At 38.6% G+C, this 144,179-nt stretch overlaps 1 protein-coding gene and 1 long non-coding RNA gene across 7 annotated transcripts; one reads left to right on the top strand and one right to left on the bottom strand.

Moving 5' to 3' along the window:
* Positions 1 to 42,572: 42,572 nt before the first annotated feature.
* Positions 42,573 to 71,449, bottom strand: LOC113947453. Of its 2 annotated transcripts, none has more exons than XR_003527727.1 (6): positions 70,816 to 71,449; positions 68,648 to 68,780; positions 67,889 to 67,962; positions 44,589 to 44,698; positions 43,499 to 43,713; positions 42,573 to 43,127 (listed from the first exon to the last, which is right to left on the bottom strand). It is a non-coding gene; the product is annotated as an uncharacterized LOC113947453 (long non-coding RNA). The 2 variants fall into 2 exon arrangements; XR_003527728.1 differs by having other exon boundaries at positions 43,499 to 43,697.
* A 4,831-nt stretch (positions 71,450 to 76,280) lies between these two features.
* VWC2 (von Willebrand factor C domain containing 2) lies at positions 76,281 to 131,519 on the top strand. 5 transcript variants are annotated; one of them, XM_027644022.1, is made up of 4 exons: positions 76,281 to 76,583; positions 77,701 to 78,482; positions 85,102 to 85,231; positions 131,033 to 131,519. In XM_027644022.1, the coding sequence occupies exons 2-4, from the start codon at positions 77,769 to 77,771 to the stop codon at positions 131,182 to 131,184; spliced, it is 996 nt and encodes a 331-aa protein (XP_027499823.1). In that variant the 5' UTR covers positions 76,281 to 76,583; positions 77,701 to 77,768; the 3' UTR covers positions 131,185 to 131,519. The 5 variants fall into 5 exon arrangements, with proteins under 5 accessions (XP_027499823.1, XP_027499822.1, XP_027499825.1 ...); XM_027644021.1 differs by lacking the exon at positions 76,281 to 76,583 and adding an exon at positions 76,834 to 76,928; XM_027644024.1 differs by lacking the exon at positions 76,281 to 76,583 and adding an exon at positions 76,916 to 76,940.
* The last annotated feature ends 12,660 nt before the right edge of the window (positions 131,520 to 144,179 follow it).

The following is a 144,179-nucleotide window of genomic DNA, read 5'->3' as shown; positions in this document are numbered from 1 at the left end:
AATAATCTGATTATCACCTTATTTTTTTTTTTTTGTCAAATTGTTCTGTCAACAAGTATGCAGCATTCCTAAGTTTAGAACACTGCATTTTGGATTCTAAAAATGATTTCTGGAAATGTTTTGACCTACACTACATAATTTTGATAAGAAAACCAGATATTTTAACAATTTTGCTAACCATATAAATTAAATGTATTTCAAGTGCAGAGTGGACAGGAGTTTTTTGCCATTTGGAGGGCTGGATTTTTTTTATAGAATAATGCATGCTATAAAGTCATAATGTTTTTAATATGCTTCCTTTAGAGGTTACATACATTTTCTCTCCTTTCTGAGTAAATGTTTTTGCTGTAGGTGTTAGATCCAGGGAAGTTTTGGAAGTTTACTGTATGCAAGGTGTTCTTGAGAGAAGATAACTTATTTCAGACTTACTTAAAATGTATTGAATAAGATGATTGCTTACCAATGGGAAATATTACAATTTTACTTCTTTGGCAGAGTATTCCTGTTAGGTCTGTCTGTCTGTCAACACTATACATTGTGATCACCACTTTCATTTTATCTTTATAAGCATACCTATCTCTATCAAGTACTGTGGCAAAATCATTTAAAGAAAAGTGAAAGAAAAAAAAGTCTCTCTTAAAACCAATATTTGCTGCCTCTCAAAAAAACCAAAATCAAATACAAAAAAAAAACCCAACCAAAAACCCACATCAAAGAAAATCTACCTACTATTCTACTTTAACTCTATATTAAACAGTTATTTCATGGTATAAAAACAATTGTGACTTTTACATCTTGAAATTTCTTCAGTATGAGTCCTCCAAAAACATCCAGTATTTGAACTGTAGTTTAGTGTTAACTACATCTTTTCCTCTTTTTGCCAGTGTTTGTTCTAACTGAAGTAGGAAAGCAGAAGTGGAAGCATGATGGTGCACCCTTTCAAATATGAAATTTTCTGAATCTTCCTCAGTCTTCAAATATGGAACATGTGTTATTGGTTCTTTTTGGTGTCTGCAATGAAAATAAATGGTTTGAGAGTAAAACCCAAACATTCAATGAAAATGATTGGTTGTGGAAAAGTGATGTACAAGGGAATAAGACCATAAATCAATAATCTTGTGGGAAATGTTGCATGATTTACAGAGAAGTTTTGCTAGTAGTGCTACCTGGAATAAAATTCGCTTAGTCTTTGTGTCTTTCACAATCCTTTGTTTCATTTTCCTCTACTATTGAGCATTCTTGTAGCTCGTCCCATCAAATGAATGACTGATTAACAGAAGGGATAAGTATTGGTTTTCATTTATTTTTTTCTAGTCATGCCACTATGCTATTTGCCTGTCCTGCAAATACAATTTTGTTCCTGCAAAAAAATCAGTTATATCTCAAATAAGAAAATTAATTACAATGTGTACAATACACGAAAATTGTTTTGCTCATTTCCTGGGCTGTTCAGAAGCTGAACGGTTCTGTGAAACCACAAAAAGCTCCACTTTATTTGTTTAAAAGTAGATAGTCATGTCCCACTCTGGTGGGTTGACCTTGGCCAGATGACAGGTACCCACTAAACCATTTTATCACTACTCCTTTTCAGCTGGACGGAGGAGAGAAAATAAGATGGAAAATGACTTATAGGTTGAGATAAGCCAGGTTACTAAAGCAAAAACAAAAGTTTTCACAAGCTCAAGCAAAGAGAGAAAAAAAAAATTTATTCTCTAATTCCCATCAGCAGGTAATGTCTGGCCAATTCTTGGGAAGCAGGGCTTCAGCACTCATTAGTGGTTGCTCCAGAAGGCAAATATTTTAAATAACCAATGCCACCCCTTCTTTCTCCTTTTCTTAGCTTTCATATCTGAGCAGATGTCATATGGTATGGAATATCCCTTTAGTCAATTTGTGTCGGCTGGACTAGTTATGTCCCCTCCCAGAATCTTGCCCAGGAACCCAGGCTACTGATTCGGAGACAGTGTTGGAGAGACAGTGCTGATGCTGTGCCAGTGCCCGCGCTGCTCAACAGGAGCCAAAACGCTGATGTGTTATCAACGCCCTGCTACTACCAATGCAAAGCACAGCGCTGTGAGGGCTGCTGTGGGAAAGTGAACTCCATCTCAGTCAGGCACAATATACGCCCTCTTACAAGAGTATGTGGAGTGATGAGTAAAGAGGAAGATGAAGAGCTCTTCAGAAAGTGTATTGAGCTCCATGCTTTCTTACGCTTTTGACTCAATCGTGGCCTAAACCCTGTACTAGGCACACTATACTGCAGTGAAATGAACCTCCTGTGGCAGTTCCTTTGAGCTTTGCTTTAGTTCTAGCATTACAGCTTTGCTTGCAACTGTCTCTATATATTTATTTCTAGTTATATATTTATGTATGCATATATAGTGTAGGTGTGCATATATGTATATAAATATAAATCATATATATATATATGCATTAGTCTGTGTAGGGCTTCAAGTAGGAGCAGACAGTAAAAGCCAAACTCTGTTCTTTGCTGTACTTTGTTTCTATCTATTTCTTATTCCAGTGTCTCTCGTTTTCAAAGTATTACAGATTTTCCTAGCAATACATAATACCAATACAAAAGATATTAACGGAGCAAGTTTGAGATCAATAGGGTTGTTCATCAAACTTGAGTATACAAAAATTTATTTGGAAAGCACATAGATATCAGTAGATAGAAAATAATGCATTATACTTGAACCCTTCTGTAGTTAGTTAAAAATAGAGACTTCTAAATTGCCACCAATATAGCTGCAGAGTTAACAGCTTCTTGAGATGAATGGCTTCTTTCTGCATGAAAATATTTTGATCATTTATACTCAGTTCTTATTTTTAAGGTTATCTATGTCATCATAAGCAAGCAGTAAGAATATTTTTGCTTCAGTGAAAGCTGTTTCTAAGACCCAGTAATACAATAATTTATTTTTTTTTTGCTGGCAATTAGGAGATAGATATTCACTCTGACACTAGTTTACAAGTGAAGATTTAAATAAGGGTAACCTTACTGTATACATGTGCAAAATTATAATTTAAATCCCTTTCCTTCAAGAGATCTTTTTAGTGAATATTTTCAAAGTAGGCAATAGTGATTTCATTTAGGGGTAGAAATTTATATATAAAACAGTTTATATCATAACTATTTATTTTAAAGAAAATATCAGTTTCAAAGTTTGATATTATCGGCTTTGATAGATATTTGTCCAACACAGAGGTAAGATTCTGGGTTTATATACATACATAGCTAGTATGTCGTTAGTTTGATATTTTAACTTAGTATTAAACCTTATGTGGATATTCATTAACAGATATCTAAGATATAGTCACAGCTAAGACGATTCATACAATCTCTTTAGCATTTTTGAATTTTGACTTTTTTTCTGCATTACTTAATAGAGATGTTTTTGAGCTAGGATATTTACCGTTTTTTCAATGCACCATTTATTTTCCAAAATATTGCTTTTTTCTAGATAGTTCTTCTCAAAACTAGTTAGCTGGAAGGGTTGTATTGTTCATGTCTGTTTGTCACATTAGATTCCCAGAATCTCATCAGAACCATGTCAAATTACATCAATCCAAACTCTGGGTTTCTGACAACAGAGTGCTATAGGAAAAGCATAGCTTGAAGGTTATTGTAAGACAAACAATTTATCATCATCACAGAAGTACTATAAGAGATGCAATTATTTAGTCAGTGGTCATGCAATATAGTTTTTGTTGTACAATAGTAATCTGAAATTTTCAGTAGCCTATGCTTTACAAAAAATGTGCAGAACACTGGACTAAATTTTATAGGAGTATTTGTAACCACTATTAGGGGAAAGATTCTCTTTCTGCAAAGAAATACTCTAATGAGGTAGAGATAGCTTTCATTCTGTCCTGAGAAAAGAGCGAAATACTGAAACAGGAAATTAAAAAACGCTCCCCGAAGTTAAATATGTTACAAGATATTGCTGCCCTAGCTATAAGACTAGGAACATGGCAAAATTGCATCCTCTGGCTGCATGAGCTCTACCAGCAAATCTGGCATAGATTCAGATAAACCAGGCAGGGTGCCTTTCTGCTTCTGCATTATGTAGCTCATGACAAAAGACGGCCTATCAGAAAAATGTACATTATCATATGCTGCTGCTACTGTTACGCTCAGCTGCCTCTAGGGTTTGGACAAGCCCAGGCACATAGAGAAGGAACCTTTCTCATTTTATCCCCGGACTAGTGAAGCAGAGAAACTAAGTCTGTCAAAACCAAAGAATTGGCCTGTATCTTGAAGTGTGCTATGGCTTTCCCTGGTAAAGATCATGTCTTTCACAGAAGACAACTGAATTCCTTTTTTTTTAACCTTATGTGAATGATTGGAAAGATCTGGCAGGAGGTTTTATCCACGACCCTAAATTTTCTCACAAGTAAGAAGTTTGAAAAAAAAAGTTTAATTTTTTTCTCCCACACCTGCAAGGCTAGCTACTGTTGTGCTGGGCTTAACTTGCATAAATCCCTTGAATTATTTGATATCCTTTTGGGACTGAGATTAGAAAATTTTTCAGTCTACAATTACCAGCTCATTGAGGGAGGGAAGAAAAAGCAAAGTATGTTCCTAAAGTTCTTCTGCAGTGAAGGGCAGCAATGTCATCTCAGGAAGTAGTTTCTATTTGATGGAGTTCTTCATTCAGTGAGAATAACACCTTATCCACTGGGTATGGTCTTACTATTCCTTTTCCATATGTCTTGTCCTAATGAGCCTCCTAGACAATGGTACACAGTGTAGTACATTACCTTTTTCATAACTGAGTTTTATTGATTCTCTTTAGTAAATTATGTTTGACTGTTGTAGCAAATTTGCTGCTGGGAACATATTTAAAAGATAGTTTATGGGATTCCCTAGCAGTGGCACCACTTAACTCTGAGAGCCAGAATATCGCCTCCAATGTATTTAGTAATAACAGAAAACTGAATTTCCCGTAGGTCAGTACAAAATACTGGCCACCTCTACACCAAATCTCTCCCCTTCTTTGAGTAATTCTTATTGGAGATTTCCTATGCAAACGTTGTCGATTTTATTGGGGATCTTGCAAATATTGGTGGGTTTAGCCCTCACAGTCAGAATAAAGAGTTTAGGTATACTCAAAATACCAAAGACAAAGAAATATCTTGCATTTTTAAAATTTTTTATAAGTCATATAACTTCTATTCCAGTTGTGAATATAGTGGAACAGAATATCAAATAAATATCAACTACACTGGATGCCCAATTAAGTGGTATTTTGGACCCAACACCCATCTTCCTTTCATCAAAGGAACTGTCTGACTTCTGGGGGATTTGGCTTAGGCCTGGGGAGATGTGTTTATAAGGGGATTGGGAGTGAAAGATAACAATTTCATATCATTTCTGCTTTAGGGCTCTGTCAAGTACAGCCTAGGTTTAACATATCTGTGTTTCCTATATACTGTTGCTCTAGTATCACCACTGCTGCAAAATGTGACAGTAAAGTTCAACATATTCTACTTTGTCAAATATATCTCTGAGGTTACGTCTTTTCTGCTTACGTTAAGGTAATCTGGTCTGAATGGCTGCACCACAGTGAGACGGTACTTGAACTAAAAGGTACAAAGTATGTCACCAGTTCACTTAGAGCTCTAAGACCTTCTACTGATGCAGCTCATCATTTTTATTGCTGCAATAATACATTCTACTTTAGAAATTCCTTTGTGCTAATACGGTGAAGAAAATTTGTGCCCTATTGGATACATGTGGATACATGTGGGAGTTGTGAGAAGGCATTAGGAGTCTAATAGAATTTTATAACTTTCATCTACATTAACACATTACTGTGGCCTTTATAAATTATAATGAAATAAAAATTCAAATTTTGTTCCTGGACAGGCAATAGACTGAGTAAAAGAGACAATGTTTTCAATACTTCCCTAGGTAGGACCAACCCCCAAGTGGTAACTTGAGTCATCTTTAAAGCAAAGACAAGACTTGAAACTGACCGGGTTGGGTGGATGGATCACGTTAGAGTGACTCACATTAGAGTCCCAAAGTTTGCAAGGTATTTCTGTCATGCTATATGTTATACCATGTTGCCATCAAATATAGTATGTTGAGAACGAAGAAAAAAATTAATTTGGAAAATAAGCATGAGCATTTGGCTGATTCTGTGGAAATCCCATCTCTTTGGCGTGCACAGTGGGCTTTTTGTCAGTCAGTTATTTGTTTTTATTGCAAACTGAAGTCGCAAGGGACAGACTGCAGTGAAATCACTATCTCTCAGCTGGCTGTGAAATAACCAGAAACCCCTCAGCTAGGGAATAGAATTATCTTTCTCCAGTATAAATTTCCATACTCTGTTAAATAAATTATAAGCTACATTGGCCTACAGCTCCCAGACTCTTGTGCAGCTCAGTCTGATACCAGGAAATTCATGAACTAGGAACCAGCATTCCTCACATTGCATGTCAGTGCCAAAATTCCTACTTATTTTACTGGGAACAGGAGGTTTTTTTCAGTCAACCTTTCTTGCTAGTAAGGAGAATCAAATTTCTTCTAAGGCCAAAAATGTCTTATCCTTATTTTTATAGTAACAACACTAAATAAATTGAATGTTGCAGTCCTTCAGTTTTGCCAAATTGTCATCTAAAGCAACAATAAGAATATGAGTCCAGTTTGTTCTGCCAATTGCTGAAGGTATCATAGAGGTTAAATAACAAATACCTAATGTTTCTGCTTTGGATGGTGTTATAAAGGAAATTGGATAAACACAGGAATATAAATCAAGAAAAAGTGCTAGAAAATGATGCCATCAGTTAGACAAATATGCCATACTGATACCTGATCTGTCCTCTTACTTGCTGAAAGTAGAAAAAAGCCTTTAGTATCTTCAGTAATCCAGGCCGTGATTGATTGCATTCCATAACGCTTTCTAATGTATCTTCTAAAATAACATATAAATCATATGCAGGCTTTTTCTCTTTAAATGCTACTTTATCAATTCTCAATTGCTCAGCTTTCAAAATAAAGAAAGAAAATTAGGGTCTGAGCAGCTGGGATTTCTCTTCCTCCTGAAGACCTTGATTCAGTTCAGTATTTAAGTGCATGTACAGCCTGAAGTAGGTGCACAGTCCCATTGAAGATATACTGAAGTACCTTTGCAAATGAAAACCATTTTTGGTCTTTCAAAGCACTGTGACATTTGATGTATGTTGGAAAATCATCCTATTTGGAAAAGGTCACACAAAGAAACAAGGAAAGAAGTTGTTTTCATGAATATGATTATGAGCTTGAATTTCAAATCTGTGATACAGTGAGTTTTACATGGCTTCACATTTCACGGCTAGTGTGTGTGTGTTTGTCTTTTACATTTGTTTCTGTATACAAATCAACTAGAAAGTTGTAGTTGCTCATCTTAAAGCCCCAAAACATGGAAAAATTGTGAAATTCACGAACTGGAGAAGGCAGCTGTGCTTTTTCCACCCTGCTCTTTGCAAACCATTTACTCGGCAAAAGGAGTTGGGGAAATCTTGTAAGGTTTGGAATACAGATGGTGGTGTTGAGGAGCAACTGGATCTCATCGCAATGAGTGTCTGCACAGAATCTTTAAGCTCTCTGATCTGGGTAATCCTGCTGAAAATTTTTCTTCCTAGCAAATAAATCTAGTAGCCCAATATAAATCAACTTTTCTCAACAAGCAAGAAGAAAAAGAGCAAGAGATAACACAAAAAATAGGTAATAGGGAGAGAAAGAGGGAGCACATTTACAGAGAGGAAAAGTAACTAACAGGGCCTTGGCCACTCAAGTGTTAGCTACACTTCTATGATTTCATTCTGATTTATTTCAGGCACTGGGCATTGCCAACTACTTCTCTTGAGCTGCACTTGATTTCAGCCGTATATTTTCAAACCTGGAAAACTATTCAAGCTTAGGTCTTTTTGTTACTACTTGTGAGAATTATCTTACAAAGCCTTCTTTAGGTAAGAGCTACTGTGACTTCCGTTTCTTTAACCATAGATGCACACAGGGTTTTGAAACCTAGTTGGAAAAATATGGTGATGGTGGAGAATGTCATAACTCTGGCAGCAAGTACAGATCAGCAAAATATCGATAATTGCGGAGTTTTGCAAAAGCTGTCAATTTTGTTGAATAGAGAGGAAATTACTGCTTTTATTACGCATTCCTTTGGCCCACTTTTTAAAACTATGTAGGAAATAAGGATGAGCAGTTACATAAAATAGCAAGAGAAGAAGTCTTTATCTAAGTCAGGAAGCCAAGTTCAGGGCACTATCTACCATTATCTTCTCTCCCACTTGACAATGAAAGCAGAGCACTGCATCTCAGTTAGTATTTGGTCTGTTTTAAACTGCAAACAACCTTTTTGCAACAAGTTGCAACAAAGCTGTCCTTCTGAAATACACTACTAGAAATTTATTCTGAAAATATTTCATATATGGTTGTTATAACAGAAAATGATATTCTGATGTTCTGTGGAGGTGTCTTTTGATGTTCTCCTTTCTATCAAAAAAAATTGTTAGTCATGGAATTAGAAGTCATAAATAGAAACAGCCTATTAGATCACTCAGTTCTCCTCCTGAGGGGAAAGGCTAATAAAAAGAACTAAACTTTTTCATAAATAGTTAGGAAGAACAAACAGAAAACTGTAACCAAACAAATCCAGCATACAGTACTATATGCTACAGATTACCCTTTCCTAATTATAGTGACAGGGAAATTCAAAGATTTGTATCTGAAAACTGCCCTCATTTTCTAGCAAATAGGTACATGATTTTCCAGCTTCAGATAGAAATCATGTCTTCTTCAGATATGATATACTTTTCTTACTAGACCTATTTTTGGGTCTTTGAAGACCAATATGAAATGGACTTAAAAATGTTCCCAGAATCTGACGTCAAAGTGAACGATCAGAACACTTGTCATACTTACAGAGCAGAACTGTGATGGTTAAGTTTCTCGTGGGGGCCATCCATGTGGGAGCAGCCCATCATGCTGTGGTTATAGTTACTGGTACCTGTGTCAGTGTCACACAACACACATATTTTCCCAAGTCTGCCAGTTGCCTCTCCTGATGCAAAGCCTTGGCAGTCTAGATAGCTTCAGTCACCACACTGCAAAATCAGGGTAACACTACTGATTTCCTTAAGATAAGCAATGTCCTTAACAGTGAGTGGGAAGCAGAGGGGAAAAGAAGGAAATGGGATTGCTCAGTGTAGTTAAAGAATAAAGTGCAGCCTTTTTAAGCACACCTGTCCAAAGTAAACTTCCCTGTGAAGTAACACTGCTTTCCTGCTAGGCCATTGTTGAAAGGACTTACATCTAACAGGAACAATGAATAATCCTTCTCGTTCTTCACTCCTTCTTTCAATGAGCTCATGTACTATGCAAGACTTAAGGCTTATCACAAAATGCTAGAGGATCAGGGAACTGCAGGGATGAAGTGACTGTCAAGTTCTGCTGAAACTGGAAAATGCAGAGATGACAGACCTGCTTAGATTATCAAGACTGAGGGCTGGTACCACACACAGCACTGTGTTCAGCCTCCTCACAGCAAGGCTCACTGCCTCAGTTAGTATGCAACGTTTAGGAGCATTGAAAGTGAGGTTGGAGAATGAGGGGCTAATTCCTTTCTGTATTCAACTGTCATAGATCAAGATTAATGCTTTATAAATCACTGGATGAACAATGTAAAACACACACGACAAAAAAAAAAAAGACCTTTACTTATTTTCTGTTATGTCACACTTTAATAACTCTCTGTTTCCAAAACGTCTACTTATTTGAGAAGTTGAAGATTACCAGATGCATGTGGTGACTGTTTTCTCTAAGGTCAGAGAGTGAGACCAGATAGATTCTGTCAACAAGGTTTCATCTTCTAAAAACTATCAGAGTAGCACCATATGCCAGAAATAAATACACATGAAAATGTTAAGTAACAATGAAAGCAGCCTTGCTTTTGTCTCCTGTATATTGTTCCACGTGCAATATTGGTCAAAAGGACAGACTACATTATTTTGTTAATCACTGGTTCAAGGACTATGCACCAGACTGCATGTAGTGAGCTGTTCTCCCAGCCATGTGGAATAGGATTTTTCTTATATTATCAAAGCCTTTTTTTTTTCCCTCAGGGACGTTATGGTCCACTGTTTTTGCCATCCACATCTGTCCACATTGATACTAACCTGTGACATCCCGTGATATTAGTCACACACAACTAGATGCACAGAGGTCTGTTGGCATTCTGGCAGAGTGGAGAATCTGTCATCTTTGAGGTCTCTTTCTCAAATCTCAAATACTGATGGTTTGCAAGCAGTTCTTTGCAGACAGATACCCTTGTCATAACTGACATGTTGGACAGCTTGTTTAACAGAAAGACAATGGATTACAATAGCAGCAAGAGGCTGAACTTCAGGCCATTTCTCTTCAGTCTGACATATTCTGTGAAAACTAAATTCCACTTAAAAATTCCAAATAAAGTGAAGTGGTCTTTCCATGCAAATCCTCCTACTGTGGAGACAGACTCACTGAGCAAGGCAATATAGAGCTCTGTGACAACAGTAGCCCACAGGGCTTAGGGGTCAGCACTCTGCTGCCCCATGTCACCAAGTCAGCCTCTCTCCTGCTGAGCATAAACTCTGTGAGTGATTCATTGAACACTGCAGAAACAGAGAAAATCAGGGAAACTAAAACTGAGGAGATAGGACAACAGAAATATCAATATTCTCAGCACTATTCCCTAACAAAAGAAAGCTAGAAGAATAACAATTAGCCACCCTGGAAGGAAAATAAAGATGTTGTGAAACACTATTCAAAAAACATCAGATATTTGATATAAAACTATAAGCTTTATGATAAAAAGTAAAATTTAAAAAGACATTTAGGTTTCTGTAGACAGAAAAGCCTGAAAATCCCCCTCATGGCAAATGAAAACTACATAGCGTAACTTGGAATTATTCCTTCATGAATTTAAACCCCTTTATATGTATTTTCTGTACAGATTTTTGCCTCTAAATTATAAATGCTTTCATTTATAATATTGTAAGCAATGGAAAATATGTTTTACCTGAAATATGTACAATGTTCTCAGTTTGAAAAATTTGGGTTCCTGTGCTCTTTTGTTCAATCACAGATACACACTTAAAAATCTCTCCAAGGGTATGAAAAACATTGCTATGTTGAAAGAAATATTCCTCACCAAGTGTACAGTATTTGTTCAAACAAACATCGGACAGAAAAGAAGACTGCAGCTCAAGAGTGCTGTGATTTAGAAAACCAATAGGAAAAAAATAGGTAAAAGACACACTGAATTTAGAAGTAGTAAACAACAAATTGACAATATGGGTAAGATCTCAGAAAAAAAGCACAACAAACCCTTAAGTAACCTGAGCAAGTACAAAACTACAGATGATATAGCAATCTTAACTGCAAAGAGTTAATCTCTGGATTAATATTTTTAAAGAAATGTCTGTTATTGGAAAATTTATCTATCTCAAGGAGGAATTACATGCCAAAGTACTAGAAGAAAATACCTGAGAGTGTAAGTGCTGAGAAAAAGAATTTCACTTTTAACAGAAATTTTTCTGCAGAAAATACCTGCAGAATCACAGAATGGTTTGGGTTAGAAGGGACATTACAGATCATCTAGTTCCAATCCCCCTACCATGGGCAGGGATGGCTTCCACTAGAAGATTGCATGAATCCATGGTCGTTTGAAGTGAGAAAGCATCTGAACTTAGTTATTTTATTTCCTTTTATTCTAAAAGACAGACTGAACCCTACAAGACAAGGTAAAAGAGATGTTATATGGCATGTAAGTATGTAGGTTGCTTAAAACAGTAAGCAGATATTGTTTGCAATAGTGAACAGCCCTAGTTGTTTGCAGACTGGTCTAAAAGTTCAAGAGTCTGCAAGGTACCACTCACTGTGCAGGAGGAGCAGGAACAAAGTCATTCATCTGTTCAAATTTTACTTTAACCTGAGAAGCTGCAGTGATAAGACAGAAGCCTTAGATATAACTTCGGAGAAGACAGGCTGCCACAGCCTCTGCAGTCATTGCAGGCAGTGCTCATCATTGGCACCCAAAGGCTGGATGCAGGAGTGCAATTACTGAAGCTGTCGAAATGATGTGAAAGATGCAGAAGTCACAAGATCTAACCTAGAGAAGACCCAGAAGAGGATTCTGTAGAACATACAAACATTGGTCACTCAAATACAGGAAAGAGTCACATCCAGAGTCCTTCAATCCCAACTGAGGAATGCCAAGCAAACTTATATTGCTAAACACCAAGCAAAACAAGGTTTAGTTGGAGAGCCTCCATCAGCTGGTGCTCCAGTCTAAGTAAATGTTTGAAAGTCATCTCTCAGCTGTCGTGTTAAATACCTCCTAATGTATTAATGGCCTCCTCATAAAAGCAAATTTTCAACAGCTCTGCATACAATGCCCTATCACTATCAGGACACAAAGGTGATTTTTAGTTTAGTAATATGCAGATGTGTATGCATGGAAATCAGATCAAAACCCTAGAGAATGTATAATTACCTCCACTCAAGAAATGGGCTTGCACTATCTTACATTTTATCCAAAATTTTCCTACAATCATATTAATTTTAGACAACCATTGAAATGATACCTGCTCACAGGTTTTCAGCTAACCACTTTTCCGGCAGCCCATTGTATATGAGTAATTTTGTCACTTTTAATACTAGTTGAATTGCTAAAACAAGGAAAAAATCATGGATTTCTGTTACTTCATTTGTTACACATTTCATAGAAGCTATGTCTGTGAATTATTGGTACATTGTATTTCCACTAATTGTAATGTATGGTGTGATCTTTTAACTCTGACAGTTTGTTTTTTCTCCTATTAGAGAGACAGAAGTATCTTAAACAGGAGAACAACAAATATTGAATGACAAGTATCAGGTAATGATATATCTTTCTTTAACACCAACTTTAACAGATGAAAAAATATTTGTGCTATTATTCTTGAAACATGCTGAATTTAGCAAGGCAAATTCCCTTCATGCTGTTCGTAACATCTTTTGAAAGATTTTTATTTTTTTTTTAAATATTGAAAAGCTCTAATTTCCAATATAATGTCTCCTGTTGTACAGCTTATCTAAATAAGTGGACTTACGTGGCTATTCAGATCTAGTAAACTCTGGTAAAGTTTCATTTCATTTTAACCACAGTTCATTCTTTAAAACTACTTTATTTTTTCACATCAAAGGATAAGACGAATGAACTGCTTGACATGTCTGCCCTGTTCTATAGTATAAGTGTTCCAATTGCTTGGTCTGTGTATATATTCATATCATTTAACTGATATAAAAAGGGGCAGTTTGGTCTGTGTTTTGTATCATCTGATGCTGTTTACCCCAAAGATAAAAGAAGTGACAGGAATGGGACATGGATTTCAGTTTCTGCATTTGCAAAAGGCAGATCCTCAAATAGGGAAGCTCAGAAAAATCCAGCAGGAGAAAGGAGTAGGAGACGCACATAACTGGGGCATACGTCTCTCCAAGACTCTCCTTTGCCACTAGGTCACAAAACAGTTTGGCAAATTCACTTGCTTGGAAGGAGATTTCTGTTCATCACTTTATCTGATGTAGATATTTAACACAGATGATATGATATGATATGATCATACAAGGAAAGAAAAAGAGCCAAAATACTGAAAAAACCCACATTCTTGGCAGAAGAAAATGATGTGACAGTTTCTCTCATGAGGAAATTTGCCTTAACAGTATTAGCCAGTAGGTTAGTTTGCTCCTGTGATAACTCAAGTTGCATTTTTCCAGCTTCTTAACTTCTCAGAGATGACTGAATCTCAATGCTGGTGAAAGTGAATCCAGTTTGTAAAAACTACTTGGGTTAAAAGATACTATATAAATACAATTTTCTTAAATAAATGTACTGTAAATTATGGGACAGCTTTGATTTACAACTACTTAAGGGATTTCAAATCTTACATTTCATACAAACACTTTGACAATTTGGATGCTACAAGACTTAGAAGTTCCAGAACAATACAAAGCCAGAGGGAGTGAAAATTAAAGGTCTGTGATTTTTCTTTCTTTCTGTTTGAGGATATGTTTCACCAAAACCCACATTAAAAACAAAATGGCTTTTTCATTGGTCAGTCATTTGAGGAAATAAAAGCAATTAAATGGCACATTGATTTTCAAATTTTCTTCTTCCAGACTTCAAGTATATCTTCTCTGGGAACTAACAATGAAATATTGTTATTTTATATCCACTTCTAGCTATGGCACAGTACTTCACAAAACCTGCTTACACAGCGTTATGCAAGGTGGAGCCCAGCAAATTAAACTGACCTCATTCCCCTTAAGCAGAGAAAGTAGTGAGGAGTGGGTGAGGTGCCATTTTAGGAATAATTCTGTTTGGGTGAAGCTAGGGGCAGGCAGTTCAAGTAGCTTAAAATTTGTGTTGAAAACCTGTTGGAAGAGATCTCCTAAACAATGCTGAGTGCTAGACTTAAGCTCTTCTCTCCTGTAGCAAGGTAACTATATGGAGTCTGCCATAAGGCCAGAAGAATAGCTATATCCAGTAGAAGTTCGTGGTCATCCAGCAGTTGTCTGTAACAGCACCCAAGACCAAACACTTAGGGAAGAGTATAAGATTAGGTAAACAACATGCTGATATTCTCCCAGCCTCCAACAATTTGAAGTTCATTTTTGATCCAAAGATGGTATTTTTATATTTAATAGTTCTCAGTGGATTTTTTCATTAACTTGACCATCCACTTTGAAATCATATAAATATTACTATCCACAGTATCTGCAATTAGCAGATTAATGCATGCTAGTTTATGCATTAAACCTTTGGAAAAAATGTGCAGATCAACCCTCCTGCCCAATGTGGTGTTGTCCACAAACTTAATACACTTGTTACCCTGATCATGATCATGGATAAAGATAGTAAACAGGACTTGCCCCAGTACTCATCCTTGGGGAACACTGCTGGTGACTGGCCGCCAACTGGATATGGTATTCACCACCACTTTCTGGGCCTGGCCATCCAGCCAGTTTTTAGCCTACAAAACAGTGCATCTGTCCAAGCCATGAGTTGTCAGTTTCTCCAGGAGAATGCTCTGGGAGACAATATCAAAAGCTTTTCTGAGGTCAGGTAGACTATATCCACAGCTTTTTCCTCATCCACCAGGTGGGTCACCTGGTCATAAAAGATCAGGTTAGTCAAGCAGAAATTGCCTTTCCTAAACCCATCTTGGCTGGGCCTGATCTCTTTCTTGTCCTGTAAATCAAATCTTTCATTCTCTAGTGAAGAAAAATAGAATTTTAAACTTGAAGCTAGGTAGAAGAAAATAAAAAAGAGGTAAGGAAAATCCTCACCTTCATAGTCAGAAATTCAAGTTGTAATCATTATGTATGTTTCCTCTCCCGTAAGAAAGAGGGAAAACCTGGTTATCATCAATAAACACAATGGTAAATCTAAGTAATTATACAGTACTCTTTATCTGAAAACCCCGAACAGTTAATAATCACTAATTAATTAAGCCTTGCAGCATTTCTGGAAGGGATATGCAACTTGAATAATGCATTTCTCAGGGGACAGAAATTGTAGGCTTTTTATGTGACCCACAGGTTAACTGAAAAATTCTTGATACAACATGTCTCAAGACCTAAGATGTTAATGTAGTTTTAAACTCAGCTCCAGTGAAATAATCCCATATGCCTGCTCCATAGAGGCAGAGCATAAACAGGGATGTGTGGTTACAGCAACTGCAAATTAATGGAGAAGAAAAACCATGGGAATTTAAAATGGATTATACTTTACTCCACATGCTCAGAATTTCATTTGAGATTTGTTTGTCAGGTATGTTCTTCCAGAGGTTTTTTTTATCACACAAAGCAGGCTTGTAAAAAATTGTACGATTATACATATCTCACTTTCATTAATGCCCTCCATAGATATAAGTCATGACACAGCTACTTTTTCCCTAAGGGCCACAAGTTCTTCTACAGGTAGCATGTTTGCTCTGTCAAAACCCCAGAGAGGTGTAAAGTCTCCTGTCACTCAGATAGAATCAGTAATCTAGAACAAGTTTGGCAAAGCCATTAAGTGAGTTTAGATCAGCACATATGAAGTCTAGTCCAAATGTAAACTGATAGAATCATAGACTCACAGAAGATGCTGAGTTGGAAGGGACTCATCAGGATCATTGGGTCCAACTCCTGGCCCTGCACAGGACCATCCCCTAGAATCACACCATATGTCTGAGAGCATTGTGCGAACACTTCTTAGGTTCTGTCAGGCTTTGTGCTGTAACTACTTCCCTGAGGAGCCTGTTCCAGTGTTCAACCATCCTCTTGGGAAAAAACCTTTTCCTTATATCCAACTTAAACCTTTCCTGACTCAGCTTCCTGCCATTTCCTCGAATCCTCTCACCGGTCAAAAGAGTGAAGAGATCGGTACCTGCCCCTCAGTTTCCCCTCATGAAGATGTTGAAAACTGCAACGAGGACTCCCCTCAGTCTTCTCCAGGCTGAAGAAACCAAGTAACCTCAACCATTTCTTATATAGCTTCCCCTCCAGAGCCTTCACCATTCTTGTTGCCCATAATATGAAATAATAATGGTCTCTGAGAGAGAGAGAAGCAGAAAAAATATGAATGTTTGTGGATGAAGGCACTTTCTGATGGCCATTCAACGACTGCATTTTTCCCTTTTGGATAAATCCAAAGCACAAGCAGGACTCTAAGGTTCATTCAATCTTTCAGTAAACCTAAATTCTCCTGCTGATTTCTAAATATTTTCTTATAATTTAGAGTACTTGAAGGACTATAGATCCCAAAGAGTACAGAGAGATTCTCTGAGCCACTATCACAGTAAAAATAGAAGCCTTTTACTTAAAATACTAATTTTCTTATCTGTTGCCAGAATTTAAATTAGATGATCAGTTTGTAGTATTGATTTATAAAATCTTGAATCCCCTTCTCAGAGGGAGGATAACAAATAGATAACAAAGAGAAAAACAAAGCAAACTGGGAAACTGAAGGAGTGAACTGAATTCTTCTCAATTTAGAGACATGACACTTGAATGGGATTTTCTCCAAGTTAGGAGAAGGAAAGGATCCTCGTCTGCTTTAACATCTAGTCCTCACCTAAACTGATCAAACTAAAGAAAGTTCTCGAATTCTGAGGAAGTGATCAAAAGTTCCTAGGTAATTAAAAGCGAAAACAAACAAAAAACAAAACCAATCACAAAACCCATACCACAACAAACAAACAAATAAGAATGTTGACTGTTTATTACTTTATTATTTAACAGCCCACCAGTATGTAACTAGGTGAGAGAGACAATTGTTTTTTTCAACATATCTGCTTTTTGCATGAATCCTACTATGATCTGTGTATTTTTTTGATTCATCCTGATGTCTTTAAGCAGAATTCTGTCCCTTCCTTTGATCTCTGTTGTAGATGGAAGCTGATGGCATCATTCTCACCTTTAACTCATCTTTTGAATGCAAATAGATATCATCAGGTGTTTTAAGCAGATGTTACTTAATGCTTAATGGAAAGCTTTTGTATTCTGCTTGACAATGTTTTAAGAACACCTGGTGCTGGAGCTGCAGATCCCATTTTATTTGGTGCACGATCTTGTGTTCAGTGTGTGCTAAACTGAGCTTTGGTTGAAACTGAGTAGGGGACACCTTCCCAAAAGAACACCAGAGAGCCTCCAGGAGGCCCACGCAGGCCAGTAAAAAGTATTGCATAAGGACACACAAGCTAAATGATCATGCTTTAGGTAGGTGGTAACTACGCATTAGACAGGCAGGTTTATGTAAATTTCAATGTATAAATTCTTTTGCTTTTTACTCCCTGGTGTGCTTGATTTGAGGAAAGTTTCCATTTTGCACCCTGCACAGAACAAACAGTCTCCTTTCTAAACCTGGCTCTTTGTCTGTGTTTAAAGTTCGCAAAATTTGGTGACAAACCTTTGATTAACCTAAGATTGGAGTTTTTTCTTTAATTCACATGCTAGCTACATGCGTGGCTATGTGACTACACTTTGTAGAAACATTTTCCTGAAACTAGCCTAATGTTAGCATACTTTCATATTAAGTTTTTTTACAGAATTATTGCATGCAATCTAAGCAATCTATTCGATAATTCAAATGTAAATTCATTATTCTCAAATCTGGATACTTTCTCTGAATATCCAAAATTACACTAGCATGCTGGCAACTGTTCAGTATGCTCCTGTTTTCCTCTTCCACTTTTAAACTAAGACAAGACAAAGAAAACCACACAGATATTCTTTGAAAAGGTCAAGTTCTGCTCTCAGCAACAGCAGCATGCTTGAATATAGATTTAGGCCCTAATGGCTGCTGTCTGTCAGATTGTGCGATGACTAAAAATGGCAATAATTTCTCCCTTTCAGTAGTTACCAAGTTATAAAAAATAACATTAGAACAAGAAAAGTTCTGCTGATAAGTTTTGATTATATAGACATAAATATGACCTCATTAATCTAACAATCAAAAGTAGTAGAAAAATAGTCAATGTGTATATCAACACAGATGATGACTTGTGATCGGCATTACCTTCTGCATGTGTGTCCTATAGATCTTTTGCATAAATAAACACACATCATTTTAGCTACAATTTAGTCTGAAGTGGAGCACATAAAGGCCACCTCACCATGATATGGCTGTGGCTAAGTTAAATCAGTATCACCACAAATATGCAAAGAAGACGTTTGATCACTTGTTTCATGCAAATCTATTAACTGACTTTGTTGCAGAAATGTTTTTGTTATTGTTGGTAGTTTGCAAATTTGAATATGATTTATTTATTTACCTCTCCTTAGCTGGTTGTCATCTTGCAGTATTGTGACAGATTTAGGCTTTGTTTATGCCCGTGTTCTGTAGAAGTTTTTGTTTTAAACCAGTACATTTCCACAGGCCTCAGAGCACCACTTGGACAAGAGAGAGTACATCTTCTGCTAAAATGAAATAATATGATTTTTCAACGCTTTTTCATTTAAAGTCAAAATAAGTAAAAAAACCTGAGATTTGAGAATCCTGTGCAATCCAGCATCATTTATTTGTCAACAAGCCATGAAATCTTTCATGTACTTAAACAAAGGCAGATAATTTGGTGGGGTATTCCTTAGGCACAGTACTATTTGCCTAAATTTGAATAAAGCCTGAAAAGTAAGTGCATACAAAAAAAGAAGGAAAGAATTTATAATCACAATTATGAAGCCACACCTCAGAAGATGATCAGTACTCAAAGTGAGGTGCAAACTAGAAAAAATAGAAATATATGAAAGCTATAGTTGTTGATTATCTGTTTATTTATTTTAGATTGTGTGTTAAATCTTATATAAAACTATTCCTTAAAATATATCTGACAGTAGGAGGTAGAAGTTTTTGTGATTTCTTTTATCAACTATATTTGGGATAAAGACTTAACACAGCTGATAAGAAGGAACATTGATAGGACCTTAGTACCTACAAAAGAATTTGATCCCGTTGTATGGAGTAGCGTATTTCATGTGGAAGAAATAGCAATCTATTTTTAGTTCAGCTGTACTCCTAAGAAATGCACCTTTCCTCCCACAGTAAGAACTTATTGTACTTTCACACCTCAGTGGACTGTTAGTAAAACATTTTAAGCACAAAATCCAGTAAGACGCAGTCAAGTGTACTACAGACTTGAAAGTCACTCACAGAAAATTGCAAATGCTTTATGTGATTTAGTTAAATCCAATTCCTCCCCGAATAGTACAAATATTTCAGTTCCTCCCTGTCATTCTTTGTTCAAATCCCTCAAGTACAGTATAAATCCCTTTTCAGTTTATTTGTTTGTTTATGTTTTGTCTTATTATATTAAAAAAATTATTCATTCCAATTCTGCTTATTTAGCAAGTTAAGTTTCCAAGGGCATTCTATAGATAACATACAGCTCAGCTAAGCTTTCAAAAATCGTGTTATAACTGATGAAGTTTTTCCATTGCTAGGAATAAGATTCAGGCACCAAATAAATTAGGCAGCTAGTCTTATTATTGAAAAAAACCCACCAGTAATTTCAAACACATTTCATCATGTAACCTTTTCTGAATTACTTATAATGAGCATAGTAACTATTTAAAATGAAAACTTGTCATGATAGCATTAACTTGGTTTGGGTTTTTTTTTATTAATTTATTGAAAGTAGTTTGTCCATTGTGAAAGTTCTGTCAAAGTTTAAGATTTCCTTAGCTGTTTCTTTGAAGAAGATGAGCAACTCCATGCTTTGGAAGATGTGCTTTTGAAGCTGGCATGAACATAAACCTAGAGAGAGTGGTAAAATAATCAAATCAGACTTGGTTAGGCTGCACTTCTAGGAAAAACATCTATTTGCACAAGTTCACTACTTGGCAATGCGTTCCTACTGAAATTTTCTTTAGGTTTACTTAAGTCAGACATTCTGAATGATCTCACCTGTACTAAAAATTAAAACAGTACCAGACTGCATCTGATCACCAGCAAGAAATCAGCCATGTCCTCTGGTATCTCTTACTAAAAGTCAAAATAAACAGCATTATTTACCTTGCTGACCTTAGCTTTTCTTTAGCCCACCAAGCTAGTCTCACAAGTACCAAGTAGAGGAGGATGATCTCTTCCCTCAGCCTCCTGCCTGTCATCTCCCATGTGAAAGAGCACTGCTGATTCCTGCCCATCTTGCTGCCTGTCAAAACACCAAGGTCTTGTTCTGCAAAATTGCTTTCTAGGTAGCAGCCTCCAGTTTCTACTTTATTGCTTGGATCCATTGCTCCTGTAGCGACATATATAGACAGATAGATACCCTTTTGAATATAGATATAGACACCCTTTTGGGCTACTTAACTCTGCTGTATCTGGCCAAAGGGATATCATCTACAGATCCACGGCCTGGGATTTCAGTTTAGTGGGTCCTCTAATCAACTTCAGAACTGGGTCTTATTTGGTCTAGAACCTAGGGAGGAAGTGAAGATGCCTGGGAGGACTGTACTTTTGGCCACCTCTGCTCATTACCATCACCTGAAAACCTACCCCCATGGCAAAAGTGAGGCCAGGTAACTAACTCCAAATGAGGCAATATTAATTATAGAAAGTCATCATATGGCAATATTAGTACCCTATTAGTCTTCATGTAACCTAATTTCCTGTTAGACTCACAACTACAGCTGCATATCAAGAAATCTACAGCCTTTTAGGTCTGCTCTAGGAGTTACTTCCATAAATTTAGAGTCCTCTGAGATGCTGGAAAAGTGTGAACTTTCCTTTTCAACATGAAAGCAAATATTTATTATATTAATGAGTAAGCTACTTGAATTAAGCCTCTCCAAAGTTTCTTTCAACCTCTGTGACCTTTCCTGACTTAGGTGACTTAGTAATATCTGCAAAATTTAATAAGGAGAGTCACTACTGTCCTACAGTTCTTTCAAAACTATTGATAGATATTAAACAATAAAAGTTTGAGTGCAGTAAAGTGTTTGCTGTGTTCAGTTTGTTGGTTTTGTTTGGTTTTTAACTGGTCATTTACTTGTGCTCTTTGGCCTTTTCTTCATGACAATGCTGCCATTCCCTTTGAGATTATTTTGTTTCATAGAATCATAGATCATCTCAAGTTGGAGGGCACCAATAAGGATCATCAAGTTCAACTCCCTGCTCCTTGTTGGACTGCCTAAAACTAAAAGATATGACAATGAGCATCATCCAGACGCTTACAGAACTCTGACAGATTTGGTGCCGTGACCCCTTCCTGGGAAGCCTGTTCCAGTGACTGACCACCCTCATAGTGAAGAATCTTTTCATAAGGTCACATCTGAACTTCACCTGAGCTTCATTCCATTTTCTTGGGTCTTAACATTGGTCACCAGGGAGAGAAGATCAGGGTTTGCCCCTTTGCTGCCATCCTTGAGGAAGCTGTGGACTGCAAGGAGTCACCCTGAGCCTCCTCCAGCAGTTCCTTGTAAGTCTCACCCTTGAGGCCTTGGTTTGTCCTCTGGACATATTCTAATAGCTTGATGTCCTTCTTATACTGAGGTACCCAAAACTGCACATAATAATTGAGGTGAGGCTGGTCCAGTGCAGTGTAGATTGAGATAATCAGCTCCCTCGACCAGCTAGCAATACAGTGCTTAATGCATCCCAGGATATAACTGGTCCTTTTGGTCTGTTTCATTTTCAGAATCTTACTCAGGGTCATGTCAAAGGCTCTTAAGTAGTTTTACTAAATTATGTCAACCATTTTTTTTTTCATCTATCCGTTTATAGATATGTTCAAAGAAAAAAAATAATAAATGATATTTTCCTATGCAAAAACCATGCTGGTTTTATTCTACTTCATTATATCCTAGACACTTTATTTTTCATGCCTGGTAACCGTGATTTCAACTAACCTGCTAGATACAGACTTAGGCCTTAAATCTCTAAATATTCTTCAAAGACTAAAATTTTCACTATGAATTGGATCATGTGGCTAATCTGAGAATTCTACTGAAAAAATGCTCTATCGATATAACAGCATTTAGGTATTCCTAATGAGCAGTATTGATGTTAAGGCTTTAATTCACAATAGAAGACAACTAATTAGTCCAGAGAGGGCACTGTGCTAGCAAGTTTACTAGATCAGGTCTTGTTCTGTCTGGCATTACTTGGAATAGACATACCTTCAGATTTCCACTATTTGAAACACTCTTATTGTTTTGTTTGAAGAAGAAAACATGGAAATACAAATAATTTTCTTGAAAACTGTCAATACCTTCTTCCTAATATAAGAATTGATCACACCAAAGGTCTGTTGAGCTGAACAGCTAAGACCATGGTCAATAAAAGATACATGAGATTAAGTATAAGAATTTAGGACAAATAAGCAGTGATATTTATTGAAAATACTCTGCAGCCTTCAAAAATTGATGCTTAGGGATTTCGTCAGCTAGACACCTTAACTGTCTGTTTAATAACCTTCGATGGAATTTTTTAGAATATTGTTCAATCACTCTAAACTTATGTAAACTTATAGTATCCATATCATTCTTACTAGCTGAAGATTAGGTGCTAAGATGATCAATTCTTTACTTTTTAGTTCAACCGTTCAGTGAATCTATACAAAAGTGATTAAGTTTTATTGTTTTGCAGGAGATGTTCAAACCACTTTACTGATGTTAGAAATGGTTTAGAAAAGTAAGTACAGCTTTTTGCAGAACAGAAAAGAATAAGATTTACAGTGCAATTCTATCCTGTAGGAGAGGTTTCTATAGCTGTTGTTAATGCCTATGTTGCACTTGACATCAGAGCAGAATCAGTCCATTAGGTAACAAGGCTTCTGCAGAATAAACGATATTATAAGATTCCATTATTTCACCATTAGAACCAATGTATACACATGGGTGCTTATACTCTTTTTAGCATCAATTTGAATATATTCCTCCTTCCTGGTATTGCTTCAGAGGTGATTAGTCTTCAAACCAGGCTCTGAGTAATGACTTTAGAAAAGAAGTCTGAGGCCAGTATCAGATTCACAAAGCAACTCTTGTACCAATGGAAAAAGAGTGTAAGAGCTCAAAGCTAAGCATGTACTAACCTCCTGTATAATTTGATTGCAAAGAAATTTTCCTGATGTAGGGTCATGTTGCCCTCAATTAGTATGTGAAATTTCTGTTGACACTTTCAGTGATGTTAAGAATGTCACCTTTGCAGTATCAAGAAGCATTTTTCATTTATGTAATGATGCCTTTGCTTCACATCAAAGTTTTGTTAACCAGAATCTCTCCTGTCCTTGCTTGATAAGTAGACAATCAAATCACACAGGTCTAGACTTTCTGAAACTGAGATCCATGAATTTCTACCTGAGGAAAATATCGTATAAAAGAAGTCACACTTTAACTGTATGTTTCTAAGATTCGTCCTGCTTTTTGATAGAGGCAGAAACAAACAAAAGCAAACATTTAGCTTAAAATAAAAGATCCTGAAAATCTCTAGAGATGTGCCACCAACATGATGAAAAATCATTTCACCTCTTTTTCCTTCTAGTTTGAAATACAAATTGGTAAAGCTGCTGTTTAAGACAGGTAAATTGCTTTAAGATCACTACATGTAAAGACCCACAGAAAGAATAAATAGTAATTATCATTGCAGAAGCTCAAGCTGAAGAGAACTCTGCACTTCAGAGCATCAATTAAAGAAAGCAAACTTGGTACAATGGATAATGAACAGGATATAAAGCACACAAGTATCACATTGGAAATCAATGGAACACTCTCCTCAGAGCTGATCCTGAAAAGGATAAAGAAACAAAGAGTGTTCAGAAAAAAGCAATAAGGTGTGTGGCATACAGAAAACTGTTTTATGAAGTCACATTATGACATCAAGATTGAGTAATTTGGCACATTGATTCATACAAGCTATCTATTAATATATATCACAGAGAATCGCAGAATAGTTTAGGTTGAACGGACCTTTGGAATCATCAGTCAAGTCCTCTACTTAAGTAGGGTCAGCTAGAACAGGTTTTCCAGGACCATGTCCAGCCATATTATAAATATCTCCACAGAGACTCCACCACCTCTCCAGTTAATCTCTTCCAGTGTTTGACAACCCCCATTCTAAAAAAGAGGGGGTGGGGGTGTGTGTATAAAGAGAGAGATAAACATAGGTAGATAGTTATAGCTAAAGTTATATAGATACATACACATGTATTTACCTTCATCCTGCAATTCCATGTGAGTAGGAATGATATGCTTGTGCAGGTAGGGTGAAAAGAAATTTGTGTAAGAATTCCTCCTTACTGAATCTTTGTTTCTTCCTGGAATTTTATATATGATATCCGACAAAGAGCTTACTAGAAGCTATAGGTTTACTAAGAATTTATTTTCAAGTTCCTCTACTTCCACAGAAAATATGAATTGTCTGAAATGTGTAGTAAGTATACGAAAATATTGCTGCTTGTTCAACTCATTCTCAAAAGATAACTGAGATCAGTTTAGTAGGATACTAAGCAAAGTCATGGTGATGTTATCCTCATTTTAAATGGACATTTAAATTTATAAATGAATATGTCTTTCAGAATCAGATTTAGAATGCTATTCTTTTAATTTTGAAGATATTTTTGAGAAATGCTTCCAAAAATAAAACTACTGTAACCTTAAAGCAGATTTCTCTTTAACTGATTACGGCAGGTTTTCAGAATCTTCTCCTAAATTATCAGCTAAACTTTAGTACCAGAGACTTGTCACTGGACTGTGAAACTGTCTCTGCTCTCTTGTAGTCATTCATGGGAAAGCAGAAACATAACTTGATTTTTCCAGAAAAAAAATGTTTTTCAATATTTTACTATTTCACTTGTTTTCTGTCTTTAAATAGTCATTCTAAAAATTATAATTGTAAAATCAATATAATGTGAGAAATATCCCATGACCACCTACCAGCATTTTTTCTCAGTAAATGACATAGAATAGTTTACCAAACAATAAAATGAAATTTTCAGAATATTGAAACCCCAAAGTTTACAAATCCCTTTCCCTTTTTAGCTTAGGTCTTTTTTGCATTCAAATTTTTCTCACCCAAATTATTCTCTCCTATTATTCCCACATTCTATTCTGATCCCAGATAAATGAAAATTTCCAAAAATAACCACTAAATGCCTTGTTTGCAATGCAGAAAAAGGAGGAAGTATTCTGGAGTGTTCCTCATATATTAATTATATCTCTGTAGATTTCCAGGAACAACTGCCCATGGAAAGTGAAAGTTATCAAAGAATTTGTATAAAAAATACTGGATTTTAAAATAAATCAGAAGGATTGTTTTCAGACAGAAAATAGAATAGTGAATACAGGGATTTAGACATAATAGTCATCAAGAAAAAAGAAGGAAATAAGAAAGTCAAACACTTGAGGCATCTTTAGTGACGTAGCAGGGGATACATAGATCAAAACATATGTACACAGACACAAACACACGCATGCATACACACACATGTATCTTTGCACTTGTATTCACTGGGTATTGTTTATTATCTCGGCAAAGATAATACAACATATTGTGTACTAACTCGTTCTCTGGTCCAGAATTGTTACATGTCATTCTGTTGCACATTTTCCAAAGAAGCCTCAAATTTTTACATCTGTCTCAGATTTTCAGTGTGCTATTTGGGTGTGATTTAAAAAAAACCCTGAATATTCTTATCTGTAGCTGGAGAAAACAAAAGCTGCAGAATCTAGAAGTAGATAAGAAGTAGACTTTTATGAGGCATCAAACATAGGCTTCTCGCCCCACTGCATCACAGTTTTTAAGGCGGGCATTCAAAAACCACTGAGTTATCAGTTGTACCTGGGAGGTAGGCGTGATGTAGCATAGTTAGACATAAGAAAGATTTAGTTCCACAGCTCTCATAAATTGCTAGCAAAACGTTGAATCAACTATTCTTCCCTAATGTAGTGATCAGGTTAACTAGGAGCGTTTATCCCTTTAAAGTGTTGATCATTACAGCAGTCACTAAGACACACAACTGCTGTTTTCAGCACTGTTGGATGAACACCATTGTTGTAAGACCTTTATTGAGAAGTCCATGAAATCTCTGATGCCAGAAAAAGATGCTGGGTTGCCATAGTCAGATCTGCTATAGTAACGTGACTGTACATTTCAGGTTATCGCAGCCAGCCTATAGGTGCTTATTTTATGTAACTTGTACAGATTATTATAGAAATACCAATTCTCCAACAGTTCTGTTTGCTTTTTGTCTAAGTTTTTAAGAACAGTGTACTTTTAATCCCTTTATATAAGTAAAAAGTTACGACCCTCTTTTGCTTTGTTTTCTGTTCCACACTATGGAACAATGAGTTCTTGTCTGTTTTTTTCAGGGAGGATGAAAAGGCATTTTGGTAATTAGTGTTTGCAAAGTTCTAAGAAGTTCTGAATTTCAGTCACTCGGTTCAAAACAATATGAAAAATTCTTTATTCCAGAACTTCTGTGAATGTCCCTAAGTATACACAGCCTTTGATCAAATGATCAAGGTAGTTCTGATGCCTTTTTTCATGTGGAGTATGTTGTTGCACAACATAAATACTCCTATAGAGATACCAGTAAAAGTACTTGTGGTTTGCAGTAGTATTTGAGGCAAAAAATAGTGTCTAGTACAAACTGATAATGAGTAAAGAGGGTCCATTTCAATTTTAATTAAATCAATAGCAGTGTTTTCATTTGCTTCACTAAGTAGGTACTTTTCCCTTTTTACAAGCTTTCTAATAGTCCATTTTAAAATATGTTTCTCTCCAGTGAGATCAGAATGCATCCTGCACTGTCATAACACAGCACATTCTCACTGACATTCTTCAGATCAAAAAGGATTTTCAATGTGGTTGCAGTCATTATGTTGTTTTGCAGAGTGTAGCATTTACAACGTTTAGCATTTCTATGGTCATTTGTGTGCCCCTGAAATAATGAGACGGACACACAGTGCGACATGCAAATAGTAAAGAATGCTTTCCTAATCTATGGAACACATTACAAAATGACCAGCCATCTAAATAAAAAAAGTACCACTGTTCTTAACCATGAAAAATAGATTAAAAAAAATTGTTGCATTGACTAAGTAATGTAAAGGATGAAGCATTTCCAATCCCAACAGAGTTCTTAAAATGAATGCAATTATTCAAACCTAGTAGAACTTCCTCTTTAAGATGTAAATGTTGTGTTGTTTATGAGTTTACCAAGTTAGAAAAGCAAAACAAAACATTTTTAATAAATATCTACATTATCTGAAAATTATTAGGACAGATAGTGCTCAAGAGGAAAGTAAGGATGGTTTGTGTGTAGCGTGCTAATACTCATGTCATTGTAGCTCATATACATTCCTACCAGCAACTATTTACATTGTGTTTTCATATAACACTGAATAAAACACTTGAACTCTTTTATTGTTTCTTAGGGTGATGTTATGAAACAATGCCTTGAATTTGATTAGACACTCCCTGCCCCACATGCAAAACTGTTGAAGGATGAAAGTCTAAACTTCCTTGAAAGTTTCAGGAATTTTTTCGTGTACTCCATGAATACCAAGTTACTTGCCTACTTTATTTTGGTAATCCAATTTAAGGGGTTTTTTAATTATATAAAACCAAATTTTACAAAGAGACAGCTCTTAAAAATGTGAATGCACTGATTGAGCTCATTGAAATTAGATTACCGAAAATATTAACCGTAAACACCTGGAGGGAAACCAACAACAGAGACAACATTTCCTTAACACAGTTTGTTACAAATATGGTTTTTCATGAGTATGCCTAAAAGCACAATCCTGGCCACACACTTCCCTTGAGCACTCTAGCAAGCAAGGGCAATAGTAGTAATCCTGTAAAGTGGACAGAGATAGATCACTTTTGCTCAGTATAACACAGGTGAAGTCAGCAGTTCAGTGATTGAATTGTAGGACTTTGTATCATTTATGAAATCCTTTTGTAAAATCTGAGTGGGCTCTCAGGTGAGTAATCAACACTCATCTCTGTTTGCTGCAAAATCACAGCTAATAGTTTAGAGTTAGTCTGTGTATATTTACATGAACTGAAGGGGAACAGCACAGAAATCTGGTCCAAACTTTGTAATAATATGTACAATATTATTTTAAATTACATGAAGAAATCTGAAATAGATTTTCAAAGCTGCTTTGAATTTGATGCAACTCAAACTATCTCTCCTACTAGACAGTGCACAAGAACAACCTATATTAAAACAAACAGATCTCGTAGATTTCATAGTAATGGTATACCAAACTCTCTCCACAACAGTGCTTATAAAAGAGGACTCACTTTTCTTTGACATATCACCACTGACTCTTTCTTTTCCACCTCTTCTTTTAGTTATATTTGCAAGGTCTTTAAACTTGGAAGAGCCAACTAGCTGCAGCTCCCAGGGAGCTGTTACGTATTCTCGCAATTCAGTGGTGGAGTCTGTGATTTCTTTTCTCCATATCCACTAAATATTTGGACTTCTGCTGTTTTTGGTTGTTTTTTCTTGGTTCTTGCCTCCAAATGCTGTTAACTACTTGTGTCTTCATGTAGTTGCTTGGATGTTTTGGAAAAGGAATAGTTTTTCTCTGGGGTGGTTTGAGTGCTTTGGTACTCCAATGTATTTGGAGTGAATTTGAGGAAGAGCTTTTCCCCAAGCATTGCTTGGCCTCTGCTACCCTGAAGCCTGTCTTGGAGGTAGGAGGGACTGTCCTTCTGACCTGTACGTGTATCACTGTTCTTCTCAGAGGGGTTGGATGTTTTCTCTTTATTTTATTTTGTGTATAATTTCTTGGGTTAAAGCAAATTCCATTTTAGCCCATGATTCTGCCTGTGGTGGGCCTATATTTCACTGCCCACCGGCCTCTATGTGACTTCCTGTAAGTTCAAAATAAGGACATAAACTATATCATTCTAAAGAAGTAAATACTTAGCAAATTCTGTAGAAGCACTTACAGTCTAATCATAGCCTGGCTGCTGAATATTTGTGATTGAACTCTGTTGGTGCTATACAAAATAGTAGCATTAAATGAGATGTGTTTGATAACGATTCTTTTCTTCTATTGACTGTATCTCCTTAGTATTTTCTCTTTCAGTTTAGTAGGGGTCACCAGGTTGGCTTGGATCTAATTGCCAAGTTTTGTCTTGATCTGGCAGGTTCTCATTTATTGTCCTAATATAATACTGATAGTGCTTGGTTTTGTTACTTTGTTACTGTAATATATACAATATAACCAGTCGGAAGGATGTAGAAAAGAAAGCCAGCAACATGGGCCGTAATAGATACAACTATGACCCGTATTTTTCCAGTGCAAAAGGCTACTTTGTAAATCTTCTAGTAACAGACTCTATAACTAGGGTGGGGTTTTTTTCTGAAATCCAATGTAAATTTCTTTCTGAATCTAGTCTAAATCTTGATTTTCAAAACATATATAAGTAGGAATCTTAGTTGGCAGAGTTATACTTACTACCCTGCAATAGGCCTAGTTATTGTCTTTTTTAATGGAGGATTATATATTTATTAAGACATTACAAATAATTGGGAAGCGTCAGAAGAATTGGTTTAAATTCCACAGTCAGTTTAATCTAGCATGTGTTTGTGCTGCTGCTGGAAAGGTAATTTCTACTCTTGCCTTTGTGCTGTAGCTAATCTTTGTGTGGCTTCAGCATGAACTGATTAAAATGGTATAAAGTGAAAGCTAAGCAGGGGGAAGCTTGTTCAGGATGAGCAGTGGTTCCTGGAGAAGGTTGCAGTGTGGCTGCATGAATGCCAGCCCTGGTACATAGGAACACAGAGAAGGAGCTGCTGGACATGATGTCTGTGACAGCTTCTTTAGGCACTAGCCTTTGCCAGATTTAAACCTGAACCTTTGAAAGACAGACATCTATTTCCATGGCCTATGTTGTGTTCTGCATTGATTCTACTGCCTCAGAGATCCGACTAAGTTTGTTTCCTTGTACTGATCCACCTAATACAAAAACAAACAGCACTTAGCCAAGAAGCAATTTCTCTTGTGGAGAAAAAAAATCTTGATGTAGCACACTGGTTTTGCTTGTGACCTAGAAGACAGTGTTCTATGTAATTTCATTAATTTAAGTGATTTCTGACCATGTCAGTTTTGTTTCATGGTAAACCAAACACAAAATTTAACAGTCCCAGTAAAGGGAGAGTCTGCAGAAGCACAGCTAATGTTACTGTAAATCTTCATGAAAAAATTACAATTATGTGTCCTAATGTATTTGGGACTCTATTTTTAGATAACACCGCCTCTTTCCACTGTGTTTATTCTTCTCAAAATGAACATAACAGAATCTTAGCTTTAAAGCCTTTTCAAATTACAGACATGTTTCTTTGAAAAACATTTTTGGAGTTTGAATATCTGTTCCTTTTCAAAATCATAATCCCATTCCTCTCTCCAATTTTTGAGGTTTTTTGGTCCCATGATTTTAGAAAAACATAATTTCAAGAACCCTGTAGAAGTATAAAATTGTACTGTTCCATTCATTAAAAAGTTCTCACTTCATTTCCTACTTTGGTGATATATAAGAACAAAGAAAAACATGTGTTCACTACACATGAAAATCCCTGGTGAGTTAAATTTTTTCTAGTTATAGTGCTATGTTTGAATGATTTATTGTCTAGGATGCATGGGAATACACACACAAAATTTAATAGGTCTTTTCCAAAACCCAAACAACATGAGAAGGTCTCTTTATGGATTTAATGTGCTACATATTGTGGTCAGTGTTTAATCTTATGTGTAACAAGACCATTTCCTTGTGACAGTAGCTGATGTCAACACAACATGTCCTGACACATAGAAGTTTTTGTTCCCTGTATTGCAACCAGAGATTTTTTACCTTTTTTTTAAGTTTTGAAGGAAGAACATACTTCTATTCATGCTTACAGTGGAGGTGTTGTCAGTATAAACTTTTTTTGATCTGAATTTTGAGTATGGCAGTAAAGGGCGAAATGTGCATAGCTTTAGTCTGTGACATTGTCTCCCACCTCACTCTTATTGACATTACAGTGCCTGGTGATGTCTCTAACATTAAAAAGCAGTTCTGTTCCAGCACCCTGTGTGTTGCCCTTGTTAGCCATGGGACAGCCTTCCACAGAATCATAGAATCGTTTAGGTTGGAAAAGACCTCTAAGATCATCCAGTCCAACCATTACTTTCATTTGTTTCTGCAAAACCATAGTAGTAACATCTTATGTGTCTTTTCATAATTTTCATTCTTTATTTACAGCACGTTAAACCATTTTTAATGTTCCTGATTGTCTCTATGTACACATGTACATAAGTACTTCCCTCTCTCACAGTTACTTTATTATTGATGAAATTATAGCACGGAACCAATAAAAGTAAGTAATTTTTCCACTTATCTTATAGAAATGGTTATGTTTATATCTATGGGTCTAGTTCAATAGTTAGTATTCTATACTATCTGTATTGCACTGCACACTCTTCTTTTTAATACACCCACACTGAAAAGAAGAGCAGGTAGCACAGTAAATGCATACAGAACCATCGATATTTGAAAGGAGTGAGACTGGGTCCAAAAAAAAAAAAAAAAGAAATCTTCATTTCTCATTCAGTTTGAAACAATGTTTCTGTTCACAGAAGCACATATAGTAACTTATAAAGAAACACATTACTCATGGCTGCTGAATATTAGCACGTTCTCCTAAACTACAGCAAAGAAGATATTCTGTGGTGCTGCAAGGTTAGAATCAGTGAGCACTTTTCAGTCCTCAAATAGGAGGTGCCATGCAAAATCAGTGTTTGACCTTAGATGTTATACCTTTGAGGTACCTTCTGACTGACAATTTTGTGATTCTAGCCCTAGTTTAAGCTATCCATGCTTACAGTTTGTGTCTGTCTATGTCAGCATGCAGACACATTGGATCTAGTAGAAGTGATCTCCTGAAATGTAGTCCTGCTTTAGAGTATGACTGAAGCTGAGGAGACAGAGAGTTCCTATATTGACCCTACGAACTGAACCTTTAGAAGTATTGCGATTATAAAATAGCCATTGGTATTTCATTGATGACGAGCAGAAAGCACTTCCACACACGCCCCTTATTTGAAACACTACAGACTGAGAAAGAGAATGAAGTGCCCATAGCTGAACCTTGAATTGATCCCATACTGCTTGTATGTATCATTTGCTTTCATTCTTAGAATATGATTATCAAATTGCTTTGTATAGATGGGAGAGCGGTACAAGCATGGGAAAGAATTATCCACTTAATTCTACACTGTGAACATGATCAATATTAATTTAACAGAAAATCACGCTCTCATGTAAATGTTCTCTAGGAGATTTAATAGAGTCTGTCTACAAACATTCAAGATTCTGAATTGGGTCCTTTGCTTCATATTATAGCCAGAATATATGATTATGATTATAATTAAAATTTGCTTATTTCGACAATAAAAAAATCCCTTCCCACTCAACATGCTTGTGATAGAGATTTCATATTCAGAAAAACAAGGCTCTTAAAATGCCTTTATACCAGATGTTGCTGTTAACCAAGAATCCCAAGGATCCATGCATTATGAAACAGTCACCTGGAAAGGATGTAAACTGAAAAAGGGAATTTCACTGCAGAGTCGTAAATATCTCATTCGGCATAGACTAACTGCTTGTTATTGCTATCTATATAAAACTATGGCTGTAACAGAGGAAGAAAAACAAAAGTAAAACAAATTAACCATAAACATCTGGTCAATGAGGAAAATTGTTGTCAGGGCTAAAGCAAGTAAAACAAAGCTACAGGCAGGTCAAGAAACCTTCCAACAAGACAGGTATGACAAACCTCAGCCCTGAGTACCTGTAAACTCATTACAAAGTACTGGCAATACTGTATTACAGGGCTGCCTGGTTATATATGTAAAGTAAACATATTAATGGGTGAAATTTAACAGTGTGTCAGGAGAACGTGTAAGGACCACCAGTTCTTTATTAAATTAAATGAACAGATTAATGTTTTCTAATATGCAATTTTACTTCTTGATGATGGTAAATGTGGAGTCTAAAATTGACGCGCATAATTCTGACCCTATAGTTATTCTTACAGTTGATTAATTCCTTAATGCAAGTCATGATCTTTCTTAAGTCTCTCTGGATATGATTGAATGGGTTTGTGTTTTAAATTAGCACTGCTGAAATGCTTCAGGTGAAACAGAATTCATTCCCATCTGTATTTCAGGGAATAACAAAATAAATACATTGCACTTCTCTGCACTTGACCTTGTTTAGACTTTTATATCCCTCAAAGAGAGACTGGTCTTCCATGGCCTTTATAGAACCAGAGAGCACTGGGAAAGCCAAAAGAAAATCTAGAGAGGATCTCAATGGCAACACTGATTTAAGCTCATTAACCTCTGTAAGCTCAGAGGTATTTTCATGAGCTTGTCAGCCTTTCTCTTTTCTGTAAAAGTGAGTTACATTTCTGTAAGGAAGCTCTATCTCCATACACTGTCTGTTTGTAAAAGGCAATAGGAAAACTGTCTTTGTATTCTTGTGACTCACCTTGACATGCAGTTTCAGGTTCTTACCCTTCATGGCTGCCAACAAGGAACAATACTGCATAAAAGCTCTAAGAAGTGAATTGTTCTTTTCCACTTTTCATTGTGCCTTTCTTTCCCGTGGGTGCTTCACAGTGCCAGTTCATTAGCTTCTAACAGAAAACTCTCCCCTACATTTTGATCACATCTTAAGCTGCCAATAAAGTGCTTTGTTTTGGTGTTCTGGAGTCTCCTGAAATCTTCCACAGGAATAATTCCAGATCTTACAGGAACTTAATAAACAGCTAGGTCTTGGCCTTCATCTTTCACAGTCTGCTTTTGGGATCCTTTTTAAACCTTTCACCATCCCTTCCATTTGGATACTGACTCTCTCCAAATACTTGAAGCCTACTGCTATAGCACTGGCTCCAGTTCTTGAGCTTTCTTTTTGCTAGGACTATGTATGAGATAAAAGTCTAAGTTCAGTGTTCCAGCAGTAGTCTCCGTAAGTGAGCTTATGGAGAACTCCAGAGTAAAACATGCTGTGTCTTGAGATTTAAGCACTCTTCCCTTGGTGCCTTGTGCTCCCCCACTGTGTGGCTTCTGGTGCACTATCTCTGCCCCTTCTTGCTCTGGGTCTCCATAAGCCAGTTAAATGTCTAGCTAGCAGATCTGTCATGCACCAACCAAGTGGGGCTGATTCAAGGACCCTGAAGCAAAGCAGAGAAAGCTGAAAGAATATTTTAAGAGGAAGTCATACTTCCTAAAAGTAGCTTAACATCCAGACTTAGATATGATATATAAACTCATATGTTACATAAAATCAGTATACAGCCTTTCTGCAACAAGACATCCATGTCAAGTGTTGAAATTCAAGTCTCACTACTCTTCCATTAGTTCAAGAGACACTGGCTTCCCTTCAGTCCTATAAATGGAACTATAGTACCTCTAACTCCATGAGAAATGTATGAGTGCTTCTGTTATGCTTTATGAGACTAATGTAATCTCTTTGGTATGATGTTAACTCATCTTTTCTCCACAAGAAGCTATTAGGTTTGAAATAGGGAACTGTTACGCAAAATGGAAGTACACAGAAGGTGGAAACAGGCAGACTGCCCAGGAGCAATATAGAAAAACCACCTAGATAGTGTATACCTTGACTTTATGAAGACCATGGTCTTTCATAGTGTCTCTACAGCCCAAGCGATGAATTTTTGCCTGAAGAAGTAGACAATAGGTGGATGGAAAATTGGCTGGACCATCAGGCTCAAAGCATGTTCACTAGTGTCACAAAATTCAGCTGGTGCCCTGTTACAAAGGGATAAATACTGAGGCCAACAACGTTTAATGTCTTTCTTAATAACCTGTATAAGTTTTCAATTCTGTGAATGGCAGTAAAATAGGCGAGGGGAGTGTAGGGGGGAGAAGAGGATGGGGTATGCTATGCTGGGGGTAGGATTTTTATTTAAAGGGTCCTCCATAACAACCTATTTGACTTAGTCAAAATACTTCAAGGTCCTTAATTTTTAATTTTCTAAAGCATTTTGGCTGAGTCATGATTTTCCAAAATCAGCTCTATGAAAAAGGAAAGTGTGAGGATTTTATGGAGAACAGCAACATGGGAAAATAGCACAGCAGTTTGGCAAAAGCTGACTCTAAAGAAGCAACACAGAAGTTGATCGAGTTGCAATCCCCCAGGAGCTGTACCAGCAAGTACTGATTTGGCTGTAGGAGTGAAGAAACTATCCTCTTACTTCTCTTCTTCCCTTGCACACATCTCTTACTATCTTTTCTCCGTCTGATGATGAGGGGAACAAAGAGGAGAGAAATAGTTATAAAATTTCTTTAATCTTGAGTCTTGGGTCAATTTCCTCACTTTATCTCATTCTCTATTCTTTTTCTTAGTCTCTCTTTAGGAGATTATCTTGGATTTACAAGCGACAAAATCTCAGTTGAAAAATTAGTGGAAAGACGTGATCTACCATTAAGGATAAGAACTAAATTCCTGAGCTAAGTCTGGGGTGAGAACACAACCTGTTTGACTACATTTATAGTTTTATGTATGATATCAGCTTTGCTTGGTTTCATCTAAATTCATTTATTTCTGTGTTAATTTATTAATAATGCAGCAGAAATCTTTAAAAACTTTTCCTTTAAAATTGAAGCATTAAACTAGAAGAAAACATAGATGATTTGATCTGTGGACTATGTCTCGATCACTGTGCCAGGAGAAGAATGCAAGATCCATTGCAGGATGCTTATGCAGATATGAAAAGGTACCATATGCAGCAGTTTTATTGCATTAAATACTTTCAGTTAATTATTATTTACCCTTGGAATTTAACAGTCAGCAGAAGGCTCTGAAGGCAGCCTCTGGAGAACTGCTGCCTCTACTCTACTTGTTCGGTGATTGCTTATGTTTAATATAATCAGCTGGTAGCATACGTTGTGGCAGAAACAGCAGTAAAGGATTCATTACATGTAATTGGGAAAAATTCCAGCCATGCTTAATGTCAGCAAAGTGATGTATTTGGGCATCAGTGCAGTCTCTGGTTATAGACAACAAAGTCAACAAGTGATTAGGAGGGTAAGTGTGCAAGATCTGGGAGGAAAAGCTTCTAGCTGAGAAAAGGATATATCTGTGGGGAAAGGGAAGTTACAGAGACTCTCTCTGAACTGATAACAGTCTTTGATTTAGAGATGAAGATTATAATTTGAGGAATATCAGCCACAAAGAGATTGTAAGCAAAACCCCAAGGGGTAGCGTTGGGGAGTGCATCTCCTAGGTAGCAGACGTAATTAACATCATCCTGTCCAGATTGTAAAGGTAGGCACATGTCTCTCAGGAGCATCTCAGCAGTGGGTGCAGCAGCACAATGCTCATAGCAACTGTACTGAATGCAGTCAGCTGCTGGACTCACTAACAGACCCGGTTCTCACAAACCTGCACAAAATGGTAATGGTACACAGTAAGAAATTATTGAGCCCATGAAGGTAGTAACTCCAAAGCTGTGCAGCCACTTTAACATTGTCTTCAGAGCTGTGACTATGTGTTGCAATGCAGCCTTCAGCATACGTAAGCACTTCAAGAATGTTAAACACTTTACAACTGGTAGAATCTAGCAATATTCAATTGCACTCTACTTAATCCAATGAGTGGAATATTTGTTTCCTCAATGTGAACATGTTTTGTGGCAGAATATGCTCATATTTCTGTGGTGACTGGGCTTAATGATTCTTTCTTGTCAGAAATCATCATTATATTATCTTTTCCAAGATATGTACTCCATGCCTCTTGGTCCTTTTCTGGCAACTAGTGCCCACAATGTCATGAAAACTGGCATCAGGCTTGTTGCCAAAGCTGCTGTGGCTTGGAAGCTTCCACATCACACCTGTGTGTGTCTGTGTGATACTACTTCTGCATGAAAAACCTTCCCAAGTGCCAGAAGCTGCTGCCACATTCCCAGCAGCACACAGTTAACCTGGGGGGAGTTGCTGCTGCAAGCTGCAATGTGGAGGGAGAGTTTCCAGTAAAACTGACTCATTCTGAAGTTGATGAAAGAATTCACTGTTTCATAGGATGAGATTCTCTCTCCAGTGCTATCTTCAGTTTAAGAAGCAGGATGATGATGTGATGCTGGAAGTGCTAAGCTTAGGCTGGGAGTACTTCCTACACCTGTATTGAAAAAGGAATGAACGATTTTTTAGGGCACAGTGCTGTCATCCTGCGAAACACACTGTGAGGAAGAGCAAAGGACCTGGAATGGACTTGGTACAAAGGAAGTTACAGTAGGCAGGGTACTGCAAAGGTGGAGCAGAATGGACAATGGCAGGCCACTGGGAGTTAAACTGAAGAGTGTGAAGAGGAAGAAGAAGGGAAGGACGCCCAAACGCCAGCTAAACAGATGGAGAGTGTAAGTCAGTAGGGAATTTTCCTGGGAAATGCAAGCACCTTGCATGAGAAACAAGAGAGCAGAGCTGATATGTAAAATGTAAGTCACCATCCCATTTTCACAGATCTCTATGATTCTATTTTTTAATGATTTAGCCAAACCTTCAAGGACATTAAACAAACTGAGAACAGTTCGTAGGATATCCTGACACTGAGCTCAGAGAATAGAAAAATCAGTATTGACAGCAGCTGTACTTCTCAGACTCCCTAATACACCACGTTATCTATTCTCCCTCCCACCCCCCAGGCTTTTAATCTACTTCAACACTATCATAATGGGTAGCATTATATCAGAACAAGGAATACATAAAGATTTAAGGCTTTTGGCTTTTGTGGGTTTTTTTGTTATCTTTCTTTAACAAGCCTCTCCTCGTTACTTGAAAATGTCATTCCAGCCAAAGATCTTCTATAATTAAAGAGCAAAACTGTCCAAATAATTAGAAGTTTTCTCTTGCCCTGAGCGTAGCTCTGGGCATAAAACCAGGGAGTTTAAGGCAAACTGCACAGCAATAGGAGTAATTGAATTATTTAAAATGAATGTCTACTTTCTAAACCAAGTTTAGAAAAAAATAAACAGCAAGATAATGAACAATGGAAAAATTATAGGGGATTTTCCTTAGGAAAGTAATCAGAGCAAAAGTAACAAAAATCCTCCGTAAGTTGCAGTGAAACAGTGGGATTTTTTGAAAGTCACTGACTGTCAGGTCCCTAGGGCTTCTGGCCTTGATTATGCAATGGCTGCACAGGCAGGACTGGCTGCCAAAAATGGCTTTCACATTCATTTCCTGAAGAAAATACCACAATAAAATACACATTAGGTGCTTTTCATTCAGAACACATTGCCTGTGGTAGAAATTCTTGAGTCCATTCTCACTTTCTGATGATGGAGAGAGAGAAGAGTCTTGTCTAATTACGTATATCCCCTCCAAGATTCCCTCTTGCAAATCTCCCATCTCTGATAATGAGGTGTTCATACTTCCTCTGCAGGGGCTAAGTAGGCTGCAGTTGTCAAACAGTCAGCTTTTGCATGCCTGAGAACCAGGTGAAGGTACAACCCTGACCACAATGATCCTCTCATTAGTGCTGCGTTGAAAAATTTGTTCAGTTGAATATTTGCAACAAATATTGTTTGGGGTCTTTTATAATTGCCTTTCTCACTGGTGTTCATTTGGTTTTTGCTGTTTTGGTTTTGGGTTTTTTTCAGTGTGAAAATGCTAAAAACATAAGTTATTTTATTTTGTGCTTGTGCTAATTGCATTTTCTGTTTCTCTAGATTGGTTTTCAGAGTATGGGATGGTATGGTATCCTTCGAGACCAGCAACTTACCCTCTTTTACCAGTGGAACATCAATGCTATTAATGGTGTTTGGTAGAAAGGAGACAGCTAACTGTGATAGAAAAGAAGTAATGTGTAAGCATACCTGTGCTAGCTGCAGCAAAAGCTGCTTACAGCAAACTTTGAACAAAACTCTGCTCAGTGTGCAGTCAAAATTCTGGACCACACCCACGCACTTCAATAGAATTTCATTCCTTTAATGAAGCTGCACTTCACTTATTTACCTTAAAATACTTATGTGGCTTTCACCCAAGTGTTTTGAAATAGAGGTAACAGCTACTCCCCTTTCTTCTTCCTTGGAGACAGGAGAAATGATGAGATTAATTTATTATAGGTTTTTGTTTGGTCTATGTTTGTTTGTATGGATGACTGGACACAATGTGCTAGAGACTGGGTGGGAATAAATTATCAAAGGAGAGCTGTAGCAGAGCTGAAAAAAGGGAAATCTGTGGATGTTCATTTCACCTCAGGGTGCTTTCCCTAACCTGAAGTCCTTTTCTTAGTGAGTTCTTTTACTAACAGGATGTATTGTTGCATTCACTAAGAATTTTGAATTTTCAAGCTGTCTGGCTCTCTATATTTTGTTTGTTAGCATAAATTCTTGCACCCATCACACATATCTCAGTAGTTTATACTCTTCCTCATAGCCATCATGACAATTTTTTTCTCACTTGAATTCTTTGAGCAACAAATAATGTACATACTCTTAGATGTTGTAGGAAAATAGACTTACAATTAAAATTCTTATTTTCTCTCATGTAAATACAGTATTCTTAGCATAGAGGATAAAAAGGTATTTTTTCTTGTAATACCTTAGATGTAACAACTGAAAGAGGAAGTTTATTTCTTACTCCCTGCTGTGGGAAAGGAAGAGGAGGCTTCCACGAGAGTATAGAAAGATGTCCATCTGCCCTGGCTCTGACCAGGACAGGGTTAATCTTTGCAATAGCCAGGAGGGGGCATGCCTAGGACCCGGAGGTTATTCTATACCACCTTATGTCATTGCTGGGGGCTGGGGAAAGAGATTCCCTTCTGGGGAGAAGGGGTTCCTTCCAGTTGAGGTAGAGTGGCTGCAGTCAGGTATTGTCTATTTTTGAGGGTTTACATGGTGAACAGTAACATTTCTTTTCTTGTACACTCTGTCATTAGTATTGTTGCTGTTACTGTTCATTTTCTTATCTCATTGCTGTTTCCAGTAAATTGTTCTTATCTTGCTTATCTTGACCTGAGATCTTCACCTTTTGTGCCTCCAATTCTCTCTCCATCCCATTGCAGGTGGGAGAGAAAGGGAGGGGGAGAACGAGGAAGAGGCAGCATGGTTTGGAATTTCAGTGGGAACACTAAATTGGGGAGTACCATTCCTAAACCACAACACCATTTCCTAAGGGAACTTCCAGCTGGTAAAGGGTAATATTAAATGGGTCTATAAATAGTGTTCCACAATTTCTTGGGTCCAAATCGGTGGAATTTAGTTAATGAACTCAGTGAAAACTTCATGACTTTGACTTTGAAGAAAGTGTCTTCATCCAAAGCTAATAAATTCCTTTCCAGCAGTGAACAGGCTGTAATGGTGAGGTTTAGATTTGATATTAGGAAACATTTCTTCACTGAAAGGGTTGTCAAGAATTGGAATGGGTTGCCCAGGGAAGTGGAGTCAGACAAATAGATGTAGCACAGGGGTATATGGTTTAGTGGTGGACTTGAGAGTGCTGGATTAACACCTGGACTCAGTGATCTTGAACATCTTTTCCTATCTAAACCTACGATGCCTCTAGGGTAAAGAAAAGTGTAAACTGGCCAGAGAGACCTTTTCTTATCATGCTGAAGAGCAGTGATGGGGAGGAGGGGACAAGTACCATGACAAACCATACACCATTGCAAAGGGCCTTAACTGCACATAGAAAATTATGTAAATGCTCATTCTTTGCATCCTTGATGTCTCTTTGGAGTATCATATGCAGGTACAGTTATCAGCCCACTGCACACAAGGGGCACGAGACAAAAAAAGTCTAATATGGCATCAGGTGGAGCCTGGAAGCAACTTGCTGATAAACTGTTGAAATCTAATGCCTTTGCCTCTTGGAGTTTTATAACACTTTAAGGTCCCAGACTGCATTCACCTGAATGTCTGCACACATATTACACTGGTATATGCTTTTAATTGTTTCAATATTCTCCTAAAAGCTGAGGCAGTTAACTGCTCAGTGAACATTCTTGCCTGCTTTCCAAGATAGCAAAGATGACTGCTTAGTATGAAGTGAAATTGTGTAATCATATTAAACCTAGAGATGTTATAGACTGGCTTATCTTTGCATTACCCTTCGAAACAGTTTGTGATTTCCTTTAGTTAAAAAACAAACAAAAAACCTAGTTATAATTTGATGTGAAGAATAGAATAAGGATAGACATTTTCAAGAAAAAACGACCTTCTGAAAGGTCAGACTTAAATATCTGGATATTTAAACACTAAACAGATCTGAAAATTTCAGGCCATATTTGTATGATATGGTATTATTATCATTTTGGTCTATGCCTTATTAGTGGATTAGGGAAAACTATTTTGAGACACAAAAGATTCTGTTTTCACAGTCAGCCTTTTGGAGCCCAGAGACATACCCTAAAATTCAGGATGCTCATTGAAACAGCCATCTAAATTTTCAGTTACTCTCTCAAAGGACTGGAGGTCTGCATTAAACATGCGTTTGAATCCCTTTGTGGAGAATCTAGACACTTATTTCTGATACATCTGTTCTTCCCCTGAGGAGTCAAAAGAGATCTATAGATCTTTTAGGGAAATGGCTGACTTTATAAATTATTGAGGCATAACTGCAATAATTAGCTGGCTTTTGTCATCATCATACTCCATATATAGCAGAGCTGCTAATCTCTGATTGTTTTTCAGGGCTTTTGTCTCCTCAGTAGATTATATCTGTATGATTGGTTTTGATCACTTTGTAATGAATATTGTATCACAGTCTGCTAAGTGGACTAGTATCAACATGTCACTAACTTCTTTAGGATTAAAATGTTTGTGGGAAGTTTTAAAAGGCACTCACATTGACTGGAAAAATCTAGTGTTTTCCAAACAATTTGATTCTGCAGATTAGGACAGTCTTTGCTTGTATTGATACTACTCTGATGTTACTGAGCATAGTAAGTCCACATGAAGCTGTTTCAGTTCTAAATTGGCTCACAAAGACAATTCATCATTGTCTCCATCCTGAGGTGTATACATCCATCATGTGCTTCAGGGGATGGTAGCAAGTATTTTAATCCTGCTTCACAGATAACAAACCTCAACAATGAGAGCTGAATAGGTTTATCAGACATCACAGCACAGCACAAGTGAAGCAAGAAATGCAGCTATAGGATTCTCTGATGTCCTAAGCATTAGAAGTATATGGCCTTCCTAAAAAAAATGGGTAAAGATGGGACTGCATTTTATTTAATTATCCGGACTCAACTTTTGAGAATTTATGGCTGAGAAATTAATCCAATTTACTTCAGCATGCTAATAGCTGCAAATGTCTCAGATGTAGCTCACTACATCCACCCTCCTGGCTTTTCTCCATTGCTCTCTGTATGTATACAGGGTTAGTCTGAGTTGGTTTATAAAAACTCTGAGGGCATGTACAATTCCTCTTCTGTGGCAGATGTTACTAGGTTTACATGTTGCAGGGCCAGTGCTGCAAAGTGATGATCTTGCTGAGTGTGGCTTTATAACATTCCAGAAATGTGCTTCCCCAGTTATCATGCTTCAATGAGCCACAGGAAACAGCTTTGGGCAGCCTGTTTGCCATCCTACATGCTCTGAAATACAGTACAGAGTAGAGAGTAGAGAGTCAAATGTCAGATATGATGTCCTGTAGACCCCTGATGCATCAGACAAAGAAAGATCAGGCCCATGAAACATCTGTCAACGTGTGCTGAACTGAGCCTACACCTTCTCTATCTGGTTTGTACTCTCTTTTAGACCTGAGCAGACATTGAAACACAAACAGACCCATTTGTCACTCTTCTAAAACAGAAGGCCTGTGAAATGAATCAAAATTCTGCACTCAAAGTCTTGAAAGCATTTCACTCACAGAACATTAACATATTTCAAACTACAGTAACTGCTAATAAGAAAAAACCAGTAACAAATAAGAGAATATCACCTCAGACTATCATGCATGACTTACCATGGCAAACACATCCTCGCTGAGTAAGGAGAGTGCTCAGTGTCTGTTTCAGGCCTCCTGCTGCAGCCTTTTATGCTTTTTATTTTTATCCCATTTGTCAAAATAACAGTCCTTTATCAGTGCTGATTGCAGAAATTTTGACTCCTCGCCTGCTGGGTTCCCCCTCTGCTCCATAGGAGTTTCCTAATTGAATATTTCCCTAGTGAATAGAAAATCTTTGAATAAGAATAGGAAAGAAATTAACAGTCTTGAAACCATCCCTGAATTTTCCCACACAGTCCCGCACACAAAATCCCTTTCTCTCCCCAAAGTGGAGAACAGTGAGCAGCATCAGCTCTTTTTCTGAAGCTACTCACATTTATTATATGCTGAACATTGTAAATGAACAGCAGTAAGAACCTAACATGAGTAGGAGGGGAAGAAGAGAAGGATATTAATTCAAAATAAGTTATAAAAGGTGTCTGGTTTGGTTCGATTCACTGGTGCCTCATTTCTCACATTTGTAAATCAAAAACACAGAATCATTTACTGCCTGCATTGAGACCTGGCATTAACAATTTCTGCCTGTGTCTTGGTGGATGGTGTAGGACTTTGAATACATCAAAAAGTGATTTGTAAACTCTCTTTTCTGGCACTAAGCACCAGCAGGCTGCATGCTGAGGTTCACTCGAGGAAAGACTGAAAACATGTATTTTAGCTCTCAATGTGTGTGGGACATGATGTTTTTGCTTGAGACAAATATGTGTACGTTGGCCTGCAAAGCCAGAGCTGGCACAACAAAAAGGGAAGACCCAGAAAGAGTCAGGTCAGCAGTAGATACAGATCAGGTGTTTTTAAGCAGGTAGGCAACATAGGATTCTAGTTACAGGGCAGATTCAACCACCACATGAGGAGAAAGAGGATGGGCTGGGCAGGATGACCAAAACCAAGGGGTCCTACAGCAGCAGGCCAAGACTGCTCTGGACAGTAAGGTTCTGGGGAACTCCAGAGCAGATGAGCCTTCTGTGTCTCCTGTCAACGTGAGGGTCTGAGAGAGGTTGTGATTGCTGCTGGGAAGCACTAGAGGAAGGCTGCCACTTTAGTCCTTTACCTGAGTAAAGCAGGAGTGGCTCTGGCTTTGCAGGGTGTCTGAGTTGCAGGAAGAACAAGGTCCTGGATGTTTAGCTGCTCCTGAGAGCTTATTGCCAGTTCTGACTATACCTGGCAACAGCCCCAGTTGCAGGTAAGAAAAAGATAATAATTGTTTTGTAAAATAAGCATTTTGCTACAGGTAGGTGTAGCAACTAAATGTGGGAGTGGGGCTTTGAATTTCCACAGGTGTTCTTCAGAGTGGTATGCCTCTTCTTTTGAGGCCCCACCAGGTATGTGGAAGAGCACAGTAAATGCACTGTGTAATTAAGTATGTTGAGTAACAGAGAAATGGTAAAAGGCTGTAGCAGAAGGATGTGTAGTGCTGAGTTGCTGCACTTCTTCTGGCTGTTCACAAGCTGCCCAGCAAGTGCAGCACAAGGGAGAGAGCTATTAATAGTTCTGCTCATCATGGCTGCACAGTGAAACAGCATAATCCCAGCACAAGGGAATATGGGAGCCATGAATTCTAGAGCAAAAACTTCAGGCACAGAAGACAGCCTCAAAATTGAAATAATTAACAAAAGAGGGAAAGCATATGTTTAATAGAGGTTATTTATGAAGCTACAAAAGATGCCTCTGTATTAAATAAAATTTAAATGAAGCCTTGCACCTGAGCCTGAGAGCTGAGTGTCCCAGCTCATTCTCACACTCTGTAACTATTTTTCTGAACAGATCAATTAAATTGTTTGCTATACAGGTGTCTAATAAATAGTATATGTGCAGGAACATGTTCATCTCATTTTAATACATATCCATGTCTTCCCTAGGGTTCTTGTGTTCTTCTACAGCTATCAGCTACTTCTACAAGTTATATGCTTTTAGAAATTGTTGGCAGAACAGTACAGGCCTAAATTTCTATCAAAGGAAAATTACAGAAATGAATATAAGTTCAGTTTGACAGTGTCCTTGGATAGTTAGCAATTTCCAGTGAAGCCTGTGATAAAACAGTATGTCTTGCTTATTTGTACGTGCCAAACACTTACATAAACACATATCCAATTTTAGTGCATGAAGTGTATTCACAGTTTCCTGAAATTACCAATGCTGTGATCATGACTCTCAGGCAAGAAGAAGAAGATCCTATTCATGTATTCCCACAAAGAAAAATGGTATGTTTTGGAATAACAGTAGCTTCTGAAGGCCTTGAAGATAATATACATAGAATATGATATTTGAGAAAATATCAATATTTGCATGTGAGTATTATGCAGTATTTACGAAGAAACCTTCTCTGCTAAATGCTTATATCTTGATTAAATCCTGTAAAGAATGCTAAGTATCCTTCCAGGCATATTTCTATTACCACTTTACAACAATTAGATCACTTGTATTCAGAAGGTATGCAAATGGCTTTAGCTGGTATTTCTAACAAATACAGTGCCATGAGGCATTCCTCTTGTCAGAACACATTGATTTTATTATCTAGATGATTATGGCTGTATTTTTTCCTTACGTGTTCTACCTTGATGATATGCTGAATTCTCAGATTTTCAAAAAATCCTTACAGTGCAGTTACTCTAAATATAATACAGTGTCTCCTATCCTCAGTTTTCACAGAACTTTAAAATTCTTACGTTTCTATCAAAACTACCAGAGAAAACAAACTGGTTATGGCCCCTCTACATAGTTGTAACCAGCACAGATACTGGGCCAAAATATTGTCATAAATGTTAAAAACATGTACAATAAAGGATGCAAATGCTTACACACAGATTTTAAGGAAGATAGAGCTGTAGGCTACTTATTTCAGTGTTTTCATTTAATTAAAAAAAACAATTCCAACTTATAGGCAATGTTTTTTGTTGAAGAATTTGTTTTAATTCAAGGTGTGGAACAAAAGGAAAAGGCAATTTATATTTTAAAAACAGGGAGTTGAATGTGAGCTCTCACCCTCTCAGATGTCTTATTAATCAATCCCTAATGCCATTTCTATTGCTGCTTTAACATGAACAGTCACTGGGAAAATGAAATAAGCAGATATTTGAACCCATGCCCCCCACATACTAGCTGAGTAACTTTTCAGCTTGCTATGCTAATAATTCATTTCTGACAGCTCTCATTTGTTTTACATTGTCTCAGCTTTCTATTAAGGCTTTATCAAAAAAATTGTTTTATTTATATTTTTTATTTTAATTCAGTCTCCTTTCGAATGCATAAACATTAAAGTTTGAAAAACAGTCTGACTAGGAAGGAAATCTATCTGTGGTACAGAGTGCAAACTGTCTTGGGTAAGGTTTATCAGAGTACACACAGGATTATGAAAATATGAAAATTAAGATAAACCAAAAGCAGGATCTTCTGAGTCACCACGTTCCTCTAGAAATAGTTTATTTGCAATGAACAGGAAAAAAAGAAGTAACATAAGTAATTAATACCAAATTCATCTAAAAGTTGTGTCAATAACTTCATTAATAATGTGATTAATACACTGTAAGTTTTGTCCTCGTCAAAAAAATAATTATCAAATAATTCATTAATCCTTCTATAATAAAAAATAGTCAGGATCAGTCAAATCTGCCTGGACCAAAATCGAGGTGTCTTAACTCCAGGTGAGGTCCTCTCAGTACAGCTGTTGTAGATGTCAGTATGAGAGATCCCTTACTTGGGCAACTTTAGTTCAAAAGAGCTCTTGACCATAAAACCAGATTAGATGGCTTTGGTCTCCTATCTGGCAAACATAGTATAGCACATACTTAAATGTTGTCATTTTATAGCTATTTTATCAGTTTGCCACACGTAGTATAAAAATACTGGAAAAAGCAAAGTCTGTAATGATACTAGAACCAAGTAAAAGTTTCAGAAATGGATCCTGAGTGTCTGGATCTCTACTTCTATTTAATCATGATTGCCAAGCATAAAGGCTGAACCAACAGTACTACAAGAAGGCTACATTTCTAGGGAATCCAGTCTCTGCCCTCTGCTAGCCATAAAACATTTACATAGGCAAGAGGAATTCCTTTGAATGTGTCATGGGCTTTTCCACATTAATAATACTGCAGTTCTAACGGTTCCATCAACGCTGTCTCCATACAATCCTAAACATCCATTGGTCAGATTATGTAAGTAACATATCTGTTCTAGAACAAGCAGCAGTCACAAGTATTGAGGCCATGTTGCTGAGAACACAGCTGCGCTGGGCAGGGTACGTCTCAAGGATGAAAGATCACTGCCTCCCTAAGATCTTGCTTTATGGTGAACTTGCCACTGGCTGCTGCAAGAAAGGAGCCCCAAGGAGAAGATACAAGGACTCCCTGAAACAACATCTCAGCCTTGGCCATATTGATCATCATAACTGGTCTACTCTGGCCTCCAACCGGAAGGTCTGGCGACACACCATCTATAGCGCTGCTGATGCTTTTGAGAAAGCACGCAGGATCACTCTTGAGGAGAAAAGGCAATGCAGAAAGAATCCTGCCTTGCAGAATTTACCACCTAAGGAGTCTTTCTACTGTGCCTTTTGCAATCGGACATGCCTGTCTCGTATTGGCCTTTTTAGCCACCAGTGCGCTTGTGACAAACGTGGGTAGAGCCCTTCCCAAATCTTCATTCACAAAGCCCAGCCATGATAATACTGCAGGCCTTTAACTTCTTAAACACCTACTGCCTTTTGATTGAGAAGGAGCTTAATGGAGGAAAAATGAGGATGAGACTGTATAGGGCAGCACCTCTGAGGGTGGGGGATGATGCTTGTGTCTGCCAGCATCTGTCTTTGTTCAGCTACCACCCTACCTGTGTGACACAGCACTGCCTTGTGGGTATGGTCCCCTGAGATCAGCAGCAGGAGAGAGGCTGGCACCATTTGGAGAGGAGCAAGGCAACTGGCAAACCCCTTCGATTTTCTTTTGATAGCATAGCATGTTTTCTGCAGAGGAGCACACAAGTACTAACTACACACCTGTTAGCAAAAAATTTTTAAAAAGTTTTTATGAATACTTTCAGTAGTGTAGATATATTAATCCCCACATCTTACACTGATATCAGTTCTTCACACATTTTTTATACTATCTCTGCTTATTGGGGAAAAAAAAAGAGGGAAAGAAAAAGAAAAGCCATGAAATAAAGTGATGTGCTATTGAGCTTCAGCAAACCCTTCTATGCAGGACTTGTTGCTGCTTGATTTAGTCAAAAAGGGAAGAGCAACGACACAGCTGCTTTAAACTATTCACCTAAAACTCCAGATAAACTGACTCTCCAAAGAGAAGGAAATAACTGTTCTCTGATACTGGAAAGAGAAATTCTGAGCTTGAAAAAAAATAATGAAAACCTTCATTTGCCTAAGGTTTCTACTGAGAATTCCTCCTGTGACAGTTGGGCATATACATGAAGTGCAAAACAGGGATCCCATTTCTGGCAGGAAAGATACTGCCAGCAGTTCCTCCTGCACGCCAGCCTTGGTCTCATATCACTAAGGGAGAAATGATGTGAGGCCAATGCCTCTGTGCAATAACACACAATACCATCATCTCTTTGTCCCAACATTCAGGGACAGTCTTCCCTACTGCTAAAGAAGAAAAAAAGTATGAGTGCTGGACTAATCTTTTTGCCAAGGGCCTGGAGACTGTTTTCCCAGAAGACACCTGAAGTCTGGAGAACAGACTGCTGTCGTTCTGGAGAACACAAGAGGCCAGTGGAACACACTGCTAAGTTGCTTAGAGGTAAGAAATCAAAGGTTTCATACCTTTCCTACCCGCACACGCGTCATACTATGGTTTTGCATCTTCTTTATAGTAATGCAAAAAACTTTGCAGGAAACTCTTCTTTCCTGCACAGAATAGCTGTGCAGCAATTACCTGTTGATGGAGACATGTCAGCAGACATCATCAGACAAGGCAAAAGAGAAATGAAACGGCAAGAAGACATTTACCTACTGAAAGTCAAACTGCAAAGGGAGTTAATTGCTGCTAATTAAGGGAAGGAGTTAATTGCTGCTGAAGTTGTTTATGGTAAGTGGTGTGGTTTATTTTTCGTATAACTTGTTCCTGTGTTTCTGCAAGTTGAGGCTGCATTTTCCATAACAGATTATTCTTTGACACTCTAGAAACTAATTAGGAATTAATTTCAAAGACAAAAAACAAGATGTAGAGAGCTAAAATTGTGAAATCCTGCTTTTCTAAAATATTAATCAACAAGACTCAGCCTTTGAGTATAAATTTTTCAATTTACTTTTTCCATCAGAAGATGCTAGAAAACACATGTCCCCTTTTGGAAATATTTAAAGTACATCACAAGAAAAGCAAAATCAAAATCAAGTCAGAGTGAATTCTGAAACTGGGCTGAGGAGTAATGCAAGACCAACTACCGAAGCCTACACAAGCCCCTTTGGCCCAAAGGGCCTGACAGACAGTCTGCTAGGTTGTAAAATAAAGCTGAAAAGAAAGTTGAGTTGTTGACTTTTTGAGTTCTGTGAGAACAGAAGTAATTTTCTCATACTTGACAAAACAGACACAAAAGAGAAACAGTATAGCAAAAGTAGGGAAGCATGTTTTTGTGTTCATGTTCTCAGGGTATGTGGCAGCTGGTCAGTCACAGATGGTTGCCCTGGGCTGGCAGGTCAGCCATGACAGCTGTTGCTTTAAACCTTGGCTTGCTTCCCTGATTTGCAGCATTATCAGGATCAATCTCTTTCCTTCCCTCATTCCTTGCAGGCTAGGCCCAAGTGAAGAGGTTGCTCTGTGTTATGGCAGTACAGTACAGCTCACTTCCAGCTCAGGAAGAATGACAAGAGAGGGAACAGAACAAGGTGGGGGCTGGTGAAGAAGGACATACAGCCCTGGGATGACAGAAAACGAGCTCATGCAGCTCAGAGCATCCCAGCTGCATAACCCAAGAGCTGAGGCTTATGCATAAAGATCAGAATTACAGAGCCCAGCTAGCCTTATGCCAGTGCATCCTGCAGCAACTCACCACCTTTGTTTTGGTCTCTAGTGTTGAGTTACCCTTTGCATGTGTATATATAAAGCTCCTCAGCCTCCAAATAAATAAAATATTATATATTTGGAGTTACCAACAAGAGCTATTTTTTGTCATTCACTTAAAGGTCTTGATAATACCATAGCCCTTGAAAATTAATAGCTTATTGCATTTGAATTTGTCTTCTCTTTATATTCCTTCTGTCAATAGCCATTAGAAACTATTTAATGACTATTGACTACTGCCATAAGTAATGACATATGATGAGCTTTCATCAGTTTCCTCCAGGTGAACTAACAGATCAGTGGCCTTAGTTAATATCAGTATCTTTTTCTATTACACACAATTGCTATGCAGAATCAACCATTTGTTCATATGACTGCCACCACAAAATGAAGAAATAAGAAAAATATAACTGATAGCTTTGTGTTCTTTGCCAGATCGCCCCAGAGACAGTTACGGACCAAACATCTATAAATGTCCTTCTCATCTTTTGAATGCTTGTGAAATTGCTCCCTGAGGTCACCAGGCAGGACTAGCTATCGGCATTTTTAAGTCTCAACTTAAGCCTTCCTAAGCCCTAAGACCTATGGTACACACCTTTGCAGTGAGGCATGCTATATGTGGGATGTCTGATGATAGAAGTGATAGAAATATCAGCTAGCTGTGTTTCCTGGGTAGGAAGTCCCATGAGAAGAAACTTCCTTCCTTGGACGCAGAGCTGTAATTTCTTTATTGCCTGGGAACCACAAGAGCAGCTGTAAGAATCTGTGGAAGGGAAGGGGAAATGTAAGTCAGGAACAGTTAAAGGAACACTATGTTCATGGTATAGGACATAGCCTCAAGATGCACCGGAGGAGGTTTAAATTAGATATTAGGAAAAATTTGTCCACCGAAAGAGTGGTCAGGCTCTGGAACAGGCTACCCTGGGAAGTGATGGAATCACCATCCCCGAAAGGGATCAAGTCTTGTGGATGTGGCACTTGGGGACACGGTTTAGTGGTGAACACAGTGGTGCTGTAACACTTGGACTCAATGATATTAGAGGTCTTTTCCAACCGTAATGATTCTATGATTCATATATTGAACACTGCTGAACAGAGTTGGGAAATATATGTGTACTCTGAGCTTGTATCTGCCAAGACAGAAATCCTTTATTCCTAATTTCTAGTAAAGTCTGAGAGCACAAGCTGTAGAACTGGGCGAGGTCCATTGTCTCCAGGAAATTTAAACAAACTTTTGGATTTGGGTGAAATATGACTGGGAAGTCTTAAAAGAGATTTGCTTCCATATGCTGTACCAAGGGACAAATGTAACTGTAGTGTGCTTACTTTCACCACCTAAAATGTCATCTATCTCAGTGTTCTGATAGTAATTGATGGAATACAGGTACAATCACAATTAATGTTTTCTAAAACAGATTACACACATGTCAATCTACATACATAAATACAGCTACAAAGTAGCTAGTTTTGAATAAAATAATTTTCAAGTCTTATGTTAGTCTGAAATTGGGACATATTTATTCACTTGTATTATTTAAAACTTTTTTTTCCACAAAAGCACTGACTAGAGAAAGAATGTTCTGTATGACTAAAGAAAGGATCTTAATAATTAATCTTAAAAATTTTATATATATCTATGTGTCTCTAATGCATGTATTCATAATATTTATATATGTAGAAAATTCTATTATATGTGCAGATTTTATTATGGAAATTCAGGAATAACATAGTGTTTTCAGTTCAAATAGCATGAGCATATTAAATTTGAAAGCACAAACAAGAGCAAAATATAGCATTTGGTTTTCCAAACATGAGAGAATATTCTAGTTAAGTGAAATGGAGGTCAAAGCATTTCAGCACTTGGAGAATGCAAATCATCTTGTACCTAATTTACCCTGACCAAATGAGCCACTGTAATGGGTTTGTTATACTCCCTGAGAGGGAAAAACGGAAATCGGATGTGTTTTCTGCCAATAAGATATTCCATACCATGTTATGTCAGCCCAGCTATTTAAACAGCTGGGAAAACTGCCAAGAAAAATTGTTTATGAAACAACTGCCTCACTTATCTGTTTGTTTTCACTAAGTCGGGAACATATAAAAAAAACATGGCAATTTGCCCAGTTCTTGTGGGGATACCTGTAATTTTACTAACAGTTCTGACAGGGTGTAGAACGTACTCCTTAAAAGACACAGAAGGGAAAGAAATCAACTTTTTTTTCTCTTCCGGTTGCGGAGCGAGGCGGTTTCAGGAAGAAAGTGTCGGTTGTTTGGAAAGTATCTTTATTTTTAGCTCTTCTTTGTATACATATTGCTTATAGTCTTTCCTATCTTCGTGTATTATAAATTCTTAGGAGTTCCAATTCTAGTAGTTTTTTTCCTTTCACCTCTCCTTTCCCCCCCCACCCCTTCCTCTGGAGGGACTTGGGTGTAGGCCCAGTGGATACCTGGTGTTCAGCCAAAGTAAACGATAACAGCCACATTTTCTAGAGGACAGGACTTCTCTCTATACTAAAACCCATACAGATTGGATCACGTTTAGATTTATGAGAAGGAAAAGGTAAATTTGTTTACAAAAACTTTATTTTCTTTCCTTGTATAAAAAAGGCAAAACTGTGCTTCTTACAGTGTTTTCGTTAACTGAATTTTCGCATGTGCACTATATAAGTACGACTTCTGATTTCATTGTGCATGTTCTTTGCTATGCTGGGAGCCAGGAGTTAAGCAGTGCTTTTCTCTACTCCTCTAGGCCCAAGACACATGAGGAAATTGTTGGCACCTTTCAGCTCCTCAGGGACCATTGTGGAGACACTGGCCAGTCTGCCTGTTTAGTACCAAAGAGAGACTAAAAATATAAAGACAAACTGGGATTCCTGGAAGAGCAAGTCTGATACCCCAGCTGTGATGACAGCAGAGGAGAAATTTAGGTCTCTGCCACACATTGCAGCCAGGCTGTCCTGCAAGATGTAGGAAGAGGGAGATGCACTCTACACCAAAAGCTGTATGAACTACACCACAGAGCAGTGCTCTGCCCAGCAGAGCAAAAAGAGGTAAACGCAGCTTCTCCATCAGTGACAAGCTGACAAGTAAAATAAGTTGTCAGTGCTTCAGTTTAACAAACCTTTGGATAGACATCAGGAGAGCAATGTTTTCCAGAAAGCAAGGCTTCCTTTGCTGTCTTTCTGCAGGTTTTGTGTGGCAAATTTGCTGAGGAGGGGGGGAGTAAAAGCAAATCTAGATTAATTTCTCTGTAGAGAACAAGATTACAAAGGGTTAATTTCTATTTCAGAGAGGAAGATGAACTGAAAAATGCTGAAAGTGAATGCATGTATAAGAATTTCTTTGGGGTATATATTCCTCTACAGCAGATTGTGCAACCAGGCTGTGTGTAAGACTTTGCCTGTTGAGTCTGTGCTTATTTTTTCAGTTTTATTTTAGGTAGCATCCATAGAAATCTTGCCAAGCAAGATTATATGCCAACTCATATACTGCATACGGCCTGAAGTGCTGGGCTGTTTGGGGTTTTTTTTGGACATGGGGAGGAGAACAACATTGTTTTGGTTCACACACACAATCCCCAAGTCCTCCCATTCCACTGAGTTTTCAGGAAATGAGCATATGGCTTTGAAAAATCCAATTCTTATTCTTGGGCTATGCCAGCTGTAATGAGCAGAGGAGCAGCACAGAACAGAGACAAGTCTAGCATGGGAAGAGTACCTTCAAAAAAAGCTGAAGGAGTTGGATATTCCATTTGGGAAGACAGCACTTGGATTTGGGTACTAAAAACCATCATCATCTTTTTGGAAGTCATAGCCAGCCATATGCTTTCAAAATGTGCTGTAGAAGATGCTCTATTGATCTGTTGTGCAACATTAGCAAGCAATTCTCACAAGCTCCTAATTCTCAAGGCAAAAAATGGTCTTCAGTAGAAATAAAAATGTTCACTTTTATGAGGCCACAGTTGTGGCTTCAAGCCACAATTTTTCTGTGACACTGCTCAAAAAAAGGGCACAATTTTTGTTTTTAGCATAAGAAAACACTTGGCTTTCTACCTCTCACCCACCAGTGGCTGAAATTCTTATATTTTCAGACTTCAGAAGGCAAGAAGTATAGATAAACAATTGAAAATCCAGGGATTTTCAACGTGATAGCTAGAAATTTTAGCAAGTTAAGAAAGTAGTATTACTTCATGTGCCTGTGCACTGCAAAAGTGAAGGGGAGTTTTGTTGTTTGCTGCAATAGGTACAGATCAGGCCATCCATTAAAGATCACTAGCCTTGCTGTTGCATGCTGTATTAAGAGAGCAGAAGTCTTCAAATAATAAGAGAGAATAAAATTATTGTCTACCTAAGTTAACTTTGGTAATTATTTCATTTCTGCTTTTCTTCCAAACTCCCTGACTGAAAACTCATCACAAACATCAGGAAAATAAGCATTTCCTCCCCAGGGACTTCTAAGGTTACCATAAGTGGGAAGTACTGTACTGTAAAATTCATTGTCATTAAGCTAATACTCAATAACTGATAAGTCCCACTATTACACAAATTTTTGACTCCAGTATTGGAGGAAAATAGTTAGTACTTGGTTAGTCTGCTTCAAGCCTTCAAATGGCTATAACTTCTTGTCCCATGCATGGAACACAATTTCTACTCAGTGAATTTGCAGGGTGGGCACCTGAAATGAAAATGTAAATGAATTAAGTCAAGTTCCCAGCACCAGTTAGGCAGTAAAAGACAGCTGCAGTTCTGAGGACTACAAACTAAGATCAATGACATTTCAAAAGCATCCTGAAATTGTTTACTGCCATTAAAGCACAAATGCCTTTACCTGGATATAAAGCTAGAGTATTAGATGTCTGCTCTTGTTCCAATGTCTGTTAAATGAACAAGCTTTACATACATTGTTTTTTATATGCTTCACTTTTGTTTCCTTTTATGTAATGGATTATTCAGAGTACTTTCTTTGGGATAGAGTTTGTCAGTCAGATGGAAGTTATTTGATTTTGCAAACACATTCACATAGCAAGATGTGTGCCTTTTATACTGAACATTAATGCAAATACATGCACTCTACCTAATTCAAGGAGACACCATTCTGTTAGAACTCCCATGCTAATCTGCAGCTTTGCTCTGACCTCTTTACACAAAATCAAAGTGAAAAAAGGTATGAAGATGTTCAAAAGTCCCTGACAATAGCAACAGGGGGACTTTTCTGACCAGGCACAGCAGACAGCAGTCATGAAATTGCTCTTTGAGTACTTCTTGCAAGCTTAAACATGGAAATGATAATTGCAGGACTTGAGAGATAGGTATCAAAGATTATAGAGAGTTTTAGGGTGAATCTGGTTTAGACGGGACAGCCTCAGGGAGGTGACTGGACTTCAAACATTCCCAGCCTCCAAGGCAGACTAAAATGCACAAGTATTTATGCCCTATTTTAATGACCCGATATCAGTTTCAGAGCCCTGTTGGTCTGCCTACCTGTGGACAGCAGAATGAAGCTCACTATGATTTTTTTTTTTCTCCCCATAGGGATTTTCTGGCCAGGAAGAGGAAAAAATCAAAGCTGCTGCAGTGTGTTACATAACTTTTTTTTTTTTTCTTCAGATGAAAAAGTGTTGATCCTTTTCTTTTTCACAGGCTGCCTTCCCAGCAGCTGGCTTCCTCACTTTATTACTAAGCTCTACCATGTTAATCTGATCCTTTCTCTCTATTACATCATTCTCTCACTTTAGCCTGAGAAGTTTGTTCCAAGTGGACTTCATTCATTTTAAATGAATTGACTGTTTTCAATTTTAAACAGACTGAATTTGTGATTGTGTGTTGTTTACCCATAGTGTGAACGGGGAAAAACTCTTCTTGCTTGGGAGAGATCAGAGGAGATCACTTAGCCTGAACCGCCTCCACTCCCAGGACTGAGACTTCCTTAGGTAAGCTTGCTGACATGTGGAATATTACTTTCTTTACTCATCTGCATTTTTTCCTCTGTCATTGTAATATTATACCCACAACTCTCTACCTAGGTTATACACTACTATTCCCGAGACATGGTTTATTTGCTGCTGTAAACAGGTAAAGATCTGTTTTTTTGTTCATTGCAGGCACAAGGTGGTATATTTTCAAACAGTTTCACTGCTTATAGCTGAGAGATTTCCATCAACACAGCTGTTTTCTATGTAGCTACAAACATTTGAAATGTAAGGCTTATGCACAGCAGCCAGTCACTTGTAAGAGGTGCTTCATGGCCCATTAACGAAACAGTCATATACGGCTTGCCTTTAATTAAATATTGACAGGAATTTAGTCTTGGTACAACATTTCAGACTAATATGGAGAAATCTTTTTTAATCTGCATAACAGATCAACATGTCACTACACGGCTCCCTCCTGTGCTTCTGATTGGGTGAACCTGAGGTGTGCAAAATGTGAAGGCTGTTAAACTTTTGGTGCCAGTTGAGTCCCTACTATCTTTTCTAGCACTATAATTAAAGATGCCAGTTAATGTCAGTGATGGTTTATGTGAATGGTGGTTTATTTAATCTCCAAACTGTTTCACAGCAGTTTATCAATAGTTTTTTTCATGGGTTTGAAAAAAAGAAACTCATGAAAAATTAAGAGGTCTGTAAAAGTTTCCCAGTTCAGTATCAGCCATAAGCAATTCAATAAATAAACAGTTTTCCAATTGGATGGTTCTCATCCCTAGAAGAATTTCACTACATGCTGCTCACTTCTTTGTGCATGGCAGGTATCCCTGAAGATCACACATCCCTCTGCAACACTGCTGTGAGATTCTTTCACTTTTAGGCCTGCCTTTTTTCATTAGTTGTTTAATAAGTACTTGTGGCTAGTGAGCTCTAAGCATTTCTTTTTAATGCTTGGAAAAAAAAGATAATGGCTGTCTGTCAATCAGAGTGCAGCATTGAAGACTTCTTTTCATTACTTTAAGAACACATTTCAGGCTCAGGAGACAATCCACAGAATCAGCACATTCTGACAAGTATGAATGATTCGTTTCTGCTGTATTTTTCTACTATGTGGTGCTCATTTCTTCTGATGCTCAATTTTATTGGCAAAGTTGTCCTTGAACAGTACAACCAAACTACTACCTGGATGTACAACATGTTGCATTGCAACTTTGCATGAATGGATCAGTCTACTTCGAACATTGACTTCTTCTGAAAGTGGTTTACTTATACCCACTTAAATATTTTCCTTTCTGAATTGACACAGGATTCAATGAAAGAAATGCATTAGCAAGCTTTCTTCTATCACACAGAGCATTTGATTCTCTTCATATCTCATCCATACAAATGGGATCCTTTTCTCACCGCTACACTTATAAACATCAGCCACAGTAGAGTAGCACAACATAAGCATAAGGAAAAAACAGCTTGAAAAACATTTAACTTTAAGAACAGACAATTTCAAGTAAGTTACCTATTGGAGTCCGGTCTGTAAAATCTGGTCCTGGCATTTTGCTTAGTAACTGTTTCAGGCCAGTGGTGCTTGATAGAGGTCCTGTTTGCTGATGCATTTCCAAGTGCTGTTATAACTAGACCATGTAGTTCTACACCTGTCTTCCTTCAGCAAGGAAACTATTTTTTTTAAATGGGAGATCTCCAATGCCATGGTCAACAGATTCTGTTTCTTAGTGCACTTACTATGTAGTTTTGAGTTGTGCTGAATGAACAAATACTATAGCACTAGGTCTTCATTCAGGGTCTGGCACTGGCTGGAGGAAAATCCAGCTCTTCAGATGTTTTCTTTTGGCAAGGTGCATACTGGAAGAAATAGCACTTCGATTATTGGGAACACCTCTTTCACCTCTCAGATCTGAGTTGTTAGTCTGAGGAACACTGTCCTGAGATATAAAAGGTCCTTATTTTATTGCCAAATGCCTGAGCCATGGGTACTCTTTACAACTGTTGCAAAACCCCTCACATTTGTGTTCTTTAGGCCTGCTCTGCATCTGAATACATCAGCATGACCTTACATTATGGAAGTGGAAAAAAAGCCAAATAAAACAAACAAAAAACCCTTCAAAAACCCCAAGGTGCCTCAAGATGTAAAGACAATGGAGTAATTGAATAAATGCTAGTCAAGCATTACTTTGTATTGGGGAGTCACAGAAATGTTAGGCAGAGGCACTACATGAGTATATCTAACAATTCTTCAAGGCATAATGGCAATGTTGGTCTATTTAGCAGCTATTACAGAGCAAGGAACCTGCAAGAAATTTATAAGAAGCAAAACAGGTGGTAACAAATTCTTTTCAAGAGTTTAAGAATCACGCTTATTCTGTAAAATCAAATTTTATTTAGTGATGAATAGCTCCTGTAAAGTGCCAGAGAGGATGAATAGTACAGCTTCAAGAACATATTGATTACTGCAGTGATGAGACAGGTTGTGCCAGTGAAACTGTGATATGTTCATTCTTCTGAATCCAAATAATGGGACTGTGTATTGTGCCTCTGTGAGAGGTATTTGAGCACATGTAACATTCACTAATGGATCTGAATCATCCTCAAACATGCATGGGATAGATAAACAGTTTCCCTGTGCTGTACTCATAGAATTAAAAGATAGGCTAGATTAAGTGTCTTGCCCAAGGGCACAGAGGAATACAAATCCAACCATTGCTCTTGACAACTGCTGCAGCATTTATCAGGTTGCTGATTAAGTGGAAGGTCCTACATTCTATTATTGGTGATGCTGGTGTGACAAGGAGTCCTGGTAAGGTGGCATACAAACGAACCATGTTAATTTACGTATCATTAGAAACACAAGACAGAAGGGAGAAAATCAATGCTTTGTTTTATACTAAAGAAAAAATCAATGAGGAAAGAAATGGTGTTTTCTAGGATCTCAGAAAATGTGTTGGACAATGGGGAATAGTTAGAGGGAATTAAAACTATTTAATATAAGTTGCCAGTGTTCTTTTAGAGAACGTTGGTCTAGAGCTATTATTCTGTAAAAAAAATTGAGTAAAATCCTAAAGTTAAATGTTGTGAGAAGGAAGCAATATCAAGTAGAGACAAGTTGCTGGTTTTTTATTGTAAATTAAACTGGCAACCAGTTGCATTGAATCTGTGAAAATTAAAGAAAATATTAAATAAAATTTAAAAATAAATACATATAGCAAATGAGAGGCTACATGTAACCCCCAAACCCACAAGATAGGTTTACCTAACAAAACTGCCAGAGGTCCATTTGTAGTTTTGTTTTATTCTCTCTTACAGTTGTATATAAGATATTGCTAGGGAAAAAGTGTAAAAACAGACCAAAAATGGAATAAAATTTTCATGGTGTTGACTCTTGCTCTTGGCAGTCTGTAGTTTAGAGACACTTTAAACCAGAGGTTGCATTGGACCATCCTATTTAATAGTTTTTGACATTACTTTCATAATTTTAACTGTTCTTTGAAGTTAATACTCTGACAAAAAAACCCCAAACAAACAAAACAAACCACCATTTAAGTATGTATAGTATTAAAAATCAGGGGGTTTGGTTTGATTATAACTTGTTTACTTTTCATTGGATACCCCTACTTTCTATAGCACAACAAATGCTGAAAAATTGTTCCCTGAACTCCTTCCTCATATAGTTTCACAGTACACAGAATCATAGAAACACAGAATATGTTGAGTTGGAAGGACCCCACAAGGATCATCAAAGTCCAAATCCTAGCCCTGCACAGGACATCCCAAGAATCACACCATGTGCCTGAAAGTGTTGTCCAAATGCTTCTTGAACTCAGACAGGCTTGGTGCTGTGATCACTTCCTTGTGGAGCCTGTTCCAGTGCCTCACCACCCTCTAGATGAAAAACCTTTTCTTGATATCCAACCTAAACCTGCCCTGACTCAGCTTCCTGCCATTCCCTCAAGTACTGTCACTGGTCACATGAGTGAAGAGATCGGTGTCTGCCCCTCTACTTCCCCTTGTGAGAATGATGAAGACTGCAATGAGGTCTCTCCTCAGTCTCCTCCAGGGTGAACAGACCAAGTGACCTCAGCCACCTTCCCCTCAAGGCCCTTCACTATCTTTGTTGCCCTCCTTCGGATGCTCTCCAATAGCTTTTTATCTTTCTTATATTGTGATGCCCAAACTGCACACAATATTCAAGGTGAGGCTGCCCCCAGTGCAGAGCAGAGTGGGACAATCCCCTCCCTCAACCAGCTGCTGATGCTTTGCCTGATGCCCCCCCGGACACAGTTGGCCCTCCTGGCTGCCAGGGCACTGCTGACTCATATTCAACTTGCCACTGACCAGGACTCCCAGGTTCCTTTCTGTACCGCTGCTCTCCAGCCTCTTGCTCCCCAGTCTGTACGTACACCCAGGGTTGTCTCGTGCCAAGTGCACTTGCCCTTGTTGCACTTCATATGGTTGGTGATTGCCTAGCCCTTTAATTTGCCTAGGTTATCCAACAGATTTCAGCTTCCCCTTGTTCCCTGTGCCCAAAAGTAATTTCTCTGTTAAATTTTTGTGGCCTTTGATGTTTATTTTATCTGAAATATAAATCTTTCAATAACTCTACATACAATTTTATCCTTATGATACTTTTGGGTACCATAGTAACACTTGGGATATGAATTTATGCTGTATCATAATGATAGTCTGTATTTGTTTCCTGTTTCATCCTAACAGTTCCTTACATTTCTTTTTCTTTCTTTTGACTGCTAGTGAGTTTTGTAGAATAGATCTTGAATACCTACTAACAGCGCCTCAGGAGTCTTTCCTAAGTGATAATACACCTCATGTTGAGTCCATCAGTTGTTTGCCCTTTGTTTTAATGTTGCTTGTCACATTATATGAAACTTAGTCACTCCTTTTTTCACCTCTTCTACAGATCTCTCATATTATGGTGAAAAAAAAATGATCTGGCCCTAGGGAATGCTGCCACTCCTGTCTGCCTGTGCTGTTTCCTTCCTTTTAGCTAGTTTTCTACACATCAGCAGATCTTTCTTCTGTACCACAATAGTTTATTTCTTAGCACCTTCTGGTGAAGAACTTCGTCTAAATTTTTATGGAAAACTGCAATTTAGTCCACTTCCCTAGCTGGATCATTCTTTCCAATATTTCCATGGACATTTTTTGGAGAATTTTAGGAAATTTGTGAGGCATAATTTATTCCTCATTATAACACATTTTTCATCTCTTTATACAATCATGTATCTATTATGGTCTCATATAATTTTCATGTCAGAAATATCAAATTGCTGATCCACAAGTACTTTTGGATGCCCTTTGAAAATAGGTAACTGTCATTCTAAAAGTATCTTCTATTTCTCAGACATCAAGGCCAATATAAGTGGTATACAGCCAACAGTACTTAACTGCTACAAACTTCATATCTAAATTCTTCTGGAATTCCTAGAATTCCATAAGAAATCTTAGAACTCTGTTCTGATGGTTTATTAAGAATTTTATATATTTATTGTAAAGACTTTTTTGCTGATACTTCTTCATGTCTGTCTGGACTACCATGTTCTCATAGGTTCCTTTATAGGTTGAAGACTCCTGGTATATACAGTCTCTCCTTGTTGGTTGAGTTCCTGGTTTATCCTTGTCACATTTTGCCTTCCTTTCCTCAGCCAACTGCATTCATTAGGAGATGATGGGAACCAAAACTATAGGTATGACAGTGTTCTACACTTTACAAAAGAATGTCTAACATCTTAGTCTCTCTTTGATTAGCATCAAGATAATATTGTCTTAAATCTACTTATTATAATTAAAAAATCTGTTTCCTAAGTGGTAGCAGCTACTCTGCAGCTCATGATTAGGGACTAGTTGGAATTCTTTTTCTTTTGTTTTTTTCCCTCATTATTTACTTTGCTTTACTGATGCAGAATTTTATCTGGTATTTTATTGGTGATCTTTTTCTTTATAAGACATCCTGTCCAATGGCTTTAAATCAGCTTCTGTTTTTACCCTTCTGACTACTTTCTTCCTATCCAACCCCTTTTCTAGATCATTTCTGAATGCAATAGAGAGAACACATCCCAGCACAAATATCTCTTTTTTTCCACTGTGAAAACTAATGCTTTATTGCCTTTTTTTTTTCCTATGCTTTAGTCCATTATTAGTTCATGGAAATGCCTTCCCTTTTACCCATGGCAGTTAAAGTCTTTTGGGAAAGACTTTTAAAAGACTTCTCCCATCCAGATTAGTGTTATCAGCTGGATCACATCAATCTACACCCTTCTCAGTTTCCTCAAACAATGCTAACAGATTTGTGAGGCATAAATATCCTGCCTGACTCTCCCATAACATATTACTTTTTTACATGCCTACTACTTTTATTCTTCAGTATTGTTTTAGCCTGTACATTAGTCAGATTTTCTTCTACAGATTCTCACAGTATGTCAGGCTTTTCTGGTAAGTGCTATTTGTGGGACTCCATGAAACCCTTAGAGTTCACATTACAATCTTCTGATACGAAGGCTGATGTGAGAAACTGCACGTTGATGTTAAAGTTAAGTATTAGGCTGGAACTCTTGGCTGAATCCTGAGAAATGTTTCCTGTACTTTATATCAACTTTGTTCTGAAACAAAGATACAACCTCTGATGCACCCCTGTGAAGAAAGATTCTTTCACAGTGAACAGATAAGAAAAATTCATTTAGTTTGTCTGTTATGGCCTCACTTCCTCCCAGAGCTTCTCATGTATTTTGCTCCAAAAAGACACCTAGCTTTCTATTTCCTTTGCAAAACTAAAATATTTTACTCTCCAGTGAGAGGACTCAAGAAATAGAATACACTGCATAATCCTCTTATGGTCGGTACCAAGAACGTACACGCAAGCTTGGGTTGTACCTACATTTTGCATACTGTGCAGAAGGGTGTATGGTACAAAAGACAGAGGATTCATTCTCTTCTTACTTTATACACACACAGGAGTAAATCTGCTGAAGCAGCTCAATAAAAACAATATTGCAACTAAGTTAAAGAAGAACAGTGAAGGACAAAAGGTCTATCTTGAGCTAGAAGTGAAAGCAAGAAACTGAAGAGATTCTTTTCTGCTACAAATGAAGTCTGACACGAGTTCTGCACTCTGCTGGATGGAGACTTTTTAACAAGATGTTTCTCTCAAACAGTTCTGATTGATTGAGTCAGAGTGAATGCAGTCATGGAAGTGTAGCTGCTTCATGGGGTATTTGGGTAGCAGCAGAATGAATAACTATTACATAGGGGTTAGGGCAATTGCACAGGATGCAGGAAATCTTTATGTTTAGTCTTTACTGCCCTTAGAAGTTGCGAGTGAGTCAGTCCCATTGGGGGATCTTTGTATTTCTTTCTCCACACCTAAGCAAATAATCCTTGATTTGGAGAGAGATGTTGGGATCTATAGATTATAGATGCGGGTCTGGACAATATGAAAATGCAGCACTGAGAGTGTTACTGAAGTATGGCTTTTGGGAATGAAAATCAGATGTTCTGGAATGTCATTCAGCCCTTCACCATCAAATACATTTAATAGGAATTATTTAATTTGATCACAATCCAACTATTTCTTAAAAAGAATTGAAAATCACTTTATTTTTTATATGTCAGCAATAAAGAAACACTGCAGAAATCTTTCTCAGATGTATTGTCCCTCCTGAACACATCCTTTCATATTCTACTTTTCATGGTGTGACGATCTCAAACAAAACTGTAAACGGAGAAAGCAAACCAGTGACGCTTTACTGTGTGAAGACAGAAGAGATCAGAGGAAAGAAGAGGATTTTTGTTTCAGTTTTTGTGGGGTTTGGGTTTTTTTGTTTTGTTCTAATGTTTAAAATATGCAATTCTGGGATAATATTTTAAGGTCTATTTCCCAAATTCTTCTTAGATCACTAGAGGTAAAATAATTAATTATTTCCTTATGATAGTTCTATTCTGAGTATGAAAAATCCAAGTTGTGATGCTCCAGGAAGTTGGGCAAAGCACTCCAGCTTTGCCGGCATTACTACTTCTTTCTCTCCTTGACACAGCATCAATGCAGCTGACAAAATATGGCATGTATCTGTGCTGGGAGATTTGACCTGAGGCTTGTCATCAGGCTCCTGCGGGCTTGATATAATTGACTGTTTGGCTTTGACAGTCCTTTTCAGCAATTGTATGAATTAACCCTGGGAACTGAGGGGTCCCCACACCAGCATGACACTCAATTTCTCTCCCCTAGACAAGAACTTAATGGATTATGTGATGCAGGTTTCTTCCTGAATCACCTACTGAAACATCTGTTTAAGATGAAGAAGAATTGGGGAACCCATTTTCCATAGGTCAACAATCAAATAAGAAAACATTTCTAATAATTCAATAACTCTTGATCATGCAGCCACCAGTTGGCAAGTAAAAAGAGTAACATATATATCCACACATCTTCTTTTATCCTATGGTGTGTTTGGCAATCTTGAGTTGCTAAGAATAAAGGAAAAAAGTTATTCTTTAATTTGAACCCAACTTGCTGGCAAATTAATCTCTGTCAGGTACACATCAAAGCAGAGATGCTCTTTCTTGGATAATCTGAACACTGCAGCACAAAAGAGAACAGAAATTAAATTACAGTTGTGATCTGCGCAAAGACTCTAAAAAGCAATGTAAACACGAAACCTGGAAACTAAATATATGAGCTAAGGCAGCAAAGGAAGCTGTGAACATATTCTCACTAAATCTTGCTTCTATCAAAAGCCTGAGTCAACCTATCAAAGAAATCCCATTAGTACCAAAGCAAGAGCCTAGATACAGATCCGGTGAACTACTACCGGATTATTTGCCTCTGCTTCAGGGATTTTTCTTCCATCTACAATTCACCATGGATTTGTTTAACAGCAGGAACTGTTTGTTTAAAACCTCAGGTGTGCTTGATATTTTCTTTTTCCAAAACCAGTTATAACCTCTATTTTTCTAAAGAAAAATTAACCCCAACCGAGAAAAAAATCATTGGAGATTGAAGAAGGCTTGGTTTTGTTTTTTTTCCCCCCTTTATCTCATTCAGTTCTGTTCAACTGAAAAAGAAGAAAAGTTCTGATAGCCTGTTCCTATGTTTACTTCTTACTTAAGGCTTCGCTTGAAAAAAAAATAATTTTAAAATAAACTCAAGCAAAAACTTTTGAGAAGGAGAGCTGGAAGTTTGTGCCATAATCAACCATCTCATTTCTGTGAAAAGCATAACAGTGTTTTTCACCAGGCTTTTAGCTAAAGATAGCTAGCTCTTACTAATAACATATTCATACTCTGGGAGAAATCCAGCCTAGGGGTCTGAGCTATAGAGGCACCGGTCACCTGCAGCTCTCATCAGCTTCAATGGGAAGTAGATGTCTCTGTAGATCAGAATTTACTGGAACAGAATTTCAGCCTCAGGATAAAATGAGACTTTTTAAAGAAATTTAATTTACAGAGAGAAATATGACTGCTTAGGGTGGTTGCAAGCTGCTATGTAAGGATCTCTCCAAAGGCCCGAGCCAGTGTTTGATGGAGTAGTGGCAAGGGCATCTACTATTGTGGCTACAACTCATATCAATCGTTACTCTCCTTAATTTAAAAACATAGTCAACCAAAAAAAAAGCCCCAAACCAAACAAAACAACCCTCACAATTGGAAGTGATTGATTTCCAACAGATACAGAAGGAAAATTAAACTCGAACAGAGTATAAGGCACAATATGAACGGTATGATAGCTTTAGCACTAGGGAATTACTTAGGTTCCCAATTCTTTGAATGTTCTTTATGTAGAAGTTACTGGTGTAAAACAAACTACTTTTTTGAATAAAACATCAAGAATTCCTTCCAAACGTACATGAAAATTGTAAATGTGCACATAAATACTTGGTTTTGAATATGTTGTAAAAAGAAATTTTAGTGAAACCTTGTAAGAAAAGGAAGGCAAAAGATGACATGAGGCAAAAAGAATTGTAATTGCCTAAGTTTCAGAAATCAAACAGCTGGTGAAACGAAGCTCATTTTAATGTCAAGACCTAGATTACTTGAGAAAGTAATTTTGGAGAAATACTAGAGAAATACTTAGTAGAAATTTTGAGAACTTTGGAGAAATACTTAGTAGAAAGCTATTTTGGAGAAATAATGATGGGGGCTGAACTGTGGTTAGAAACCAAGAGAAAAAACAAGGCCATTTATAGGACATGCTAAGGGCTAAATTTTCAGAAGTCCTGGATATTAATTTATTTCTAGTGTATTATTAATTCCCATATTATTTATGATTTCTCAAGAGGGATATGGACATATTTGTGAAATACTGTTTTCCACTATTTACAGCTTCATTTTTTTTCTGTCATGTCCTGAGTTATACACCTTGATTACTTGCAAAATTACGCATCAGATAAGTTACTACTAAGCAAAAATTTTTTTGGAAATATTTTTTTTACATGGAGTTCTGAGTCTGTTTTCAAATAAAAGCAAAATTACTTTAGCCTAAAGTGAAATAAAAGAAGAAAAAAGCAAACCACGATATTCGATTATTTTCTTTCCTCCATGAGAGGTGTCCCTTCCCACAGCAGGGAGGGTTGGAACTAGATGATCTTTAAGGTCCCTTCCAACCCAGTCCATCTATGATTCTATGATTTTTCAGAGCAGGCTGTCACTCTGAGGATTGAGTAGACTGAGGACCTTTGACAAACAAACTCCTTGTTATTTGTAGTCATTTGCTTGGCCAGTTAGGACTGTGAAAAGTCCTAGCTAGCCAAGTCCTTCCTGAGACTTGAAGGTACCAGATACACTGATCTTTCTTTTCTTCTTCAGTACTGCTGCTGCTATTCTTAGGGAGAAGCTGAGGTATAGCTTTTAGCTTCCTATGAAATTACCACATTGGTTCAGCAGCCTGAATCTGCTTTAGGAAACAGTAATCATGTTAAATCTCCTTTAATTTTAATAATGGTAGAAGGAAGGATGCATTTTGAAAGCCTTTGAAGGCAAGAGTTTAACACTGTGAGGATTACCAAGATAAGGATGGTTGATTCAGGCAAACCAATTTATGACTGATTCAGTTTAATACCCTTATATGTCTCCAACAACCATTTTACCTTAAAGCAAGATGCAACTTCTCTTTCTTTTTTTTAGCCAGAGTTTTTGTCAGTTCTTAGTCTATAGTTTTTATTCTAAAACCAAGCAGAAGAACAGGCTTTGCAGCAGTAGGGACTGACACCTTAGGGCACAGGGCCCTGTTTATTTGGGTCGTGTTTAGAGAATATTTTCTGATATGGTTAGATTTCATAGACATATTAGAAGAAAACACATAGAATCATAAAGTTTGGAAAAGACCTCTAAGATCACAGCTTGAATCCAATCTGCTTCTAAGCTCTGAGCAAAGCTGTAGACCAGCATTAGATAAGGTTTGCTTACCTCTTCCTGCTGAAGTTGTTTTCACTGACGGTAGTGAAGACTGAGTCTTGGTCTCCTCTCCAAGAAAATATTTCCTACGTATAAAGCAAAACAGTATTAAGTGAGACATTAGTTGCCAGTAGCCTGGTGATTAAAGAAGGTAGGACTACGGGGCTAAATGTCCTCAGGCAGGAGAGGGAGAAAATTTGTAGCTCTGTATGGTGTTTGGTCCCTGATTCACTGTCACTAGTGTCACAGGGGAGTTTTTGTGAGCATCTAGGCTGCCACTTTCTTCATTGATTTTGCAAGGACCTAATCTGAAAAGTCAATTACTTACTAGGCCCTCTCTGTAATAACTCTCAAGCAGTACTGTGAGTAGCAAGGGACATTGAGTTGTTCCCTCTTATCTTCTTCCAACAAACAGCAAACTCAACTGGCATGACCAGCTGGCATTTGTTATCACAATTACAGAATACCTCTATTTTTTTCACGTTAAACCTTGTACCATGGTGCTTGAGTACCCTGCTTGCTACTGTCAACCTAAGGACATCAGTCCATCAAGACTTGGTGGTAACAAGCGAACCAGGCTCCAAGTGTTTTACACAAATGAACACCTAAATTTTTGTACATGTATGAGGGACTCAGTATGCCAGCTATGCAACAGTGCAGTCAATATTCTACTAGAGAATAGAGTCAACATGGACTAGTAAATGGTACATTGAAAAGAGAAGATGAGAGAGAATCATTAGGTTTACACAACTTCTCAGTCCAGTGACTGACCTTCTGTATGACTTCAGGCCACTGGTTTCTGCTCTCCTTTCCCTTCTTTCCTGGTCACTGAAAGATATGTATCTCTAGGGATACCAGCCAATTTGTGCAGTAGGCACCTAGTTGCACCTGTGGTGTCTCGGTCCTGTGTGCAAACAGAGCAAAATACTGCTTCTCTGTTTCCCAACTCAAGTTCTAGCCCAAAGATTGTCTACTCTGACTTTTTTTGCTCCGCTCTGACAGCCTGAAGCCTAAATCATGATTTCTGAACCACATAACTTTTTCATTAGAGAGAAAACTCTATCATCAGCCTCTGTGATTGCAGAAGGTCCTGAATGTAATCATCTCCAGTAATTAGATCTAAAGACAGACCACTTGGGATTCTGTAATTCATGAAACTTTCAATATGTTACAAATCATAATTTGCTCAGTTTTTAAAATGATGACACTATCAAATGTATATGAATTATTTCAAAGGCCTCACTGGGCCTTTATTTTAAGAAGACAAACAAAATAATACATCATTTACCTGGTACTGTATCACAGGCACCTGATAAGGGACATAGGGACTTCTACAGTAGTGTAGGGAAGGGTAATGACAGGAAAGCAAAAGCATTTAAACACCATAATTAGCAGAATTTTCTTATATATTGGTGCTTTTTTTAATCTGTTATCTCCACTCTACGTGCCTAATGTAGCCTGGGCACTTATATGAGTATTGTCTCATGCAGAGTCACTGGTAGTTAATAAGGCATGATGTCACAGCACATCTTCAGGGACAGCTATGAGGTTGCTCTTCTCTATCAATCCACTTCTTTTTGTGAAACTTTCAGAATTCAGTTCCTTCATCAAGTTTGGTTGAACTTAGCCAGCAGGTTCAAAAAGTAAGGAGGGCTGCAGGATCAGATGTGTATGCATTATGCAGTAAGTGTCATTGCAAAAGCTTCAGTTTTTACCAACTGGATAGTAATAATGATAGAAAAAGAAGGTATATAATAGGAAAAGTTTGAAGATGTGTTCTGGAGAGCATATCTCTAAGGGCTTTCTACCTAGGGGTTTATGCTCACCAACTTTTGGAGAATATCTCTTTCGAGGCAAGATGGTTCTCTGAGTCTGCAGACAGTTGGGTTTAGTTTGGGTTTTTTGTTTTTAATATTACAGGATCAGATGCCTGGGGATTATACTCTAATTCTATAAATTGTGGAAAGAAGACAGGCTTTTACACAGATACTGTGAATTCCTTACCTTTCCAATTCTTGACTTAGCAAACTTAATTTCACTGTTTTTTAAGGAGTTGTCTTCGTAGAAGACAACAGTTTATAATTATCAACCATATAATAAATGTTTTTACTCCACACTAATAACATTAACAAGGTATTTGAATAAGAACAATGTGGTTTAAAACACTTTTATTTCATATACATATGTTGTTTTTCAAATAATTTAAAGGAAAACAAATACTAAACAGTACAACTTCTGTTATTGAAGTTTTAAAGAAAGTTAGAGAATGAAAGCAAATATTTGTGTAAATTACAGTGCTGAATCAATTTTGCCAATAACTTTTCCCTATCTTCCTGTAAGGTACATAAGAATTTTTCTTCTTCAATTCCATTTATTCATTAAGTTTAGGTTAATTTTTAATACAATAAAAGTGAAGAAATCCTGTGAGAACTGAAGAGAGAGCAATGCTGGGGTTTTGGTTTTACGGGGTTGTTTTTTCTTCAGTAATATTAAGGAGTAATGGAAGGATGAGATCTATTAACTTAAAATGCAGAACAACACAGGAACCAAATTTTTTTATTAAACTTTTGATAGTTGATATTACCTTTATTGAAAAACTTTAATGCAAGCAAAAATGTATCTAGAGAAACTTAAATATTATAAATATATAAAACACAAATGTAATTATAAGTAATAAAAGAGAAAGTAATACCGATCTGTACTTTCAACTGAGTTTCACATTCTATGTAAAGAGAGCTAAACACAAGGTTAAGAAATACTTTGTTCACTTTTCCATCACAATGACAAACTAAAAAAATTGGTAGTGCATCCCTTGGCTTTGCAAAAGGAAAGAGCAAGGTGTAGTATTAAGACTTGTTTATACAAAAGATTGTGTATTTAAATGTTTCATGTTATTTGTGCATGTCCATGTCTATGTACCTGCAAAAATGTTTTGTTACCACTTTTTGAGCAAAAAGGCACAAATATCAAAAAACCTTGTCAGCCGTGATTAACATTCATTTTCACCAGGCTACTGAAATTGTAGTAAAAATAGGGGCATCAAAATTCATTTACGAATGTCTCTCATGTTCTGTAATTACAAACACAAAATACTGCGTTGTGAATAGAAAATTATTTTTTCCTCAGAATGAGCCCATATGTACAAGTCCTGAATTGAATCCTCCTCACTCTCCAAAGGTTTCACTGTGCACTTTTTAGTATTATTTAAGTGTTATGATTAAGATGGTAATAACACTTTTCTAGGAAAACTACCATTAGAGATGCCACAGGTATGTAAGAATAGAAAAGTGATTAAAAGTGGTAGAAACTGTAGACATCTCATGTACAAAAAAGAAACCTGTACTTCCCTCTCTCTTTCATGGAGCTAGAAGGAAATGGTTACTGTGGTAAATATGTCCATTACAGTCTCTGCAGAGCTTGTAGGACAGAGAAATTGATCTTGTCAAAGAGAGAGGTTTTCAGAGTTATTTTTAACAAAGCCAGTCTTCTTTCCAACATTTTGAAACAAGTGTCATTATGGATACCTTTAATTAGGATATTTTACATTAAATTAAGTATTTTATTTCTATTTGTCATGATTTACCTCCAGATGTCAGTTCAACCCCACACAGTCACTTTTTCACTCTTCCCTGGTGGGATAAGGAAAAGAATCAGAAGAGTAAAAATGATAAAACTCATGGGTTGAGATAAAGACAGTTCAATAGGTGAAGCAAAAACATCACACACAAGCAAAGCAAAACAAGGACTAGATTCACCACTTCCAGTGGGCAGGCAGGTGTTCAGCTGTCCCCAGAAAAGCAGGACTCCATCACATAATGGTGACTGGGGAAGACGAATGTGATCGCTCCAAATCCTCTCCCTACCTTATTCTTCCCCCAGCTTTACATGCTGAGCATGATGCCATATGGTATGGAATATCCCTTGGGTCAGGTGGGATCAGCTGACCCGAGTGTGTCCCCTCCCAACTTCTTGTGCACCCCATGCCTCCTCACTGGTGGGGTGGGGTTAGGACTAGAAAAGGTCTTGGCTCTGTGTAAGCGTTGCTCAGCTATAAGGAAAACTTCCCTGAATAATCAACACTGTTTTCAGCACAAATCCAAAACACAGTCCCATAGCAGCTACTGTGAAGAAAATTAACTCCACCCAGAAGTCAAAAGCAGCACAGCATTATATTTATATTTTGCTTAATAATAAGACAAATCATAAGCTAAAGGGGGAGTTCCTAGAACATAAATCAGTAGCAGCAAAAATCTGTTTTAAAAGATGTTTCACAACGTTAGGACTTCTAAAGTTCAAATCCCCCCTTGGTCTACAGAGATCTTTTTTTGTATTACAAGGAATAAGGAAAACTTAAAAATCATTATTTATTTCCCAACATGCAAACTGCGATTTACAGAAGTGTAAAGAGAGTCCTTGTACTGAAGATCCTAAACTCTAAATGACAGAAGTTTTGTTTTCACACATGCAAAGGAAAAAAAATGTTATATCAGCATTTGTGAAAAACTAAATAATTTAAAAATAATTGATGAAGACAACTGTAACTACAGTTTGTGTAATACTGTGTAATATTTCTTCAATAATTACTTATCAGTCAACTAAAGAGGCATCAGATAAGTGAAAAAAAGGGAACTGTAAAACATCTTCAGTGTCCTTTGACAAGTGGCATAAAGAAAACAGAAGAAATAAGTAAAAATAAAAAAGATAAAAGCTAACCTAGTTTAAAAATAGTTATGGGGGCTTGCTTTTATTATTTTTTCCTTTCTTTTAAGAGTTGTTTAAACTGCTCATTTATAATTGAGCCTTTCAAATACACAATTTGTTAGAGTAATATGTACCTCAACTTTGTCTCTGTCTTCAGACTGACTGTTATTTGAAGGCCTTATTTTATATGGCTGGACTAATACTACTGCACAAATTGCTACCTTTTGAAGGCTGTGATATGAACCTGCCTGAACAACTGCCACTTTAGCACAACAATAAAAAATACCTTTCATATAACAACTCTCTTCCTTTCAGAAGGAATAATGACATGAAGCAAAATAAAAAGGCACAACTAACCCTTTTCCCAGAGGAGTCATGCTTTGGGGGTATCTTCTCCCCCCCCCTCACCTTCCAGAATTTCAGAGGTAACACACCAACATGGGCACGTGCAGCACACATCTCCTGCGGCACTGCTCACCTTAATCACACCCTGTCCTCTCCATGGACTCTGCAGATACTCGGCAGATACACCAAAGCAAATCTTAGTTATGTGGGGTTTTCTAAATACCCCTGCCCACTCCCTAATTGCACTGGGGTTCCTCTTCTGTTCCCTCTGCCCTGCCCAGCTTTGCAGGGTCCCATGGGGCTTCCTCCTCTTTTCCCTCCCTGTCTCCTCACTGAAGGCAGGGAACACTTCTTTTAATAAAACAGGAAAGATAGGATATGATCCCTGCATGAGATCATGGGAAGGGATGCATGTTAGGTGATTCCCTCGTGTGTGGGGGCTGCCTGCCTGCACTGAGAAGAGTATGTGCATATCCCAGAACTCAGTTTATCCATATGTTAGGCTAAAAGTGGTTGTTTTCAGTGCTCTTAGATGTCCAGATCAAGTGTCAGCCTAGCTGTGAGGTTTTGAGTTTATGTTGTAATCAATCAGTCAGACAATCAATTTTAACTCGGTAAAAAATCCTACATTTGAGTGCTTGTTGTTCACACCAAGGTCACTCTTAAAAGATATTCATCAAAATTTTAGTCCTCCTAATCTCATAGACTAGATGTTTAGTTAAGTATTTCTGACTAATAGCCAGCTCTTTTCAGCATGGATATCCAGTCTCACTGTCTTGAGCCTGGCCTAATGAAAATGGTCAACACGCCAATTCAACTTAAGCTATTCCTCACCAGAACTATTTTTATTTCAGCTACTGAGTTCCTTTTTGTTTTCCATTCAACTGCTTCCTAGTAAAATTAGGCTAATTCCTAGTAAAAATAAGCTAAAACCCGTGTATACTATTTTGTGTACACAGCAGCTCTTATTTAGCTAATACAAAGTTCTCATCATGCAGATAAGACCCAGCAGAAGGGAAAGAGTCTTGAACAGGATGCAGAATTTGATTCTCACTCAGACACACAGTTGTCCTTTCTACTATTGACTTAGGGGGAGAGCAGAGTGGTGAAAATTGGAGCTGTGTTTTTATGTCATATTTGCCCTGTGCATAAACAGGACTTCAGGACCTCACATTATACAAGAAGTATATAACTCTCACTAGCAGCTGCCTTCAGATAACAGATTTTCATTATTCTCTCTCCTTCTAGTTCAGAATTCACACCGAAGATGAAAATCAAACATTTTTTACCTATCTGCTTTTTATCCACTTGGACTATAAAATATTGCAATTTGATACTATGATATTAATGAAGCGGTCAGATGTCAGTTCTGCAAGGGTCTTAATGTCAGGTACAATGCATCACTTAATATACCTACAAATCTAAATAAACAGAGGCTGAAGTCCAATGAGAAATCTTTTGGAAAACTAAATGAGGATATTTACTTCTTACTTTGCCCAGCAGTCTAGGATGAGCTGCAGTTTGTGGTTACAAAAGTGCTCTGAGGCTTTGCCCTTCTTGTTACAGAGCAGCACCTTGAACCTTCAGCCTCAGCTGATCTGTGTGCTATGTAACTAGGGATGGGAGAAGCAGAGCTCCTACAAAGAGGGTCCTGGATGCAGAAGGTCTCAGATCTGGTAACAGAGTTTCACCTGGTAACACATGAAAATGCTAGAACCATAAATTGGCTTCTCTCTGCTCTTCATCGCAGACATAGCATTGCCTTCCTGAGGCCCCTATTTTCTTCTGCCTTGGTCTAGCCACAACAAGCTGCTGCTTGACAGCAAAGCTCACAGGCTTGTAAACTCAGTGTAAGGTCTGTCATTCAAGTTGTTCTTCTGGAATTAGTGATGTGGTGTACTGGCTGCTCACCTCCTGTCAGGGTTTAAGCTACATAAGGCATAAAATTACTGGATTTAGACAAGGCAAAGATTCAATTCTTTATTCAGAGGTAACAAGATGATAATTTGAAGGCAAGTACTTCTTAATGATGATTAAGTTAAGTAATGAAAAATGTCTATCTTAACTCCTTAAGACTTTGTCTAGAAATCCCATAGCAATATGGAATTTCATTTTATTAGTTCACTGTATAGAAAAGTTTTACTTCATATCCTTCAAAACTTTAGTCTTGTATTTTAAAGTTTCAGAGAATAAAAACATTATTTAGCTGATGAACATCTGACTGGAAGATATGAGGTGGTGTCAATAGAAATATTTTTGAAAACTAGACAGGACTCATAATTTTTAATATCAACAATCCAGCAGCCAAAAGAGTTTAGCACCTGCATCCTCCTCTGGAGGAATTTAAGTGTCTGGGTTTGCACAAATAACAGGCGCTCATGAAGGTACTTAACAGTGAAACATTAGTATCGAGCAGATTTTCATTGCTCTCCTGAGTACTGATACTGCAGTGCTACCATTCTAAAGAAAGAAAAAAAAAAGAAGAAAAAAAACCCCTTAAAATGTTACCTAAAAATTTCAGTTATAGTGCCAAGTACATTGGGAAATCCAGCTGTAGTCATGAGTAGGACACAGCCAGCTGCTGAAGAGCTACTGCAGCAGAGGGTTAGCGCAGCTGGGACTGCTATGGAACATCTGTAAAGCAAAACTCAGAGAAGATTATACTGATATATCATCTAATGTGGCTTAAAAATAAATAACTACATAAATAAATAACCTTTTGCGTTCCAAGCCCTTGCTCAGATCCTGAACAAAAGCATCTCTAGGTATTCTTTTGCGTTTCTGTCCCAACAGAGTTTCAGCAGCCATCTTCATAACAGACCATTCTGTCCCCTTTTTTTTTTTTTGGTGTAAGAAAGTATTAAGGAGAAAAAATGCAGCTATATTAATTACAGAAGTGTCCACCGGCCATCCGAAAGCGTAAGTAAGTATTTCAACTAGTAAACCACGTACCACTTCACTGCTAGAACAGGCTAGCAGGAGAGCGCTACAGCAGAGTCCTGTGTGACGGCGATGCGGGCACAGCTCACCTGTCCCGACCCAGCGCCGCTCAGCCGCCCGCCCAGCGGCGCCAGCCCGGCCTCGGCAGCGGGGGCGCGCCCCTCGCCGCGACGAGAGCGCCCACCCCCGCCGCACCGCGCAGCCCGAACTGGCGCCCCCAACACCGCCAAAAGTTTCGCCCGCCGGCGTGCGGGGCCGACCCCACACGAGCCCGCCTTGGCCCGCTTTCCCTCCCGACAGCCGTGGTGTGGCCCCGGCGGCGGCAGGGGCGGGAAGGGGCGCTGCGCTGCCACCCCCCGGCGAGCGGCGAGTGCCCTCCCCGCGCCGCGCACTGCTCCCGGCCCGCACTGGCGGCTGGCAGGGAGGGAGGGAGGCAGGGAGCGCTCCGTCCTGCCCCGCCGCCCTCGGGGACGGGGGCGCACGGCCGCCATGTGAGAGCAGCGGGGCTCACGGCAGAGCCCGTCCCCGGCGCGGCGGGGCCGGACCGGCTGTGGCCGCCGCGCCGCGCTGCGGGCTGGGCAGGTCCGCCGAGGCGAGCGGCCACCAACAAGCCGCCGCCGCTGCCGCCCGCCCGCGCCCGCGGCCCCACCATGGGAGCCGGGCGCGGGGCGAGGGTGGCCGCCCCGAGCCGCCGGCGGGGCTGAGCCCGGCGCTAGCGCAGGTAGGGAGGCAGGGGCCGCGCCGAGCCACGGGGGAGGTGGCCGGGCTGGGGAAGGGGCTGGCCCGGCTCCCTCCCAGCCTCACCGGCAGCGGGTTGGGCGGCGCTGCCCGGCCCTCCGGAAACTTTGGGCGAGCGTCGCGGTGCCCCGGGTCCCCCGCGGGGGCCGGGCCGGGCAGCGCTGGCGGGCGGGCGGGCGGAGCACGGTGCCCCGCGGTGCCGCCGCCGAGGGCCGGGGAGGCGGGCGGGCAGAGAGGGAGGCTTTGACATGGCTTTGGGGAGCGGTACCGCGGAGGTGGGGCCGTGCCGGGAGGCTGGAGCGGCAATGCTGGTCGTGGCTGGAGTAGTGTACGTATTTTGGTGTGGTTTTATTTTATTTTTTTTTTTTACCGATTTGGCGTGCAGCGTTTCAGGGAGAGGAGTCGGGAGCGCTGCCGAACTCCTGGAGGACGTGGGTTAAATGAGCTTGTGCTGCGGAAACTCGGAGCGGCTCTGCCTTGCCTTTCAGACACGGGGAGGAAGAGGGGTGTGTGTGCTGGTTTGGGTAGTTCGGAACGGAGGTGGTTTGTCTCTACTCGCTTTAGTATGCTTGGTTTTAGTTGTCTGTGACAGAAATGTGCTCAGCGGTAGGAATTTAAACAAAACCCAAACCAGGATACTTTAGGCTGAATAAGAGATTAATGAAAATCATCGTGCGTGCAGTCAGGGAATAGCACTCGGTTGGGTAATTTCTGTTCCGGACACTGCTAAGTTATGGGGCGCTCCGTTTAATTCACTGGGCGTCCGTCGTCTTCACGTGTTGCCATTTGAAAGGCAAAATAACCCCCCAGTGCGCCTGGTTTCGCCTGCACCTGCCTTTGCAAATGCTGACTCTCCAGAGTTCTGCGTGGTGCTCTCTCGGAGCCGAAGACGCCCGGTCCGTGTCCAAGAGCCCTGCTATTTATAAGACTCGGCAGAGCGGGGGAGGAGGAGGAGGGATGCAGCACCAGGCTGTTGTTTGCCTTTTGCATAAACTACCGAGGCAGGTTGCATATTGTTTGAGATGTTGCATCAGTGGAGGCGAGGTGCGGGGGGGGAAGAAGTACAGAAGCTGAAGTATTCATAATTCTTTTTTTCCTAGGGACCGTGGATCTGTGAAGCGCTTCCCTCCGATGTGAGTGCAGTGTCCCCTGTGGGATGCAGTAGGTGATGCCCAGCTCTACTGCAATGGCAATTGGAGCTCTCTCTAGTTCTCTTCTTGTAACCTGCTGCCTCATGGTTGCCCTCTGTAGCTCCACCATACCCGTACAAAAACTAGCCAAGGCTCAAGACAAACAGGAGATAAAGGCGAGCCAGGAAAAGAGGGATCACACGTCTACCAGGGACAGCCAGACAGGCCCAGGGAAAATGAATGAGATCGGGAGGAGCGGGAGGGAGGAGGGTAGCAGGGACTGGAAGAGCAAAGGAAACAGGAACTACTCGAACAAGGAGTCATGGACTAAGCAAAAGCAGGCTTGGAACAGCCAGGGGACAAGCAGTAAATCTGGGAGCATTCAAGTGCAAGAGCAAAGGGATGCTGCTCCCGAGGAACCTCAGGTGGCTGAAGACTCGTCTCTCCCAGCATCTGTTGCGAGTGTCACTCCCGAGCCTCCGGAGGAGTACGCCTATCCGGACTACCGTGGGAAAGGCTGCGTGGACGAGAGCGGCTTCGTCTATGCCATTGGGGAGAAGTTTGCGCCGGGCCCCTCTGCCTGCCCCTGCCTCTGCACGGAGGAGGGCCCGCTGTGTATTCAGCCCGAGTGCCCCAGACTCCACCCTCGCTGCATCCATGTGGACACCACGCAGTGTTGCCCGCAGTGCAAGGAGAGGAAGAACTACTGCGAATTCCGAGGCAAAAACTATCAGACCCTAGAGGAGTTCATGGTAAGGCGAAAAGTAGTTTTATGAATTCTTCTCTTGTTTGAAGTGATATTATGTTCTTTAACTGCTTTCTCAGAGGGTGTTCTGGGTCCTGCCCCTTCCCTTTTTCATTTTTGTGTTAATATTACTTCTGCAGTGCTATAAAATATTCCACTTAAACATGACCTTTTCTGCTCCCTGACACTAATATTTTTAAATGAGGGGGCTGATCTTTATTAATTCCTTTGGTATTTACAGTAAAAAATGCTACTTGGAAGGATCCTACTCAGTGGTGTTACAGATTTTATGAAAATTTTTGGCAATACATTTGTTTCCTTATTTAACTGTTAACTGTTAAACTTCCACCTCGCAGGGATTGAGCAGGGTTTTATGGGCTGACTTCTATTTCTAGTAAGCATTCTGTGATGATGCCTTTTTTTTGTAACAGTAATTTCTCTTTTCCTTTTTAACTGTTTAAGTGGTGCTGCCAAGGTTGCGTAATGTTTGCTTTCTGAGAATGACTATGGGCCTTCTTTTAATAAGAGCGTGGTTTGCAGTCTGAATTACAGTGATAGTTTAAAAAAGGACTGGAAAAGCCTTATGTTTAGGGAAATCCTCTTAGACAATGGCCTTCTTAGCATTATTGTGCAAGGTCATTATAAGTGAAAATGCAACTTATGACAGTGCACTCGAAAGTTCTGGAGTTGAGGCCAATTTTCTGTTGCTTACGTTTTTACATTTAGCATTTTATTGTGGTTGAGATCTGTGAGCAGACTCTAAGAAAGACACGTGAATTTACTTATGAATGACTGTTAGATACAGGGCTGGTCCAAACCCCATTTCTGAACACACCAGAGATTTTTGTGCTGAATCTGTTGAGGGGACTATGAAATCCAGTTCAAGGTTCTGGAAGCTGAGCCCCTTCTCAGGATGGAGAAAAAGAAAATGTATTTGTGAAGGCTCTAAAGTTGCCACTGCTCTCTGTGGTATTTGCATGTTCATGGAAACTTAACTTTGGTTCGTAATGTCTTTCCCATGTTCTTCAATGTATGGAAAAATAAATAAATAAAGGAGCAGAACTGCTCTCCTTGGAATAAATCACAGTATTTCCCTTTACTCTCTTTAGTCACTGATGTGTAGAGCACTAGTGAATTTCAAAACATGGCAGAAAACATTGTGTCATCCTCCCTTTTTCCATATTACCCTCAAGGATTGCATTCAACTTCAGGGTGGCAGTTTTCTACTTAAGAGGGAGCAGCTGCTTTAACAGCAGCTAGTTGGTGTGACCTTTTTGGAGATGGATTGTGAGATCCTTCCTTTTCCAGCAAACTTAATTGTTGAGGGGTGGCCAAAACATGAAGGTTCTTCACACGTTCTCTGTAGGTCAGAGTTGTAAAGCCTTCTGACCACCTTTCATTCACGCTTTTCTGCAGAGTTCCATTTCCTAGCCTTTTTATATCGTGGTGGTGTATTAATGACTGTGAAGCAAGCTTAAAATACTTTGTTAGTGGTCCCTGGTACATTTGGACATGGTTGGCAGCCTTGGTAAAAAGGGAGTGCTGAACAGTAACATAACATTTACAGAAATGTTCTGAAAATACTTTGGCTTTCAGCTTTTTAACCCCATTCACCTTTCAGTCCTTGTCTTCATACCTTCCTCAAATGACACATCGATTCCCTTATTGCTTGTTTTAGCCAGCTTTGGAAGCGCAAGTGAGAAGGGATGTCTGGTCAGGATGAGCAAGGAAAGTTATTGACACAGGCAGTGGAACTGCAGCCTGAATATTTTCATGTGTGAGGATCTTGGTTTTTAGTTGAGCTTCAGTATTGTGAGCACAAATTGTAAATGCAGCTGTTTGCCCAGGCCACTGCAATCAGAGGGATTGTCTGGTGACATAAGATACAGATGTAGTCAGTTTGCTGCTGTTCAGTGAAAGGAATTGCAAAATGCAAGCACTTGCACACAGTTTCAGATGTAATTTTGTGAATTTAAAGCTGATGGTTACTAATATGCTATCTCTTGCTTAAGGTTGCGGAAGGAGTTATAAATGGATAGTGATCTGATTTTTCTCTGTGTCTGTACCTACTGTTTGTGCCAAAGAATACCAGACATTGCTGAAGGAAGAAAAAGATGACCTTCTAACTTTGACATTATTTGCAAAGCATTTCTGTATAGATGTGTAATTATGCATACAAGTTTGGGAGTTTGCTTATATAAAATTCCTATATGGCCTGATGTGACAAAAAATTGCCCTGACTGGAGCCAGAAACTGAGTATGCCAGGGAATGGGAGGTTTGATACATTTCTTTGATTCACAGTCAGTCCTACAGGCTTTGCTTGTGTGCACATGTATGTATGCATTTTTGTGTTTACAAAAAGGACATGGATATCAGCACAAAACACAGCTTGGCTGAGGGGGAAGGATCAGGTCTTGTAAAGCTGTTTCCATCAGCACCAGTCTGGTCCCCTGTGGATATTGTGAGGCAAAATGGCAGAGGAATCACAGCATCCATATGAGTGGGACTGGTAGCAAAAGCTTTAGTTGGTGAAATGCAGTGAGGATAAAGTTCTGCACTTGAAGCTGAAGGTTTCTGAGCACGTTTTCCACTAGACATTTTTCATTATTAAAATAAGATTTGAAAATGCAGGCTGATGTAAAAAGTCATGGCCTTACAAGGGCCATAAATTATTTTCAGAAGTGAAATGTTTGGGAAAGACCTACATATTTGAAAGTTGCTGCTTCATTTGTCTTTTAGAATTTCCTTGCTTCCCCAAGTTGTACTTCTTACTGGATGAGTTACCTGGAAATCTGAAAGTCAACAAACCCAAATGGATTTTGAAAGATCTGTGGTATTTAGAAGGCACAGAGAAGTAAAAGCAGGGCTGGTATGTTTATTATTGTTAGTGTAACCACATTCATATTCTCTTGAGTTGTGTAAGTGGCAAAAAAGTATTAATACAAATTTTAGCACAAAAGAAAGTTGTGGATTATGATTTTTTTTTTAATTTAGATATTTTCAAGTCTCAAGGAACCACGTAAAGATTGTATATGCTTTTTTCCAGCCTTTTTGTTGGTTTGGTTTTGATGTCTTTTTGTTTTTTTATTTGAAGTTAGACTTGTGGAAAAAGAAAGGGGAAAGCTCAAATTACTTTGCAATAGCACTTCAATGAGTACAAAATTATTTGTCACTTCTTAATTATGACAATTTACACTGAGTTGCTGGATAAACCTACTACCCTTACTGAGCTACAGTTTTCTTCACTGCCACCAGTGGGAAATTTACCAGTTTACACAATAATTTTGCTCTTTTGCAATGTATGCAACTCCATTAATACCTCTGCTAATAAACTTCCCTTTAAACAGTTCTTAAGAGGTTATTTTTTTTTGCCATCTGTACTCTATTATCTACAGTTTTTATGGCTGCCTGCCTGGTGAATGCATAAGACTTCTGTGCCTCTTGTCTTCTTGCATTTTTTGCATAGGCAGAACTACAGTTGCTTTAGAGTTAATAATCTGCAGACCACAGAGATGTCGTATTGTTAGTCCTTAGAGAGAGGCTGATACGTGATATTATTTCCAGTCCGGCCTGGTTGTGTCACATGTGCTGAGCGTGACTGCTGCCAGGCTGGTCGTTTCCCAGATGAACAAATGGGATGCTGGTTGCATTGACTGCCACTAGGAACTGTGCTGCAGGGAATGCACTTACGTTGTAGAGTAGAAGAGAGGAAATAAAAGACCAAATGTGTCTTCTCATTCTGATTTATTTAGCTGCTGTTACATATACACACTGTCTTTCTCTCTGGTGATGATTTTGTCTCCAAGTATTAAGCTGCCGTTAAGGTGTGGAAAGGAGTGGGGGTTTTCTACAGTTCCTGCTGCATCTTGATGATGTATAAAAAGCAATGCACTGTTGTTTTGTCCAAAGGTGAACAGATAACTGTTGACACTGATACCATTTTAGCAGCCACTGTTGTTTATTTATGTGCCTGAAAAGAGTTTTGTAGAAATAAGCATGTGGAGACCTTCCTTATTGGTGCTACCATTACTTGTATTGCTGGGTTGTAGAGATTACAGTACTTACCAAGGGCATACTGTAGGTATTGCCTTGAAATCTCATGATCTGTTAGACTGGAAGTGTATTCATTACTGCAGTATCACATGAACAGTGTTCGTGAAAGATGTAGTCTTCAGGTGTATGTGCCGTATAGGACAGAAATGTGTATCATGAGTCATCGTTATTAGATAAAGATTAGATTGGTTTTGTTAATCAATAGTATTTTAAGTGCTACATTAAATTGCTTCTTTTTCTAAAAATTTTAGGCTTCTGTCAAATTTGGAATTCTAGTAAAGCTATTTAATTAGAATATGTTTAAATTTTACAGATGAGAGATTTTAGGATTAACATCTGTGTGCTGCCTTGTTTCCTGATGAGATACTCTAGTTTTTACACCACTTTTAATATTGAATGGCATAGCTACTAAGCAGTGTCCTGGGAGAAGAAATATCTGTTGCTGTAGTTACTGGTCTCATTGAACTTTGCAGGTTGACAAATTTGCATCTTTTCCAAGTCATGGCAAAAAACGTTAAAACTGTTCAAAAGTACAGGTTTGCCTTGTTGACCCAGATCCTTGGAATTGAGGTCTGCTATCTTTGATCAAGTAGTATTCCTTAAAAATAATCAAAAAAAAAAAATCAATCCTCCCTAAATGGCATGTTTTCATAATTTAGTAAGTATTGTTTCTGGATATAACTCCATAAGGAATGATTCTTATTACTGACTTGGCAATACTTAGGAGCTCAGGTTTACTGGCACTCAAAACTTCACATGCACTGCAGTTGATTACCTTGAATACTTGAGCCTTTCAGCTCTGAGCACTGGATTAGAAACCTCCTCATTCGTTGACACTTTAGCTCTGAAAGTGAATGTGGCAGTTTACAAACAATTACAGGACAAAGTTCTTGTCCTGAAGTCTTTAGTAAAGATCTGCAGTACTGGGCTGTCACACTCCTTGTAGGATTTTATAAATGTGTGTTGTGGTGTCATCCTTGGTACAGTGTAAAGCAAAGAGAAAACAAAAAGTGAGTAGCTAGCAAAGGAAGCCCAAAATAAATAATAGTAATAAAAGCAGAAAGCAACACAGCAAGAGACCCTATTTAAGCTTTCTGAGCAGAGGGGAGTGCGTGAAAGATATGCGAGTGCATAAGCAAATGACAGCCCTGGCAGGTGGTAAGGGAAGTAGCAAAGCATGAATGAGCATTTAGTTCGAGATGATGCTGTGCAAGCATCAGCATGTTTGAACTTTGGAAGTGAGAAGGATGTGAGGCAAACAAGCAGAGAATGGATTTGAGGAAAAAATGTCATGGGTTGCTTAAAAATTAGGGAGAAGAAGCAGATGATCTGCAAGTTAGACATCTGGGTGATTCTTCACAGAGAATAATTGTTTTTTTTCTTTTTCTTTTTTTTTTTAGATTTGAGGGTTTTTTCTGCTTTTATTGGAGAAATGCAATGGGTGGTTGTTTGCATCAGCTGGAATCTGGAAGGAAAAAGGGTCTATGAAAAGAACAATCTCCTCCTTAAGTAAACCAGTAATCTGCACAGATTATAGATTTAGAGGATCACTAATAATAACATTCAGCTGCATTTTCATCCTGTGTTTCATCTGAGCATGGATGCCCATGTGGTTTTACAGAGTACAGCAATGAGGTTTACAGTATACCATTTATTGCTCTTCAGCATCCTTGCTTCCCTCTGCTCCAGCTGCTTGTGTGGTATGAGGACGTCAGCAATCCAATGTGGTGTGTCTGGTCAGGAATGCTGAAGAGGGCAGCTGGAATTGTACATGTGGCAAATACAGAGAATTGAAAGACCATTTTTTACTAAATAGAGCCTTGATACTCTTTTGTTTGGAATTAATTTCTTTGAAGTAGGTCACTCAAGTAATTATCTTGTGGTATTCCTATGCTGTAAGAGTTCTTTAAAACCACTAACATTTCACTGGGTAAAAAGGATTACCTGCATTTTACTTCACCCCTTTCTTTGAATTGCAGTTTATTTTCAGAAAGTTACAAGTATTAGAATAGCCCAAATACAACTAACCTGTGGGAAATACCTGAATTCAAGAAGGATATTTTTTTCCTACCTTCTCTTTGAAAAATATAATTTTAAATAAAATACAACTTCCTCCTACCAAAATACTTTAAAACATGAAAAAAAAAAAGGATTTCATTTTTGTTAAAAGAAGCTTCGTACTTCATTTAGCAAAACTTTTCTTCTTTAATTATAATTTTTTTTTCTAATTTATTTTTTGAACCTCTAATAGAAATAAACTAGATTATGAGTTAATTTTCTGGAATTTCATTAGAAATGCAGTCAGGAAATTTTGGTTTTATTTGCATGTCTGCAGTGTTCTTATTTTCAAGATCTCTTTGACTTTCCCATTTGGTGCATAAATTCAGAGCATAGATCTTTTTCTGCTGTGGTTCTCTAATTTTGCAGGAGCCCAGTCTTGCTATTTGCATTATTCAGACCACAAAACTCATTTGTTTTAAAGTGGGGAGGAAAAAGATGTGAAGGAAACAGTGCAGATGAGAAGGAGTGCATTAAGTGAAGGAGTTAAAAGGTGACTGGATTTGTGTTTCAGGTTTCTCCGTGTGAAAAGTGTCGCTGTGAAGCCAATGGTGAAGTGCTGTGCACTGTTTCAGCCTGTCCCCAGACCGAGTGCGTGGATCCGGTGTATGAGCCTGATCAGTGCTGTCCTATCTGCAAAAACGGTAAGTGATGGCTGGAAAACTGGAAGGAGGCTTCTGTTGGAGAGATCCATGTTATTCTTTTCTGGTTTTGAAAAATAATTCAAATGTTTTTCCTTGAATGGAGATGGAGAAGAACTGTGTGTGGATGGTGTCTTCCTGATACGAGGACTCAGATCTTCCCTTGACTGGGATGGACTCAGTTATGACCTAAGGGGTTTTTGTTACCCAGGAGACAATTAGGATGTTAATATCATCTATTCATGTGTCTTGTGGATATAAATTTTACATGAACTCGTTGTGGCTATGTTTTATATAGGCACACAAAATGAAACTCAGGTTTGTCATGTTATCCACCTTTCAACATGAGCAGGAAAAGTTACTTTTGTTTAGAATTCTTATTTGTTCCCCTTTCGGAGATTCTTCCCTCCTTCTTTTTCTTTTGTGTTTTTTTTTTTCTCAAGGCAAATCAAATGTACCTTATTGAGCTCATTTAATTTTCATAACTAAATGAATTAAACTCCCAAGTTTAATTGAATATTTTTCATAACTAAATTAGACAGAAAGTCTCTCTACTCCCAGCAAGAGCTTGCATTAGATCAAAGTCTTGGTCTATTTAGAGGAAAAAAATTACATGACATACTAGCTCATCACTTATAAAGAAGAAATGATAATTTATTAATAGAAATGAAAGCTGCAAAATCTCAAATGAAATTATATTTAAAATTAAAAAAGACATTTAAAAATATTCAGATAATGTGCAGACATCTGTTATTTCTCTTGAATAGGTAGGTTTCATTACATTGGCTAAAGCAAACTGATTAAAATTGTGGAAAAGTTGGGGGAGGAGAGAGTGTTTGGCATATGATTTCCACAAATTCAAGAGCAGATGATAAGGGATAGTTAATTGCATTGGAGGAGTGTCATTTGTATGGATATAAAAGTAATTGCTTGCATCCCTTAATTGGTTGTTACAACCCTGAAGGAATTTGTTCTCGGCTGTACAGCTTAAGGGCGCTGTGTTTTTGGAGATGAGGACAGGCATTTTTTGAGGCATTTAGGGACAGTTCCTGAGAAAGTCTGAATTTGGAAGCTGGTGATGTGATAGCTAGCCAGTCTGGAGGATCCTTTAGCATTTGTTTGATGGTAAGAATCTTTGTGACATGGTCGCAAGCTTTTTGTGTGTGCCATACTCTGCTGCAGTTCCCCAGGTTGAAGTGACTCTCAGCAGGCAAAAGGTCTGTTTTCGGTATCAGGGATGGAGTAACAAACATAATGCATTAGCTGTCTGTAGTCTTTCCCACTGAGTTTGTCCAGTAGTCTTAATGCTATTTGGAGCTGGATTGACTTTCAATCGGTGCACATTCTCCCACAAGCATCAACATAATGCATAGCAGTAGCAATCTCCTGGTGGTGGCTTGCTTTCGGGTTAAGATGGTGGAGCAGTGTGGGGCTTGCCTGTTTACACAGATTCCCTGACACTTTTCCCAGAAATGAGGCCTTTTTGAAATATTGTACGTAAAACATATGTTTTGTTGTGAGGAAGCTGCCTTTTCTCAGACTGTTAAAGCTGCATTACCTGAATTCTGCCTGCAAGAAGAGAGTTGTCTTGTACTCAGCCTCTGAATCCCTAATATTACTTGCATATTCCTCGGGTATTACCATGAGCTGGCATCTCTGACCCAGTTTCAGACCAAGGTGACCAAAGCTGCCTTTTTCCAGTGAGCTGTACTGTCACTTCTCTGCATGTCCGAGAACCAACAGTGGCTTTCCTTGTTGGCTTTTAGATGAAGGAAAAAAAAACATTAGCTATAACAACAAAAACCAAGATAGTTCAGAAGCAGATCAATTTTTGTGGTTCAGCAGCTTTGGTATAGTATAGAAACTTCTGAGGAAACCTCTCCACCTGGCAAGTGCCTTTTAAAAAAAAATGGGTTGTTTGCTTTTAGAGCTAATATTAAAGCATGGGACATGTGCAGTTCTCAAGGAACTTCAGTGAATTTCTGAATGTTTTTAATTAGATTGGGGAAAAAACCTACTGAGCAGGGTAACCTACCTTGCCTCATCCTCTCATTTTCAAGCCTACTGGAACAACTGCGCTGTGAACGTGAACTGGGGAAACAGTCATTGTGCTGTGCTTCAGGGTTGATCATTGCAGTGGTGACATCATGTTAGTGATCCAAAAAGAGCTTTGGGTGATGGACAGGGAGCTCAGCCATATAACTTGAATGGTGGGAAAGGTGGAGCCATGGAAAGCATACAAGTCAGGTAACTGCTGTCATGATCTGCATCTCAGCCTTGGTAGAGCAAGAAGGGATGGGAGGTGAAGTTTGGGTTCTCTACTAGCATTTGTATTTTAAAAATGCACACAATCAAACTCTGATTTCCCTCCCTTTCCTGCCACTTCTTAACATACACCACCTTCCCAACTTGCCTGGTTGTGGGTTGCTGGCAGTGAACCGACAGTGAGAGCTGAGCAGCTACCTCTGTCACTGGTCAGAGCACATGCAAATGCCTGATTAAGAATTATGGAGGAAATCTAGTGAAAGCTTGCGATTATTAGAAATAACTGAATTCAGTGTCTTGACAGGTGTGAGACACGGTACCTTACCTCTAGTGGGAAGGAGGGTGTGTAGTTGACTTCTCCAACCTGTTTTCACAAAATTGCTGGCAGCCCTTATGAGGAGGGGCAGATATGTAACTGCACATCAGGCTTACACGATTTACTTTGAATGTAAGAGGTAGAGAATGGTAAACTTGTGGAGTAAAGAATAGTTGTATGTGTAGGATTTAATGATCTTCTATATCACATCCTGACTCTCTAAAGGGAACATAGATACTTCCATAGCTGAAGATGTTATTTTCTTCTTTGTGGGCAGGGACAGGGAGTACTTTAAAGAAATATTTGCTCTGAAAAGTATCGTATAGAAGGGATAAAAGATGACACCTCACTAGGAAAATCTAGAGATGAGGGGAATTTTCCTGCTTTTTATATCTTAAGTCATTGCAACTAAGGCAGCTGTTTTGTCTTTGTCTTATATAATGCTGTGCAAGGAAGCAGAGTGAGGACAGAGGGGAATGGAGGAGAGGCTTCCTTCTCATGTGTATTACCATGTTGAGCTTCATGCTTTTGAATCAGCACCATCAGAAAAAATGTCCAGGAAGTTAAATCTAACTTCAGAAAATTGCATTAAGTAACAGGTACCCAGTTCAGATCTCCATCCTGCTTTACCGTATTAGCATTGTAGTTTCTTCTCTGGAATCCGTCTCTGTTCACAGAGATATCAATAAGCTTAGAATCAGGTACAGACATTCCCACAGTTCATACAGGGTTCAGGGTAAAGATAATAGGAATACAATTCCCCTTTCATTGGGAAAAGGCTGGGCACTTGTCACTCGTGCATTTGGGGCAGTGGAAGGGGGTGGGGGGAAATACTGGTAGCGAATTACCTTGCTCTAGGTTAAATTACCTTGGTTGTGTGTTTGACTTCTGTTTCCATCAGTAGAGCCCTAATAGGCATACACAGATGAATGCTGCTTTGCCTAAAACCCACAGCTGTGGAGCAGTCGATGGAATCAAGGGTGACCCCGATCTTGTCTTTGCAGGAAGATGAGATTAAACCCGCAACCCACATGGAGCCTGGAGGGGGAGACGTCATTGGTAGACGTCCCCAAGAGATTTTTATTTCTTTATATGGCTGAAAGATTGCCCCAAATAAGATCAAGTGGATCCTGTGTCCTTTCTAGCATTTATCTGTCTGTGTGTCAGTGTTGCTTCTCTGTCTACACCAGGGAGAGCTGGGCTTCTCCTTTCGGCAAAGGCTCGTAGCTGCGCAGTTGAAAATAAAAACACTGATGCCCAAGGACGATAGTGTGTTCTCAGGGCTGTAACATCTGCAGATGTCTTGTCTGTTCTCACTGGCTGTGCAAGAGGGAGACTTTACTCTGATTGCAGTCATCTCAAGTGTCTTAGGTGGGATGAGTCAGTACCTCATTTCATATTTGGGTTCATAGTTACGATTGAAATACATGCACCATTTGGTTGCAATGATTGCTGCTAGTAAGGTGCAGGTCTAACTTGATATGGCCAGGGACAGTGAGTGGTCATGGTTTTGTATACCTGAGCTGTGAGGTTGACTCACTGAAACTTTAGTACTTTGGTACCTTTACGTACAATTACGGTGTTTAGGCACAAGATGACTTGAGAGTGCTTCTGAATGAGAAGTGAATGAGACCTGTGTCTGTGGGAAGGAACTCTCAAGGGGGTAGAACCCTGATAACCACTGACAGAGCTGTCATCTACTGTTTGTACAATTGTTTGTCTCACTGTGGGACTCAGATCTGTTAAAAAAAGGTTGCTGGTCGAGGCACTACTGTTGCCCCTGTAAACAGTCATTCCTCTAAAATCCATGTGGAGAGAGGCTGTGTTGGACTGAGAGACCTCTCTTGCCATAACAAGGATGAGGATGTTTATTCTGGACAGATAAAGGGAAGCAGCACCTTGGCAGCTCTCATGTGAGCTGGCTGTTTGCTCTTCTCGGCAGCCCCAGCTTTGCTCAAGCACCGTGGAGAATCTGACCTGTAAAATTTAATGTCCTTTTGCAGAGTGCTTAAATAAAATATGATATGCCCTTGACAATATATGCGTTAATCTCAGCAGTAAAGAAAATATCATCATGGTGTCTAGGTAGAGGTCAAGTTCAGGTATGTTCAAGACAGGACTGTTGCAAACATCAGGAATGTAGCTGCTGTGAAGTTTAAGCAATCAGTGCCTCTTTCTCTTTTCATTTTAAATGCCTTTTTCAGTCATGCTTTGACAGCTAATTTATATATAGCAAAGAAGACCCAGAGGTTTTAAAGCCTGAGAGTGGTTCTTAAGCCTACATTATAAGGAGGGGATCAAATCAAATGGCTATGGTGTAATATAAAATGTAGGTATCATAAAATTATTGTTAATTCTAGTTGATAAGTATTTAATTTATTAAAAAAATAGTTTGATAGAATGTACATTAAAAAGCAATAACCTAATAAAGAAGAAATCATTTCAAACTGATACCATTTCCAACCCACACTGTCTGCACCACTATGTTTTTATTTCCTTGTAATATGTCGTTTAGACATTTGAATACATGTGTATGCAGGGTAACATTTATTTCATGTTTCTGTGTCCACGGGTTGCTTTGCTAAAACTTCTATGTAGATTTCCCACTGTAATAGACTGTATTTCACAAAATTATTTATAATACGGGACTCTTAACCAGGAAATATTAATGTTTTAGGGGGAATGAATGTTTCAGGGGGGAAAAAATACCATTAAAGTTGCATGAACAGCTGTATGTGATTGAAATTGCCCAGTGAATATGCAGGTAGGTTGAAAAACTGTAGCAGATATTTTGGCAGCCATTTATTAAAAACAAATAACAGACTTGCTTCTTTTTGGCTGCATTGGGCATTTAAAGTGGCTTCCAAATCTGGTAGGTGAAGTTGGTAAACTCATTGCAGTAGGTTTTGTTCTTGATTTCTGTTTTTGATGAAGGTGAGAGGAAGTTTGGTCTGTGTTGTCTTAATTCAAGGAATTCCTTTAAACTCATTTCATCTCTTTGCTCACCTCTCCCATTTTCTCTCCCTACTGTGGGAAAGTTGATTGCTACATAATTTGTCTGTACTTCCTGTCCAGAAATCTCAGAATTTTATTCTTGTGCCATTTTTTCCACTTAGGTCTGAACCTGTTTAAATGTGCATGGATGACCACGGCAAAGTGGGCTGAGCAAAACCTTGTGTCAAAACCACAGAGGGCTTATTGTTTCCAACATAATAACATATGATATATAAGCCACTGTTGACTTTGTGTTTTCATGTTCAACTGGCTAAATGGTGGTAGGTGTTATTTCCTCTAAGGGAATGTAGAAGTTAATGTACAAGTTACGTGGACTTTCACGGTATATGATTATTTTCCTCAATATAGAAACCTATCAGAAGATGAGAAGGATCTGTCTGAAGATATGGCAAAAGTATCCAGTTATACTAAGCCTAGATCAATTACAAGGATAAATCAATTTATATAGTGTATGCATATTTATCATGTGTACACCTGTATATAAAGTGTGAATTATTTTTTTTTACAAAGAGGCCAGAATGCTCTCAGTTGGGAATTCTGCTGTCAAAAGGCAGCAGTAAGTGTCCCTGAATTATCATGTCCCATGATTTTGCTCAGACACGAGGACAATCAGAAGTTACAGTAACCTTGGTATTTAAAGTGGTACTTTATACTTAAGTAGGAAGATGTAGAAGAGCCTATTAAACTATAAAAGCAGTGTATCCTATAAGGTTTTCAGAACTCACTTTGCAATATTTTATCATTACAGACTGCTACAGTGAGCCTGAAAAGCATTTCTTCAGCAGTCAGTTTTTCATCTCTTACCTGCTACTGCAGACTCAACTCATATGTCACAGCTAAATTCTGTTGTATCAGTCACTTTCATGGCAACTGCTTGCAGGGGGTGTTACTTTACTGTGGGTTGAAGCAAAAGTTGAATTATGATGTGCCCCAACAGTTGTTTAATAGTGATGGTTCCAGGTGAGTGTGGGAAACAAGCAGCCAGTTCCCCATGGTGGTCAAAGCTTGTGTGTGTCACAGCTACCAGGGTTCTTAAAAGATATTTTACATCAACCTCAGGAGCAGAAAGATGAATATGCTTACTGTGCTGAGATAAAAAAAAGAAACACTAAAATCCTGGGATAGGAGGAGAAAAATAACCTTTCTAGCAACTTCGATGTATTTAAAAAAAAAAAAAATCTGATGTATCCTGTACCGCTCATCACAAGAGTTTCACATATTTGCTATCCTGCGTGGGATGCTCATTCTGGTTCAGACAGGAAAGTGCCTTTGTGCTAATATCCACCAGTATATTGGAGTAAACAGTGTGCTATGACTTGATTTGTGTTTCTTGACGCCTTCTCTGTCACATAGAGATGCATTTGTGGATTTACTTGTTTTCTAGTGCAGCAGCTAGCCTGTGCTCTCCAAAATGAAGTCATTGGTTGTTTTGGGTTTTTGTTCCCTTGTTTGTTTTATATTTTTAAGTTCTTCATATAAGAATTTTCTGAGTTTATATTGCACGTTTATATACCCACACGTGTGGAGATAGTTTAGATGTTAAAAGAAAAAATGGATCCCAGATCTCACATTATGGCCCCCTCCTGCTCCACGCATTGCTCACAGCACTTGCTCTTTGCTGTTTGAGGAAAGTTCAGGAAACATTAAAGGAGTTGCTTTTTTTCCTACACCCAGTATTTCTTTTTTTGCTGTTCATTACAGAAAATATTTCCAGTGTTAATTTTGCTCCCCCATTCTGCTATTGGATGTCTGTTTTAATTTTGTATCTGTCACTAGCTGAAATTGTGGCATACATTTGGGGGGCAGGTAGGATTCCAAGGTCTGAAACACTTGTGTGCATCTTGCTATGTGCTACATGCTTGGAGTAATATTCCCTATCAGTAGAATGCTATACTGTTTGATTAAATTATGAGCTCTTGGATTCTGAAACTCTGTCTTGCTCCAGATTGAATTACCATAGGTTAATTCATTATCCAGTGTTAGCTGAGCCACTGTCAATGTCCATGTGAGCTCTTAGTTGTGTTCTTTGCAGATAATCCTGTTTGTAAATAGAAACTATTTACTAGCTAGGTGCTACAGTGATGCAGTAATAGGACTATATGGCTGATTAGTATTTTGCAGCGTGATCAAAAGGAGCAATAAAGAAAGATACCTTGTGTGTGTTACTTTGTATTCTTTTGCATTTTTTCATTGGTATTTCATTATGTTAAGTGAGGCATCCTAGAGTTTGTTTGGCTTTGAGGGGAGATGGAGGCTTATATTAAAATGTTGTTAGTATATCTCTCTGATATAATAACGATTGCCCTCTGATGATAAATTATGTAATCAAAATCTCCTTTTATGTCTAAGTGCAGTGTAATTTTCTCTGCTTATTTGTTTTCATAGGAAGTTGAGGTTTAGGCATTAAGGAAGATGTGAATTGGTCCGAGTGACTTACTGATTGATGGAAGCAGGGAATTAGCTGATTTTGTTAAACTTCATTTCCTTAACACTTTGCTTTTCTATGGTTGTGCTTTGCAATCTCAATAGTATTTCCAAGCAGTGCGAGATTGCTAATACAAGGTTTGTCTTAACTCAATGTGACTCCTCTTTTTTTAGAGTTTGTTGTAGGTCTTGCATGAGCATGGCAGCAGTCTCAGAAGTTTTCTTCATCCTGTTTGAGCTGTATTTGTAAATAAGTCAAGATCTGATGAACAGGAAAACCTGTTTCCTTTCCTGACATCAGTTTGACCATGGGCTGACTTGGACACATCTGCCAGTGTTTGGAAAAGGGTTCTAAAGGAAAAGCAGTGATTGGTTCTTAGGGGAGAGGCTAAAAGCTTCTGATATCTTTTATTAATATTCATAAAATTGCAGTGCTTGTCTTCCTTGTTGCTCTAAGTAGTATCTTACTGTTTCAAATTACTGCTGTGGGGATCTCCCCTACATTGTGTGCTGTGAGAGTCCTAAATAAGGTCCCTGGGGATTACCTTTGCCCAGCAGGTCAAACGTCTTTATCAGCTGGAGACTTAAGTACTTGCCTAATTTAAAACCTCGATCTTTAAGGTGGAAGGAGCTTTTACTTTGTGAACCTTTGGGTTGCTTCCATGGGGGTAATTATCCATGCAGGTTTGCTTCCTTGAGCATGTTCAGCTGTACAGCATCAGTGATTAAAAAAACCAACAAAAAACAGAACCGAAGATAGAAAATAACACATTATAAGTAATTCCTTACCTTCCCCAGCACAGTTACCATAATGATTAACATTTGAAAGCTGATAGGCAATCAGAAACTTGGATTGCTATTTCCATTTGGGAAAGCTCTGTAATTTTTTTTTTTTTGCTGCCTACACTAGTGCTCATTAAATTTTCATTAGAGGAATGACTTCCTACTGGTAAACATCACTTTCTTCTAAATGCCCTGTTCTTTTGCTGAGTCTTCACCTCTGTTTGCTTATTTCTGTGCCCATAGCCCTTGGATAGGGGCCCATTAAAAAACTGCATGCATAAATTCAAGCTTACCTTACAGTCTTGTAGATGATGAGTGATTTTTCTCCTACATCATTTCTTCTCACATTGCAACACACTGCCATTGCACGTTGGTTACTGACCACTTTCTTTTAAGTACTTCGAAGCAGCAAGTCACACACTGTTTATTACCCGTGGATAAGTATCTTCACCGTGTGCTCACCCAACATGTGATTTAATTTTTTTTTTGGTGTTTTTTTATTTGGTGAATAGCATTGAATAAAGAAGATCTATATCCAAGCAATTGCTTTTGTGTCTCCTGTGTTTTAAATACTTGCAGTGTTATCTCCTTTCTCAAAGGTAGTTTCACTGAAGTGTGGTGTTAATTGCTTTTCCAGAAAAAAGTAAAGCTGTTACTTGCTGTGCTCCAAAATAGTTTCTGTTCCTTTCTGATATGATGCTTCTCAAGCATTTTGAATTCGAAAGGGAAATCACTGGTTAAACTTGGCAGTTTTGGGGGAGATACACAGTTAATGAGTCCTGTTAAAGACAGAAGAGGAAGCAGAAGTAGTGACCATTAATAATTTCTTATGAAACCAAGCAACAAGGCAGCACAATGGTAAATGAAGTTCAGTAAAACTGTATGTCACGTAGTGAAGGAAATTGCTTGGGTATTTTGATGACCTTTCGTTAAGATTTCTACTAAGTGGGTTTAGTTAAGTATCACTGTGAAATGTTGTAAGTAAGCACCTGTCAGGCTTCGTTAAGAAAGGCTTGCATTTATTAGAAGTACACTATTATATAAAGACTGGTTCCTCCCACCTGGTTTGTATAATCTTACGTATTTGCTGAGCACTCAGCAAGAGGAGGTTGCAGAAGTACAGAAAGAGCAGCAAGAAAGCTCGGTATTTCCCTGTGAGAACAGATGAGGTCTCTAGTAGTGATAGGACATGAATTAAAAATCATGCGATAAACTGTGGTACCAGGGGAGAGGGATAGTAGCAATGAAAATCATCCCTGTGCTCACATTGCAAAGTCAAGAGAGCAGCAAGAAAATCAAAAAGCATCATACGTAGCGTTTTTAATGCACCATGTAATTAACCCATGAACACATTGCAGAAGTTAGTGCTGATACAGTGTCCTAGGATTAAAATAAAGATCATATCTTTGTGAGGAGGAATAAAATATTTTAACCTAACTACAGCAAAACTGCCTAGAATGACATGCCGTAGAGCCTCGTAGAAAACTGTTAATTTTCACAAGAGCAGAAACATAACATTATTGTTTTCTACTGTCCACGTCCTAGAGCTTCATTTTTGAACTGCCTCTTTTTAAAGCCCTTTTCAGAAAAGCAACTAGTCTGTGTTCACTTTAGTCCAGCCAAACCCATCCTGGAAGTATGTGTACTTTCTTTTAAGGCAAGAGAAGAGATTTTAAAACAGCAGCAATCGTTTTCTGACACAACCATTGCACAATCACTGTGTTGTGTGCTGGGCCACAATAGCACATTGCTCAGTACACATAGATGATGGAGATGAGACCTAATAAGGATACCTTCTGGCATGGTTTGGTTTCAGCTGTTCTATCAAACCTTTATTTAAATGACCTAAAGGCAGGTCACTCATAAACTGCTTGTGTAGTAGCTATCCATGCCATCTTAAGACTTCTGAGATTGTCAAAGGACTCTGTATTTGTGGTTCGTGTGTGTTTAATACAATCTACTGAAGAACTAATTGAGAAAAAAAAAAGGCTCAGAAGCAAATAAATTATAGCAGTTTATGGAGTTATTTGTTATGTCAATGTAATAGAGAATGTGCCACCCCACAATGGAAAACTAATTATTTTCCTGCCATGACAGCATGCTAACCTGATATATTGTTAATGAACGGATTAGATGGAAGTTTGGCAGCTACTAACATGAGCGAATGATTGTTTTTAAGAACATTTCATGCTGATGTCCAAGCTGGGTGGTGATGATGACAGCTTATAGGCAATTCTGCATTCGTTATTTAGTCTCTGACCCCCCTCACCCCTTTCTCTCTCTCTCCCCCTCTCCTCTCTCTCTTCCTGCCCCCCTCCACCTCCTTAGATAATTAAATCTAATTATACATGCACATCTCTAAGCACTCATACATAACCTGGAATACATGAGGAAGCCTCATTTACCTTGTTTGTAGCCTAAACATTAAACATGCAAGTTGGGTTTTGATTTTGGTGTGTTTGAATAAGGTATGTTTTCCTTCTCACGTGGCTGTCGTTTTTTGCTGTGATTAGATAGGCTGCTAAGACATGGAAGAATTGTCAGGTCCAAGTGTTGGGGGAAGCAAGGTCCAGGTTTGCTGCCAAAGGCTGCCAGGCTTGCTGGCGAGCAGGTGTTCAACGAGTGTACTGTTTATATGCCTGTGGTGCTGAAAAATAAACGCTTCCTTGGATTTTCTTGCTGGCAGCTTGTTCAGCAGAGAAGTTTTAACCGTTGTGCAGTTTTCATTATGAGCAGGTGATGTATTTGTCAGTATGAGAGGACTTTTTAATTTCACATCAGCTCAGTGTTTAATCTTCACTCTTCTTAGTTAAGTTTGTTGTGACAGATGATTCTTTCCAGTCAAAATGACTAGAGAGTCAAGTCAATTATCTTTAAATACATGGGGTTTGTATTTGTGCCTAGGTATGACTGATTAGGCTTTGGCTCCGAGGTCTTCTGCAGTGCATACTCCCTCAGGGCTCTGGTGCTCTCTCCCTGCCTGTACTGCTGTCACCTGGCTATGGCTGTACACCAGAAGACGCTTCCATAAAAATCCCTATGGTATCAGCTAAGTGGGGAGGCAGTCTGGAAACTTTTACGGACCTGAAAGCAAGTTTTGGGGAAGGCAGAAATTTTCTGGACTCTAGTTTTGAGCACTGCTACCAGATAAAAATATTCAGGGCTGTGGTGGGTTTGACTTTGGCTGGATGCCAGGTGCCCACCCAGCTGCTCTATCCCTCCCCTTCCCAGCCGGATGGGGGATCAAGTAAGATGGAAAATAGCTTGTGGGCTGGGATAGGGCAGTTTATTAAAGCAGAGGCAAAGCGAAAGCTTGTGCATGCGAAAGCAAAGCAAAAGATAACAAGGTTTATTCTCTACTTCCCATTCTACTTCGGCCACCTCCAAGAGGCAGGGCTTCAGCACACGTGACAGTTCCTCAGCAGGCAGCCATTGGAGACAGTGAATGCCTACCTTCCTGCTCCTTGCCTTAGCTTTTATATCTGAGCTGACATCGTATGGTATGGAATATCCCTTTGGTCAGTTTGGGGCAGCTGGCCTACTTGTGTCCCCTCTCAGAATCTTGCCCTCGATTGAGGAAGGAATATTGCAGTGCTGATGCTGTGCTCAGCAGTAGCCAAAACACCAGTGTGTTATCAGCACCCTTCTAACTACCAATGCAAAGCACAGCATTGTGAGGGCTACTGTGGGGAAATGAACTCCAGCTCAGCCAGACACAGTACAAGGCCTAACAGTTGAAAGAAGGTGGAAATCTCCCCTGACACCGGTCATGTCAGTGGAATGACATACATGGGTTGCAACATATGGACAGTGCGAAAGGAAACTTTATGGATTCAGATGACATAAAGCCCACTTATGTTTACCCCAACCTGGGATCAGCTCCAAAGGAGGTTCTCACCCTTTGAGGTCCACCTGACAGATTTCTAGCCTCCTGGCTAAGCATGTTCTTTAAATATGTGTGCGTATACACACACACATAAGTATGTGTGTATATATTTATGTATATATATATATACATATGGTATAGAGGTCATCAAACACCATTTTTAGTGAAAGCCATTCCCACTTTTCAGACTATCTCAAAACACTTACATGGCAGTGGGCCATGGCCATCACTCTCTTACCTTGCCTTGCAGACATTGGGGACAAATTGTTAGTAGGGCCTGTTGTGATAGGACAAGGGTAATGGTTTTAAACTAAAAGAGGATAGTTTTAGACTAGATATAAGGAAAAAAATTTTTATGATGAAGGTGATAAAACTCTAGAACAGGTTGCCTAGAGAAGTTGTTGATTCTTCATCACTAGAAGCATTCAAGATCAGGTTGGATGGGGCAGTGAGCAACCTGCTCTAGTTGAAGATGCCTGTGTCTGTGGCAGGGGGATTGGGCTAGGTGAGCTTTAAAGGTCCCTTCCAACCCAAACTATTCTATGATTGTGCATGCAAAGACAATAAGGTGGGCTGCCAGTGGACTGGCAACTGTAATTTCCTTCCTGCTTTCCTGAGGTGGTTGGTAACTCTCTGTAACATTCTTATCCTTCCATCTGGACTATATCACCATATGTGTGGGTGAAATACCTGCTCCCGTGGGCCCACAGATCATTGCACGCTTGTTTTTCAGAGAAAGCTTCAGGAGTACTGCTCAAGCTGCAGAGCGTTAGAGGATAAGAGGTTGCCTTGATATTACGGTCCCTGAGATGAAAGATGACATTTTGGTTGGCTGCCTGAAGATGTGGGCAGTTGTCATTAGATGTGCCTAGCTTATACTGTAATGCATTTGTTACAGTTAGGAGGCTTGAAACCTAGTATTTGTATTTCTTTTTTGTTGCCTTTTCCTTTTTTTAATAAGTGAAAACAAAGGTTTGGATTTAATCATAACATTTCTACAGATTGTGGTGAATCACCCATAATTCACCTGACTGTGACTAATCCACGTGAGTTGGAGGTCCCTCCTTGGCTGCATGCTTGTTGCAGTGAGGGTAGCTTTGGATTGAAAATACAAGAGAAAGCTCTGTAATTATAAAGAAGCCTGAAGATGCATTCCTAAATGGGCAGGCCCATAGAAAGGTAAATTCACATCAGTCACTAGAGGTTAGCGTTAAAGTAATTGTAAGGTCAAATCTCTTCTTACTATGTAGTGAATTGTCGGTAAGTTCAGGCTGTGACAGAGGTGAGACTTGCATACAATGAGTAAGATACGGAGCTTAAATAGTTGTAGTGGGTCACTTCTTACATCCTTGTTACCTCTTGTTTTGATAGACTTACTGCTGATTTACCTCCAGATAAATGACAGGATGATTTGATCTGTTGTCTTCTGTTTTCCCTTCCTTGCTTACTTACCTGCTTTATAATTAAAAATCTCATTTCCTTTTCAGATTTGTGGGTTATTTCTTTAGCAGAGTTCATATTGAATAGCTGTTAACACAATTTTTAGTTGAGGGTTGGGATCAGAATTTCGATATACAGATACTGTTACGATTCTGTTGCGATTCATTGTTTTTTGTAAATCAGCCGCTGAATATATAGGAAGGGGTGTCCATGTGTACGAGTGCATCTTGCATGGAATCAGAGACATAAAACTTGCTCACCAAAGCCTTTCCTGTAACTTTGGTGTAAGTCCCTTCAATCACCTTTGAATAGTCCAGCCAAAGAACCACTGTTTGTAAAAGGCAGATCTTGCTGTGATTTGAATTAGAATATTTAGTTATTTTGATTTTTGGAAGATATGTGTTTTATTAAAATAAGGACTAGCCTTTGGTGCCTAATTTTTCCTTGTGGAAGTAGCATATGTAGATCTAAGTCTCAAACAGAAAGATGGATCTATTCATTCATGAGCATCCAGTGCTTGGCCAAGTGGAGCTGCCTGTCTGTGTTAGGTATGTAACGTTTGCTCATAGAGATCTGTGTAAATTAAATTTTTGGCTGCATGAGAATGCCAGGCCATGGGTCTACAAGAAAAGATGCTGCCAGTTGCTGGAACCCACTGAGGCAGCCTTAATCTTCGTGGGTGTGATGTGACTCTTGAGGAGTTGCAGTTATCTTCTACCTGTGAACTTGCAAAATTGCTTGTCTTTGGAGTTGTGATCTGTGCTTTGTTCATAGCAGATTGTGCTTAGCAATAATTGGCACTGTGTCTAATCCTGTCTGGTTTAGGACATGGAAGAGAATTATATGACATGACAACACCTGGAAAATAACAGTAGCCTCGTGTGAATGTGATTATTCATCAATATGGGTTTGAACATTGTGCTACACGTCAAGGAAGGAAAAACAGAATTGATTGGAAGGGATGGAAACCTCCTAGATTACAGGGAGAGCATGGCGTCTCATATGGACTTTGAAACTCTAAAATAATGAATTTATTTTCAGCTGTTGGATTTTTTTATTATATTTACCTTTCTAATTCCAGCTAAAATGGTGTTATTTAAATGGCTGTTTATGGAAGAAATGGCATTTTTATTTTGTGCTGTTTCAAAGCCTGACATCTCCAGAATTGTTTTAGTGTGACAAACCAGCCTTAATGATAATTAAAGAGAGAATAGCTTAGCATATATGCATATGTATGTGCTTTCATCATTTTCATAGAAAGACAACTGAGTGGTTCCCAGCAGTGAAATTTCAGTGTCCGTTTTCCATAAAGAAAATTCAAGAAATACTTAAGAGTACCCCAAACCCAGTATTTTCTGCCCTAATGAGTTGCATCTGCAGGAATACCAAGCTGCTGAATGAGTCAGTATAGATGCATTGTTCAGGAATTTGATAACATGACATAGATTTATTCAGTCAACCTCTAGTTCTGGGTTGTTTTTATTAGGAAGGTCAGTGATCTGTCTGAGCCTAATTATCCCATCTGGCAAGTGCGCTTGAGGCACACAAGTTTCCTGCAGTTTGTGTACACAAAGAAGTGATGTGGTTAGCACATTATTTATTCAGCTGTGACTCCTCGGATGAACAGAAAGGTATCTACTGGCAGCTGTGTTGCCCAGGATAGCCTTAGATGTGATTCTGGGAAAGAGTTTGCATCTCCGGTTTTATGGGGAGAGCTTCCTCTAGTACTCTGCTACTGGGACTCTCATTTCCATCCCATTTTTTTTGTTTTTAACACATTCTTTTAATGGTCTCAGGGCACAGTTAAAACCTGTGTGTTGGTTCAGAACTTCTTTTCAATTTTTCAGAAATTTCTTTCATTCTTCTCGTACCACTGAAACATTAGGTGGACTTCTCAGAAAGACCCTCAGTTCTTCAAGCTGCAACATCTTACAGCTAGCATTGTCTGTTTTGAGTCTTTGTACGGACCTCCACAAGTACAATATATAGTCAGCCCAGCCATCTCCAGTCCAGTTTAGCCACACAGTGCCTCTGTAACACATAGAATTAGTGTTGGAGAAGAATGCTTGTGGAGCAAGTACCAAGCACACTGGTCATGTACACACAAGACATGGCCAAAAAAGGAAATTACATGTTAAGTCTTGGGTATTGTCTTGGCATATGAACTGCTAAACCCCTCCATTTTTCCTAGGGCATCCATTTAAAATGTCAGCCAAAATTAATATAGATTCTGACTGTCAGTATATTTAAACCTTCACCAAGAATATGTGCAAAACTGAAATCTTTAGAGAGGTCTTTATTAATAAAACCACTCAGTCATATGCAATAATACAGATATATATTTTAAGACATCCATTTCCTTGCTTCGTAATCCTATTTCAGCTCTGAATAGAACATAATATAATTCTGACTGGAAAATGTTTTAGATAAATCTAAGAATTCAGTCAAAACTGTATTTTCTTTATCTGCTGCTAAGCTCTTTCATTAGTGACTCTTGACAAAACAGTGCTATGTAAAAGGTGGCAGTGAAACTGATAAAAATCCAATTTTCTTTGTTTAACCACAAACAGGTGTGCAGTTTGCATATTTTCTCTCTGAGCTTTGAGACCACTGGCGTTATTGCGATAGGTCTGTAGCTATCAGGTTTGCAGCTTGAATTCTGTCACTAGCCATTTTCCCACTGGTATGAATTATACATATTCGGGGAGGCACAGAACAAAGCCATGCCTAACTGTGATAAAGATTACATGCACTAGAATGATAAAAGGAAACAAAATATTGTTTCCCAGGAATGTGCTGATATGTAGAGGTTTTGAAACTCTGTAATAAAGGAGGGAAATCTCAAAGAAAAAATCTTACCTCTTTTTTCTTTTTCCCACCTCTGTTTAGAACAATTTCATAAATGAATAAAATAAGAGTGTGCTGGCCCTTGTTATGTCCTCTTAAACATGCAGACTTGTAGAGAGAGTAAACCCCTGCCTTCTGGTGCTGCAGTGAAAACATGGGCACTTTTTCTGGTATCATTGAAAAGTGAAATGTTTCAACAAAAAAATTACCATTCATTTGTTGGAAAATAGATAGAAAAACTCTGTGATACCTTGGCAATATGGAACAGAGCAATACTGTTTCCTTTCCTGATAAATTTGCTTTGGTACACTGGTCTCTTGTGGATATTTCTTGATCATCTAAGCTGGTCTTTAATTTTGCCACTGTCTTAGTTCAAATACCACTTAAGTGATTTAAGGAAAGGAGATGGATGGTATGGGAATGAGGAAAAAATGAGAGAGAAGAATGAAGGGGAAGAAAGTGGAAAAGGAATCAAGGAAGATAAGAGAGGGAGAATCATGCACACACAGTTAAGAAAAAGGTTGTGCACCCATAGCAGGGTAGGCAAGATGCACTTTTACTGCAGTCTGATGTATGTTGTTATCTGTGTTTGGGGGAGAAGAATATACCCAGCCGCATGGTCAAGTCCAAATGTTTGTCAAGTGAAGAATTAGGGAGTGTGAGATATAGAAAGCAGAGCCATGGTGGCCATATATTCTGCACAGACCCTGCCTGCATCTGCTTGACTGGCTATAACCCTGCAAGGCAGACGGGAGCAAACTGTGTGGTACATGCATCTCTGTCTTCCCTGAGTCCATTCTGCACTCCTGCAAGCATCAGATTTATTTCATTGTTTTAATCATCCTCAACAAAGTCATCCATCAGCATCTTAATACTTTCCTCCTACAGTAGGAGCTAAGCAGCCATTTACTGATGAGCTTATTGAGATTTTAGGTGCGTCTGATAGTGTGGCTTTCATCAAAGCACAGTTCTGTTGCTTTGGCAGGATATTTTTTTTATTTTTATTTTTTTTAATGTATGAAGCAAAGAGGGACCTTGGCACAGTTAAATGCTAATTAAAAAGGGGGGGAACGTGGTGGTAGAGATCTGTAGTCAGTATAGTCAGTAGAGGCACTTAAAACTCATAAGGTTTTTTTGTTGTTGGTTTGGGTTTTTTAATTAGTTATTGCCTTTAGTCATAATGGATTTTCATGACCTTGGAACTAACTGTGAACAACAGAGGAACTTAAGGAAAGGTTGAATGATTTTACTTCTGAGTTTTTTTCTCTGGGTGAACAGATAAGATGCTTTTCATTGTTGGCAAAAGACTTCACTGCTTTAGGTTGTAAAGATACCATTTTGTCTTCTGCAAGCACAAAAATCACAAGGAAATAGTTTTTAGTTTTTTAAGAAAGGGAAGGAAAGAGGAGAAGCTTCTCCTTTGTTCTAAGGTCAGCAACATACATAAATTCTGTGTTATGTACTTTAGGTACTCTCAGATTTTCCGTGTCTAGGATAAGCATCCTGAGCATGAGTAACTCAGAGAATGGGGACCCAAGGGCATCGCATCCTCTGTATAAGTCCATGAAATCGCTGTGCTTTGTTGTTTGAGGGAAGACCATGATGCCCAGTTCTGTTTTTTATCATCAAAGCTGGTGTCAGCTGGAAAAACAGTTGAGGTTTGGGGAATGATTTGCTTTTTCTTCCACTTTCATTTTAAGGACATGCCTTCTTTTTCAAACAGGAGTTTCTGAAACAAGTATTTCTGATGTCTGGTGATACCTGTAGCTCATCGGACTTTTTTGGCAGTGGTAATGAATTCGTTGCTTGGATAAAATGACTCCCCCTCAGCTGCCTTTGGGTGTTTTTATGTTTACTTGCATAAGTAACTCAAAAAGGATTTCTAGCATAGGTTTCTTGACCAGATGAAGCAGTGTACCTCAGCATCTCAATGCCACCGTCCTCAAACCACATGATCAAAAAAATCTCTTCCTTAGGGAAACTTCCAGTCTCGGGGCAGCTTTCACTACTTTTGCAATTGGCTTATGTTGGCAATAGCACTGTAGAGTCTGAATCTGTGAACCAGGACTACATTAGTTAGTAAGTAATATGTAAGTGGAGAATAAAAATTAAATCCCTGCTTTAATAAGTATGCAGTCTAAATGCACATTTCTCATAAGGAGTGTGTTGTTATTTTCATTAATACAATTCTTAATGCCACAGTCCCCAAACTATCACTTCTGAAACTATCAATTGCCTATTCTGTACACAGGGTGGTTTTCTCACTGTGACACATCTTTTATATATGCACAAAACATAGGGAATTTGGCTAGCACTGAAGGATGTGTATCAAGTATGGATGGAAAAAAATCTGATCATTATTATTATTTGTGAATGGAACAATTCAGTACACTTTGTTGATAATCCAATGCCAAAGTGAAATTTGAAAGTATCAAAAAGATAGAAAATAGTGTCAGTTGTTAATCTGGAAGGCTGGCCATTGAAGGAAGCAAGGAACCTTCAGAACACCTTTAAAAGTAATCAATTATTATTCATAAGCATGTTTGTTCCAGTTTAATAAGGTTGCTTTTTTAACCCTGACTTCAGTTTCTTTAATTGCTTTCATTAAACCACAAAGAAGGTGTAAATGTTTAAGTAAATGGGGAGCTTTTCACTTCCATGTTCAATCTATTTATTAAGAATATGTGTACAGGCATTTATTAGTGCCATGAATAGATTGCCATGTTGCCTAGTTCATTTGAAAAAAAAGTGTAAGACGCATTTTTAGATAAGGATTTACATCTGAATGAAGGTGGAGTGTCTCTCTGGTGGTTTTCTTGGGTTAGGATAATTTTAATTGCCAACCTTCAGACTCACTGGTTTGTACTGTAGCCAAGTTACATTTGGGTCATTGCCTGTTTATAGGGTTTTCAAAATAGACAGTACAGGAGTTGATTTGTGTCTTCTCTTATAAATGTTTCCTATGGACTTCTGCTACATGCAGTTGTGCAGGACAGGAGAATTCAGATTGCCATTGCAGCAATTTTACAGATTTTATTTAGCACAACTACAAGGAAGGAATTCCTTGTCCAGGATATAGACACATAGGTACAATGGCAGAGCTCTTTGAGTTACCCAGTCTCATTTGGCTGTGTTGCACGGCTTGTGGTCATGCAGTCCTAACAGACTGAAATTAGTATACACTGTTTTCTAACGGTATCTTTGGAGAAAAAGGAAACAAACAAGCAAACTTAACACAAAAAAACAAAGAAGAAAACACCAAGACAGTCAGACAACAGCACTTCAGCAGGATCCTGATCTAGGACAAGGTCTTCTGTTGCTACCTGTAATAAACATCAACAGCTGAATTTCACCACAGAAAAAAAAATTAAGTGACCCATGTAACTATGTTACATCTGCTTAACAGTAAAGACAGAGTTGGGTTATTTTACGTTTTTTTTTAACTGAAAAGCAGCTGTGAGATGAGAAAGCAGATGGTCCCTGCTTTGAACAACTCAGATCTTAAATAAATAATTGTGCAAGCATAAGGAGAACAGGAGAAGGAAGAGGGTGAGTTTGTGCACGCACCATCATGGTGTGAAGATGCTCTGTTACCCAGTACTTCTCAGTGCAGAAGGTGTTCAAGATGCTGAGCTATTCAGAATCTTTTTCCCCTCTGCAGCTTGTGAGTTTAACTCTCTACTGAGCTGTTGACCTCTGTGTCAACAGCTGGTTTGGAGTGTGTCTGACCGTAGGAGATGTCCACAGTGTCTCTGTGTCTCCCAAGATGAGATGTGTATGGCTTGGAAAGGTTTGACTGGGGAGAGTTCCCTCCACCCTTCCTTCCAGCAGTGCTTCAGGTTATCTGTGGTGCTGCCCAGTCTTCTCCAAGACATTCAGGCCTCTCTCTGTTTTTCCTATGTTTGGCCAGCAGTTTTCTGGACTTTTCAGGTTCCTGCTCACCCACAAAGGGGCAGAAGCCCCTTTCCCTTAAGCTCTTCACATGTGGATTGCTGCTACCTCCTCTTCTGGCTTCCAGATGTCCCAGCAAGCAAAATAGGGTAAACCTGAGTCTGAACAGCTCGTGTAGCGTGAAACAACTGGCAGTGGAGAAATGGAGGGATTATCTAATGTGACTGCAGAGGGTGCATGATAGAAGTGGATCATCTATGCTGTTTAAAGGATATATATTAGTATGAGCCAGTGTGATAGTCAGGTGTGCCATCATACGGTCAGTGACAGCTCTGCTAAGCGGTGGAAATAAGGACAAAACCAGCAGCAGAGAGTTGGTTCATCAGAGTTGTAGTTCATTTACTCTGCAAGTCATCTGTGGATTACTGATAATTAGAAGATATGTTGATTCGTTTGCCTGTGCTGTGAAGCTGATGATTATTTGAAAAGGAAATAAAGGGACCTCTGAGAGAGGTGGTGCTGGCTGCGCTGAACTGGGGGTTGCCACTGTGGGAATCATGCAACCAGGCATTTAGGATTGTACCTGTGTTCTTTGCTGTAGGTTTAATGTAATTTAAAATAAATGGGAAAATTGAAAGGCGTAGGACAAAAAAGGAAAGTGCAATGGAAAACTGAATGTCATTAAACTGACCCCCCCCCCCCCCCCCACTAGAAAGTGTGCAGTCTTTGATGTCTTGGTTGTTTAGATCACATAGCATTAAAAATGAGATTAAAAACATGCTCATTTTATACATCATATCTCCACCATTGCCAGCGCTTTCAAGTTGCAGTCAGTTAAGGAGCTTTTAATGATAATGATCCAATTATTTTTAAGACTTGGTAGTAAACATATCATGTCGATATTTTAGGGTTTTAAATTAATGATTTCAGTTCTACAATGTGGTAAAAGCTAATGTAAGAAATAGGCACAGCATATGAAATTCCATTGGCCAGGCACCCTTTAATCATACCCTATTCCTGTTACAATACAAAGCATTAAAATTGGAAGCCTGTGAGTAATTATTTCTTTCATTGCAGTTTTCTTTGAATGGCATTATTATGTTCAAATCCTGCATGAAGGTCGTATTTAAGGTGTTTTCAACATCAGTGAATAGTTTTGAGTCTTTCAGAGGTCAGGAACCACACACTGGTGTTTTACTATACAGTGTTCTGTTACAGTTGCACTACTCTTTATTTTCTTTATTTGATTATTAGAGTTTCTAGTTACTTTCTTAAAAGTGGAGGAGGGAATTAAAATGGATATTATATAATTAGTGTAAGATGGACACGGACTCCGCTAATAATCTTTTGGGGATGATTCTGGACAGATGATGTTACAGATATCATCTCTGTAATAATTGCCCATAATTATGTGTCCAATATTAATAACGCTCTGAAGTAGTTTATCCCTGGTTTTGAGTTTTGAGGAACAAGTGGCTCTATTCATTGCAGAGATCAGATTCCACTGCTGCTCCTGACTTCCTGACGTGACAGCCTAAGAAAGTCCTGAGCCTCCATCAGGCCTTTAAGATGCTCTTGAACCAGTAGATTTGCTGCTCCTTAAAACAGCTGCAGTTTCTCTTTCAGGCAAAGGTTCAAGAGAAGTGGCTAAAGAACTAAGAACGAGTTAATCTGAATTGTCCTCCTGTTCCCTTGTGTGCAGTGGTTTTTTGTTCCAGTATTTTTTTCCAGTTATTTTGTTCTACTGTCAAAACAGAGGTACCTGTCACAGTGTGGGTGAGAGAGGACTATCCTAGCTATGTGGGAAAAGAAGTCTGTGCTTGTGCACTCATTCATTTTGTTTGACAAGGGAGGCTGAGCCCTGTTGTGGTTTTCTGGATAGCATAGTGTTGTTTTTTTAAAAGAAACAAACAATGATTCATGATTAAGGCTATCGCTTTAAATTTCATCTTGCAGAACAAAGACTTTGTCGGTATTATCGTGCTTTCCTTTGCACTGAGTTTTCATGCCAGATGAACCAAAGCTGTTTACTCCCAGGATCAAGTATTCAGCTTGCACAGTGGACAGGTGAATGGTGACAGAGCTGAGCTCTCTTCAAGACAGCTTTTAAGTGAACCACGCTGAGCTGATGGCCAGAGCACCCTTCCCGCGGAGTCTGGTGTTGCTCTTCTGGAGGTAGTTAGAGGGCAGCTAGAGCATGTGCATGTCCTCGCAACGTGAATGCCTCTTTAAAGTTAGAAAAAAAATTAAGTTGTTTCTAAAGCAGCATGGTACAGGAAATCCAGGTCTTGTAAAAGCAGAAATTATTATCATTGGCAATCTTCTGTTTGCTATTATATTCTAATATTTATCCATATACGTATAATTTTTTCTCTGATTTATAATATGAAGTAGAATACTGTCTTTCCCTTTACACTTTCTACAGTGTATAGATGTGGCATAATATATAATAATTATATGTACAGTACATTCTACAATAATGTACTATATACTACACAAAACATACAGTTTTATATGTCTGTGTGTGTATACACACATATATGTGTGCATACACATAGTTTTGAAAACCATACTCCTCCAGGGGTAGTGGGTTTTGGTGTAATTACAGTACCTCATTGACCATAAGAAGGTGAAAGTTGTGTATAAAATCATCTACTTACAACAAGTTAATGGCAGAATCACAACTTAGTCCCCTTAGTAGATGTCCCCTGGTACATATTCTGTAATTGTTTTAATTGGTCTCTCTCCTAGCTTTCCTGAACAGAAAATGCCACTGCAAGGCTTCCAAATACATAGTAAATATATTTCAGTCTGTGCTTCCAATAGGGTAGGTGTCCTCCACCAGTCTGTTTTAGCCATTGAGCTGTAATCAGAAATTTCAACTTGTTACAGCCTGTGAACATGAATGCTTCGTTTGTTTTCTGGATTGTGTCTGTTTGTAGGTTCTGGTTTGGCCTTGATGACCATCTCACGGTGTTAACCTAGGAATGATGAATACATTCTTACTGATGGCACACACCTGGATATATCTATCTATCTATCTCATATATATGGCATATATATATATATGCATACTAGAGACAGTCTTATTTAAATTAATTATAAAAAAAGTTTAATATAAGTATCTGTGGATGATAGTGTTGAAATACCAGATGGGAACTAAATAATTCTGTGACTGATTTTTTATTTTTGCAAGGAACTTCATCTGTCTGATCTGTCTATTGCTGTTGTGAGAGCACGATCCAACACAGAGCAGCAATTTGAGCAGTTACAAGCTGGCACGCTGGGGAGACCGAAGAGTGCCAGCTGGGCCTGAGGAGCAGACTGATCCCTGGTTGTGTTTTCCTGAAAGTGCTTGGATGAGTTCCATGTTGTGATCAAGATGGACAAAACTCACACGTCCAAGAGCAGTCCTTGAGGCACTTTTTAAGTGTGCTCTCCAGCTGTGTTTAATTACACCTCTAGCTGGGTAAAACTTCCCTCAAGTTTTAAAAGTCCCTGGCCCGTACCTGGACTCATGCAGCTTAAGGGATGTGACACTGTTTCACATTTCCTACTGTTCATCTTCTAATCCTTCAAAGAATCTTTCTCTTTTAATCCTTCAAACAAACATATTTTCAAAAGACTTTGTTTATAGTCAGCTGCTAGGATGATTTGGCATCTGTGCCTATTTACATCACCTACGGAGAGAACAGGAACTGAGAAAGGAATGCTAGGCCACCATGTCCAGTGATTAAGTTCTGAGTGATGACTGCTTTTCCCCTAAACTCCCATTCGTCTTTATAGAATTAATGTAATTTCTGCAGGCAGTGTAAAGCTTTGATAGGAAGAGGAGAGTGATTTTTGGGAAGTTTCTTAAAAAAAAACAGGTGGGTTTTTTTGCAGAAAATTAATAATAAAAGCAGGGTCTCAGAGGTTTACTATCTTCAGACATATAAGTACTAGTGAGACAAACATCTCAGATGATTACATGATGAGAATTGTCAGCTGTAGATGGTGGAAGAATTCTTTGCAAATCCTGTCTGCAGCTGCTGAGGTCAGGGCTGAGGTTAGTCAGCTTGCAAGCTGTGCTTATTTCTGTGGATTGTCCAAATTGTCGGAAAGCTTCACCAAGACTACAATGATTTTGAAGGCTCAGTGTTTGTCCTGTGCTGTTCTTCTGGACTTTGCAGAAAGATGAGAGAAGTGCAGAAGCTGGTCTATGTGTAGTCTCTGTGTCATCAACTACCCCTTTGCTCTGAGAGAGGTGTCTGGGGCTCCTGCATGTTTCCATTTTTTAATTCAGATTCATCTTGCCATATGCGTACCGTGAGTCCCAGTCTGACTCTTTCTTTTCAGGGGCAGTAGTCACTGGGAAGGAGTGCAAAACGCTCTTGGTGCACGTGGGTCCCTAAAGAGTTTGAAGGTGGATCTCATGCAGACTTATGTTAGAGTCCATTTCAGGAGGTGTTCCAGAAGTGTTTTTAATCACTGACCTGGCCACAACGTCTCTCACCCTGATCCATTTCAAATCCTGATTCAATTGTTCTCCCCGAATTATCTCATAACAGATAAAGTATCTCTGCATTGGACATTTCCTGCTGTGCCAGGCTGCGTGTCTGTGATGCACTCCCTGTACCAGTTAGGCATCTCTGCACCTAGTAGTTTTATCTCCCTCAGCCTGGACACGGTTAGCTTTCCTTCTTTTCCATTTGCAAAGGTACTGGCTACATGCTGAAAGTTTAAGCTTGCCTTCAAAAGAAAATACTTAAATTCTTGCCCTCATTAATAATCATATTGTTAACTACTATGTAGCAAAAGAGCACTGGTCTGCATTCTCAGCAAGGCCCTGTTAATGCAGGTCATTCAAGCTTGTACTTCAGAATCCATCGAGATAATCTGGTGTATAACAACCATGGATCTGGCTCATTTTTCACATGCTGGGAACACTGGTAAACATACTCATACAAACCTCTGCTTTGCCACAGAGTTTCCTCATGACTTTGGAATAAAAATTTTAAAACTTTCTTACGTTTAAAATTGTGAGAATGAAAATCTCTTCCCTCGTCTGTTTTTTCTTACTTGAATGTGAATTATAGGAGAAAAAGTTTTATTATACAGTAGTACATTGTATCATGATTAGCATCTCCGATAGATGTATTATATTTTGTATGATTTTCATTTAAGCAGCTGTTCTTGCTTTTCAGTTGCTGTCCATGCTGGTCCTCTGTCTGTGTTTGTGTGCATAGGTGCTTCATTTTGTATTGCACAGATAAGTAGCATTAAATTTCCAAGTAATTTGAGCATGTCTGTCTGTATGCCACCTGAACACAGAATGAACAATAGAAGTTATGTGTACTATCTAAAAGTAATTTAGTTAGTTTAGTTAGATTTATTAAACAGAAGTTAGAGGGGAGGAGAGTAATCTTTCTTCTGAGTGGCACGTTTGAATATGACTCCAGTATGTTCTTACCAATGCAAAACCTTGGTAGAATTTTGTTGACTTGCTATGTTCATTGCAAATGCAAGTTTCAAATGCATACAGAAATTATTATACCAAGCAGTATGTGTTCCTGTTTGCAGTTGATCAGATTTTGAATTATTATAGCCATATATAACATTTTAGTGACTAAACTTTGATGGGAAACCAGTTTATTCTGTTCTCTCCTTCTTCCCACATTTGTTAAAAAACCCCTTTCCTCCATCTGTCCTGGGTCCTATTTGGCTGAATGTGCAAATTCATCCTGAGTCTGACATCTTGTTTGGTCTTTGGAATCATCAGCGCTGCTCATGCTGCACCAGGGTCAGCAGGAGGACAGGCTGCTTGAGCCATGAGGTGTTGGATCTCTGACTGATGTACTGATTGTACATTTTGCTTTCTTATGGGCATTAAATCTATGCCAAAGAAACTTGAAGTATATCTATTAGAAGTTGACAGGTGTCTGTCCCCTCCTTAAAAGTTCACAGGCTGCTGTTAATCCTCTGAAAAGTGCTTTACAGTTTGCTTGGTCTATGATTTCTGCAAGTATCATTTCCTCTAAAAGCATGAACTAGGGAACATCCAAATAAATATATTTATAATATACTAAGAACGTAGATTAGCAATGCCCAAATACTCATAACTATTCACTGAGTTTCCTCAGTGTCATTCTTTCTGGGAAAGGAGGTTTGAGTCCTCCTCAGTTCGCTGAACTTCTTTGGAGTTTGTATGAGTGTGCACGCAGGCGCATGAAGACAGCCATTTTCAGCAATGTGACATCAGAGTTTTGTTTTGGAGTTACATGTGCAACTTTTTTTCCTTAAAACCTGTGGGGAATCTCTAGGTTTTGGAGGGTTTAGAAAAGTCTATTGAAATGCAGAAGAAAAACCTGTGAGCAAAAATGTGGGTGGTCATCAGCATTTAGTGCCTAAATTAGCAACTAACTCTCAAAAACCGTAATAACCATAGGGCAAAAAGTCATACAGTGAAGGACCCCCACAACTGTGAAGTGACACATCATATTGGATGGAGAAAAATGAATGATTAAAACTTTTTTAAGGTATTCAATATGCTACATATTAGGTAAGTCTTTAAAAGAAAATATTAATGATAGAAAAGAAACTATATGAAGAAGCTCTGTATTACCTCAGTGCTATCAAATGAAGCCAATGTATAGCCTAAATTAGAAACATGGAAATTTTTGATGAAATGAAAACTGCAGCATCCACAATGAGAAAGCAGTGAGAAAGCATCCCCCACCGGGATATAGTATTCCTGAAGTGGAGCCCAGTATACTTGCAGTGCCTGTCTGTGAGAATATGATACAGTGCACCTTTCTGGTTAGTTCTACTGTGTGGGCTTGAACAGGCAGCATGAAGTGGTGTTACTGCACAATATATGAGGTCCTGCAACTGTCTCAGAAATCAGGAGTGGTTAAGGGGAAGAAAGAAAACAAGGTAAATCTAACTGGATCTAACTGGATCAGGAAGAGACAGAAAGACTAGAGGTGAAGACAGAAAATTAAATGGAATGAAAACTTGGAGCTCTTTGCTTACAGTAATTTTATTTTATAGAACCCAGATATTAAAAGGTAGGAAAATTCCTTACAGATGTTACTTCTTGTGTGTATGTGGAAGGTTAGGGACTTAGGTAATAAGAAGAGTAATGTGCTAAGGGTGATGCTGGGGATTGCTACACATATGGACTTAGCAATAGGATAGATTTGACAAAACTCGTTTAGATGTGAGGTGCTCATACCCTGATAGCTGCAGGAAGAAGGTGTGCTTTCAAGTTCTGTTTAACTTGCTTGAGCTCTTTTGAAATATTTTTAATGCCTTGGGCCTTGTTTCCCTAACATGCTGACTTGCACGTTCCTGCATGGGAACCTTGCTTGCTCATTTCTTGCATTTCTTCACTTTATTTTTTCACAGTTTATTTACCATCCCCATTCCTTCTCTGTTGCAATGTGATCAAGGTGCTCTCTTCTCCTAAGTGTATATGGTTGAATGCCCTGCACAATCTTCCTGCAATCTTTTCACAGAGCTCACATTTGAAAACAGAACACAGGGCAGAAGAGCATCTTAAGGGGGGGAAATAAATGTGGTGAGGGTGGAAGCTTTTCTTAAAATCTTTCTTTTAACAGAAAGACAACAGGTAAGTAGAAAAGACATAAAAGGCCTGACCGTAATGGAAGCCAAATGTGGTCAGATATGGCTAGGCAGGCTAGCCCTCTCCTTTAGGCATTTTTTCTCACTTTTTAACAGCCTGGAAGTGGAACCTGTCTTTTAATCACAAACCTGTGTTAGAAATGGTCTTTTAAAAGCAGTGTCGTCTGCAGGAAGAACTTGCGATAAATTAGTTATTGGGAAAAAATAAGTGGCTGAGTGCAGCTCTTAGAAGTTTCGTTTTGAAAAGAAGTGAAGTCTAAGGAGGGGAAGTGCCAAAGAGATAAAAAGCAAAGTTTTTCTTCCTGCCTTCGATTATATCTGTCATTTTATCCTATTTTAAGAGTTTTCTCCTTTCTGACTTCTCAGCATCTGCGTTCAGTTGTAAGTTTTGAACACGATTTTATTCAATAAGAATAAATATGTCGTAACTAGATGAAATATGTCTAATAACTACAGGTGTAGAGGTGTTATATTTGCTAAGACTTTGTGCCCAGAGAAGAAATGACACAACATGCCAAGGCTTAAAATCTAGAATCTGAATTTATCAATCTGATTATTTAACCATAATTAGGGTATTTTGACTTAGTTCCAGTATCCTTTGAAAGTTCTGGTGTTTGCAGCAGTAGCCAAAGATGAAGATGTATTTTAACTGTGTTTTTTATTGCTGGCATTTTGAAGAGATGTTGCTTCTATTTGCCTATGATTCCCTCATGGAATCTTGTTTTTGCAACTGGATTCTTTTGCCCTGCTACTGGATGTTTTTACCTGGAAGTGTGTTCCTAGTACAGTAGAAATCAGCTGACAATCATGCGTGAGGAAAGAGACTCCTTGATGTATGTTATTCCTTGATGTAATTTGCCTGGAATGATACAAATTCTATATAAAAGTTTCCATTCCAAAGTGCTTTAGTCTATTTTAAAGCATTGACATGGTCTTATTCATGGTGTTATGGTCAAGACTTCCCTTAAAAACTACTGTGGGTTTTGGTTGGGGGTTTTTTTGTTTGGTTTTTTTTTGGGGGGGGGTGGGGAGGTGGTGTTTGTGATTGCAGTTTAAAAATAAAATTATCCCTTTTTAGCCTGTAAAATAATAATACCGGGGACATTCTTTCTTACATACACTTTAGATAGAGTATATTCAAAAATTGGCTAGTAGCTCTGTACTGCAATTTCATCTGAAGGACTTTGGTGATTTTCCCTTTTTCAAATTATATGGGCGAAAACGTGTTAAAAATATTTTCTGATCTTGTGCTTAAGAAAGTGAACCCCTGGCTGATCCTACAGCATGTAGTTCCCAAGGTGTTGTTTGAAATCCTTGACTGGAAGGCATCATAAAAGGGGAAGTTCCTTATTATTGAGAACTGCATCTGTTCATCTTCTGAATAACTGCTTTGGTGTCTCTTACATTAAAATAACCAGTCTAGCCCAATGAAATTATTAAGTGAAGGCTCAAAGCAAGCAAAGGGACATAGGTTCTTTTTCATACATGGCAAGGTGTGACTCTGGAAGGCATTCCCATAGTTTCCTCTGGCTGTTAAGAGTTTGCATGGATTTGAAAAATGGTTAGATATATTCATGGAAAAGAATTCCAATAAAACAAAATGCAAGGAGCATGGGGTCCAAAGTGTTCTTGTGTTGATTCCTGGAGGAGTCAGCGTCTTCATCACTAAACTTGTAACAGGGAGTATGCAGTTGATTTCCACGATTTTGGATGGTATGAAGCTCTCTCAGATAGTCAAGATGCTCTGCCAGTAGCAAACATCTCCAAAACTAGCTCGCAAAATGGAATTCCATGTATGGTGATACACACAGAGTATTTACTCTTGTCTACACAGGAGTAAATAGTGTAGACAATGTCACTGTGCTAGAGCAGGAAGCAGTGGTTGCAGATCAGGAGTGGTCACAGAGAGAGGTCTCTGAAATCCTCAGCTCCACATGTGGTAGCAGACAACAAAGTCAGTGAAGTATTACTTGTAATCAAAACTATTGTCCATAGTCAAGAAGGATAACAAGATAGAAAATGCCATTTTTCCCCATCGATCACACATGAGCACTATGCAGACCTGGGCTCTGCTACAGCGGACGTAGAGAAGGTGCAGAGAGGAGCAGGTGACCTGCTGGAGGGAATGACGCTGGCTGATGGGAAGAGACTGGAAAGGCAGCCACTCTTACTTTTTAGTGTCTTTTTAGTGTTGGAGGGATACAGATACTTGCACAACTCTGTCACTGCAGAACCACCTTGTAACATGTGTGAGTTTGTTTGCATTACTAATGTTACAGCCCTAAAAACTCTTCATGCTGTTTGCTTCATCTCTAACACACCTTTGAGAGAACTCATTTGTGTTTATCTTTTCCTTACTGTTCAATGCTGTTTGTTACTTCATAGTTTAGTAGCGATGTCAAGTAACTGACACTTAGTATTTGGACTGTCAGGCAAAGCCCTATATGGTTCTATAGAAAGAAAAATATTGATCATAATTATTGTAATAAATCTCCAAATTAGCATTGGGGCTCTAACTTGCAAGGTCCTGTGCAAAAAAATTTTCAAGAAACAGCCTCAGCACTCAAAAGTTTACAATGCAATAAACAAGAAAAGGTACAAATAGGAAGGAAGGGAAATCAGTGAAGATACCATATGACTCCTAAGCTGTTTGCTGTTTGTGGACTGGATCTTTTGTCCTCCAGTGTTTGTGCATTCACTATCGGAAATGAGACTACTTAAAACTCCTGTCTTGACCAGTTCTCTCTCCTCTCTTAAAAACTCATCCAAAGCTTTTGTTCCACAAAGATTCCTTACAGAATCCATTTTTATGCATGTTAATACAAGGATTTGAATTGCACGTGCATAAATTACACACAGACTTGGAATAAAGAATGAGAAAAGAAATTACTAATCCATTAGTGGTTGTAGACTTTGCAAGTACATATTGTGCTACTAATGGTTCTGGTATCAAGTGCAAAGAGAGTGTTTGCAAATTAAGCCCCAGAACAAGACAGGAATAAACCTCCCCTTGTAAAAGGGAAAGAATTAGAGGAGTTGGTGGTTTCTTCCTCTTGGGCTGATATTCCTCCTTTACTAGGACATCAGTTCTGCAGGAAACATCCCCTTTCCACATCTCTGAGTCCCATGTTTTACAACACTTTGATTTACTCTGTAATTAAGAGCTTCTCAATTTAATTTAGTTTTGTCTTCTAGGGACATAACTAATAACTAACCTAATAACTTACATTCAACACCAACTTGCCAGATCTTCTTTATGCTTATGCTATCTATGTATGTGGCAGGTGAGCAGTGATCATTTTTATCACCATAGAGTAGAAGAATACCCCAAAGACAGATTGAATAGTATCACTGTAATCATACATCAAGTGTTTAATTGTTGGTTGTAGGACATTTTTGAGTAATAACTTCATTACAAAAGTATAATTTAATTTTTAGTTTTGCCACTTTTGTATTATTTTACTACACTTTTTCTAGTGTAGTAATTTGAGTTTTAAGAAAATCAGTTCAAAGTGTCCTGGGAATCATTTACCATTTCATAAGGCTCTGGTTTTGCCTAGGAAAAAACAAACATAGCTTTCAGATAAACATAAAAGCACCAGCTGTTTTTCCCCAGAATTTTTATTTCCATAATAATTGCCTTTGGAGATAATTTTACAAGCACAAGCATATAATATGTGGAAATATTTAAGAGTAGGTTTACAATAATTCTATTACTGTAAATACAAAGACTAGTTTTCATGCCCCAGTAACTGCTCCAGAGGTCTGTGTTGGGCAAAAAAAAAGGATAAGAAAGTTCCAGGAAGCAGCCCAGTTTCCCAGTGCCACCTTCACCATCTTGGGGCCATTTCTGGAGGCCAGTTTGACTTTTTTCAGGACAGAGTTTTCTGGACTATTAATTTAATTAAAGGCCCAATCTGATTTCTTACTTTTCCCCATGCATCTCTGCAGGAGCTTGATGGCTGCTCCTGTGAACAGGAACTTCAGTGATGGTAGTGCCTTGCCTCCTCACATGCTTAGTGCTTTGGCTTAGTGGTAGGACATTTAAATAGTTCAGCTCCTGAAACGGAATATCCTGTCTCTTCCTTCTTAGATGCAGCCATTATACAGATTTTGGCTGCTTAGATTGTGAGTTTGCATTGGCTAAAAACAGAGGTCTCTGCATGAGCCCTGGTGGTTTTTGTATCCTGCCATCTGACTGGGATGAACTGTGGAATCTTCCTAGCCAAAACAGCCCACCCTGTGTCATTAGGGTTGGTGACTAAATAGGCAGACTATATCCATTGATACTTCTTGCCAAATTGCAATGAGAATGTTGAAGGGAACATTCAGCTTGTCATCCTTACTTAACTTTTTTTTTCACTAGACCCTGGCCCAGCCAACATACATCTATGTACCTGCAGATCTGGCTGCTCTAAGCAGGTTGTGCTCTTTGCTGTGCTCTGCCCAGTTTCACACGCCTGTGTAATGGGACGAAAGCACGAGCACTAATAACATTATGGGAGAAGCACACAGTGCTATCAAATGGTGGTCTTTGCTCTGCAGCACATGGGAAAATAAATGCTGATTCAGACACCAAAAGTGAAGAAGTTGAGCGATATTATGTGGAAAATTTATTTTGGTAGTGTGTATCCTTTATGTCTGCCCCTGTGAGTGACATGAAATTTCTATGCTGCTGCAGTTTTCTTGGATGAAAGAATTTGTATAACTCAGAGAGGCAATCTTTGCATTGAATGAAGATTCATGTCTCTCACCTGCCTTTCCATCTCCACAGAAAGGATTCCTCAAGTTAATTTTGCCAGCCACCTTGCCTGATTGCCTGCCTTTTTCTTTCTTGCTTGAAATCCCACTAACTTCATTTCTTCTAACACCAGTGGCTTCCTACTCTTTTTCCTTCGCAATGAATCACCCTTCCATCTTCTGGTTTCCCACTCTTCCTACTCCAAAGCATCTCTCTTGACCAGTTTTTGATTCATAAATTGTGCGAGGGTGATGCAAACAGAAGCAAGAGGAAATTAACTTCTGATAGTGATGGATTTTCAGGTTGCAACTTAATATATTTAGATTACATAGTACCTGGTTCATTTCTAAACAGCTGGATTTAGACATGGTCCTAACTGAAGTATGTGAAGTCTCCTCAGGAATGGTGTCTCAAATTTGCCGCCCTGACTTGTTGACAGTTTCTGATCAACAGAATAATGACTATTATTTGATGCACCCCTTCCTGTCCTGAGTATTTCTTTGGTCTAAATGGCTGTATTGTTTTACCATCTCAGTCTTTATTTCTGCACAAGACCCTGATAAGGTAAGAAAATGATACTATGAGGCAACGTCAGAAATGGGGTTGAAACGTGAGGAGGGTGCCTGTGTGCTGGTGAAGGGAGCAGCCTGCAGACCAGACTAGTGAGCCACTGTGGCAGCATCTGTCTGCAGGATGTACAAGGCACCAGAGGTGCCTCTTCCTTTCCCTCCTTTACATGGGATCCGCAGATGGCTGGCTTGGACCAGATCCCTTGTTTTCAGGTGTCAGGGTTGGGTCCTATGCCCAGGACTGTATCTGTCCAGGAGGAGTGTGCTGCAGCAGGGGCCAATGCCAAACATTTCCAAGGTCACATCCTGGCCAGCCATGGGAACAGGGTTCCTCAGGGTACCCTGCTTAGGGTACCAGGGCCAAGAAGAGCGTGCTCTCACAGCGACATTTTTCTATTATTTTCTCTTTGGCTTTCTCCATAGGTACAAAATACAGTTTCTCTAAAGCAAGCTGTCTCAGGGCTGTCTTTCATAACCACCAGGGGAAAATCATTAAAGGGGATAAAAAGGTAGAATTACTGATTGAGCAGCATGGAGGGCAAAGCATAACCTCTCTTTTGCTCATAAAAATACAGTGATTTTTCTCTGTTGTGGAGTAACTTAGGTGCGTCTTAAAGCTGATAAGGAGTTTTTTCTCAGGAAAAGTTAACTCAGTTCTTTACAGGTATATTCACATATAATAGAACCACATTAAAACAACCAGCAATTATAACTGTATATTTTGTAAATTTTCACACCTGAAGATAGTGATCATTCATTAAGACTGGTGAGTAAACAGGTTCTTTGTTTTTCCATTATGATTCCCATGCATTACACTTGTTTTTTTACAAGGACAGCTTTTTACTTCAGTCAGTGAAGCTAACAATGCACAGCAAAGGATGTTGTTAGAATTCATTGTATTTTAAAACGATGCATGACATGCTGAAAATTACAATTCATACTTTGGCACAGATCCCTGTCACTTCTATTCCTGTAAGAAAAGAGTACCATTGTTCTGGTCTTAGGAAGAAGGTTATTGGAAACATTCTTAATAAGAAAGGTAGACGGGGGAAGGAAGATGATCGGTTTTCAGTATACATTAAAGAAAGTCCTTTGTGGGACAGGGTTTTTTTTTAATGTTTTAAATAACAGTTGCACTGGGATTGATCTTGGCCAGGTACTTGCCTTTTGTAACTTAAAGGAAATGGATAAACTGAGCACAAAATCACAGATATGGTCCAGAAACTGGCACAGGACCAAAGTGTTCAAGTACGAAGCTGAGCAGCTTAGATGTGATGGACCATTTATTATGTCATTATTTTTTCTGTTACTGCACAAACTTGATTTCCTTTAAAAATCTTAATCTCTGTTCCCCCTTTCCGCAGCTGTCAATGTTGCTCACAGCTTGTCTGTATGAGAGGGTTACACAGGTGCCTGAGACCCCAAAATGCGGCTCCTTCTGTGAGGATGCCTTTTTCTAGGTTGGTGCGTATCACTTCAGCAGCAGATTACCTAGAGAGACATGTTAGGTACATCTGTACAATTACAACCAGAGCAAACCAACTCTAGTGAATAGGGGCTAGAAATCTGTCTGAGTAGGCAAGCACCTAAAATCATAACTAAAACAAACAAAAAAACCCCAAAGGATCAGTAATGATGACACAAACTCCAAAATAACAACAAAAAAGACAAACCAAGCCCTCATAAGCAAGAGGACTGTTTAATTGGGAGAGTTGTCACTATCTGCTGTAACAGTCTGTCTGGGCTTGAATGGTGCTACATTCAGAATTTTGGTATAAGTCGTACTCAATAAGAAAGATAACCCCTAGTTTAACTGTATTCAGTGTATTTATTCTAAAATGGGGTGAAAAAATTGCTGATGCTTGACTAGTAGTGTTTCATTGGTTTGATGGAATGATTTCTTGTAGTAGTAGGTAGCCACTGTCCATCCTCACATACCATATTCTCACTACCCAATGTTTTATAGTGACTGGAAAAATATACTGATTTAGATTCACTTCTTTGCTAAAGCAGCATTATACTGTACTTTGATACCAGTTTAGCTTTTGATTTAGTTGAAGTTTTTAGGGATTTTCCAAAAATAATTCTCTAAATCTTTTCCTTCATGCATTTATCCTGCATTTAGTCTGTGTTTCAGGACATATAAAATCCTGCTGCATGATAGACGCTACAGCCCACCAGTGTACAGTGTTTTTGCTAATTAAAATATGCTTTTAGTTATAGTGTTTGCAGCAAAGCTCTGAGGCATTAAATTACCGGCCTGTAGCATGTGCTTGTGGAAGAGCAGAGTCTGTTTAAATTTGCTTAACAGTTTTTAGGATAACTTGTTGAGGATCTTTCGACAAAGGCATTTCACGCGCCTGGCTTAGTCTGAAGAGTAAGCCGATGTTTCCCAATGCAAAGAAGATGTCTTAGTACTGAGCAGGTCTTTCACCAGGCTCCCAGTAACCCTGCCAAACCCAGCAGGGTGACTGGGATTAATAAACAGCTTGATAAAGGGAAGGATTAGCCCCGTTAACCTCAACAGCAAGGCTTTAAGCTCCCATGCTTCCAGTGCTGGGGCAGACAGGCATCTTCCCCTGCTGCAGCCCACACAATGTCCCATCACTGTTGCCAGTCCTCACAGTGCCTGGCAATGCTTCTGCAGTTTCTGTAACAGAGGGAAAATTAAGCGACGATTTGGTTTGTTTTCTTAGATGTGACTGCCCTCTCTGGGTTTCAGAGGTAATTTCCAAGTAGCCAATGCTTTTGTTGTGTATTGTGACTCCCAAGTAGTCCCTGGGCTCTGCTCCACTGCGAGCATCTCTGCAGGATGCTACACCACAGGTCACGTCCCAGACCTCTCTTCCAGGCTGGCTTTAGCCCAGACTGGTTCACTGTCTAACCTGGACAGTGCAGGGGGGAGCAGAAAGAGAGCTGGGGGGAGCACAGGTAGGCAGCTTTCTGTAAGCATAACATCGATGAAAACGTGCTCCCAGCAGGCAGGGCCAGTGGTAAGCAGGGTGAGGAGCTTCAGCCCTTGAAGATTTCTGTTTCTTCCACAGCACTGTCCTGGAGAAATGGGGTACTGATGGCTTGGACCAGTGCACTCTTTGCTCAGTAAAAAAATAAGCTGGATGGCTGGACACAGAGAATGATGGTGAATGGAGTTACATACAATTGGTGGCTGGTCACCTGTGGTGTTCCCCATGGCTCAGGGGCCAGTCCTGTTCGGTATCTTTATTGGCGACCTTGACAGGGGTATCAAGTGCAGCTGAAGGAGCTGGGGTTGTTTAGCCTGGAGAAAAGGAGTCTCAGGGGAGACCTTACTGCTCTCTAACAGAAAGGAGGTTGTAGCCAAGTGCAAGTTGGACTCTTCTCCCAAGTAACAAGCGACAGAATGAGAGGAAATGGCCTCAAGTTTTGTCAGGGGAGATTTAGATTGGATATTAGGAAAAATTTCTTCATTAGAAGGGTGGTCAGGCATTGGAACAGACTGCCCAGGGAAGTGGTAGAGTCACCATGCCTGACAGTGTTCAGTAGGTGCGTGGATGTGACACTGAGGGACACAGATTTAACAGTGAACTTGACAATGCTGGGTTAACATATAGACTTCATGATTTTAGAGGTCTTTTCCAACCTAAACAATTCTGTGATTCTGTGTTATCTGAGGCATCTGACATGATTTTTCCCAATGTATTCAAGCTCAGTGTCTCTAATTTCCTAATTATCTGGGTGGTGACTGATCTGCAAGCAAGCTGAGCACAAAATCGATGCACGGGTTGCTGGCTTCTAAGTGTTTATATAATTTTCTGTAAGATACACACAGTGTTCAGCTCATGTCTAATTGGTACCATTTCTGGATGGAATGCAATGTCCCTTACAAGTTGTAGGACCTTTGAAAATCATTTTAAGTAGCCTACTCGAGTCTTTCTGTATTTTCTCCAATAAAGGAAGTTGTTTGATGTAGTTTATTTTTATGGCACTGAAGCCTCATGTTTTAATTGGGTACTTTTATGCTCCAAGGCTTTCTGTTTGCAGTATTGGATTGTGCAATGTTCAGTGTTTCTCTGCTTCTTTTTGTTCAGTACACAAACAGCAGATACCTAATTTCTGCTCTCTGAATACACCTGAAAAACTAAGGAGACAGCAGCAGTGGTAGGATTATGGACTGTTCCCTTCCTGTAAACCATTTCTATCTGTGCAAAACTGTGCAGCCCTGTTTTTGGTAGCATTTGGCATTGTCATTCCAGGGATACTAACATCACCTCAAAGTGAAAGTCAATGAAGAATCAGAACTGATAAGAAGCAGTGGTGAAAAAGATCAGTCCAGGGGCTGTGGTGGCTTTGTTTCATGTTCTGTGGGACTTTTTGGACACTACTCCAATTTCTAGGACTGGGACCAAAACGAAGTGTTCGTCAGTGGTGCTGTAAAAGTAAAACAACAGAACGTGATCGTAAACAGGGCTCGTGAGTCTCATAACCACAATATTAAAACCCAGCTCTTAAGTATTTTATAGCTGATTTTATCTTCTGTATTAAAGCACATGCACACATGTGCGCGCACACAGAGACTACAGCAAGTGCCAGAGTTTTGATACCCCCTTTGTCATAGCAGTGCCACTGATGACATGATCACCCCATTTAGTTACAGGAGATATTTACTGGGCTTTCTTCTGTCTGTCCACTCACAGCAGATGCTGCTATACACGTCCTTCTAAATTAGGTGGCAAAATTAATTAGATTTAATTGTTTCTTCCAATCTATCCGTTAGCTGTGCAACTAACAAAGTGTGATGCTACTAGAGGGAGAGGTTTTATTATTCTTAAAAGCACCAAAGCTCTGTCTAGCATGAAAAAAAAATGATGCTTTGATGAAAGGTTGCACATTGCATACACTGCCTTTTTGTACTTCCCATAGCAGCTAGGAAGAATCACAAAATGGGTTTTTCTTCTCCTTGTCATGTATATATATATATACACACACATACACACACACACACACACACACCCCCCTCTCTTACTGGAAGTCTGTAGGGTATCTGCCATCGTTCTCTGGCTGCCAGTATCTTAAAGCATTGATAAACTATGAAAATAGTACTTGATTTTTCAGGGTCTCAGATTGCATTTAAAATTGGGTCTACCTGAATCCTTCTTGTGTAATTGAAAACTCTCTTTTGGACTTTGTTCAATAGCATCCAAAGGTACCTAGGCAAGTAAAAGGTTGCACTGGATTGGTAGAAGTCAGAATCATGACAGCAGCAGGGGTGATGAACTTATTTTTGTGAAAGAATGAGAGTGTGCTGTAATCCTGGTCACAGACTACTTTTGCCTGCTGCTTTTTGTGCTTTATTTTCTGTGCTGATGTTTCAGGGGAGATAGATGTATTTTTTATAAATGTGTGTATATATATGTGTGTGTATACACACACACACACACACACACACACACACACACATATATATACATATCTCCATGTGAGAGTGAAACAAAATCAAGCCAGGGAGATACAGACTCCTTAGAAGAGATTAGAGATCAGAAGGAGATAAAGTAGGTACTGATACCATCTCTGGAGAAAGTGATTATATTTGAGAGGAATGAGGGAGATAATGCCCGTGTCTCAAAAATATTGCTGCTGCGGTGCTGTGTGGCACAAAAGCCTTATTTTAATGTCTCATCATGCTGCGTTAGCACGTTTTGAAACCCATATCAAATATCTTAGCAGGTGACAAGGACTTTATGTCCCAGTGTGCTGGGAGATACGCACAGCCAACATCTATCCGTGGTTCAGCACTTAGCTCCCTGGTGTAACTTCTGAAGAGTCCTTGGTTTTGTACTGTGGCATACTGGGTCATCTGCAACAGCAGACAGCTTGAAAGCAGGTATCTACTTCTGCATCTTCCAAGTCAGTGTTTCATTAGTCTCTGTGGCATCTACAATAGATCCTGGAGGAAGTCTCAAAACATCGGAAAGAAGAAAGATCTGAGAGGTGGAAGGGAAGGCTTTGCTTTCCCCACCATGTTCCTGAAATTACTGAGCAACAGAAACGCTCTTGCTGTATGTGGAAGACTGTCAAGTAGCATTTCTGAAAAGAAAAACTTCTCTGTAACACAGAAAGGCAGCAGCAGATTTTACTTGAGTGCAATGATATGTTTGTTTCTATAAGATTTCTATCTGGTATAAAATTCATAAGTCATGAAAGCATTAGGTCAACTTTTTCATCAGCGGTCACAACAGAAAGGCAAATGTCAGGAAGTAGAAGAAAAATGAGAAACAAAACAGGGAGTATTGCTGTGCTACTGTACAAGTCCATACTGTTTCTACAGCTTGTGTGTGGTGTGCAAGGTCTGGTCCTCACAGCCCCAAAAGGAGGTAGCAGAACTGGGAGAGGTCTGTGGAGGTAGCAGGGACAGAGAGGGTGCAGAACTGGCCTCCTTGAGCTGCAGGTGATGGGAGGGAAAGGAAGCATGGTACAGGACAGTCAACTCACAAACAGCATGATAAAGGTGGGGATGGTTGTTACTGCCTCTTCCACTATGAAGATTTGGGAATACCAAGTTTAGGTAGTGGGTGGACAACAACAGAAAACTGTCCTACCCTGCACACAAGAGCTGTGGGCTTCCTTGCCATCAAATGCTGTTTATCTGGGTTCAGCAGGATGTTGGAGAAATTAATCATAAATCAATTAACTCCATCCATTAACTCCATTAACTTGGCAAGCAGGAGCCATTTACGAAGTCTCTGATTCAGAAAGTGCTGGAAGTTGGGTACGTGTACTCGCTCTGTCCCCATATACTTCCTGGCTGCTGCAGGTGGATGTCTGATCTCACGCAGCACAGCTGCTTCTAGAATAATGTCATGGTTCTCAAGGCTTCCAGTTGTAAACTTTCGTGTTGTAACCACTGGAAATATCTCCATGCAAATTGAAAAAAATCTAAATTAAGAAAGGGGGGTAAGCTAAATGTCTAAGTTATATAATTTATAAAGTGCTCCAATACCACAGTGATGCATACTAGAAAACTGTTAGGGTAGATGGGGCTGCTGTCAGGTACCTTAGAAGTAAGTGGCCTGTTTGCCTGCTGCAAGGAGCTGCTAAAAGGGCATCTGTGAAGAACTTCAGTGCAAACCAGAGCCCAAAGCAGTCTCACATCAAAGTGTTGTATTACAGAGGTTGTCACTGTAGTTCTAATTGGCAAAAATCTGCCTTGACTCTGGGCAAACATATCAACTTGCAGTTGAACAGATTTTTTTGTCCATTTCTTTGTAATTTTTTTTAACACACGATGAAAACAGTAGCTTAAATCATGGTTTACAAAATTGCTGTATCTCATATTTTTTAACTGATCGGAACATGTGCCCTTACAAAAGCAAGGACAGGCAGAAGAGGAAACAGGAACAGCTTCGTGCTGTGTGGTTTTGTGGAAGGAAAGGAATAGGAGGAGGAGTTTCAGAGAGCCACTTCCGAGGTTGTCAAGGTTACAGGTGCTGTTGCTTCTGTAGGTGACTGGCTTGGGCATTCTCTCCTGAGAATTGGCATTAGCTGTTTTCTTCTAAGAGAACAAAATTTGCATTTTAATTAGATTGTTGCCTTTGTCAACACTGAAGCATAACATAAGTAATTGGAAACTTTTCATAGGACCAGTGTAAGGATTTAAAAAACCAAAAAACAATAGCAGCATTTTGATATTTTGAAAACTTTAGTTTTTTACTGTTTCAGAGATGAGGATCCCATTATAATCTCTCAATGAATTGACCTTGAAATCTGCCTTCCTAGTTTCTTAGATCCCAGTATAAATGTTTCTAGGATTTCTAGGAAGCTAGGATTCACCGTTTGAGATGTGTGGAAGCCAAGAGCTTCATGCCAGTTGGGTGCTCAGTGTGAGAACTGAAGATTTGTACTGAACTTGTTGCTTTGAGACATCACTGCAGTGGCAGCAACTGTGCCTTCACCCTGGGAAAGAAATCTGTGCTGATACCAGCATGGTATGGCTCAAGTGGAGTCTGACAGCACCAGCCGTATACTTCAGGAAAACAAACAATGTCGTGGTTGATTTCAAGCTGCACTCAGAATTGATACAATATGTCATACTGAATTTTCTGCCAGATTTAAGAGTGATATAGCAAGATCTTCATCTGCTGTGAAGATGTGCAGCACCATTGACTGCCTTAAAGCTATATAAGTATATGCAGTTGGGGATGGGGCCCAGGGGGTTTATACTATACAGCCAGTGCTTCACTGAACGAGTACCAGGTGCTGAAGTTGGGCGGAGTAGTGGTGTTGCCAAGAGGAGTTTAGAAATCAGGCAGCCTCCTTTGTAGATAGACCAAGAAGACTACTCCTGCAGCAGCTGCAGCAGCAGCATCTAGTAAGAAAGCCCACCACTGCTTTGGGATTGGAACAGCCCCAGTTTACTTTGAAATGCTTTACATGTGCTGTCAGGTAATTTTGCAGACTTAAAAACTTAAAAATGGCTCACCTCTTTTGATGGAAATCTGACATTTTTGCCAAATCAATATAAACTGCCCAGCATTAAGCAGTAGTTTCAGCAACTGCCATGCCTTCAGGGTAGCTTGGCCACTCTGAATGTGGAGGAAACTCAGTCTATTAGAGCATGGTGCTAATAACACCAAGGTCATGTTTTCAATCCCTATACAGGCCAATCACTTAAGAGGTTGACAAGATCATCCTTGAGGGTCCCTTCCAACTCAGAATATTCTGTGATTCTGTGAAATGTTCTTCTGCCTCCCTCTGCTAAGTTTGAGACTGAGGAAGTGGCGCTCCTGAGTTGTCAACACCAGTTTTTGTGTGTCTGCCGTATCTCGTGACCCTCCCACTGTCTGCTCAAAATCTTCAATTCCTCAGTTTCCCCACTGTCCTTTTAGGCAGGCAGAGGACCATTATAGGCTTCATCATTACCGTCCCTGGCAGAAGATCCCCAGGGAAGGGCTGCTGGGGGCTCAAGTGCAGCTAGGGCAGCCCTGCACCGAGGGCCCACTGCTGCTGTCCCACATATACCCCGTCTCTGCAGTCTGGTTGCTTTGGACCAGTCCAGCCATGTAAGTCTGGGTTCTGTGACTGCTCCTCAGAGGAAAAGGAAATGGATAGGGATGAGAATTGCCTGCTTGGTGTAGAGACAGCCACAGGAAATCAAGAGCCAGAACTAGCTCATACAGCTTGAAAATCGAATGAGAATTTTGGGTGAAGCTCAGAGGTTTTTTTCCCTAGAAGTCAGAGGCTTTGGAGAAATTATAAAAGCAGAGTTGTGGAATTATTTCCCTGTGTTTGGACACTATATTATACTGACATTTATGTGCATGATATTGCAGTAATACAGTCAGTTCAGCCTTTTTATTGATGACCTTTTCTGTAACATTAACCACAATATTGTGCGCACGTGATATTGCAAAGAAAAAGGCGAGGACAAGGATGCCAGTTGACTATAGCCAGTTTAAGCATTATAAGGTTTGGAGTTGCAGTAAGTATGGATGCAAATGCAGAACCAGAAAATAGGCAATTTTCTACAGAGAAGTTTCTTGATGCTGAAAAAACATTTGTTGCTGTCATTTATTTTTGTTGGGTCCCTTTCTCAAGTAGATGGGTATTGCTCTTCTGTAGGTTTACCCAACCAATGACTTTCTCCCATATTATGTAGTTTAACAGTTGAGGTCTGTAACTTGTATCTTTACATTTAATAACTTTTTGATGTAAGAAGGACTCGTCATACCTGGCATTAAGGTGTTGCTAATTGTGACTGGAGGCATTTGCATTATAAATCCTAGTGCGTTATATTATGGGTTTTGCACCATTTTTACTTCATTACCTGGTTGTTTTTTATAACCAAGTATAGCCTGTAACATTTACCTTTCCAGAATGAAATAAATCCTTCATAGGGATTGACATTGCTTTTATTTCTCTGGTGCCTTTTACATAGTGTTTAAATTTCAAGTGGTCTTGCAGGTTTCGTACAAATTCTCCATGGAAAGTAGATTCTGCTTTTAGTATTTTAACTTTTTTAACTCTTTATATCATATAGCTTTGTAATTCATAGGGCCATTACAGGCCAGCATGCAAAACATGCAAAAGAGTAGATGAACTTATCTTGGGATGAAACTTTTTTAAGGTGTAAGAAGAATACTATATTTCACTGAAACAGAATTATATAGATTAGCATTCAAGTATTTTAAACAAAGTTCCACTGAGGACAGCATAGTTAACACTGCCTTATCTTGGCTGAAAACTGGGGCATCTCCCAGTGTACAGTGGGACCCAGGAGCATAGCTTCCACCCAAAAGTCCTTCTTCCTGTGTTGTCCAGCCCAAGATTACTTTGCATGGAACTGACTGAGGCGACTGAAAACACAGAAGTATCACAGTAACATTAGGATAGTAAAGCAGTCGATTTTACATGAGATATGCTGTATTTTACTATCCATTCTGCATCTTAAGCCTTGAATGGGCAAGAAGCCACCCAAAACTGTGCAAGAAGCCACATGTTAGAGATAATTGTCAACAGTCAATCCTAAAATTGGAATAGGCTGCCCAGGGAAACGGTGGAATCACTATCCCTGGAAGTGCTCAAAAGGCACGTGAATGTGGCACTTGAGGACATAGTTTAGTGGAGAACATGGTGGTGCTGGGTCAACAGTTGAATTCAACGACTTTAGAGGTCTTTTCCAACCTTATTGATTCTAGGATGCTGTGCTCCTGTGAAAACAAAGTATGGGCTTAAATATTCAGGGTATTAATGGATGCAACTTGGGGAAGAAAATTTCTGCAAGTCTTGCAGGGCTCTTCTAGAGGGTGTCTCTTCAGTGAGGAAAGGCCTTCATTATGGCCAATTTGGCTTCTAATTCCCAGGGTGTTTATTAAAACTATTTTGTTTGTGCTTTAAAATGTGAAGTATACATTTCTGTAGAAGTAGTAGTCATGCTCTTTGACATAGGTCTTAAGAATAGACCCCCAGCAAGGGAAGACTGAGCCCATATGGGATATATTTACTTGTATGTCACGCAGGTTGGCAGTCAGTAAGTGTTTTGCACGCCCATAGCCTTTAAGAATTTCATCAGTGTATGCTGGCCCCTGCTACACATCCTGCCCTGATGGACAGTGGTACTGAATTGCTGTTGAGTGGCGAGGCTCTGCTTGAGCAGCTGCTGTGTGTGCTTATTGAGTGGAAGGGCCAGGTTCCACTGAGGACATGAGAGTGTTTAGACAGATGGTTGGAGGGTTTAGTGCTGCTCTACAAGTGCGTGTGGGTTTTCAAGGCAGAAATAGACTTCTTTTTTAACAGAAATACAGAAAATGCATCCGTTGCAGCTTTCTGCAGGAGAGAGATTTGAGGATGTCTGTTGAAATGGATCAGATTTGTCTTGTGAAGATTGCGCTGGTGGATTTTTCTCCTGCCTCATCCTTGGAAATGAAGTTATTTCAGTGTACTATGAAAATAGGTGTTTGTAGGTGACTTACATAAAATTGAATATTTCTTTTATACATGAAAAGTGTCTTCATTGAGAAGAGGTTGGAGCTATTCCACTCTGTTGGAAGATGACTATATTCTCACAAAATGGAAAATAAACTAATCTGATACTTTGATTACTACACAAACTAAAGCACTTGTTTCCAATGGGAAAAAGCTAATAACATTTGTAATCATCTCTCTAGTAGCTTACAGCAGCACTGTTGCATTATCAGTAGCTGTCATTTTCTGTAGCTCAAACCTGTATTGATCTGCACCGTCAGTGTATGTCCAGGTCTCTGTCACAGTTGCATGTTTCACAGAAAGGCTTTATTGCACCTTCCCATGGAGGGCAGGACGGTCTGTACCAAAAACATCCAACCACTTCGAAGGGCAACATGCTACCATTCTCTGCTGCTTTTGTGCCTTGTGCACAATGCTTGTGTTTGTTTAATGTGCCCAGTGTTCCTCACTTTGTATTAGCTTTTCTGTGTTCCGGCCAAAACTGCACTAGGCTGGATTACAGTCTGCTACTGGTATCACATAATGATCTCTTTCCTTCTTTTAGGCCCAAACTGCTTTGCAGAAACCCTTGTCATTCCAGCAGGCCGGGAGGTGAAAACTGATGAATGCACTATATGTCACTGTACTTACGAAGAAGGCACGTGGAGAATTGAAAGGCAAGCAATGTGCACTAGACATGAATGCAAGCAAATATAGGAATTCTACAAGTCTACGTACTTTTCGTGGTTTTTATAAAATATCTCACAGCAGTGAGCACCCTAGATGACCCAGGAAAATCTGAATGAGAAGATTCTGGAAAGGAGCAAAGAATAAAACACTGATATTTTGTTTTTCAAAGTAACATAATACTGCAAGCAAAGAAGTGCATATATTTAAAATGTTTGGACATAAGAATACCTGTCTTAAATGTGTTATTTTCACAGTGAGTACACTAAAATACACTCAATAAAATATTCTATGTATTTCTATAATATCATTATAGAGCTTAAAAATAAATGTTTTATATAGACAATGCAGATTGAAGTACTGTATCATTGCCTCTCCTGTTGTGTACATGCGTCATGACTAAAACATTACATTTCTATTCTAGTTTCACCATATGTGGGTTTTCTTGCCTTTTGTTTTGTTTTGGTTTGGGTTTGGGTTTTTTTGCTGTTACATATTTTGAGTTTAGTGGGGCAGGAAAGAGCCAGCATATGACAAAACTTTGACATTCTCACTTTTGGAAAAAAATAGAGTATACTGTGCTTTCTGAGAAAGTGTGTTTATTTATGAATATAAATGTGTGGTAATGTAGAGGTAGGTCAGGTACATTTCTTAATTCTACTGGTGCTCCCGCCTCCTACTCCACAGCCAAGATAACTTGGAGCAGTGGCTAATACAAAACTGGTCTCTCATAGCAGTTGTTATAAAAAATTAATCAGACAAATTCAATTCCTAATATTAATTTCAAGATAAAGTATTTATCAACGGGGCAAATCTCTCTGTGATATAAACCATATTGCATCACATAACTGGTAGAAATTATGGTAAGTAACCACACAGCATCGTTAATGTGATGCATAATGGACTTCAGGAAGTGCAGCTTGGAAAGGCTACAGCAGCCAAACAAGCCTTCACTGATGTGGCCACATTGTTAATTTGTGGGTAGGAGAAGGGTTCGTATTGAGGAGAAAGGTTTAGAATTAGGTCTTTGAATCCATCAGAGGACTTTTATTATGGAATCTGAATCTGACTGCATGTGAGGTGAATCACATCTCCATGCTTAAGCCACCAACAGCCTTTGCTTAAATTCATTGTGGTTTTAGTTTAGTTTACCACCAACTCCAACATTACATCTGCTTTGAATAGCCATTAAGGCAACGGCTCAAGAAAACGCTTAAATATGGCTTTACTTCTAAGCATTTGATGGAGGGAAGACTTGATGAATCAATATCTAAAATCAGACGACTTGCTTAAATTCCCATGTACCCTTTGCTACTTATTCCCATGGTGTAACCTGGTTACCAGGTTTTCATACATACGAAGTATGATTCTCTAGTACTCCTGAACACCATGAGACTTTTCCCAGTGACATCAGTGGATCCCAGTTATCATGTCATGTCTGTATTTTGAGCGTGTTTCTGTCTATCACTGGGCATTGTTTGGGAGTAAAGGAGGTATGTTTTGTCTAAAAATCGTAATAAATTTTTAAGTATACCTATCTATTTCATAAGAGTCAGGAGTCATACGACAGAAAGCTAGCCCCTAAATCAGTCAGACCCATGCTTCATGGACCTCTGCTTGCTGAAATCAAGTATCTGTGCAGCTCTGAGAAAGTACCATGAGTGCCAGTGGTCTTCCATGCACGACTCCTTGAGATAAGTGGAAATATACCCATGTAGGAAGGAGCTGTGCAACTTGAGCATAGAAGGTGGACCGTGTGGAATTGCCTTTTCAAATAGGCTGCTTGGTGTCTAAGCGACACATGGTTTTTCAGTGAAACTGTAGAAACTCAGAATTTTTGTCTTTCAATGTATGGCCATAATATTCAAGTTCTTCGAAATCTTATCTTAGGCTAGTCACAGTTTGCTTCTCCTTCACCGGAGGTTCTTGTTAAGCTATATACCTAGGCTTTGAATTTCTGTTCTTCTGGAGACTTCTGTCTTTGTTGAAGTAGTGAGTGCAAACTTAGAACATATTTTAGTATGGTTTTCTGGTGTAGCTTTTATAAATATTTTCTATTGCACGTTTTTTCCCAAATATTTTTCTGTCTCTTAGTCCTGGTACTAGCATATTTATGTTATTTTTACGTTGTTACATTACATTTTTACTGTAGTAATAGGTGGTTCCTTTCCATTTTGTATGACACTTCCTGGACTTGTTCGTCTTGACACGCAGTGCTGCGGTGATTTCTTTGAGAGATGATATTTTGAGATATAATTGTCTTTCTTTTTGAGAAATGAACTTCAAGTCTTTTTAGGTTGTTTGTTTGTTTTAATGTAGTGAAGTAGAAGTTATAACAAGCTTTTCACCTTCTTTATGCTTAGATCACTGGCCACATCCAGCTTTGGTGTAGTATTACCACACGGGAGCTCTTTGGTTATCCCTGAAATGGAGTGAGTCTAAGTAACTCTTCCTGAGCAGATCCCACTAGCCTTGCCCAGTTGTGGAACCAATCCCAGTTGGCACACAGTGTGCTTTGGGATAACCCTGGTAGGAAGCTAAGCACCATACAGCCTCCCATAGCCATCACTCACTCCCCAGCTGCCCACCCAGAGTGGGACAGGGTTAAAAAAAAGGAAGAGTAAAAGCAAGAAAGCTCATGGGTCAAGGTGAAAATAATGTAATAAAGAGAGAAGTGAAAGAAAAAAGAGAAAACAAACCAAAAGAAATGGCACAACAGCTGTCACTCACCACCTCCCACGAGCAAAGCAGTGGACAGCCAATTCCCAGCTTTAACTCAACCTCACTCCTCTCCATTTTACTGCTGAGCAGGGACTGTATGGCATGGGATATCTCTTTGTTCAGTTGGTTCAGGTCACCTGCCGGGTTGTGACCCTCCCCTCCCAAGCTCTTACGCATCCCCCATTCTACTCACAGGGGATGAGTGAGAAGCAGAGAAGACCTTGACACTGTTCAGTGGTACACTGATGTGTTTCAGCATGGCTTTGGTCACAAATCTAAGCCCCAGACATCACTGTATTGCCTACTACAAAGAGTCCCATCACACAGTGGTACTGCCAGTGACCCCAGCACAGAGGCAAACATACCAGAAGACCCTGAGAGCCAAACTACAGCCGGTAACTGCCCCAAGCACCAAGTGGGCCTTTGGCAATGGAGCTGGGCAGCTGAGATTTCCGGCCTACTGTGTAATGTCACTTCACATACACAGGCTTAAATTTTTCTCTTTGCAGGAGTAGATAACGAAAATGTGGAAATTAAAAGATTTAAAATTAGCCATTATGGAATGCAGCTGGAAACCATTCACCTTTAAACTAATTTAATCTCAAAACAGAAAACAACCCTGGAACTGCTGTGGTGGCGACATGTACTGATCTAAATGTCACACTTCGGTTTTGTGATATACCTGTTCAAATGTAACCTCAGAAGTAAGAGGAAAGCTACCTGCATCATTTCCAGTGAACCGAACTCCAAGGAATATTGTCTTCCCTGCTGAAGCCTAGGTGCTCAGCTGGTTTTTGCTTCAGTGCAGACAGGATTATGCATCCTGAACATGAGGAGTTCTTCAGTTCTGCAGGTGGGTTGTGTCTATTAAAGCTGTATTTCCAGACACACTGATAGCTCATGAATAATTTTGTATTTGAAGGTCTGTTGCTTGGATATTGCATATTCTTCTCCAATGTTCTCATGTAGCTACATTGGCATGAATATGAAATTTCTGCTTCTGCTTCACTTGTTTCTGCGTATTTCCCAGTTGAAATCAAGACAAATTAATTCTTGGTGTGTCAGCAGGTGCCTGAAGAGATTATGTTCTGGATGGTTTCAGGTCATTATAAAATTGCACAGTTAGTATGCAATAGGATTCTTTATAGTACTCATTTAAGCCACAAAAATGGAAGTGCTGATATTCACTTAAGTACTTACATGAGATTTAAAAAGGAAAAGAGGAAAAAGAGAATATATGAGAGACAGATGAAGTGAGCGTTACAATAGGAATGTTCAAAAAAAGAAAAATAATATGTCAATTATCAGTTACAGAGAACTGGAAATACTGATATGGAATGTTAATTAACCAGTAATAGGAAAACACTGACATAATTAGTATCGCAAAAGCTGATGTTTGAAAACAATCAATTCTCAACTTACAAGAAATATTTGTTATGTTGTTCTTGTTAGGTTCACTTGGGGCTATGAGCTACTGGTAGTGCTCCTTCTGTAACACTTAAGAGTTTCCTGCATTTAAAAAGATCACCGCTTTTAACAAATACACAGCATAATTAAAGTTATTGTTGAAAAGAACAGACAGATTATACCAATAGTATATCAAGTTATATAGAATATAGACGATATCAATGGAATATCAGGTTAATCTTGGTGAATATGTGTAATCTATTGATTGTAAATGCTGCATTTACCACTTACATTTGTCAGTAGTCTTGTCAGTTTAGTAGAACTTAGGAAAATAACCTACTTCACATTTCTTGGGCAGAAAGGGGAAAATATCACCTGAAATGGTAAGCATACTCCTTCCAGCGGGATTTAGAACCCTGCTGCAGACTTCAAGCAAACTGCAGGACCATCTGCAAAAGTGGAGTATGCTGAGTGTTTCATAGATTTTACCATGTGGAGAAGAGGTGAATTTATGAAAAATGGTGAAAACTGGAATGCAAATATCACTTCACACACAATGCAGAAAAACAGCAAACACATACTAAATGTAACATGACAAAATGAAAGCAAGTTTAACATGTCCCTGTTCTGGGGATAGATAAACAAGGAAAACTTTTATCCGTGGTTTTGTACACAGATTTATTTATTCTAGTTCCAACCGTACAAAGAAGTAAACCTAAAATATTTTAACAACAAGAGATGTCTATTTGTATATATACAGCATGTACGCATTGACAAATGGGAATTCTTTTCTTGGCCAAGCCAGCATAAATCAAGAGGAATTCAGAAGCTCGGGTTAATACTTGTGACTGAAATCAGGATTTCTTCCACAAATTGCGTGTATAATAAAGTTTTTGTACTTGACTGCAGTCAGCGAAATCCTGTTGTAAAGTGCTTTTGTTCGTAATAGGCAGAATTAAAGACAAACCTTTATAATCACTTAAATTTTTCCAGTAAGCCTTAGAGGGTGTGCAAACTTTGTGAATCAAAGTGAACTTCACCTATCAAGAGGACCAAAACCCACTGTTTCTATACGCTGCTAAAATTCATAAATGAATACATGGAGAAAAAGTCAATGTTCTGGTGTTTATAATACCCCAGTGAAAAATACATCAGCTTTATTCTCCCTCAAAATATAGATAGAATTCCTTAACTGCCTTTAATTGATGAAATTGTCTGCCAACCAGAGCTTTCCATTTATGATATAAAGGAAGACAAATTATAAAAATGTCAAAATGCTGCTTAACTTAAATGGTTATTTCCTTAAAAAGCTGCATCCCTTTCAGAGGGTGATTCTCAAATTAATTTGCTATCCATGCCACAGTGAGGTCCATGTGCTGATATTACTTGTTATCATATTTTTTGAACAAAGTCTATATTTTCACGAAAGCAATACTGCATACTATGCTCTCTCTTTAGCCACTGATAATTCAAATGAATGCTAACTTATTTACTGCTGTTGTGAGTGGGAAGTCATGGAGATAATATAGACATGCAGTGCTTCAGCCTGATGTAGTGCCCCAATGGTCTGTTCAGTTCTAGTTACTACAAGAAAATAAGGAATAGGTGGCCTTTAGTCATTCTAAGGATTACAGTAAAAGAGAGTTCAATTTTGTAACTGCTAAACATTTTGTAACATGTTCTTTACCAGCTATTTATTTTCAAATGACATTTCATAAAAAGAGCTATTTTCAAATGGTATTTCATAAAAAGAGCTACTTTATATATTGTGCTAGTTGCACTGTTTATACTAATGTATGAGCAATAAAGTGTCACTCTATAGAATGCTAAAAATGCTTGCTTTCCATTTTTTCCAAGTGCCTCAGTTACATATGTTTTATATACAAATTACTTTATTCAAAGTGGAAAGGCTTAATAATAAATACAGTCTTAGTATTTACTTTCAAAGGTACTGTTTTCAGTTTTGTGTCTTCAAATCAAAATATAATGTATTTGGAGCTTCAGGTTCTATTATGGTAACAGGATATTGGTGGGAAACTTACAGCATAGTATCTTAAGATAATACATCATATTGAGAAATTATTTCTTAGTTGTGTTTAAATAAAAATATTTCTTTTTAGTCTTTTTTTTCAGAGTAGAGTTTCTGAAGACATACATATTTACATCTGTGGTCCATATTTGTGCTTGATAAAACAAATACATACCACCCTCATTTTCCAGATATGACAAAGAGGTAAAAATGGCCTTCACATCTAGGTCTTTGTTATGCATGAACTAGATAGAAAAAAAGAGCTCAGTGGAAAAAGAGTATAAACTCTGTAATATTTATTAAAAACTGAGCAATTTGCAAATACAAAACAAGTAGGATTTTAAACAGAAGTCCATTAGTGAATACCAACTTAAATACAGTTGTTACTGAATGACAAGGAATGCATTGAGCCAACCACTTAGTACTTCTCAGCAGTCTTACAAAAGTAAAGATTGTATCATATGATATTTTATGTGACTGCTTGTTTTCTTCAGGTAAGAGCAGAAGTCCTAATGTACTGTATCTTAAAAGATGGACAGATGACTGACGCAAGTGGAATTTAACATTTTTTGGGAAGAAGTTACCAACCAGTCAGTAGTGAAATGATAAATAATCTTGAAAGAAAGTTTTTAGAATGTTTTTGCATCTGAGGCTACATGACCTTTCAGTGCTGGATGTACGTCATAAGCTGTTACACTATAATCCTCTTAACTAACAACTGAATGGACAGGTAGCTGAAAATTACTGTATAGACTCCTTACATCAACCCATGTGGAGAGAAGCTGAGATTTATCAGCCAAGGACTAAGAATACAAAATGCCTCTACTTTTGTATTCAAATAATTTTGTGATTCTAATAGTTGTCTATTAGTATTAACCTAGCGGGTATTCAAGACCTTAAGAATTAAGTAGTCCTAAGTGGTATGACCTAAAACATTTTACCAACATGATGATAAGTCACTATTTCTTAAAAACATATGTATTCTATTTATGTAAACAAACTGTACACATTTTAAAAATATTAATACATTAACATACATAAGAGGTATTGCAAATCCCTCAGATGTTAGCACTTTTTTTCTCTTTATATGAAACTGCTGTCACACCAAATATGGTAAATTCCATTTTACTGCATGCAACTAAATGTGGAAAATAAGGGACATTAACAAAAAAATTTACATTTGAAATGTGTAGAATGCATCTTTATCTGTTTGGAAAAGAGGATTTTTTTCACCATTCTGAGTTGATGAAAAAGTTGTATGTATTTTTTACGTCTGTTTCATACTCCATACTTTTCACTCCGTTTACATACAGGGGACATGTCCATCAGTTATATTTTAATATGACCTATATTCAATGATGTTTTAAATACACTTCTATGGCTCCTTGTATAAGTTATACAAGACAAAATAAAGCTGAAATCTAAGCTTTGTTAATTATTAAGAAGTAGTGCAAAAATAATACACCACACCAGAAACCAGTGAATGATGCAGAACAAGTGTTCTGAATGTAATACCTTGTTTCCTCTTGGATCGTGTTATGTCGTTTGATGAAGTCTGAACTGTCACTTGCAGGATGAAAAGACTAGCAGCGTTATGCTCTTGGCAGAAAAAAAGCAGGATTTGAGCTACTTGGTTATGGCTATCCTGAATCATACTTCAAGTTGGCAATGGTAGCCTTTCTTTAGGATAGATCTTTAATTAACAGCACTAGTGTTCAGTAAGCAAAGGTAATTAAGACCATCCTTCCTTTTGCAGAATCGGTATTTACCTTGTTACTGGGGTTTGCCTGTCTTAATAATGACTTCTTAGTCACTGCTGCACAAACCTTCAGCAGGATTTTCAGTATTTGGTTTGGTTTGTCTTCATTTATTGGGGCTGGCACAGTACTGGATACTCAGTGGCTGTTATTAGCTCACCATTTTTTTGCCACTGCTGTTGACTGAAGGAAGTTTTAGAGGTTGTGAAATGTAAGAGAGAAGGAATTCTCTGCAGGTGATGTCAAAACCTTGCCTTTTTCTGTACATTAGTACAGGCAGACCAGGATGGCATTATGGGAAAGAGAAAGCTTTACAGGTAACTAAAGGCATTTTTCCGAATTTCTGTTTGGAAAATCCATTATCTTGTGTACCAGAGGAATAATTATACTCTCTTTATTGAAGATTATAGGCACACATTTTTAGTAAATCATTCAGAATTTTCAGTTTATTTAGTTGGAGCACAGTAGACTTCTCTTACAATGCTCTGTTTGCCAGCAGCATTGTTGTCTAGCAGAAAAATGAAAAAGAGAAAGGAATCTGAAGTAGGGACCTGTAATGTATTTAGCCAGCTGCTGGAAAGTTGCTTCAACTGTTAAACTTTAATTGTTTCAATCTTTTCACTAATGGAAAACTCCTGTTTCTCTATCTTCAATTTTAGTGTAAAAACATGTTAGCAAAATACTCTTATCTTTACAACGTGTTTTACATACTTGTCATATCACACTCACAAACTGAAATGGACGCAACGTCTTAATTTGTTCTTGTGTCCTATAAGCTAACTAGTATTTTGCACTTTCTTATGATTTTTAGGACTATTTCAAAATTCTTTTGAATAATGTATTTCCTTTTGAACTTTTAAGTTTTTATGCTTCTGTAATACAAATAATCATCATACTGTGAGAAAGAACTGAAGAAAACCAAATTAGAACTGACTATTCAGTGTCTACTCTACTAAAAATACCACAGAAATCAAGCTCTGCAGAATAAAAATATTTCAGAAAGTTACTATCGGGTATAATATCAAATTGTCTCTCCAGAGAAGCACTAAGAAACATGACATTTTGTACTGTATTAATCTCACAGCTGCATATGATTAAATATATATATATATTTATAAAGCATACAGTTTATATTTAAAAGTTGTGATGACCTGGCAGTGACTCCATTGCCTATGTTGGGTAAAATTTAATGGTGGATCAAACACGTTACCAAAATATTCAATTAACTTATTCTGGAATAGCATGCTTTTAACATAAAAAGGGGCTTTAAAAGCAAAAAAACATTAAAGTTAATACGAATTCATATGAAATCATTTCTAAGATGTTTGCACTCATCAATTCTGTTTATTCAAGACTTCTTTACAGAGGCAAAAGACTAAATGGAATGACTAATCATCAGTAATTCCATGTATTTAAGACATCATCTCTAAAAAATCACTCAGTAAAGGGTTGTGCCCAAGGCTTATCTAGTACCTGATGAACAAAATTTTGATATGTTTTACCACCCATGTTTCTTGCAAAAAAGATTTTTCAAAAGATAGATACAGCACAGAGTGACTAATAAGGATAACATGTTTAACTGACTAATTCAGAAAGAGATCTAGACTAGAAAATGGGAGTAGAAGTTGAGACAATAGCTCAGTATTTACTGCCATTTTAAAATAAAGGCAGAGGTGGAAAAACAAGTCAGGATAGAGTTTGATACAGAAGAGCATGAGACATGCGTGGGGAAGAAAATTAATGCAAGTCGTGATACAGAGATTTAGATGGGCAGATAATGCAGTACATAAAGGCTTATACCTAATGCAGAGAGCAGATATTGTGTGATGGCAGAATGAAATGAATGATGCATTGCTCACAGAGCACTGCACAGCAGCATTGAGGAACAGAACTACTAGAGCGCTGCATGAAACTAGATATTCTAAAAATAATAGAGGAAAGAGAACAGGTCTAACTGAACATCCTGCTAATTTGATGTATAAAAAGTAAAAAAAAAAGAGTAAACTTGTTTATGAAACCTGCAGACAGTATGCATAGGTTTTTTTTTATTTCTCCATGCTCTTGAGCGTACTCCATAACCTCTTGCATTCTGTCATATGCTTATCAAGACCCAAAGACTAGAAACAGATGCACTTTTCAAAGTTTAATGTACTTTAGGAAGTCTAAGTAACATCTGTTTGAATGTTCCAAAATAGAACTGGCCCATGAAAGGGTTACACAGATGATAATCTGAAGTTTGCAATGTATCTGTAATGATAGCCTGTGACAGGTAAAAAATGTATTATAAATTTTTCAGAAAAGTAAAAAATAACCCAAGGAACCACAGAACAGCTTATCAGACTTCTGTACTATGTAAAGATTTCATGAATGAAGGAATGCTGAAAACATGCAGGTAAGCGTAAAGTAATACAATCTGATGTGTTTTTTAAATTATGTAAATGTAATTAATTTGAAAACACCTGGTATGGTAGGACATCCAAATTTAATAAACTAAAAAAGACTGTGATTAGAATGAAATTTAAAAAAGATGCTTAGAAGGGAAATAAGAGAGAACTTGCTAAAGGGATTGCTCATGAGCTTGCTTTTAGACAGACTTTACTAAATATTTCCATGTACAGGATTATCAGGAAAAAATCCCAGTGAACTCTGCTGACAATAGACATGTGAGAAGCTGTGAATAAGGGCAACATGTAAATAGACAGGTAGAAACAGAAGAATGAGAAGGGCCTGTATATTTGTTTATTAAAAAGGACTGTGAGAATGAACAGTCACAATGGAAAGGGGAAGCATGTGCTGTTACATCACTTGAGAAAGAGGTTCTTAGGACCAAAAGAAAAACACTAATGATGTAAAAGGCTCTGGTAAGGGCTCATCTGAAATACCATGTTAAATTCTAGTGACTCCTGTGTAGGAATATCAAAACCAAAGCAGGACATAAAAGATACAGGTTTGCTTTCCAATGGTGAGCTTATGTAATACAGAGTTCTATTTCCTTGGGAGTCTTGTGTAGTCTTCTGAGGTTTTAAAGACTACGGAAGGTACATTAATCGGGAGTAATTGAAGCTCAAATCTTACCTTGAGGTAAAATGATAAGCAGAGGGTGATAAGAAATGTGTTTTGAATTCTGGGAAAGGAAATTACTGTTTTTACCAAGAGGTCAACTAGGAAAAAGAGTGTAATTTTGAGCGTCATGACGGAATGATATCAACTATGGGAAGTAGTCATCAGTCAAGTTTCAGGACTGACAGTTTCAGATTCTTGGGTGCCTCAGATGTGAAAGCTTGCCCTGTATATGCCAACGAGGTGTCTGTTGTGATCCCAGCTGAACAGGGATCAGCTTTTAGGGTTGACACTGGTATAGGGCTATGTAGTGTTCCTGACTAGTGCAGGAGGTAATGGAGCATGAAAGCTAAGAAAACAGTACTATTTTTTACTACTTACGTTAAAGAGCCACCAGAGCTAATGTGAAAGTTGCGTTTTGAAGAAAAAAGAAATACAAATTAATTTAGTATGGAGTAAAATATTCTGAGGAAAAGCCCAAAATAAAACTGCAGTCCATACAAAGCAAATCATCCTTAAGAAAGCCTGCTTTTCTAAACTTGATTTTCATGTATCTTTCCTTGAAATCATCTACAATAATATTCTGTATTCGAATAAATATAATAAAGTTGTTATTTATATATATCCCTTTCAGATATTTGTCACTTTTGCTGAAAGACGTGGGTGAAAATATTTAAGTATCTTCAGATGAAGACAACAAAATAGAAAAAACAATCACATTTGGAAACATTTTTCATGTCCTGCAATTTTTGTCTCTATTTTCTTCCATATTATTATCATTTCTTCCCATAGCATATTCCATTCTGTAAACTGTCGTTCAATATGTAATTTAGTGTTTTCTTTGACCATTTTAGGTCTGTAGGGAATCACGTCTGTAAAAAGCTTAAGCAAAGATTTGTTCTCTATGTGTCTTGTCTTCCATCGTTCCTTTGAGATTTCAGGCTCAGTGTTTGAGTATGAATAATTTCTTCTTGGATGACATACAATCTGACAAAACTGCTCTTTAAAACACCAATCTACTCCTTAGAATCTAAGGCTTGTTTTAACATGAGGATTTAAAAAAATAGAATTACCAGAATTCATTTCCCCCTTTCCTTTTTATTTTAAATGGATTACAAATATTTACAAATTTAGCTTTATTTTGCAAAGCTATACAGAGTAATTATTTTATCTATTATTCTTACTTTACTCAGATTCGGAATGCAGGATTTGAGCTTGCAATCAGATCAAAGCATTGCATTATCATGCCCCTCTTTAAAAATTTAAGAACAAAAATAATTGTCTTGTTTGTCACACTTTAAAAGAGCACTTGAAACATACCTTGCCAGATTACAGATTTTTTATGCTAATTATAAAAAAAACCCACCCACTGCTATCTAAAGATCTGAACTCAATCTGATTGATTTTCATTTGAATCAGACATAGAAATTTAGGGTGTGGCTTAAAATCTAAATCAGCAAGGTCTTATGAAAGTTCTCCCAGGTACTAACCTGATCTAATACTTCTTAACTTGGCAGGCTTGTCCCAAAACCGTCTGGCATAACAATTTTATAAAGTTAAATAGCAAAGTACTGAGTTCAATCAGAGCAAAAACCATTGTCACAGTATTTAGTACTTTGTGTGATAAATGCATTTGCCACTTACCACCATAGTATGGATATATTAGAGCATTCACTCCATGGATATTCCCTGGATATTCCTGGGATAGCAGCAATCAACTCTGTCTTTGAAAGCATTCAGGATTATACAAATAGAACTTTAAACACTAATCCATGGCAATTTTGCCTACATTAGGCATCTGTAGCCCCCCATCAATGGACTCGCAGCTTTCCCATCTACTATAGGTGTTTTTATTGAGGTGCACTTACATTTCAGACGTACTTTCCATCTATATTAAATATTTCTGTTCAATAGAAAAATAATGCCAGAAGTGTCCTGAAGCCAAGTTAAATATAGGGGTGATGATGATGATGATGATGATGATGATGATGATGATGATGATGATGATGATGATGATGATGATTTATCAAATATAATCATGGAAGACTAAT

This window comes from Corapipo altera, unplaced genomic scaffold (genome assembly GCF_003945725.1).
Source record: "Corapipo altera isolate COAL_440 unplaced genomic scaffold, ASM394572v1 24b, whole genome shotgun sequence".
Classification (NCBI taxonomy): domain Eukaryota; kingdom Metazoa; phylum Chordata; class Aves; order Passeriformes; family Pipridae; genus Corapipo; species Corapipo altera.
This window is presented reverse-complemented; position numbering and strand designations above follow the sequence as displayed.

Bases quoted from the DNA above. Each gene is read 5' to 3' on its own strand.
- VWC2 (XM_027644022.1), top strand. From the start codon at position 77,769: ATGCCCAGCTCTACTGCAATGGCAATTGGAGCTCTCTCTAGTTCTCTT. The intron at 78,483-85,101 runs GTAAGGCGAAAA...TTTGTGTTTCAG, and splicing joins AGACCCTAGAGGAGTTCATG to GTTTCTCCGTGTGAAAAGTG. The intron at 85,232-131,032 runs GTAAGTGATGGC...TCCTTCTTTTAG, and splicing joins CTGTCCTATCTGCAAAAACG to GCCCAAACTGCTTTGCAGAA.